Source organism: Miniopterus natalensis, chromosome 15 (assembly GCF_054644295.1).
Source record: "Miniopterus natalensis isolate mMinNat1 chromosome 15, mMinNat1.hap1, whole genome shotgun sequence".
Classification (NCBI taxonomy): domain Eukaryota; kingdom Metazoa; phylum Chordata; class Mammalia; order Chiroptera; family Miniopteridae; genus Miniopterus; species Miniopterus natalensis.
In genome coordinates, this window is record NC_142095.1 from 8,067,482 (window position 1) to 8,201,778 (window position 134,297).

The 134,297-nt window shown below is 48.8% G+C and overlaps 1 protein-coding gene across 1 annotated transcript; it reads left to right on the plus strand.

Moving 5' to 3' along the window:
- Positions 1 to 32,083: 32,083 nt before the first annotated feature.
- SCN10A (sodium voltage-gated channel alpha subunit 10) lies at positions 32,084 to 100,538 on the plus strand. The gene is made up of 27 exons (XM_087824599.1): positions 32,084 to 32,383; positions 33,773 to 33,900; positions 36,837 to 36,917; positions 47,004 to 47,132; positions 47,707 to 47,798; positions 49,321 to 49,542; positions 49,927 to 49,990; positions 52,327 to 52,468; positions 52,616 to 52,813; positions 53,516 to 53,686; positions 57,112 to 57,405; positions 59,080 to 59,191; positions 64,517 to 64,755; positions 65,804 to 65,977; positions 71,143 to 71,502; positions 73,267 to 73,710; positions 75,064 to 75,201; positions 76,723 to 76,846; positions 78,064 to 78,218; positions 81,058 to 81,231; positions 85,069 to 85,191; positions 86,438 to 86,722; positions 87,929 to 87,982; positions 88,790 to 88,927; positions 90,962 to 91,066; positions 96,110 to 96,380; positions 99,325 to 100,538. The coding sequence occupies exons 1-27, from the start codon at positions 32,084 to 32,086 to the stop codon at positions 100,536 to 100,538; spliced, it is 5,931 nt and encodes a 1,976-aa protein (XP_087680725.1).
- Positions 100,539 to 134,297: the final 33,759 nt, after the last annotated feature.

Genomic DNA, 134,297 nt, shown 5'->3' on the forward strand with positions numbered 1-134,297 from the left:
TGCACGCCCCCTACTGGGGACCGAGCCCGCAACTGGGGCATGTGCCCTGACCAGGTATTGAACCACGATCTATTGGATCATAGGTCGAAGCTCAACCGCTGAGCCAGGCCACCCTCATATTTTAAAAATTTATCTATATTGTTGAAAGTATTACAGATGTCCCTCTTTTCCCTCATTGACCCCTTTTGTATTCATTTATAGGTAGATACTTAGGTTGTTTCCATAGGGTGTCTACTGCGAATTCGCTGCAGGGAACACTGGAGTGCAGATATCTCTTCGAGACATTGATTCCACTTCCTTTGGGTATATACCCAGTAGTGGGTTTGCTGGATTGTATGGTTGTCCTATTTTAAATTTTTTTTCCATACTGTTTTCCACAATGGCTGCATCAATTTACATTCCCACTCAACAGTGTACAAGGGTTCCCTCTGCTTCCTCCTCAACACTTGGTATATCTTGTCTGTTTTATAATAGTCATTTTGTTGATATCTCGTTTAGTTAATATCTCATTGTGGTTTTTATTTGCATTTCCCTGGTGATTAGTGATGTTGAGCACCTTTCCATGTACCTGTTGACCATTCGGATGTCTTCTTTGGAAAACTATCTGCTCGGGTCCTTCGCCCATTTTTTTAATTGGGTTATTTGGATTTTTGCTGTTGAGTTGTATGAGTTCTTTATATATTTTGGGTATTAACCCCTTTCCTGATATATGGTTTGTAAATAGTTTCTCCCATTTCTTTTGCTGATTTTTTTTTTTTTTCCTGTGCAGAAGCTTTTGAGTTGGATGGAGTGCCATCTGTTTATTTTTACTGTTGTTATCTTTGCTTTTAGTGTCATTTCCAAAAAATTATTGCCAAGGTCAGTGTCAAAGAGCTTCCCCCCCATATGTATATTTTAAGAGTTTTATGGTTTCCAGTCATATGTTTAAGTCCTTAATCTATTTTGAGTTTTGGGTTTTGTGTGTGTGTGGTGTGAGATAAGTGTGTGTCATTCTTTTGCATGTGGATATTCAGTTTTCCCAAAACCATTCATTCACTCAAGTGACTACCCTTGTCAGATCAATTGACGGAACATGAGTGGGTTTATTTCTGGACTCTAGAGTCTCTTCCATTGGTCTATGTGACTGTTTTTAATTGCCATACTATTTTAAGTACCATACTGTTTTAATTACTATAACTTTGTAATATAGTTTAAAATTGGGACGTATTATGCCTCCAGCTTTGTTCTTCTTTCTCAAGATTGCTTTGGCTATTTGGAGCCTTTTGTTTTTCCATACAAATGTTAAGATTATTTTTTCTGTTTCTATGAAAACAATGTCATTGGAAATTTGATAGAAATTTCATTGAATCTGTAGCTTGCCTTGGCTAGTGTGACCATTTTCACAATATTCACTCTTTCAGTCTGAGAACACAGGATATTTTTTCATTTAATTGTGTTTTCTTCTATTTATTTCATCGATGTCTAATACTTTTCCGTGTACAGTTCTTTCACCTCCTTGGTTATATTTATTCCTAAGTATTTTGTTGTTTTTTATATTATAAATGGAATTTTCTTAATTTCTTTTTTGGGTGGTTTGCTGTTAGTGTACGGAAACATAACTGATTTTTCTATGTTAATTTCATATCCTGCAACTTTACTGAATTCATTTGCTAGTTCTAACAGTTTCTCAGTGAAGTCTTTTAGGATTTTCTCTATGTAAGATTATGTCATCTGCAAACAGAGACAATTTAGCTTCTTCCTTTCTGATGTGGATGGCTCTTATTTATTTTTCTTGCCTAACTGCTCTGGATAGAACTTCCAGTACTGTGCTGAATAGAAGCGACGAGCGTGGGAAACCTTGTCTTGTTTCTGATCTTAGAGAAAAAGCTTTCAGCTTTTTACCACCGAGTATGATGCTAACTGTAGGCTTGGCATGTATGGCCCTTATTCTCTTGAGGTACATGCCTTCCATACCTAATTTGCTGAGAGTTATTATCATGAAAGGAAGTTGAAATTTTCAAATGCTCCTTCTGCATCTATTGAGATGATTATATGATTTTTCTCCTTCATTTTGTTAATGTGCTGTATCAAGTTTATTGATTTGCATATGTTGAATCACCCTTGCACCCCACGGATAAATCCCGCTTCATCGTAGTGTATGATCCTTTCAATGTGCTATTGAATTTGGTTTGCTAGTACTTTGTTAAGGATATTTGCATCTATGTTCACCAGTGATATTTACCTATAATTTTATTTTCTTGAAGTGTTCTTGTCTGGGTTTGGTATCGGAATAATGCTGGCTTTGTAGAATGAGTTTAGACGTGTTCCCTCCTCTTCAAATTTTTGTAAGAGTTGGATTGGCATTAATTCTTTTTTTAAGTGTTTAGTAGAATTCAACAGATCCTGGAGTTTTCTTTATTGGAAAGTTTTTGATTACTGGTCCAATCTCCTTACTAATTTTTTGTCTGTTCAGATTTTCTGTTTCTTCATGATTCAGTCTTGGTGGGCTGCATGTTTCTGGGAATTTATCCATTTCTTCTAAGCCATCCAATTTGTTCACATATAATTGTTCACAGTAGTCTCTTAGGATGGTTTGCTTTCTGTGATATGACTTGTCGTGTTTCCTCTTTCGTTTATAATTTCATCTGAGTCCTCTCCATTTTTTCCTGGTTAATCCAGCTAACAGTTTATTCGTTTTATCTTTTCATAAAACCAACTCGTAGTTTTGTTGAGTTTTTTCTATTACCTTTTTAGCTTTATTTCATTCATTTCTGGCTAATCCTTATTTCCTTCCTTTTGCTAACTCCGGGTTATTTTTTTCTAGTTCTTTGAGGTGCAAAGTTAGGTTGTTTACTTGAGATCTTTCTTCTTTTTATTAATGTAGGCATTGATCACTCTAAACTTTTCTCTTAGAACTGCTTTTGCAGCATCTCATACATTTTGGCAGGCTGTGCCTCTGTTTTTGTTTGTCTCAAGTTAAATTTTTATTTCCACTTTGATTTCATATTTGACCCACTGGTTGTTGAGGAGTGTCCTGTTTAGTATCCACACATCTGTGAATTTTCTAATTTTCTTCCTGTTATGAACTCCCAGTTTCATGCCTTTATGGTTTGAAAGATACTTGATGTGATGATTTCAGCCTTCTTAAATTTGTTAAGACTTGCTTTATGCCCCAACATGTAACGATGGCATCCTGGAGAATGTTCTGTGTAGGCTCGAGATGAATGTGTACTCTGGGGTTATTGGATAGAATGTTCCCTATCTGTCTGTCAGGTCTATTTGCTCTACAGTGTTCGGCAAGTCCTCTGTTTCCTTATTGATTTTCTATCTAGAAGATCTATCCAGTGTTAAAAAGCGGAGCATGAAAACCCCCTGCTGTTATTGTACTGCTATTTATTTCTCCTTTCAGACTTAATATTTGCTTTAAATATTTAGGTACTCCAATGTTGGGTGCATATGCATTTATACTCCTTGTAGCCTCCTGATGAATTGACCACTTTATCACTAGACAGTGACCTTCTTTGTCTCTCGTGATCGATTTTGGTGAAAGTCTATTTTATTGATATAGGTACAACCACCCCTGCTCTATCTTGGTTACTATTTGCATAGACTTTCTCCTTCACTTTCAGCCCGTGTGTCCTTAAAGTGAGTCTCTTACAGGCAGCATGTTTTGGGATGTTTTCTTAATGCATTCAGCCACTCTGTGTCTTTTGATTAGAGAGTTTAATTGCACTAATTGAGAACTAATCCAATTGCACTTAAAGGTAAGGATTTACTGTTGCCATATTGTTGATTGTTTTTTGACTGCTGTGTAGTTCCTTTGTTCGTTTCTTTCTCTCTTGCTCTCTTCCTTTGTGGTTTATTTCTGGTTGTGATATGTTTTAATTCATTTTCTTATATATATTTTCTGTATCTACTAAGGTTTTTTTGTCTGGTTACTCTGAGGCTTACATAAGACCTCTTATACTTATAACAGCCCATTTTAAACTAATAACTTACCTTCAATCACATAAAAACTACACTTTCATTTTTCCTCCCTCTACACTTTACAATATTGATGTCACACTTTGTCTTTTTATATTGTGCATCTATTAACAAATTATGGTAGCTACACTTACTTTTAATGATATTGACTTTCAACGTTCACGCTAGAGATAAAGGCTTCCTTACACCGCCACTACGGCGTTGGAGCACCCCGAGGTTCACTGTGTATTTACCAGTAAGTTTTATACGCTCATCTGTTTTCATGTTGGGCTTAGCATCCTTCCATTTCAACCGTCGGCACTTCCAGTGAGGCAGTTCCAGTGGTGACAAACTCCTTTAGCTTTTGTCTATTTGGGAATGTCTTTATCTCTGTCACTTCCAAAGACCACTTTTGCTGGGTATAGTATTCTTGGGCTTCAAAATTAAAACATTTGCTCTTAAAAGACACTATTAAGAAAATGAACAGGAAGCCACCGACTGGGAGAAAATATTTTCAAAACATATATCAGGCAATGGACTATTATCTGGAATATACAAAGGGTGCTTCTAGCTCAATAACAAGAAGGAAGGCCGTTTAATAATAATTTTTAAAAATTGACATAGTAAAAGCTTTGACTAGGTGGCAGAAAATAAGTACATGACAAGACGCTCAGCATCACTAGTCATTAGGCGAATGCGAATTGAAGCCTCAGTGAGATACCACTACATGCCTATTAGCCTGGCTGAAAGGAAAGACAGGAGGGAAAAAAGAGAAAAGACTCACCACACCGAGTTATGGTGAGACCGTGGAGCAACTGGAACAGTCACACATAGCTGGTTGGAGCGTAAAATGCTGCAGGTATTTTGGAAAATAGTACTTTTGATGAAGTTAAATACAAATCTATATCCACTCTGGGTATTCACCCAATGGAAACGAAACCATAGGCCCAGGCGAAGGCTTGTCCACAAATATTAATAGCAGCTTTATCTTCAACAGCCCAAAGCGCCAACAACCCAAATGTCCATTAACAGGTGAATAATAAATTGTGGTAACCGTCTAATGCCATGGCACTCAGCACAGAGGCAGGAGCTGCTAACACGGGCAATGGTGTGACTGAGTCTCAGAAAATCATGCTGAACGAAAGAAAAGCACTAAATAAAAGCAAGCACGTACTGTGTGACTGCGTTTGCATAAAACTCCATAGAAGGCCCTGCGGTAGAGTGTGGGAAAGTAAGCCAGTGGTAACCCGGGCTGGGGAGGGTTAAAGAAGATAAAGGGGCGTGAGAAAGCCTTAGGGGGCCATGGGGACGGTCACCATCTTGATTGTGCTGATAGTTGTTGTTTTTACAAGTGAATAACAGATGCCAAAATTTATCAAATTGAGGACTTTAAACCCGTGCAGTTCATGGTATGTCAATTATCCTTCACTATACCTATTTTTTACAAAGCCCAGTTCTTGGGTCTTTTTAATGGGAGTCTCAAGCCTCTGGATCTCTTATTTGAGCACTAAAGTCTGAAGGGAGAGGCGGCGGCTATTGGGGGGCTGCAGCTAAGCCGAGGCACCCCACCGACCTGGGGAGACTCATCCAACGAAGGTGATGCCCAAACAAAGGTGTGGCTGCCGCAGTGTTTGGAAAGAGGCCTTGGGATGGGAATTGGGACACACAGCTCCCTTGTTAAAGAATGCCAAAGCTCAAACAACTTCAAGACATCATCTTGTCCAGCCCATCGTGGAAAAGAAAACTGATGCCCAGAGATTGGAGGTGATTGAAACTAGGTCCATGGCTGATGGTAGATAGATTTAGGGACAAAATGGTAAGTGAGCGTGGTCAGGGGAGGGGAGGGACCGTATGAGCACAGACGGACTTCTCTGTCTCCTCTCTCCTCCCCTGCAGGGGTCGCTCATTGCACAGACGTGACTGCTTGAGAGCTGTTGGGTGGGTGGTCTTGGCTCCTGTCCCCCAGCCCCCAGAATTAGTGAGAACCGGTGGCCACTGAACACTGTGTATCCTGCATTCTCTCCTGGGGCCTCACCCCTCTTCTCCCTCCCATGGGAGGGCCCCATCCTGCAGCTCGGAGGATGGGCTTTCTGCACCCCAGACGCTGCCCCAAGAGGCAGTAAATGCCAGGCACTTTCCTTCTCCCTACAGGCCTTGTGAGCTCATTCTGGTAAAAGTTTAATGCCTAAAAGTCAATTACATTTAAAATGCTCTGATGAGCCCCACAGCAGCCTTTCCTCAGGGCCATTCCGGCCTGGGCCTGCAGCTGCTTCCCGCTCCCTCCGCCCGATGCTGAGAAGACCTTCCTGCCCTTCCTCGGGACAGCAGGGGCCTGATCTCCGCATGGCCACCAGCTTGCTGCCGGTGCGCCTTTCTCCTCTTTGACTGGTCTCCAGAGAGACAGAGCCCTTCAGGCTGCATCAGTTGGACTCATTGCAGCCTGACTTCCAGTTGGGTGACCAATGGGAGGCGCCAGCAGGAGACTGGAGAGAAGGGAGAGGAAGAGTCAGGGTGTTACTCTGCCTCCTGCTTGCTCGGGGCTGTTTCAAGCAGTGGCTGTGCCTCAGATGCTACAGCTGCTGACGCACATGCCTTCCCGCAAGCAGGCCCAGATCTCCCTGGCTCCAGGAACACGAGCTCCCCTGGTGGGAATGCATCTGCTAGTGCTGGTCCCTGAGTGCCCCCAGGACAGCCCTCAGTCATCTTTGCCTCCTGGTGTTCAGTCCCTCGAGTGGTCCCCTCCTACACTGTGCCGGGTTTGTTTGGTATGACCGACAGCAAGCAGCAGACGTGATGGCAGGTCACTTTGGGGATTAGGTTACAAAAGTCCACAGCTTTTGTCTTGAGTTCCTTCTGTCTCTTTCTTTTGGGTCACTCATTCTGGGCAGTCAGGTGGCCAGGTCGTGAACAGCCCTATGGAGAGGCCCATGTGGCACAATAGCCAGCAAAGGTCATGGCCTGCTAACAGTCCCCTGAATGAGTCTGGAAGGAGATCCATAGCCCCAGGCAAGTCTTGAAATGACTGCAGCCCCTGGGACAGCTTGACTGCAGCCTTCTGAAAGACACCAAGTCCGAGCCTTCTGGCTAAGCCACGCCCAGATGCTCATCCCTCAGAAACCACGTGAGGTTGCAAATGTCTGTTGGTTTCAGCTGCAAAATGCTGGGGTAACTTGTTACACAGCAATAGATAACTAATACAGTTGCACCCACACCTCAGTAAACAGTCATGTCATTCATGTTTCCTGAACCATCTCAGGTGGAATCCACTATCTGACTAACAGGGGCTGAAGGTAGCAGCCACTTAACAACTGGCATAGAAAAAGTGTGACATCTTAATGATGCTGTGATTGTTCCGGGGTGTTCCATGTGAGTATTTCCTGACAATCCATCACCTGAAGATCCAGGGTCTGGGGTAGGTCTGCTGCCTTTAGTGGGGGTGGAGGGGCCTTGGACAGGATGGGATTAGGGATTGAGGAGGAAACAGAAAGGGAAAAGAGGGGGAAGGGGAGAAGGGAAGTGAGGGGGAGGCCGATAGGGAGCTGGATGGCAGAATAGAAGATTCAGGCCCAAGTTAGCGCAGAAGAAACCAGAGCAGGCATCTTCCCATCTCCACCCGCTCATCAAATGGGATCAAGGTGAGAGCCAGAGGAGCCCGGTACCAAATGCTGACCGTGCCGGGCGCCCAGGCTCAGTGTGCAGCTCTGCCTCTGTGAGCCAGTGTCAGCAGTGCCTGCACCCCACCGGGAGCCCCAGCCTGGGGAGGGCAGCCCCCTCCATGGGCGGGGCACTCTCCTCCCTGCAGTGGGCCAGCAGCCTCACATTACTGCTCAGGGGGCCCCTTTGTACAGCCCAGTGGCCTCGGGGTCCCCTCCGTGAGTCATTTCCTGTTATTCTGCTCAGAGAAATCCTGCCATTCTTCAAAGCAAGATTTGACATTTTTACAGGACGAACTTCTGGGGCCTTTTGGTCAAGAAAAAAAGCAGGGATCCTTTCTTTTATATTTACAAAGCCATTAATTGGACTTTTTATAAAATTAGACTCCATTATGAGCTCAGCTGGAGTGGGAGTGCAGCCCTATTTAATCCAAAACACCAGCCTTAAAGGATTCTTTTTAATAACCAAGTGCTCAGCAGCAAGAAGACTGGTAAGGTGGGCTCTGCCCCCTTCTGCTGCTGGAGCCAGAGGCGTTGGTTGGCTCCATGGTGCGCTCAGCGTTCCCATGCACCCCAGGTGCCCACCAGCACTGGAGGGGGGGGAGGGGAAGGCGTGGCCCAGGGCCTTCCCCGGAGCCCCCCTGCGACTCCTGCCTCTGACTCCAGGTTCCCATCCAGCTCCAGAGGCGAAGCGTCAGATGAGGGCTCCCCCAAGCCTGACGCTGCCACTCTTTAGTGAGCCTCTGTTTCAAGCCATTGCGGGGAAATTCCAGCTGATACAATGGTCCTGCCGTCAGGGGTGAAGGGTGATATGATGTGTTCCGTTGCCAGTGTCACCCAGAGTACTTGGGAAAATGCAGATTCTTGAATCTGCAAATCTAGACTTGCCAAAAGGAAAGAAAAGGGGTGGGGGTCTGGACTATGAATTTTAGGACCACCCCAGGCAACTCCTGAGGTTTCACGGGTGCAGCTGGGCAGGACAATCTTGCTGATGGCATTTGGCTGCCCTCCTGCCGGTCCATTGCTGGGTCTCCCCCATCCCACCTCTCCACCCTCCCTATCTGGAGGAGCCCAGGTACAGCTCCAGCCCACCCTGACCCCCCCTCCAGTGCAGTCCTGGGTGAATTTTCTGCTCTGAGCGCAGGCAACCCAGGAGATCTGAGATGGCGTGCCCTGAGCAGTGAGCAGGGAGCAGTGAGAGGGGTTGTGGGCCAGGGCGCACACTTCTCTTTGCACCAACAGCAGCTTCTCAGTAGACACAGTACCCACCCATCTGCCAGCTGTCCCTCAGCTCCACCCTGGCACTGCCATCTTTACTGGCCACAGGCACAGACAGGTTGTTCTAGGATTACCTGTGCCAAGCGCATGAGCCTTCACATCCCAAGCAGCGAGCTTGCGGAGGGAGAGGCGTCTGCGTGCCATCCCCTGGAACCCAGCTCTGCACAGCTCCTGATACAGAGACTCCGTCCAGCCTCGCAGGGCAGTGCCTGCCTTCACCTGTCACGGGTCAGGAGGGCACCATTTCTGGCCAGGGAGAGCCGGCATCTCACTGGCCCCCTCGGGAAGCTGTCCCTCAAGAGAACAGACTCCTAACCAGTCCCCCCACCTGGTTCTCATTTTATTCTAATTATCAAAATAATATCTTTTCACGGTAGAAAACCTGGGAAGCACAGGAAATGAACTGCATTATTTCAAGTATATTTTCAAAACACCACCTCTTCCAATTTCTACTTCATTCATTCATTCATTCATGCATTCATTCATTAATTCAGCAAATACTTGAGCGAACAGTTCTCTCCCAAAACAAGCATGAGAGAAAATAAAGGTCCCAGAGCAATTCTCACTCTGCATGGAACTACATGTTGGTTTCAATTAAATATATATTATATTGAAATGCTCCTTGGGCTCCTATTTCGTCTTGGATTGAGATGTCCATTACCAGCCATTCCATATTTCCTTTGTCCATTTAGATGAAACTGTATTCTGAGCTCCTGATTCTCCTGGGCACGGCTCAGCTCTCAGAGCACACCCCGCCTCTCTCAGCCATCTCGGAGATTTTCCTGCAGCCCAGGGCTAAGAGGTTTGAGATCCCAGATGCTTTCTCTTCTTATAAAAATTTCCTTGCCCAGCTTCCACCAAATCCACACCAGGCGATGCGTTTTCCTTTGCACAGCGCTCTGAAAAGTGAAAGGTACCGTCTAGTGTGGGGCCCTCAGATCTCACTGTGGATGCTGAATTAGGCGTCTTTTCTTCCACAGTACTTGTGGTTTTTTCTCTCTTGCTTTGAAATTATGGAAACGGGTATCAATTATGATTCTAAAACAATTGTCATTTAAAAGAATGGGAATCTATTTCAAAGGAAATGTGCGAGATAGTGCTGGTCTCCTGTCAGCACCGCCCCCTCCGATCCTATCATATAGAGGAGCTTGGGGTGTGGGAATAAATTCCCATCGCCTTTAATATTCAGGTTCCTGTAACTAACTCCAAGCTCTGTTCTACTCTCTGGGAAGATCTGTCTTTCCTAACCACCTGCTCATGCAAAGTTCAAGAATCCCAATGACATTCACTGCACTCAGTCCATCCATGGCCTGGTAAGTTGGAGCCCCAAGGGGAAAAGTGAAAAGTCGTGGTGTGAATCCGTTTCCTCCCAGGTGACTCTTTGTCCCCTCTGCAGCGTGCCCCTCTCATTCCAGTGACCTTCCTGTCTCAGGAGTTCAGGGTGGAAGGTGGTTCAGTGAACCTCATGCCTGCAGACCCCAGGCCTCCCAAACAAATATCCTGCTACACCTTCCCACCCAGCTGAGGGCATCCCAGGACCTGAGGGGTCTCAGAGGGGTCCCCTTAGCAGCTGGGTCTCATCCCCTGGGGTCTCAGCCAAGCTCCTGGATTTAGTCTTGGCTCCAGCACTTATTAGCTGTAACCTCTGGGATCAGCTCTCTGATCTCCAGGTTTATTATCTCTAATGTTGGCACAGAAAGCATGTTGAGGGTGGTAGCCATTCCCAGTCATGCCTCCTGGAGCAAGAGGAACCCCTTCTCCCCGCATGAATCAGCGGTGCCAGTCCCCAGGGAGAGGGGCTCGGCTGGGGAGGCAGTTTTCAAAGTCTCAGAAAGCTGGGATAGCCATGACCCATCGAGCCCACAACCTTTTGGTGTATGGAACAATGCTCCAGCCAACAGAACCACCCAACCAGGGCTGTAAGCCAGTTTGTTTTTTAAAAAATGTGTTATGTGTAAGGGTTACTTTCCAGCCTCTGTGCTTGTCAGGAATGGAGACCATCCCCCTCTCCCCCCATCTCTGGAGTCAGGGTCCCAGGGCAGGGCCCAGGGATCTGGGTTAACAAGCTTTCCAGGTGATTCTATTGCACACGAGGTTTGAGAACCATTGTTCCAAACCACTTTATCTCACCTTCCCCTTCACCCCCACCCCAGCCATTTTGCACCAAGGAACACTGAGACCCAAGCACCACAGATCAGGTCTCCTGGTCCCCGGGGGAGTGTCACTCAGCACTGCCCTTTAAACCCTCTCCAACACCCCCTCCAATGGCCACCAGGCCAGCTCGACTACCCTGCCCTTCTCCACAACTCCAGCTCCCTCTTGGGACTCGGCTTCAGGAGCTCCCCTTGCCATTGGCTCCCCTTGCCGTTGCCCTCTGGCTCTGCGCGACTCCCTCCTCCTTCCTGCTGGGCCCACAAGGCTGCGTCCTTCTGTCTCTCTGTAACCCTGGCCCCTTTCCCCAGACCCTCTCTTAATCCCCTAACTCCCCTAACATCATGACTATGCAGATAGACTAGTCTAATTCAAGCCCCCCCCCCCCCCCCCCGTGATCCAGGCAGGTGACTTCGTGCATTTGAGACTCGATCTACTCCTCTGTGAAATGGGGTGACAGCACCTGTCCCCCAGGGCTGCTGTGGGAGTGACGTGAGGTCCTGGCACATGCCTGGCATGTCCTGGCTGCTAAGGCATCAGCTGTCGGGAGGTGCAGAGGGAGAAACAGAGCCCACCTCCCGAGGGTGCTTACAAGGGAAGAGAAGGGGTGGTGGCCCTGGAGGGAGGTCAACCAAGTGAACTACGCTTCCTGTCCTAGAGCTCAGTTTCCCATCGCTCCCCCACTTTACGGAACGAATCTCTGCTTATAAACCAGACAAGTCCATTTCTCAAGGCTGAGGGCAGTGTCCTTCATGTGTCGCTGCTCCAGCCCTGAGCCCCAAGGATGGTCCCGGGCCCTGACCGGACGATCCAGTAGGAAGTGAGCGGGTGGGGCGGGGGTGCGGCCGCCTCGCCCCTGGTGCACGGGCTCTCGGCAGGTAGGGGCGCCTTGTTTGGAGATCCATGCTTCTGTGACAGCCACGGAGCCGTCCCCGGAGTCCTCCTGCAACTCGGGGGCCTCGGGCCAGCTGTGAAAAGCTGCGGTTAGAAGGAGCCACTTGCCCGCCCGGAGAAAACGTCCTGGGGTTTGTCAGCCTTCCTGTCTCGAGTTCCAAGTGCCATTGCTGCGGGGCACGCTGCGTTGTAATTACCCGCTCCGGGCCTGTCCCCCTCACCCTCCTTCAGGGTAGGGACTATGCCTCAGTCATCCTGGTGTCCCCAGGCCCTGGTGTCCTGGTGGCCCCAGAGGGCATGCCGCATACCTGGTACAGAAAGGCCCCTGGTCCCCAGTGCTTAAATCTTTCCTTGGTTGGGGTGGGCAGATGGGGGACTAGGACACCTGGGGCTCCATCCTCCTTCCTTCCAAGGGCTCTGCGCCCGGGAGGAGCTGCCTAAATTGCAGGGCGGGTGATGTGGGGACCTGACCACAGCAGCCCAGACCCGCCGTCCCCATGGGAACCGTGTCAGGCAGAGGCTCCAGCTCAGAGCGAGCAGCCCGCCTCTGGCCTGAACCCTGCGGGGACCGATGACATGGGCACAGGGCTGGCTCGGGCCACCTGCAGCCCCCGCTTCAGGGGCCCGGGAGGGGCTGCAGCTGCGGGGACCTCCGACTGGGGGGGCAGGTTGCCATGGGAACCGAGCTCCTCGCCTTGCCTGGCGCTCGGAGCTCTGACAGGGAGGCCAGGTTCCACCAGGACTCGGCCGAGCACCCTTGCCCCTGGGACCCTTCTCGCCCCCTCAGCCTGCACCCAGGGCTCATTCTGGGCACAGAGATGGATGACGGGCTCAGAGGCCAGGGAAAGCAGAGGGACCAAGGAACTGCCAACGACTCTGTCCCTCCCGCCTCAGCTGCCACGGTTCCTGGGGGCAGCTATTGCCTGGGAGGAGATGGCTTGCCCGAGGAGCAGTAACCAAAGGTGCCAAGAGTCACGTCTGGGACACTTGTGGTGTCAAGAGCCTTGGAGTGGGGGATCTTGAAATCTCATCCTGTCCTCATATGTCATAGCTGGGTGTCACTGGTGAAGCCACTCAACCTCACTAAGCCTTACCGTTTCCCCACATAGAAAATAAGAACCCCCCACCCACCAGACAGCCATCAAGAATCATGATGGAAGGTAAAGGGTAAGCTCTAAAGCCCTGCACTATAGGGGACCGTCACTCTAGCAAGCTAAGAACAGAATCTGTATTCACAAGAGTTAGAGGAAGCCACGTGTGACAAACCGCTGATGGATTACAAGGAACAATTGCATTATTTCTTCACTAAGTCTTAGCTCAGTGCCTTTCTATCTAGACAGGCGTGGTCCCAGGGCCTGGCGACCCAGGACTAAGTCACGGACCCTGCCCTGGAGGGACTCCAGCCTGGAAACAGGGTTCTCTGTTGGCCTACTGTGCTGTCTAGCACATCACACTTTTCTCAAGGAGCACGAATCCAGCTTCTTAGGGAGCTGCACACAACACACATCTGCAAAGCACAGAAGGAAGGCTGTAACTTATTGGGAAGATGACTTTAATGGGTGTTTTCACTCGTGACAGGAAGCTTCCCGGGGTGAAGTATGAAAAGCGGAGGTCGAGTCAAAGGGGGTGAAAATTGGTCTGTGTCATCAAATTCTCTGGTTGTCTGGGCAAAAGAAATCTTTGTGAAATATGTTGCTTTGTGGGAAATAATTCTTTCCATTTACCAAAAGTGTCCTTCCTGAGCACCCAATTCCAACATGTGTGTGGGTTGGGGGGAAGGTGTTCCCTCATGTCCAACAAGCAATTCTAGCCGAGGGTCCCTACAATTCAACTCAATTCCCACACTTTCTACCTGGAGACGACGTTAGACTCCACAAGCTAAGGGCTCAGACCCACAGGACTGGCCTCCGTTTCAGGTGCCCGTTGCAGGCCCTGGTTGTCACCCACGCTGCTGACCAACTGGCTATAAATTAGAGGTTTAATTCCCTCACAGAACTCAGGGAACCCATTTACTCTCTCGATCACTGGTTTATTAGAAAAGGGTGTAACTCAGGAACAGCCAGATGGAAGAGATGTGGAGGGCAGGGTATGGGGAAAGGGCACAGAGCTTCCATGCCCTCTCTGGTCACATCCATTCTCCCAAAATCTCCACATGTTCACGAAGCTGGAAGCTCCCAAGCCTGGCCCTTTGGGGGTTTTACGGAGGCTTAGTTACATAGGCAATGTGATTAAACCATTGGCTGTTGGAGACTGGATCAACCTCCAGCCCCCCACCTCCCCAGAGGGGTAACCGAAAGTTCCAACCCTCTAATCACGTGGTTGGATCTCCTGGCAACCAGCCCATCCTTAGGATGGTCCAAAAGTCACCTCATTAACAACAAGAGACACCTTAATTTCATTAATTGCAAGAGGGCTTTAGGAACTCTGTGCCCAGAACAAGAACAAGGGATAAATATATATTTTTTATTCTAAATCACATCACATATGCATTCATTCATTTTCTAACTGCTGATTTCCTGCCTCCCCTTCTAGAATGAGCTCCATGAGAACAGAAGTTCATCTTTTCTTTCTATAAACTCAGTGCTCAGCAGACACACCTAGTAGGTTCTTATTAAGCACTAGTTGAGTAAATAAATAGTATGTAAGATAGACATTAAACACGTGGCTCGGGGAGGTGCTTTAGACCCTCAGTGTTGCAAGCACTTGATTCCCTTTATTTTTTTCTCCTGCAATTGGCTGCACAGTAAAATCCTGCCAAGATGCCATGAGTGAGACCCAGAAAGTTCAGCCCTGTAGAAAGAGCTGCATTAGCACGAGGCTGCTGCCAAGGATGGGAGCCCACCCCTGATTGCTATCTGTCTGAATTTGCATTACCATGGGATCTGTCACCACAACACACGTGATCATGGCCATTCTATGGGTGATTTGTTCCGTGTCTGTCTCTCCGACCAGCCTGTGGGCTCCTGGCACGTAGTTGGTACTCAATACATACAGGATGGTGCAAAAGTAGGCTTACGGTTGCGAGTACATGAAATACAGTTTATTGTGTTATTATTTATTAATCATTATATCCTTTCCTGTATGAACAACCATAAACCTACCTCTGCCTCACCCTGTGTGTGTGTAATGAATGAAAAAATTAATTCATATGAGGGTCTAACATGAGTATCTACCATGGTTTGGAGGCCAGGGAATGTATTCTCAGGGGGTGATGTTTAGTCTGACAAATGAAGGATGACTAGAAATTAGTAAGTGAAGGGGAGGAGAGGAAATTAACTATAAGAAAACAAGAGAGAATACATCCTAGAGGTGTCCGAGCTGGAGGACAGCACAGTGTGTTCAAGCGTCTGAGAGGAGCCCAGTATCGCCGGCTCTTGGAAATGGGGGTGGGTAGGGGGTTGTCACCACCAAGCCGAGATGTTGTGGAGAGAGCTCACCAGCTACTCCCGGGATCTGCGCCTCCGTTGTAACAGCAGTGGCAGCTGGTTGGGGCCTTTCAGGAAACGGGTGTTCTGCTCAGACGTCTGCTATAAAGAACATTCTAGCTGTTGTGTGCAGAGTGGATTGGAAGAAGCACTGCCCTCCCACCCCACCCCACCCCACCCCACCCCACCCCACATGGAGCTTTCCTGATGCCCAACCCTTCCAGCCTCTGCCCTTTCCACTAAGCTATGCCTGGGAGCAGGGGTGCTGGCCCCCCTTGGCCCCTCTCTTTGGAAGTCGTGGTCTCTACAGGGAGAGGCCAACATCCTAAGAACTGAATTCTGATCTGAAGAAGCTGCTTTTTGTTTGACTTGGGAGGTTTTGAACAAGTGAGTCCTAATGCAATAAAGCACTCGTATCCTGCCAGTTTTCTGCACTTTAACTCCCCTGCCAGCCCGGAGTGAGCCAGGGGGCCACCAAGGTGTCGGGATGGGTGCAACCCCTCTGCCCCAAGTCCCCTCCTTCTCAGTCCCACGGCCATGAGGACAGGCTATTTTCTTCTGCTTATACTGAATCTGAGGTTTTAGAACTTCTTTGTAATTTCATTTCAAACTATCATTTCCTAAGGCCTGAGTATGCATAAAGAATATGAAAATCACTCCAATATGTTTTTCAATCACATTTATCCAAAAGGCAAAAAATGTTAAGTTTTAGTTGGGAAGGGGAGCAAAACCATTTTAATGGACGTGAGAGTTTGTTCTGGAACGAGGGCCTGGATACAAGGAGGGCACCCCGTGGATGGGCCAGCGGCAGGAGCCTGCGTGTCCCGCGGCCGAGCAGCCTTGCTCGGGGCCGGGAGGCGGGTGGATGCGGGAGGCGCTGTGTTCTAAGTGCAGCTTCTTTGCTTCCTCGGGTTTCAGCATTTCCCAAGAGGTCATTTAAAATCACATTTGTTACTTTACCATCTAATCACACATAAGCTTCTCCCCCCAGCCCCCGCCCTGCTTCCATCCAAGGAATGCACTTTCTGGAGCCAGGGCCAGGGTGGGACTCGTGACGGGAAGTGGGAATGGCACCCAGGAAGGCAGGGACCCTCGCAGCTCCCTGAGCAGCGGCGGGGCGCCCCTCACACAGGCCGCGGCGCCTCGCCGGGAGGACAGCGAGCCGGGTCTCCGCAGGGCCAGGGCCCCCACTGGCTCCCCTGAGCAGCCACCCGCTCGCTCTCGCAGACGGACGGCAGGCGGACGGCAGACGGACGGCAGACGGAGTGTCTCCCTCCTGCCCTGCTTGAGTGCTAAGCCGCCGTGTGTTCCAGGAGCCCGTGGCGTCGGTGGAGGCGAGCTGGGGTGGAGGCGGCCTCTCCCACCTGGAAGACGCGAGACTGAGCGGCAAAGGTTTGGCTGTGGGGCTTGGGGCCAGCCTCTGGCCAGCGGTGGGAAGGGCTATGCTCGGGGTCGTACGGGAAGAATTACTGGGTTTATCTATGAGCCAAAAAGGAAGCGCTTTTGTAGACGGTTTGAATACATGATCTTCCTCAAACACCCATAGTTCTTAGGAAAATAATTACCCCAATCTATCCAAGGAGAAGATTCCACTGCTTTCTTTCGCCTGAAGGATAGGGGGGGAAATTATAGCTAAATCCAAATACTATCAGTGTCTACATACCACATCAATGTCAAGTTTGCTCTCTTCAAAGAGTCTCGGTGAGATGAAGAGGTGTTTTATTAACAGGTGTGATTTCAGAAATTTGCCAAAGGTGTGGTACCAGAGGCCAGATCTCCCAGGAGTATTGATGAAAATGTTAAAACGAGACCAAAATGGACACAGAAAGCCAAGAATCCATGGTCTCTGGGTCGGAGCTCATATGCTCCTTCAGAGATAAGTTTTGCTTCCAACTCAAGGCAACAAGTATCTTGTTAGAAACACAGATTCCTGATCTCAGACCAGGCCTGCTGAACCTGAATGTGGGGTGGCAGCTGGGAATCTGTATGTTTTTTCAATGCCCCCCCCAGAAAATTCTGCTGGTCAACAAGGTGGAGGAACCCCTGTTTTAAGATTGTAGTGGAAAAAGACCCACCCAGGTGACCAGGGGAGTTTTCCAGGCTGTAGTGGGGCGTGAGAGACTCGGGAAGTCCTGTGGTTCTGGCTCTAAAGAGCAAAAAGCCTGTATAATTTTAAAATGTAGTTCGAGTCAGCTTGACTGGACGTGCAAAACGAAGCAGTAGAACCAACCACATGTATGTACTTTGAGCAGCAGAAGCCAGAAGGCTGGGCTTTGTACCACCTGGTGTGGGAGGCGGGTGGAGGTGACGCAGGAAAAGGGAACTGCTTTTAGTCTGATGGAGAAATTTGTTTTGCCACGGTGTGAAGCTGGCCTGAAAGGTTAGGAAGGTTGTGGAGTGGTCTCCAGAAGGCATTTACTGGCTCCGTCCATTCGCTTAGCAGTCGCGTAATGGTGGCAGTGATGACAATAATAATGATAGACATTTAAAGTCACCTCAGCATTCTTCACAGGCACATGAAAGAGCACGTCTGCTAGGGTGGTTTTGAGAAAAATCATCATCAGGAGGGGATGGAATAGGAAGCCGAGAATGGTCTGTAATGGTAAATGGTAGCTAAAGAGTCTTTCACAAATAAATATTGCCAAGGAGATGCTATTCGAGTTGGGTAAAAAGCAGCGATCAGTGAAGCTGGGCAGGTGCACAGTCACGCATCCCCTGGTGTCAGAGCCCAGTCAAGCCCAGAGGACTCCCGAGACCTCAGCCTCTCTCCTGAGCAGCAGCCCCATGCTTCTCATTAGCCCCCTCCCCCCGGCCTCAGAACACAGACGGGTCCGAGGGTCCTTCTGCACCCATGAGAGAGACACCATTCCATTCCCCTCGGGGGTCGCCGTGCCCTTTCTCTACATGCTTCTTCCATTGGGTCGCCCTTCCCGCAAACTCGCTTGCTGCGCAGAGCCTACCTTCCTCCAAGTCCTGGCCAGGCGGCTTCTCCCACAGGCCCCTGTCCCCCCCTCCCCTGCCTCTCCTCGCCTCTACATGCATGTTTATTTCTATGGCGCATGGCGCATGTCTCCTGGCAGAGTGGGCCTTTGATGTGTCTGTCTCCCCACCGAGTGTGAGCTGGTGCGTCTCCTCGATTTGTCTACTCCCATCAATAGTCCCTTAGGACTCTGTCCTCAGGGAGGCCGTCACTCCGTCCACCTCGCTCATCACATCCCACAGGCACTCTTCTTACCTCACTAGTCATGGTTTGCTTTCCCCTGGCTCTCCAAAGATCACTAGAGCCATGCTTCATGACCTTGCTCAGAAGGGCAGGAAGAGGTGACAGTGGCCACAGCCAGGTATGGAAGACAGAGCAAGGCCTGTGGGTTGGGCTGGATCTTGGGGAGCATCCAACTGTGCTGTTCATTAGCATGTGAAACAACTCTCCCCATCCTGTTATTTCCTCAACTGCCAAATGGCCATAATAATACCTATTTCCCAAGATGATTGTGAGGTTTAAAGAAGGGGACTAAAGGGCTTAGCCCAGCCTATTAGCTACTGTTCCTATTAGTACTGAGGCCAATGCCCTAGGTTTACAGATGAAGACACCGAGACCTGGAGTTTTAGTTTCAGCGAGTTATTCAAGGTCCCATAGGTGGTGACTGGAGCAAGGTCCCCTGCCCATAATTTGAAGCACCCCCCCAAGCACCACATGGCACTGACTGGCTCCAAGATGACAGGAGGGGTCCCTGTTGGAGGTGTTCTGTTTGCACTCTGTAGGGAGGGGCCAAAAGCAAATGCACCAGCACCTGTGAGCTTGACCTCGCATTAAACACAGTCCTAGGGCAAAGGGGTGGCATGAACAAGGGGGTGACGATGATGATGATGGTTTTGAGGTGCTCAAAGAGCTGACCAGCAGGACAATTCAGGGATGCTCTAGGGACAGGAGAGTGGAGGGAGGCCTTGAACAGTGGGTGGGTTACATAGACGGAGGAGAGAGGGGACAGTACCCCGAGCCAGGCACAGTGACACAGGTGAAGGATTAGAGACACTGAGAAGGTGCTCACTCTGATGACAGAAGTCAGGCTAGTGTTACCTCCGTGGAGGGGGCAGGGGGAACTAGCCACTGGGAAGGGACATGGGGGCGTCTTCTGAGGTGCAAGAAATGTTTACTATCTTGGTCTTGGTGATAGTTACACAGGTGTTTGCATCTGCTAAAAAAATCAAAGCATAAACTTAACGATTAGTGCACTCTTTACATTTTGTGTATATATATTATCCCTCTATTTTATTTATTTATTTTAGATTTTACAAAATATTTTATTTTATTGTTGACAGTATTACAGATGTCCCCTAATTTCTCTCCCCCTTTACCCCCCCCCCTTTCAGCACCAACTCCACCCCAGGCCTTCCCCACACTATTGCCTGTGTTCCTCTATTTTAAAGAAATCACGAATAGTACCACTTCCAAGAATAGCCAGTGCTAATATTTTTATTCCTCACCTTCTGGGCAAAAGAGGTGAGAATAATGACTCAGGTCCCCAGCAGACTCCGACCTGGGCTGAGCCAGCCTCAGGGTTCGTTCCTGGCGGAGAAATGGGTTCTTAATAGGTTCGGGTCAGAAGGTCCTGGTTAGCCCCTGGCTCAGTGCCCGTCCGCACTGCTCGGGCCGCCTGCCCTGGGCTATTCCAGCCTTAGCTTTGTGGGAAATCAGTGTGAGGACAGGAGAAAGGGGGTCCTGGGGAACAGATGGCACTGGCGCTGGGGTAGAGAGAGCACCGGAACACCTGGACGACTGTCCCAGCTCCCCGCCCCTTCTAGCTGGGGTCCTTGGGCGGGACCCATTACCCACCCAGGTCTCAGGTCCTTTACCTGCGGACTGGAGGTAGCTGTCCTCCAGGGAAGACCGTGTGGTTTGATGTGACATCAGTCAACTTAATCGTCATGTTCCCTTAGGGAATGATATTAACGACAAAGTTAATACCATGCTTCCTATTCTCTAAGCACTATACACAAGGATTATTCTAAGCACCCATTTCATTCTCAGGGCTGCCTCTTAGTGCTATTATTGTGCCTGTTTTATAGATGAGAAAACTGAGAACAGAGACGTTAAGGAAACTTTCCAGGGTCCCCAGCTAGTCATTTGTAGAATGGGGATTGAAACCCAGATGATCTGGCGCCAGAGTCCAAGGGCTTAACCATTGCACCAGGTTGTCTGTCTACACATTGGCTTTTTTAACCAGTGGGAACTCTTTCATTGAACTGGGGGAGAGATGTGATAAGTGTAAGAATGTGTAGAAAAGATTTACAGGACTCACATAAGAGATGCACTCCCCTAGTGCATTTTGAAAGATCTGGAATGCTAAGCATATGCTGCGTTGTTTTTAAAATGGGACAATTTTCCGAGACCCCATTTTGACCTAATGACTATTCCATGCTGTGTATGGTGCCAGGTACAGGGCAGGGGGCACAGACCTGTGGACAGAATAACTTTGTTTCTGCCCTCACAGGACTTATAGTCTAGGGAGGCAAACAGATATTATGCAAACAGACAAATAAATGTAATTATAAGCTGTGATACATGACAAGAGAGAACAGGACTCTCGGAGAGATCATCTTGAAGGTACCTAATTTACAAAGTCAAGGTCAGGAAAGGCCTCTCTGAGGAAGTGACATGTAAGCAGTGGCCTAAAAGGAGAAGCTATTTTTGTCAGAATTTGCCATTTGGAAGTAGAATTTGAGGACCAAATCTGAATGTGATTTGTGGACAAAAGACAGGTTCTTTCAACGTCAGGAGCACCCCGGCAGCCCCGGATTGTCAGAGTACCGGTTGCCTCCCTGGAGTAAACTGATGGGCGGCATTATGTGGCTTGGCACTGACATAATACTCACGGCGCTGCTGCCTCAGAACCTTGTCCGAAACTCCTTCCTGTCTGTCAGAATGTGCATATTTGTCTTTAGGGACTTAAAAAAGAAAAAGAGGGACTATTGTTCACAAGAAACGTATTTGGCTCTAAAATAATTAATGTTTAAGAAGAAGATGAACAACCATAGAATTGCCTCATGGAAAGGAGCCCCATAGAGGTGGCCCTGCTTTTAGGAGCTGTCCAGCCAAGGTCAGGCACAGAGAGAAAGTGCCCCCGTGGGAGCCCTCGGCCTGGGTGTGCGACTGCGCATCCTTTTAGGGGCCCAGAGGGAGCTGTGCCCCCCAAACCCAAGTATGTGAACACTCTACACATAGCTTCCTGCGGGGAGCCCCCACCAGCCTCTCTGTCTGTGTTGGCCCCACCTTCTTCAATGCCTTGAGGGATTTGTCTTTATTGCTGACACTCCATGATCAGAATCAGAATCATATCATCATTGTGCAGATGAGAAAACTAAAATCCAGAGAGAATATACGCAAGGACCGAACGTGATTTATCACAGACCTGTGGCTGGGACTTGTCTTCTGACGTCTAGGCCCCCACTCTGCCTTCGATGCCACACCATCTGCCACAATGCCTGGTAGTGTTCCATGCACAGTAGGCCTTCAGCAGTTACTGAGAATAAAAGCATTTTTGAGTATTTGATGGAAGAGGGAAGAGCTAAGTCTTCCTGGCCCACCCTGCAACCTCCAGCAGCTCCACTGGGCACCTCCAGGCTGTGGCAGTTTCAAGAGAGAAGCCTTTGAACCTTAAAGACTTGGGCCATGTTCACATTTGGCTGTAGTCAAGAGGACACAGGCCTGTTGCTTCTCATTTTCTAGGGAGTCAAGAACCAAAATAAATATGAAGGGCCATCCTCTTAGTCCCCAATCCTCTTACTGCATCCAGAAGGCAGCTGTCCAATCGTGTTAGAGAGACATCCTTCTGCCAGGCCCATGATCAAACCCAGGCCTGATGTCTGCTCTTGCAAAGTCAGCCTGCCTTCGGGAAACCTGCTTAGCTCTTAAGTAGACAAAACCTTCGTGGCCTCACAAGAGCAGACTCAGAAGGGAGTCAAAGTCATAGCATTATCTCCAGATTCACAAGGAACCAGAACTTACTCGGGGTCACCTCAGAGTACTTTCTCATCTCCCTGTGTGCTAACTGCTTCTCGGAGGAAAACACACACACGCACACACGTGCGCACAAAACAATACTCACCATCTGGAAACAAGCCAGCAGGAGGCCCGGGGCTGAACCAGGTCTCCTCACTCCCAAATCATAGTCTTTTCATTGCGTCTCAATGACTCTCTCTTAGTAAATGTTGCCAAATTCTCCTTCACTCATCTTCTCCCTCCTTTTAGTTGTCTCTCCTCCACAGCTTCGGGCTTCTCTTTCTACTCAAGGGAAACACAGTCATGATCAGCCTCTTTGGGAAGTAGGGACACATTTTTCCACTCTCAGGTCAAATTGGGCACACTGACAGCAGAAAGTCTGGACTGAATAATTACAGACCACACGATACTCCTCTAAAACAGCATGTCTCAGAGAGATTCAGCCATTCATTTGTCCCTCTTCTCAACAAATATTTGTCAAACACTTACACGTGTCACATTGTTCTCGTTGCTAAGGATACTACAGGGGAATGGATGAGGTCCTTGGCATCAGAGAACTTATTTCTAGTATAGGAGCATCCACTGGAGAGAGAATTGCCAAAATCAGTGGCCACCATGAAAGCACAGGTTGCTGTGCCAACGAGTTACAAAGAAAACTAGTCCAGCCCAGGAAACAATGCTCTGAAGAAGTGATATTTAAGCTAAACTGGAGGAAAAATAGAAGCCAGCAGGGGATCACGGTGGAAAAAGTATTAGCAAATGAAAAATGCATGTGTGAGTCTTCCAAAGCAGAAAAAACTTGGTGATTTCGAGTAACTGAAAGAAGATGAGAGAAACTACTGGGAGGGAACCAGGGAAACAGTGATGTAGGAGGAGGTGAAGGTGGGGGCCAGATCATACCAGGCCTCGCGTGGCATGTAAATGAACTTAGACATTGTCTGAAGAGCTTGGGAAGCCTTGGAAAGGTGTCATCAGAAAAGGGATATGATCAGATTTACAATTTTAAGAGATTACCTAGGTTGCTAACAGGACACAGAGAGACAAGTCAACAAGCAGGCCTAGAGGCCAGCCAGGTAAGAGATGGCTGCTGCTTGGTGGTTGGAGCACATGTAGAGAGTGAGGGAGACAGATGATGGGTTTATTATGTGAGCAGATAGGTGCTTGATGGTGCAATTTAACAAAATAGGGAACAGAGGGAAAGCTAATTTAGGTGGAGGGGATATCCAAAAAGAGCAGGGAGGTGGGCAGAAGAGAGGCTTGAGCAGAAGTTAAAACCATAAGAGAAGATTGGATTTCCATGAGGGGGGATGTGGAGTGGGGTTAGGACAGGACTCCAAGAAGCTCCAATCTTTAATGGCCAGACCAAAATATAAAGCCTTCAGTGGAGTTTCAGACGGAACAAAGAGAGAGGATTTCAATAAAATTGTAATGGCCAGTTGTGTCAAACCCTGCTGTTAAGTCAAGTAAGTCGAGATTTTAAAGTCTGTCTGTGTTTGGCACCCTGGAGGTCACTTACAACTTTATAAAATCTTTGGTGAAAGGGGTTGGGGGAGACATATTAGAGCGTGTTGAGGGGTAAGGACATGAATTAAAGGATGCATTTGTCATGTGTGATCTTTGTGATATCGTGTCATCTACTTAAATCTGATGCTAGGAGACCCCAGCATCCCTTAAAAAACACACAACCCTCAATCGATTATGAAATTACCTAACTCCCACTGTCCATCAGGAACTTTACAAATGGCACAGAACTGTCTAACTGGTCATCTCAATATTCTTATTGAATCAAGCATGCACTTTATCCTTACAAAATCTTTGGCTTACTTAAATATACCTGGGCACATTAAGTCGCAGTTTTAAAAACTAACTTACAGAGCTTGCCAGGCCCCTTCCCCAAGAATTCTGGAGGTCCGTTAGTGATATATTCTGAAAGGGTCCTGTTGGATAAGGTAGGAATTCTGTTGGGGGAGGGTATTAAGAATTGGAGAAAGGAGGTAGATTCTATATGTTTTAAATAACTCTTACCCACAGCACGGATTCTATTGGAATTCTTGAATCTATTATGATTTTTATTACCTCTTTAAATAAACACTTTTATTTTGAGCAGCTGAAACATATTCAAAAGTATTCACTCTAAACATGGGGGGTGGAGAGAGAAAGTGGAAACATTATGAGTTTCTTATATTGTGTTTAATTGTAAATGATCTCACACGTTTATTTAGTTTATATGCTGAGAGTTAGTGATGTGAAATTGAAATAGGCTAAGTGGCTATTGGCTATTAAATCGCATGCATAATGGGAGATATTAAAGTCTATATTGTGCATTTGTGCAGCACTTAGCTTACAAAATGCTTTCACGTACATTATTCGATTCTCCCAACAACAGTGTCAGATTAGCAGGGCTGACGTTGTCATCTTCACTTTACAGACCATAGAAGCGAGGGTCAGAGAATTGAATTCAAAAACCTAGTTAAAGTCAGAATTCAAGCTCCCTGTCACCAAGCCCAGTACTATTTTGATAAAACCACACTACCTCTCTGCTGTTTTCTTAAAAATAATTATAACTCAAAGTCTCTAGATCTGACTCAGTCAACCATGCTGAGTTTCTGGGTCCACAACATTCCCAGAACATGTGGTGAGAAACTTGCTTTCTTCCTTAGTGAAAAAAAAAAAAAAGATTTTCCTTCCTTATGATCTCATTTTCAGTGGGTTTGGAGAGAGGGCAGCGAGGCAGGGACCCTTGAGAAAGAAATGCCCTCTTTCTCTTCACCTTCATTTGGATCTCCATTCTCGTGGGCAGAGGTGTTTTGATTAAATGCCTTGTAGGCACTTTCCTTCCCAAACTCTCAGATCCCTTTCTTCCTTGAATTTCTTCTGTCTTCAACTTTAGCCCCTACAGGAACTCAGTTATCCTCAGCACTTCAGCCTGGCACACCCACTCAGCACCACAAACAGACCAGCTCTTCACCACGCCTCCCAGAAACCGGTTCCCGCTCAGCCCGCGCAGCTCTTGGTCAGGACCGCGGACAGCGCAGCCCCAGACAGCCTTGCTCTTTCAGGACCACGGACAGCGCGCACATCTTCCTCTGCACCCCAAATCCCTCGGTTGAACTCCATCCCTGGACAACAGACTAGCTAGCTATTATCTCTGCATCACTTGAAGGCAAATTGTGTTCGTCAAGGATTCCCCTAGTTTTCTTCTTTTAGCACCAGAGGCAAGTCAGGACTATTTATCTCCAAAGACAGCTCAGTGATATTTTCCTGGTGCTACAGAGAGCTAAGGCTCAATCTCTGATGCCTGGGCAGGATCATGGACAGTGTGGTCTCACTTTCATCACCACAAACAGCTCTTTGCATTTTCCCAGAGGCAAAGCTACTTCAAATCCTCCCTCATGTCCACTGCCCTGATGCTCCAATCAGAAGCCTAACAGTTAAAATTTCAGGACAATGGACAGCTCACCTAGACATAGGTTATCCCTGACTATCTAAAATGCTGACTGTCTCAGGGACTTTTCTAAGTCTTGGCTAGTCTGGTCACATCCTCCAAAACAGGGACAATTAATTCCATTAGCATGGAGAGCCCAGCAGTAACACCAGTGCTAAAGCTAGCTTGTTTGCTCATTCCATGAGCTAGAGAGCCTAACCATGCTTTCCTTTCATCTCCGAGAACATTTAGCCAAGTCGGGTGCTTTTACTGTCCTCTTTCCTCCAAACCCTATCCTAGTTGCAGATGAAAATATTTAGCAATGTTCCATAAGTGTCTGATACATACACTTTCAGGATCCCTTGAGTTTATTCCACAAATATTTATGGACCACCTAGTATGTGCCAAACACTGTTCTCATGTTAAGAGTTCAACAGTTAACCAAACAGAAAAAAAATTCATAATTTCAGGGAGCAAAAATTCTAGTTGAAGGAGACAGATAGTAAACAAATTTTTTAAAATGCTGATATTAGTTGGTTGAAAGAGTTGTGAGGAAAAATGAAGAAAGGTAAAGGGATAGAGAGTGGCCTAGGGATGTTGTTTGGGAAAGGATGGTCAGGGAAGGCGTCTCTAACAAGCTGATACTTGAATGAGCCATTCTGTTATAAGTGGGAAGAGAATACCAGCAGAGATAATAGCAAGTTCAAAAAGTTTGAGGCAAGAGTGTGCTTGGTGTGTCCAAGAAACAACAAGGTGGTCTCTATGGAACTGGGTTCCAGTGAGCAAGAGAGAGAATGATATGAGATGAGCTCAGAGATGAAGCTTATGGAGACATACTTCAAGGCATGTTTTAAAAACTGCTTTAAAAATATGTATAGACGGCAAGGATTTGAGAGAATGCTAGCTCTGAGACATGTTCGGAACCTATACTAATAACAGCCCAGGCAAGAGCTGATGGTGAATTGGACTATGGGGGCTGTGGTGAGCAGCAGACAGCTAGACTTCAGGAGCAGGGTCCTTAGAATTTTCTGAGGGACCCAATGTGAGATTTGAGAGAGAGACGTAACGGCTAATTCCAACATTTCAAGACCTGGGGCCCGAACAACTGGAAGGATGAAGTTTTGATTTATTGAAATGACAATGTCCAAAGGAAGAGCACATTGGGAATAAAGAAATTCATAGGCTTTATAGATCTAGCAGACATCCAGGTGAGAGACAATGAGTAAAGAGTCGACTATCAGAATTTAGGATGTAGTGGAAAGGCCTAGGCTGGAGATACAAATTTAAATTTGTGTTTCAAATGGGACTCTAGACTACTCACGCTGTCATTATAACTTCAATCCTTTCTTCCTCTGCAAAGTGTCTGCCTGGAAAGCTGGCCGGAAAATTTGGCTGAGACCCAGAGCTACATTTAAGCTCCCCAAAGGCTATGAGTCTATAGCCTATTTACTGCTGTATCCACAGAGCCTAAGATGATGGCTGGCATAAGGGAGGAAACTTGACATAGAAAGAGGCATAAAGGAGGACCCCCAAGTTTCCATCTTAGAAAAATGATTATTCAATTTATTGAAATAGGGAACATAGGGGGAGGAGAAGTTGGAGTGGGAGAAGATGGAGTGATCATGGCAGACAATGATTTTGAAGTGTCTGTGGAGCATTCAAGAGGACATGTACAAAGGCGTTGGATTAGTGGGCCTGGAGCTCAAAAGAAGCCTAGATTTAGGATCACCTGCATGAAAATGATAGTTTTGGTTGTGGGACTGAAAGTTTCAACCCTCTAATCACATGCTTAGCTCCACTAGCAACCAGCCCCCATTCCAGGTGAGTCCCAAAAGCCACGTTATAAATATAACAAAGGACACATTTATGGCTCTCATTACTTAGAAAATTCCAAGGGTTTTAGGAGCTCTGTGCCAGAAATAGGGGACTGAAGACCAAATATTTCTTACAAATTACAATATCACACCTGCCCTGCCCATTGTAATCTCAGGGAGACCCTCATTTCCACCCTTATTCACATTCACCTCCCCCCAGGGGCCCTAAGTCTGCTGGTCCTCCCGGACCATAGGTCATGACAAAAGACCAACCAAAACTATTTCCATCACCAGTGAAGTGACAAATGTGAAACACCTGTTATCTGTTCAATCACTTTAAGTTGATTTCATCTTCTCTTAGAAACTATTTACTCACTAGGGTTCAGAAATCCATGTTTAAGATGCCTGTATGGCCCATCAAGAGGAGACTCAGTGGGTCCACTTGTAGCCCAGAAACCCCCAGGCACAAGGTAAATACCTACAGAACCCTGATCCTCAGAAACAGCCAAATGCCACTCATTGTTCCCATCCCACCACTGTAGGGTCCCTGAAGTTGCTGACCAGCAGTTGCCCTAATTCTGACAACAGAAGGGAGGAGGTCCCAAGGACTGCCCAACCTGAACCTCTGAAGAGTCAGAGTTCCTTGGGATGATCACTGGACAAGAACAACCCACCACTTGGTGCTGGGTCCCCTCTTCCCTAATACACCCAACATTAACTTCTGACCTGTCTCCAGAATCCAGGAAGACTTTCGCCAAACTCCAGAGCTGTGGGAGTAGGTCATCAGGTCCTACCCTGATCCTATGACCCTGAGCTGTACTCTTTCTCACATCCCCAGTTACAGAGGCCTCCAGCGCCTCTCAAAGGTAGAACACCTCCAGCAGCTTTAGCGATGGGCCTGTAAAAAATGCAACCTCCTGGGCCTCCCCTCAGACGTAGTGAATGAGAATCTTTGCAAGGGGGGTCCAGGAATCTTGCTCCCTCTGTGACAGTGATTGGCGTTTGAAGACTGCGGTAGTGGGGGAGGTGGGAAAGCTACGTTTTCCTTGGAGCGAATGGTTACTGAAGAGAACTGAGAGAACAGGTGCTTGTTGTAAGAGCTTCAGATCTAACTTCTCTACAGCAAGTAGAGAAAATGCCCCATAGATGCCTCTCTACCCATCTGTGATGGCAAGCTATCCTGTTTTCTTCCAGACTAGTCCTAGGGGTGCTGGCCCCGAGAACACTGTAGTCCACAGAAAACCTGGAGAGTCATTGGAATGCCTTCCAGGCTTTGTGTGAGGACCATGGTCGGCCAGAGTCCCAGAGACCCTACCTGGCTGCATTGGAGACTATGTGTTAGTTCATGAGTTTGCAAACTTACAGGACCAGAGAAAAAAAAAATTTTTAATTCTTACCTGAAGATATGTTTCTTGCTTTTAGAGAGAGAAGAAGAGAGATAGAGAAAAAACATCAATGTGAGTGAGAAACATCGATCTATGTCCCAACCAGGGATCGAACCTGCAACCTAGGTATGTGCCCTGACCAGGAATCAAACCCGCAACCTTTTTGCTGCACAGGATGAACTTAGCCACCTGGCTGGGGCCCAGAGAACAATTTTAAAATCATCACGACCTGTTAAGTCATCAGTAGGTTCTCAGGAGATGTTAGTGCATTTAGATTAAAATAAACAGCAAAAATGGGCTCAGGAATCAATCACCTGAAGAAATAATGAAAATGTTACTCATATGAATTTTTAAAGAAAATTGTTACATTAGAAGAAAAAGCAACCAATTAGAAAAATGAAAGACTTTATTTTATTTAGAACAAAAATTTACAAACATGCTGCCAGCCAGAGCACATCAAGCAGCGGGCACACTCGTGCGCCATGTATGCAGTGAGCTGGGCCTTCTCCTTAGCTGCCTGCCACGTCCAGAAATAACTGTCACTCCTTAAAAGCACTCCATTACAGAATAAAAGGAACAGTGAAACGTGTTAGGGTCTTCCATACTTCCTGACAAATGCATTTCAAGGGGGAAATTTGGCCGGCGCTGCTTATCCCACAGACCACCTACTTGCAGTGCACTGAAATTCTGCAGAAGGCGTTGGGGGAAAGGCAGGATTAGATAAATCCTCTCTGAAGACTCTGAGCTGAAACCCCTGTGACTGATCATGCCATGTGAGGGATGGGAGCTGCTGTGAGAGGAATATCTGCAGGCCTGGTCTGGCTCCTGGAGCTGGAACCAGAGAGGGGCCCCACTGCAGAGAAGAAGGCTCTGGCCCTGTAGCTAATCTTCTCCGCCCATCACTGAGTTCAGGATTAAGTCTGCATAATCTTCCTCCAGGGAGTCCTGCAGGCTCTGGGTGATACAGGCTCTTCAGAGGAATAACAGAGAAAGGCCCTCTCTTGCCTGACAGTAGGAGGGCAAAGGGAAGCAAAGAGCCCCGTTGGCTCATCTTGAGAGGGCTGAATGCCCACTGAGTAGGGAGGCTGGCTTGTCAGAAAGAGCTCCTGGGCTGGAGGGAACACACCCGCAAGTACTCAGGTGGCTATTTCGAAGCTGAGGCTGAGCTTGGGAATGGAGCTTGATTGGCTTCTCCCCAGCCAGCAATCCATGAGGTGAACCCCAAGCCCAGGCTAATTCTACGATATCTAGGCCCAGCGCGGCTGCTTCACGGCAGCCTGCCTCCCCACTGCACTGAAACGGGCTGAGAAATAAGGATTCCCAACAGCACACGGCCCAGGGCTGCAGCAGGCACTAGCCGCACCTTGCCCACACCACGGGGGCCCAGAGGTCACCTGCAGACACTTTGCCTGGGGCTTTCTCTGGCTGCTGCTGTAAACTTCTCTAGAGTTAGCATCTCTGGAATGATCCTCAGCCAGTGAGAGTGGGGCTGGTGGATTAAACCTCCGTGTCCCATCCTTCAGCGAAACCATCCTGAGCCCTGGTTGCCCACAGGGGGAATCTGATCGTAAAAATAGTATCGGCTTTCTTCTTTCTATCTTACGTTTCATTCTTCTCTGAGTTACTTGGAATTAGCTCTCAAATAGACTACTTGCACTCAAATGTTTGTCTCGGGGAAGGGCATGGAAAATCACTGGGTAATGGAGAAAGAGAGGCCACTTTGATCAAGGGACCCCAAGTCCAGAGCTCTCTCCTGATTGGAAAGTCTTAGAAGAAAGTCTAGGCCCTTGTACCTACATCACATCGTTATAAATTTCCACCTGGGAGCATAATCTCACTCCTCAGCCCTGTCAACAACCATGTCCTTGCCCCGGCAGAATTATTATGGACACGTGACATCAAGTGAGCCTTAGACAGAATGAGGGGCGATACCCTCCTGGTTGTGATAGGAGGGTAGGAGGGTGTGGATACAGACAAGTGGGAGGTTTCGGGGCATAAAGTTGAGGGGATTCTGCTTTCTTTATGGAGTAGGTAATATGGTCATGGTCTTACTACAAGGAGAAATAGGGGATAGCAGAAAAAACGAACAGTATTTGAAATATCAGACCAGCTGCCCAGGGAAATCACATGATTCCCAAGTAGCATGATGTTCTCCCGCACCCCCCAGCAGGCCAGATTCAGATAAACCTGAGGTAGCCTCAGGTAGATCAGCCAGGCGTGGCATTTAGGATAGGGCCAGGGCGTGGTCCAGATGGTGGGCCGTAAGATCTGATCCGGACAGGGAGAGAAGCCTTGGGCCATGGACAAAGGAAAAGTAGCGAGCGTAGAGCTCCAAATGGAGCTCCTGGAGGGGGAGAAACGTGGAAAATGTCAATAAATAGAAGGTTGCGGTCAGAACGTAGGGTGAGTGTGGGGGAGTCTTTGATGAATGTGGGAGAGTGCCCATTGCTCAGTGCTCACAGCAACGAGGGGAGGGCGGTATGGCAAAGCTGGTGGTGGTGCTGGGGCGGGGCTGGTGGTTGTTGGTGGTGGTGGTGCTGGTGGTGCTAGTGGTTGGTGGTGGTGGTGCTGGGGCTGGTGGTTGTTGGTGGTGCTAGTGGTTGGTGGTGGTGGTGCTGGGGCTGGTGCTGGTGGTTGTTGGTGGTGGTGGTGCTGGTGGTTGGTGGTGGTGGTGCTGGGGCTGGTGCTAGTGGTTGGTGGTGGTGGTGCTGGGGCTGGTGGTTGTTGGTGGTGCTAGTGGTTGGTGGTGGTGGTGCTGGGGCTGGTGCTGGTGGTTGTTGTTGGTGGTGGTGGTGCTGCTGGTGGTGCTAGTGGTTGGTGGTGATGGTGCTGGGGCTGGTGCTGGTGGTTGGTGGTAGTGGTGCTGGTGGTGCTGGTGGTTGTTGTTGTTGGGGGTGGTGGTGCTGGTGGTGCTAGTGGTTGGTGGTGATGGTGCTGGGGCTGGTGCTGGTGGTTGGTGGTAGTGGTGGTGGTGGTGCTGGTGGTGCTGGTGGTTGTTGTTGTTGGTGGTGGTGGTGCTGGTGGTTGGTGGGGTGGGAGGAAGGCGGCAGTGGGCAGGCTGCCCCGCGGTTATTCCCACCCTCATAAGCGTATAAATTCTCCCTGAAGAATGAGAAGATGGACTTCCCCTTTGGGTCCCCGGAAACTACCAACTTCCGTCGATTCACCCCAGAGTCCCTGGTGGAGATTGAAAAGAGGATCGAAACCAAGCGGGCAGCAAAGAAAGCCGAAGGTAAGCAGAGTGAGCAGAAGCAGAAGCAGAAGCAGAAGCAGGAGCAGAAGGACCAAGAGGAGAAGCCTCGGCCCCAGCTAGACCTGAAAGCCTGCAACCAGCTGCCCAAGTTCTATGGCGAGCTCCCGGCAGAGCTGGTCGGGGAGCCCCTGGAGGACCTGGACCCCTTCTACAGCACACACCGGGTAAGGGCTACGGGCTGGGACAGCCATTCTCAGCTGTGGGAGAGGAAGCCTCTGTCCCCACCCAGCCCAGAGTCCTCCTGCATCTTGGGTGACTTTGTCAGCTAGGCTCAGCCACTGAAAAAGATATCTAACTCACGTCTTCGATGTCCTCTTTGAATCTTTGTGGTATTTATGGTAGAGGCTGATTAAACCCCAGTCCCCCAAAGCAGTGAGAACTATTGTGGAGTTTTCAGAGGAAGTTGGAGGTTCTCTTGGATGAGTCCTGGCCTAGGATCTCCAGAGGTGCTGGCTTTGTTTGCAAGCGGGGAGCAGAGATCTTGGGGGGAGTGTAGAGAGGTAAGGGGAACAGAAATGAGGCCGATTTAAACCAGTGGTCCCCAAAGTATGACCTCGGAACCCTGGGGTTCTCAGAACCCTTTTAATGGGCTCAGCGGGTCAAAACTATTACATAATAATACTTAGATGTCACTTATCTTATTCACTCGCACTCTTGTGAACGTACAATAGTAAACATAGAGGTATTGATGGGAGATGACATCACTAGTCTAACAGCTACTGGAATGTATGCTTGCATGTTCCTGTGTTTTAAAATTTCCTACATTTAAAAAGTTTAATATATATACACACAAACGTGTACACATATATAAATACACATACACACATGGTATAAGCAAAAAGATATAAGCATTATCAAAAGCTCTTTGGGGTCCTAAATAATTTTTGATAGTATAAAAGTACCTTGAAATAAAAAAGTTTAAGAACCACTCATTTGAACAAGAGCTGTTCCACAGCAGCTACCCTGTTTGTATTGTATCTTAGTTGCTCTCTACAGCCCAAAAGATGGCAGGTGCATGTTTGGGAGTTGGGGCGGGGGGCAGGAATCGGCCATCTCCAATAAGGTTTTAGAGAAAATAAAGGTACTGGAAGGTTCTTCTTCCTCTGATCTGCCAAGAGCCCTCACCCTCCTAGATGCTCAGGGGAGGGTTTCAAAGGGAAGACCTACGAGGTGGAAAACAGACAAAACATCACAGGATCAGGATGGCCCACTAATTAGAAGAGAGATTAAATGCCACCAGAACTCCATCCCCCAGCCCCGGGCATGATGAGCCTCAGCTGCCCCATGGCCGGCTGCCAGTCCACTGGGCACCTGCGGCGGGCTCGCCGTGATGCGCAGTCAGGCATGGGGCCTGGGGTCTTGCTGGGAGGTCGGGGATATGGCTATTAGTCCCTGACCCTTCCTAACTCTCTGCTTTTCCATTTGGCTCTCATTGACCCATGGTTCCCAGACCCTCTTGCTCATGAGCCTGAGATGATGCCACTCATGCTCAAAACATGGTTGTGTGAGGATGCGTGTTTCTCACTGGATGTCCCCCTTCTGTTTCGTTTTAGACATTTATGGTGTTGAACAAAGGGAGGACCATTTCCCGGTTCAGTGCCACGCGGGCCTTGTGGTTATTCAGTCCTTTCAACCCCGTCAGGAGGATGGCCATCAAGGTGTCCGTGCACTCATATCCTTTGCACGGCTCATTCTTCGCATGCTAGCATCGCGCCTTGCCCCCTCTGTCCAGCGCCTTCTTCAGGCCTTAGCAATAGAGCCCTCCTCCAATGGAATCCTTTTTTCAATCATTAAATTGAAAAAGGTGTTTGTGGCTTTAATGTCTCAAACACCTGAAAACAGTCCCAAGGCAGCGGAGATCTTCATGCAACCGAGATGGGATTGGGTTCACCTAGACCAGTACGGACACACCTCTGGATGCACATCTTTATGAGGGGAGCTGTGCTCATATACCAGGCACGTTCCCACCATGTGCGGTCTGCTCGCCCCACAACACAGAGACCAGTAAAGGGGACTCAAGCCTCCTTTGGTCTAATGGAATAGACACGTACAATTGTGTGCCTTGGCCATGCTGGGGAGGGGCTGCTTATTGGGGGCAAAAGAGCAGCACCTCCCAGAGGTGCTGACCACAATGGGCAGAGGGTAGATTGTCTCAGTGGGACCCCATCGGTCATGGGGCACTGCCAGCATCATAAGTTATCCCCAAACTACCAGCAGGTTAAAAACGTCAATAGCCCGAGGTTCATGCCATTGGAGAATGTAATGATTAGAGATACAATGGTCAAATGTCTGTATTATATTAATTGCTTAATTGCTTTAGGTAGCTTCAGAAGCTGGCTTCAGTTTTTGTTTTGGGGCTGCTTGGGGGATTTTGTTTGTTTGTTTGTTTGTTTGTTTGTTTTTTCCAAGACCAGCCAAACTAGCACAAAAAAGAGACTTTGGCTTGGTTTCCAAGGATCTTCCCTGATGATTGTCCAAGTTGGAAGGTCCTAAAGACAGTTCAGCTCTGGCTTCCAGAAGGTTGATCTGCAAGCACAGCCTTGCTTTAGCTGCCTGGTAGATGGCGGCCAGCCCCTCCTTAGGAGGCTCCAGGGAAAGGAGCTCTCTCCCCACACCCTGGGCAGCTTGCTGGGTTGCTGGACAGCTCCCACTGAGCTGGTAGCCCTGGCAGTCATCTCAACTGAAACTGCCTCAGGAAGTTGTGTCACAATTTCCCTTCCCATGCTTTATGATTAACCAGTGGGAAGTATATTTTCTTAATTGAATCTTGGATTTCTTGATTCTACAGAAGATTTTCATGATAATAGTAGGCTCTCATTTGCTAAATGCCCACTAAGGGTCAACACTCTCATAGGTACAGAAACCTTGAAGAAGGGATTAACATCCCCATTTTTCAGATAATAAAACTGACACCAGAGGCATTAAGTAAATTGTCCAAGGTCACCCTGCTAGTTAAAATGTCCAACCTGCAACCTGCTTGGCACAGTATCAGCAACAGGGAAGCAAGCAGTTAATGAAAATTAATTGGGGTAATTTGTTTTCTCAGTATGCCATCTCTACTTGGGTTTTTTAATATATGTACGATTACATAAAGTTACAAATAAAAACAGCAAATACACAAAATCCTCTCCATGCATCCTGGCTGAATTACATTAAGTAAGAAACCACTAATTAGAAATAAAGTCCCTTTAAAGAACCAAGTGACCCATGAATAGTCTTTTTATCTTGAGATTTTATGAGTAAATAATCACGTAGAGCATCTCTTTATCAAAATCTGCATTTATGTATTTAAATCTCATGAACTTGGTAGCTCTAGCCGCAAAAGATACTCTTCAGGGTATGGGATTTTCAGTGTCCTATTATTACTAGTTCATCAAAATTATAATTCTAATCAAATTTACTATGTTTTTACAAGTAATATTATACATAATATATCATATTAGTTTTAAAAGTTTGTGGAATTGAAGATATAATTTTAAGTTAATCCTTGGGTTAACATCCCCTCACCCCCATCTGAATACATTTCTTACTTTAATTGCAAGTCAACAGGAAAATGTGGTTTTATTAGTAGAATTTCCCTTTTTAAAATAGATATGTTCCTAAGTAACTATAAAACAGGGCACATTAAAGACATTTACAAAAAAAAACCCCAAAACTAAAATGAATTTAAATACTTCTGCTCAAGTTGAAATGATGCAGGAGGAGCGGTTCCCTCTCTCTGTAGGCCGACTTCATCTTCAGGCTTGACTTTCCTTCAGGAGGGAATTGTGAAGAACTCAGCTAGTTCTGAGCAAAATGCCCAACGGGAGACACCGATTGCAGGATTCTCCCCACCAACATTTTCCCCATCTATTCCCCCCTCCCTTGCCTCCCAGCTCAGCGTCCCCTTCCACTTCTGAGAGCCCCCTTGCCCAGTGGCTCCTCATGGACCCTCCTCTCTGGCTCTCAGGGCTCTCAGCACAGCCTAATCCTACTTGGCATTTTCACGCCCAGCCAGCTCTTCAGCCCCTGTGCCTGCCTCCGCCGTTCCCGGCCGGGGTCCACTCCCCAGAGTGACTGACCTCAGCTAAGTTAGGAAACCCATCGCACTAAACAAATTCCCGTGGAAGCTTGTAGCCCCCCCCCCCCCTTCTTTCTAACTCTCTAGGAGCATTCTGTTTCTCTTTTAGGAAGGAGGAGACACGGATGGATAAAATTTCGGGCCATCTTGTAGAGTGAAATGAGGTCTGCAGGGCAGAGGGGCATTCTGGAAGGGGGATTCTGTTTCCTTTCGTCTTGCCCAGGGTCCTGTTATCAAAGGATCTGAGCCCACATCTCAGCATCACAGCTGACTAGCTGTGTGACCAGGGAAAAAATGCTTAAGCTTTGTCAGCCTGTCTTCTTAGCTCCAAAATGTAGAGAATAATATCCGCCTGTAGGGCAACTGTGTTAGAAATAACGTGGACCAGGTCCCCAGCCCGCAGTAGGCACTCGGGAAATGTCCCCTGGGTCTTAAGTGACAAGACCGTAGGCCGATCCCGGTTAAGGGTTAGGGATTTCATCATTCAGCGTCCAAGGCGATCGCAGGTGCCATCGGGGGGCACGGTGACCCTCGGCGTCTCCTTAACGCGCGCTCAGGTGGTTCAGCACCTTCATCACGCTCACGATCGTGGCCAACTGCGCCTGCATGACCCGCACCGACCTCCCGGAGAAGATCGAGTGAGTGGATTTGCTGCCACCCTGAGCCTTCCCTTTTTGTTCTCTCTCCCTCTACTTGGCAGCATGTTCTTGCGGGGCTTTTTCTTTTACTTATTCTGCGGGGTCTCATTTGGGTGATGCGGAGGCCTGTCGTTTACCTGCCTCTGTAATGGTCACACATCTCTGTAGATCTGGTTTCACAAGCACACATGATTTTCGGCTTTAAAGCGCTAGGGAGTAGTGGTTCTCAACCTCGGCTGTCCCTGGAATCCCCTGGGGGACCGATGCCAGGGTCTCAGTCCCAGGGGGTCCATTTTCCGTGGTCTGGGCAGATGTGTTGGCCGCCACGTAGACACACCACCCCCGGGCCAGGGGCACACACAAATGCACTTTAGGGAAGGCCTACTCTCGGAATAAGGTGCTCAAAGTATGAGTCAGATCTCTATAAAGAAAATTATTAAAAATATTGAGTAATTTTATAGAAAATCCATAAATAGAGAAGGATATTCCTGGATTCAAAGTCACAATATCGTTAAGACTCCCCAAAATGTCCAATAAATTTAATGTGATCCCAATCAGAATTCCGACTGGCTTTTTTTGGTATTACTTGACAAATTGATTCTAAAATTGATATGAAAATGAAAGAGATTATAGTCAAGACACTGTTGAGGAAGAAAAACAAGGTGGGAGAAGAGAACTTGCTCTCCGGGATATCAAGATTTGCTACAAAGCTCTACTAATTGATGCAACGTGTCACGGTGTAGGGTCAGACCAGTGGGACCGAAAAGTTGGCCCGAGAACAGACCCTATCAGTAAAAGAAATGAAAATAATTATTTAAATACCTAGCATAAAGCTAGAAAAAGAACGCGTCACTAAATAAGAGGAAAACAGAAAGAAGAAATTAATAATTTAAAATAAAAATGAATTAATTAGAAAATAGACAAACAGTAGAACTACTAAATCCAAAAGCTACTATAAAAAATATGCCCAAACCTTTATACTGAAAAATGACAAAACATTATTGAGAGAAAATTTAAAGTAAGTTTAAGGATATCTCATGTTAGTGCTGCCCAAATGAATTTACAGATTCCATGAAATCCCAATAAAAATCCTAACAGCAGATATTTTGTAGATATTGACCAAATAAATTTTACTTGCACGGATGAACCAAAATTTATTTACCTGTTATCCTATTGATCGGCATTTATGTTGATTCTAGTCAGCATAATCTTCACATTCTGCCATCACAATCCTTCGGGGAATATCCCAACACACATATCTTTGTACACATAATGTGAGTAACTGTGAGGGATGAATTCCTAGAGGTGGAAATGCTGGGTAAAAGGGACACACAATTTTAATTTTTGAAACGTTGCCAAATTGTTTTCCAAAGCTGCACCTCTTTCCATTCACACTAATTATTAAATCCATTCTTTGTCAGATTTTTGCATTAACTAAATTATTGACATAGTTTCCTTTATAAACACACTCCGAAAAAATGTAAAAGATAAAAATCTGCCTCTCTGGTCCTAGTTCTAGAAACTGATGTGATGGCTAATGAATGATGTTCAGCATCCTCAGCCTCACGAAAATGATCAGACTCCAGATTTTTTTTTTAAATGCCAACTGATAACAGCCCTTGGTGGTTCACTGTGTTGCTGGGAGCCCAAGATCATGCTGTGTATTTTTTAGTAGAAATTAAATCGTAGCCAGTGAGGAATCAGAAGCCGATCCTGTCCCCATGATTTGATACAGTGTTTTGGACACGAGTGGTTCCCATCCCTTCTCTCTCTCCCCTGACATTATACCTCCCCGAAATGTTAGCTCTGCACTGTTGCTTGCTGATAAGGGCCGCTCCTTGCCCCCGCCTGCCTGCCTATCTGTCTGCTTGTGGGAAGATTTTATATATTTATACTATATAATAAATGCATATATATTCTTTTTTTAAAAAATATGTTTTTTTTATTTCAGAAAGATGAAGGCAGAGAGAGAAACATCAGTGATGAGAGAGAGTCATTGATCGGCTGCCTCCTACACGCCCCCTAATGGGGATCGAGCCCGCAACCCGGGCATGTGCCCTGACCGGGAATCGAACACCACCTCCTGGTTCATAGGTGGACGCTCAACCACTGAGCCACACCAGCCAGGCTATATATTCTATTTTTTAATCCCTGATGCTCAGAAAGGAACTAGAGATTTACTGGGGCTAAAGTGGGGAAGAATATATCATATTGGGCCCTATGAGGAAATGAAAAGTACAGGGGGGTGCAGAAAGTATTAATAGTGACTGGAACAGAACTTTCCAGCCATGCCCACCCCTGAGCTCACAGAGAGTCACTGAAGGGGCCCTAGGACACTCATCACTAACCATACTGAGAATCTGGAGGAACTTCTCACAAAATACAGCAATCCGGTTGCAGGGAAAAGCACACTGGAAGGAAGGTTTTCTCACCTGGAAAAGGGCAGAGGAAATGAAGCTGAAGCTATAGCAAGTGGGAATGGGTGCCAGGCACTGCATGCATAAAGTAGGGTTTTGTGTCTTTACAAATTTATATGAGTGAGGCTATATTGTATGCATGCTTTAGCGGATGCTTCTTAAAAATCAATATGGTGTTTTTCTAAATGGCTACCTGTAGACTTATTTCATTCGTTTTTTACTGCTGTGTAATATTCTGTAAAGATCTTCTCCTGTATTTTCTTCTAAAATCATAATACAGGGTGTGGCAAAAGTAGGTTTACAGTTATTCTTATAGAAAACAATGCAATAATTAATAATACAAGAATAAGCCCTGTGTTTCGAGTACTCACCAGTGAAAATCTACTTTTGCCCCACCCTGTATTTCTTTCTCTATTTAGATAGTTCATTCTCTTAGACTTGTGTGTGTGTGTACGTACGTGCATGAAATAGGCTCTATATTTTTCCATATGGATTACCCCAAAACCACTCTTAATAGGTCCTCATTTCCCAAGTGATTCCTTCCAGCACCTCAGTCATGCGCCAGATTCCCAGGCATACTCAAGCCTGTTGCTCCCCATAATTCATTTGTCACTCCCCACGTCAACACCCATCTGAATGCTTCAGGATCTGATCTGACCGGGTTGACAATGGTCCTGCTTCCTGTTGTCTCTTGAAAATTATCTTGGTTCTTCATGTTTCTTTACTATCAATTTAAGGGTCATATTTTCAAGCTCTTTTCTTACAACTTCACTGAAACTTTGTAAATGCATTGAATTTATTTATTTCCACAGGAAAATGACCACATTTATAATATCAAGCCTTCCCACACATCAGCATGGTGTATATGCCAATTCTTTTATATTCTTCCATAGCACTTTATAATGATTTATATGAAGTTCTTACATATCTTATCTTACATGATCATTTTGGTTGTCCTTTTGAATATTTGTTTTTATTGCTAAAAATATATTCGTGTTTTTAACTTCTATATCTTGGTTTTGCATCCAGCAACCTCTCTGAACTCTTTAACAAGTTGCAACAGTTCTCTGTAGATGCTCTTGGGTTTTCTGTTTAAAAGAGTTAAATCATCTGTAAATGATGATAAACGTGTTTCTTCCTTTACGGCTCTTGTGCTACTTATTCACTTTCCCTGTCTTGTTGAACTGGCCAGGACCTTCGACACAGTACTGAGGCTCTCACAGTGAGTTTTATCTTTCTCTTATTTTAATAGAGTATACTTCTAATATTTTACTATTATCATAATGACTATGGGATTCTCATGATTACCCTTTATCAAGTTATGAAAATTTTTTTCTACTTCTGGTGGTGTTTAGAGTTTCATAATGAATGAGTGTTGTTTTTTTAATCAACATTTCTGTATTTATTAAGATTACCACATAGCCTTTCATCTGTTAATAAAGTAGTTTACATTAATAAATTTGCTAATCTTTTTTTTTTTCATGATTCTAACTTGATCATTGCTGGATTCAGTTTGCCAATATTTCAACCGATCCATCTGGGTAAACGAGGCTGACATACTGTTCTGTCATAAACTGTCCCTTTGGGTTGCTTTTCCATCTCGCTGCCTCACTGTCTTCCTTCTGTATCCGTCCTGGGAACTCAAATTCTTCTCATTCCGCTTCGCAGAGCAGCTCGGCTCTCTCCACCCCCTCTGGGTTTCTCAGTGAGTGACCTAAGGATCTCTCTTGGCTGCAAGAAGTCCCTCAGTACCTTCTAAATCATTTTGCAGATTGGGAAGAAAAAGCTATGGCATCATTTATACATAGATAACTTTAAAAATCTGAAATGTAAGATTAATCATAATTTTTATAGAATTTCTCACTTTTTGTGTTCTTAAAAACAGTGTATTCAAGGACTGACTTAGTTCATACTGGTTAACGTGGTGCAGTTTATCTTAAATGATGTATTTTATTGTCATCTGACAGTTATGGTTTACGTTTGTTGAACTGCATTTGTCACTGTTGCTGTTACATTACATAATATCACAATTTAAAACATGAGTCAGCATTTTAGAAGTGGTTTGCAGAGATATGACAATAGCGATGGAAGTAGAAAAATAAATCCTATAATATGAAATAAGGTCACAAATTAAGTAATAAATGGGCTCTGTCATAAATATAAAGCTTGAACCTGTATGTCTTGTGAACAAGTGGACAATGGATGTGGATAATCTCACAGAGGCAGATAAAAAATAAATAAGAAAACAGAAAGCATGACAATGAAAAATGAGAATCCAACTGTATTGAATTAATGACCCTTTTGTCCTAGCACTCAGTTTCTTAGCCCTTAACCCTTTTATCAAATAATAATATGAAGCTACCAAAACTTCTACATTATTTTCCAATAAAGCTTATCAACCTCACTTTAAAACCAATCGACTTTCTTTAGCACAAACAAAAACTAAGGCTTTCCTGCATGAAATTGCCAAACTTTAATGTTAACGTTTGAAAAGACATGAAAACTATAGTCATCATTCACCCTTATAGCAAATACAAGTGCAATTATATTCTTGCTGGTGAAATATGAACCCAGCTTCAACATCAATAGCAAATACTGTAGTTGGAAAGAAAGCAGGAAATGACTGGTAGAATTCCTTCACCATAACTATTGGATTTCTTCTAATGTGATTGGCATTTAAAATGAATGATTACTGTGTATGTCAACAACCAGACATTTCACTTTATAGTTTAATAAAACTATGAGTAAATCAAATGTCAGTAGATATTCACCATATATACAAGAAAGTGGTGCTTGATGACATTTTTCCTATTTATCACAAGGGGAATTTCAAAAGAGATTTCGGGTTTAATTAATGATTAGCTTGAAAACTATGAAATAGAGTTGAAAAGGTATGTTGCACGTGAGTGTTCATAGCAGCATTATTTTCAGTAGCCAAAGGTGGAAACAAGGCAAATGTCCATCAACAGATGAATGAATAAACAGAGTGTGGTATGTCCATACACAGTGGACTATTACTCAGCCTTGAAAATGAATGAGATTCTGGTACATGCTAAAGTATGGATGAACCTTTAAAAAATACTGAGTAGCCCTGGCTGGTGTGGCTCAGTTGGTTGAGTGTTGTCCCATGCACCAAAAGGTCGCTGGTTCAATTCCAGGTCAGGGCACATGCATGGGCTGTGGGCTCGATCCCCAGGAGAGAGCTTGCAGGAGGCAGCCAATGTTTCTCACATTGATGTTTCTCTCCCTCTCTCTCTCTCTCCATCCCATTCTCTCTCTCAAATCAATATAAACATATTTTTTAAAAATACTAAGTAAAATAAGCCAGACGCCCCCCCCCCCAAAAAAAATTGTATGATTTCACTTATATGAGGTCCCTAGAATAGACAAATTTATGGAGAGAGAAATTAGAACACAGGTTGCCAGGGAGTAGGGGAGGGAGGAATGGGGAGTTGTTGTTTCGTGAGTAGAGAGTTTCCGTTTAGGAGAGGTGAAAAAGCTCTAGAGATGAATAGTGGTGATGGTTGCACCATATCGTGGATGGACTTAATGTCACTGAATTGTATACTTTAAAATGGTCAAAGTAGTCAATTTTATGTTATGTATATTTTACCACAGTTGGAAAAAAAAGGGTGCATGAATTGGTATTGCAGAATCTCCAGCCACAATGGCAGCAAGGAAAGACATCGCTATACCAATGAAAGGTGCTGCTTCCAAATCAGCCCATGCCTTGTTCACGGAAAGCAGCGGGGGGTCCATAGCATGCCTCTGGAAAAGAAAGGGTTTGCAGTGCTTTAAAATAAGGAATGAAATCCTTTAAAATTACCATTTCTGTGAATAAGCGTGCTGTGTCTCAGGAATACATTTAGGATTTTGAATAGTATGGATCTTTGACTTCAGGGCCAAAATATCAGGATTTCTAAATGATTCGACATCAGAATTTCTTAAAACTGAACAGTGGTTGAGAGTCAGCAAATGGCTCCATGGCTGAGAGTTTGACCTTTTCCCAATACCCGATGATTTTCTTCATTCATCAGAAAACAAACACACACTCAGGCTATGTCTTTTGCATATTACAAATCACATCCAAATGCTGCAACTGAACATGGAGAAATATCTTAGGAGCCGAATGTCAGCAGAGAGAGAGGATGTGAGACTCTGTCCGCCGCTGTCTTCCAAGTTCAGACCCCTAACCCTGCAGCTCTCAGGGGTGCTGAGCTGGGGCATGTGTCCACTGATGAAACCCTGAGAGTTTCTTTAGAGGAAACTCTCTCCATAATTTCTGGGTTTGCATTTGATCTGAAAAGCCAGAACAATCCGTCAAAGCTTCCCAACAACCTATAATTGTGAGTTAAGATTTTTCTAATTTAGAAAACACAAAGTGGGGGGCGGGGGGACCAACAAGATACAGAAGCTGACAGCTCATGCAGCCGTCCAGCCAGAGATTTCTGCATGAACGGTTTCAAACACTATTTCTCCTCTCACAGATAGGAAGCATCATTACTGCTATTCATGTTTTAATTTGATTTTTACTTTTATTTAAGATCTACAAGTCTGTGGTTTAAAAGTCACAGTTCTTTAAAGACTAACAAAAACAGCAATTTCTTTTTTCTCAGCTTCTCACTTCTAATTCCATATTTCCAAAGGCAAATAATCTCAGCTTTTTTACCTTTTTCTTCTTTTACCCCCCTGTCTCTAATAATCCACTCATACTACTTTTTTTTTTTTTTTTCCATTTAAAATATTATCTATTGGCTTTCTGTTATGGGAAAGAAATAATTGGGTCCACATACACAGACTCATTTCCTCTCCCACTCATCTTCCCATTAGTTACATCATAAATTTTAGTGAGATAATCAGACAATATGTACATTGTCTGACTGCACATATGATTCTATGTTGCTAAGCAAACTCTGTTCACAGCTGAGTCATGGAGTGTATTTTGATTACATTTTCTTTTTGCTTTCTCTGGAGTTAATAAGGATTGTATGTCTTCATTTGTTTACCAATTTGTCAGTAATTTGTTCCCAAACTCTTCTTCAGAGGTTTAATTATTGCTTCAATTTATTCAAATGCATTAGGTTATCCACCAGTTTCACATTTGCTTGGGGAAATCACTCTTGGAGTCCTCCATCTCCTGCCTCAATCTGGCCTAGATGTTCTCTAGGCCTGATGCACACCTCTTTTCCAGAGATTTATTTTCCCTTCATCTTCTTTTGGATACCATTTGTCCCTCCCTTACATCCCTTATCTTCCTCTTCTTTGGTTACTTCCTTGTTTTGGTGGAGCACATCCTCTAGTAACCTTCTTAGAAGGATTGACAGGAAGTAAATTTTCTGAGACTTTGCATATCTGTAATTGTCTTAACAGTTTAGGTGGAGAAGAAATCCTAGGTTAGAAATTCTCAAAAATTTGAAGGCATTGTTCCATTGTCTTATAACCCTCACAGCTGCTTTTGAGAAATCTGGTGATATTTTGATTCTCAGTCCTTTGTATGTGACCTGTGATTATCACTCCTTCAAAAAGAGTTAAGCTCTTCTCTTGTGCACAATGCTATGAAATCTTGTGATGTTATGCCTTGATATGAGCCTTTTCATTCATTTTCTTCAATACTTATGAGTGTTTATAACTGAATAATTAGATCCTTTTGTTTGGGGAAATTTTCTTGAATTATTTATTTGGTAATATTTCCTGTCTCTTTCTAGATCTCCTATTACTCAGACATTGTAACTCTTGGGCTGACTCTCTAATTTTTATACTTTTTATCACCTCTTACCCATTTCTTTTTGTTCTACTTCCTGTGAGATTTCCTCAATTTTATCTCTAGCACCCTATTAATATTTTACTTTTCCTGTTGTATTTTATTTTTATTTTCAAAAGTTCTATTTCTTCTTTGAATATTCCTGTTTATTTATAGTTTTCTGTTCTTTTTTTTATGTACCCAGTTTCTTCTCATCTCTTAACTCTCTAAAAATATTAACGACAGGGTTGGTTTTTTCCTAAATTTTTTCCTGCTCCCTGCATTGTCTCTTTTGCTTTTCTCTTTTTTCTCCTGTTTGGTTTCTTTAGTCTTCGGTGTTAGAAGCATCTTTAAAATCCCTGATGCTTGTTGGCTGGCTGTCCATATTAGAAGTGCAGTATCTTGGGCTATTAACCTTACGGAGGCTCCTAGGGACTTACTGAGGGGAAGAAGCAGGTGGGTGGGAGGGTTGTCTGCCTATTAGCGTGTAAGCTTTTCCTGTCTCCTGTTTCAGTGTGCAGCTCTCTCCCTCGGGTTCACCTCTTGAGAGGTTGAACATCCAATCCATTTCCAGAGCAGAGGAGGCAGCTCCTCACTGAACGAGTGGTGTGGAGTGGGATCTCAAAAGCCCAGCTGCTTCTCGTCAAGACTTTCAAACTGTTTCGACCCCACTTGCCACCCTCACCCCAGCCCCACTGTCAGAGGCATTTAGCATCTCTACATCCTAGGTGGTTCTGCAGTGTGGGTTGGCTCGCTTCTGGGAGCTCCACGCTCCTAGCTAAGGTTTCGGCTTTCTTGGGTCTGCTCTGTCAGTTACCTGCATCCATCTTCACTCTCCTCTCCAAAATGATGTTGTTTTTTCTACTATCTTTGTCCTAGTGGGTTTATGCTTTTAAAAAATCCTTTTACTGTCATTTAAGATGAAGTTCAGAAAAGATAGAGGTAAATACATAAGTTCAAACTGCCATATTTAACCAACAGTCTTCCCATTTTTAATACCAGTGTTTACATTTGTAATTTTATAACTTAAAAATTTAATGTATCCAAAATTGTGTGATTTATGTGTGCATCTGGACCCCCTTGGCCAGTGGCTCTAAAAGGGTGGTTCCCCAGGCTCGCAGCATTAGCATCAGCTTGGAACTTGTTAAAAAGACAAATTCTTGGGCCCTACCCCAGACTTACTGAGTTAGAAATGCTGGGGGGTGGGGACGAGCCCAGAAATCCACATTTGAACAAGCCCTCCGGGTGCTTGCTAGAGTTTGAGAACCACTACTGTAGGTGATGGAGGGGTTCTGAACATTTGAGAAACGCTCCCCTCCTCTCAGCCTCAGCTCCACATCCATCCCTTCAAGTCCAGCCCAGCAGAATAAAAGAGCAGGTTTGAGATGACATCTTCTAACAGGATCCTTCCTCCCGAGATAAGGTTTGTGGACTTAGGTGATTTCCCTCCAAGACACCTAGCTGTTTCCTGCCTTAAACGGCTCAGACTGGGATCCCTGAGACCGTGCAAGATATGAGAAGAAAAGACAGTCAGGGTAGGGAAGTTTTGGGAGGAGAAATGTCACAGGGCCTCGTCCGATTCCACATCTACGGCCGTGAACAGGTTGGAAGAGGAGCCTCTAGCTTCCCTCAGGGTCGGGAGCCTCTGGGAACCTCCTGGAACAGGGGGATCCTTGTTCTGAACTTTGGGGTGGTCCTTCACCGGCCGTTGCCATCCGCCCACCATCAGCAGCAAGTGCTGCCCCTAGTGTCAACCACGCACGTCCCTCCCGCCCCCACTCCTGAGTTGCTCCGTCTGCGTCTTGTCTTCCTCCTGTCCCACCTTGGGGATGACGCTCTTTGCAAGGTTCCTTTGGAAGGGTTCCCGCAGCTCTCCCTCTGAGCTCTCCCCAGGCGCCATTAAGGCTCCTTTCCCGCCCTCCCTCCCAGGCACATCTTCACCGGCATTTACACCTTCGAAGCCTTGATAAAGATACTGGCAAGAGGATTTTGCCTAAATGAGTTCACTTACCTGCGAGACCCTTGGAACTGGCTGGATTTTAGCGTCATCACCCTGGCGTGAGTATTTCTCCATGCAGATTGGTTTGGGTTTGGGTCGGGGGGGGGGCTGTGGGGGTGCCCAGGCTCACACTCTGGGGCGTTTCCTTATCTCCATCCGGCTTCCTCGTTTGAAGCTGCATGGTCTGGGGTTTTGCTGCTACAGATTGTGACCTTCCGAGTCACTTTCCAGGGTTAGTCCCACATCCTCAGGGGGAAGTCAGAGACCTCGAATCTGAGCCGGTAACTGGCCTGACGAGGTAGATCCGACAGGGCTCAGCCTTGCACCTGCCTGACATGAAGCCCTTTCCCTGAGCAACCAGCGTCTGCAGAGAATGGCTGGCCAAGCCCACATGCTCGATTCCCCATCCATACATGCAGCACAAGGGACCCCAGCCCCTGTGCGTCTTCTCAAAGGTATTGTGACCATTCGATCAGTGCTAGTGTCAGTCTAGAGGTGGCAGTGCTGTTAGATCCTCTGTCTATTCTGGGTCCTTCCTAGGCTCACGTCACCCCCCAGTCCTCCTTATCTATGCTGCATGCGTTCCCCTGGCCCTCTCCTGGCAGGGACGCTGACTGACTTCTGGTCCTACAGGTACGTCAGCATAATGACAGATCTCCGGGGGATCTCAGGCCTGCGCACATTCAGAGTTCTCAGAGCTTTGAAAACAGTCTCTGTGATCCCAGGTGAGCTGCTCTAACCAGCACATTTACTCCTAGAGCATGTGCCGGTGCCCGCAGCCTAGTGTCCTCCTTTGAGTTTCACAAGAACCTTATAAAGTTCCAGGGCATGGACTCTTTTCCCCACTTACGAGAAAAAGAAACTGAGACTCAGAGAGCAGAAGGCACAATCGCAAGTCCTCATCACTAGGAAGAGGCCAGGTGTGAACTGGAAACCTAGTATCTCGATTCCTCGTGCAGTGCTCTGTCCACCGCACCTCGTGGTCTCACCATCGATACATGACAAGAAGGTCAAGTCCCCGTTTTACGTTCTTGTGGAGGTCAGGCAAATCTCCACCTAGTCAGGTTCTCATTTATCCCTTCAACCAAAGTTGTAAACTGGGAAATAGGAAGGAAGAGAGAAGGCAGCCCAGGGCTCCGGTGAGTGTCTTCGCCATTCCCATGGATCTGAAAGCTGGAGCCTCAGCCCCATCCTTAGACACACATAGAAAAGAATTAGGTAACCCTCGATTATAGAGAATTTGGAAATGCAAGTAGTTCACCAGAGCTCACCTCATTGGGCCTCCAAGATCTCTGTTGTCAGCTGTGGCCCAGAAGGGTCTTCCTGGTCTTTCCCATGTCCCCACACTCCACCCCACTCCATTCCCACCCCCAGGCTCTGGTTAGGGCTGCTCCTCTGTGTGCCCACCTGTCGATAATGCTGTGGAGTTCCCGGACCTCAATTGTCACACAACTCCACCACACGCCAGCTCCCAGCCCAGGGACAGACGCAGGTAGTGTGGAGCTCAATGGGTTATTCGTTGACCAAAATGACAAGGCAAGGATCGATCCCAGACTGCTTCCCTGCTCAGAGACCTTTCTGCTACCCTTGAAGCTGCTCTCCCAAAGAAGGTGATTTTGTTTGCAGAGCAGCAAATCATCCTTCCTTAAATGAGCAGGGGCCTCACCATGGCTGCCAGCTGTGCTTGGCTCTGACATAGCCCCTCTCAGGTTCTCTGTTCCCAGTATCTCTCATGGTCTTACTCCATTGCTATGCTCATGTTTCTGTGTTTTTGTGTTTATGTCTCTCTTTCTGTCTCATCCTATCTCCCTTACATCTCTCTCTCTCTCTCTCACACACACACACACACACACACACACACACACACACTGAGGTTCATGTGTCCCCAACCTCAAGCTTCTCCCAGGACTGAGGTGAGTGCAGAAAGACAGATGCCAAATGACTGGAATGAAGTTAGTAACCACATGATTATCACAATGCCTGGAACATAGCAGGCACTTCACAGTTCTTTTTAAAGTCGAATTGCTATAATCAGGAATATATTAGCCTTAAGATGACAAGAAATGCACTGCCTGGGTCTCAGCTGCCTCATCTTTACAATGGGGCAATAATCTTTACTAGGTTCGTATGAGGAACTAGGCTTACAATTGCCCTGGAGCGTGTCAAATGCCTCACTCCCTTACGTACGCATGTGTGCTGTGCGTGGTACCTTATCCATGTAGGAGTATTACTGTCATCTTCCCACAGGGCTGAAGGTCATCGTGGGTGCCCTGATCCACTCAGTGAAGAAGCTGGCTGATGTGACCATCCTCACCGTCTTCTGTCTGAGTGTCTTTGCCCTGGTGGGCCTGCAGCTTTTCAAGGGCAACCTCAAGAACAAATGTGTCAAGAATTGCACAGCTCTCAACGAGACAGCCAATTACTCCTCTTATGAAAGACGCGAGTGGAATTTCTGCCGTAGGGACGAAGGTCTGGTTGGCAAGGGGCGGGAAGCCCCTGCATACCTATATAGACGTATATTTTGATTTCTCTTTCCTTCTCAAATGCTTTTTCTGAATTGCATTTTACTTTTGGATTTCCCATTTCTGTTACCAAATGTCCCTTTCACAAAGAAATGAGCTATAAACCCAGGGGCGATTCATTCTGCCTCTGCTGTGAGAGACTTGGAGCTAAAGTCACTGCTCAACTTTTTCTTTTCCCAGTGTCCCGCATGTCCTCTGAGTGCACATAGCCGAGGAAACTCACCTCACTGGGGCAGAACACTTACAAGGTGCTGCCCTCACCACCCAAGGCTTGAGTCATAGGGTTCAGGACCATATGTGCAAAGCTTCCATTTCTTCCTTTCTTTTGCAGACTTCTATGTCGATAAGCCAGGCACTTCTGATCGCTTATTGTGTGGCAATGGATCTGATTCAGGGTGAGTGTCCAACCCATGATATAGCTCCAATGCCTAGCAGTCCTTTTTTCCTTCTTATCTTCAGCATTTTCTGGGAAGAGACTGGGTTGCAGGTTCTGAAGAAAATGTAGAAATGAATAATAAGTCCTGGCTTCTGTCACCCCAGGCCTATGGGGGGAGGGTATATGGGTTAGCTTCTGCTGTGTAACAAACAACCCCAAGATTTGTGGCTTAAAACACCAGCCATTTATTTAGCTCATGATTCTACACATCAGCATGTTGGGCTGAGATCAGTGTGGTGTTCTTCCAGCACCGACTGGCTTCATTCATGCATCTTCAGAGGCAGATTAGCCGGAGGCTGGTTGATCTAGGATGGCCTCCTGGGGTGGTTGGTCTGTGCTCCATGTGGTCTCTCATCCTCCAGCAGGCTAGCCTGAGCTTGTTCTCATGGCAGAGTCAGGGTTCCAAGACAAAGTGTAAATAGTTTCTTGAGGCTTAGAACTGACACAATGTAATTCTCCTGCATTCTATTGCCTAAACCAAGTCACAGGTCAGTCTAGATCCAAGGGAAGACAGGTCTCCTCCTGGGGAGGTTCTGGACAGGTAGTGAAGGAGGGGACAGGGCTGGGATGGTGAGCTGGCTGATGGCCAGCTCAGGACAATGGGCATGTCATGAATACCAAACCTGGGTCCTATGCTAGGCTTCAGAGAAGCAGAACCCTGAGCAAAGGCCCACACTGACCAGTGGCCCTGCAGCAGGAAAGCCTGGGGTGCAAGGTGGAAAACACATGCTAAGAAATGCTTGATTATTTCCAGCATCTTTCTCATACATTATTCTGGTCTATTCTTCTGGTAGCTTCAAGTTAAAAGCAGCAGGAATTTTAATTTGCATTTTATATATCACAGTTACTATGCGGAAGGTACCATGCAAGAGGCTTCATATTGTGCTGTGATATAATTCTCAGAGCAGTTAGCTGTTGATGTGTAGCAGCTACGGTGGGGTGCTATGAAAGGCATAGAAATGAGGCTGCCCTCGGAGGTCACTAGCAAACCCTACAGGTGATGGGTTGACTAGCTCCTTGGGAGAACAAACTAAGAGGCTATCTATAAATGTGGATCGACAGTGTTTGGGAACCAAGATTGGAGATAGAATTGGGATTGATTATAATTGAGTTGCCAGGACTCTAATCAATTGTATGGATCCCAGGGTTGAGTGTTCACATGGATGTCTGAAATAAGGGGAGCCCCAGAGGCTGGTGCTGGTGGGGGAATCCTAGAGTAGTAGAATCCAGAATACAAGAGCGGCATTACCATTTCCTTGACCAGGCCTTCCCACGAGGGTGGATGACAGAACCTCACATGCCCTGAGCTGAGAGATATTTCTCAACATCAACTTACCCCCTTATTAAGAGATAGGACTCCAGCACTCCCACTCCAATGCTCTCCAAGCAATCATCTTTAATTCGACTTTTCTTCATAGGTCAATCTTCATAGACTACTTGACAGTTATATTTCTCCATTTAAATACATTGGCATCAGTGTGGTTTTAGGAGCTGACCTCCCTGAACCTCAGCTTCCACATCGGTAAAAAGAATATGGAGCCCTGGCTGGTTTTGCTCAGTAATTAGAGTATTGGCCAAGGCACCAAAGGGTCATGGGTTTGATTCCCAGTCAAGGGCATGTACCTGGGTTGCAGGGTCAATCCTGGGCCCCAGTTGGGGTGTGTGCAGGAGCAGCCAATCGATGTGTCTCTTTCACATTGATGTTTCTCTCCTCCCCCACCCCCCCGCTCCTTCCACCCTCTCTAAAAATCAATGGAAAAAATATCCTTGGGTGAGAATTAACAATAACAAAAAATCATATGGAGATGATTAAATTATAGCATTTGTAAAGCATGTAGAAGAGAGAGGCACACAGTAAGTGCTCAATAAGTGGAAATGTCGTCTTCCTTGTAATATATAATTGGTCTGTGAGCTTGGCTAATGTGAGTCCCCCTTTAATAGACAATTCTGCAGTGATGCCAACAGACTCAGGTTTTATGTCTGCGTTATTGGCACTGGCTCTCCCTCCCCTGGTGTGAACTTGCAAAGAGCTCGTCACCCTATGTGGTCATGTCTGAGCGGTCCACTGACCTTCCCCAGGCCACTCCCTTCTGCGCGAAACTCTGAAGTGACAATATGATCATCCCCATTTAATGGGCAAGAGAAACTGAGACCTAAAAGAGACTAAGTGTCCAAGGTCACCCAGCTCATAAGAGGAGGTTCAGGTCCTGAACTTCTATCTTTCAACAGCCCCGGGCTGCCTTGGCCCCAAGCAGGGTGCCGTGTGATTAATCACCTTTTCTGTTCTTGCTGCAGCCACTGCCCTGAAGGTTATTTCTGCCTGAAAACATCTGACAACCCAGATTTTAACTACACCAGCTTTGACTCCTTTGCTTGGGCTTTCCTCTCACTGTTCCGCCTCATGACACAGGATTCCTGGGAACGGCTCTACCAGCAGGTATTGATCTGCATGTCCCCTTACAGACTTGGTTGATGACTAAGGGATTGGCTTCAACGTGGCTACATTTTTCCTGGAGGAGCCTGACAATGCCAGGTGCCCATCTACTCTGGGCACATCTCTCTCTTCTTTCTCTTGAATCTGCAGACCCTGAGGGCGTCTGGGAAAATCTATATGCTCTTTTTTGTGCTTGTCATCTTCCTGGGATCTTTCTACCTGGTCAACTTGATTTTGGCTGTGGTCACCATGGCATACGAGGAGCAGAATCAGGCAACCATTGATGAAATTGAAGCCAAGGAGAAGAAGTTCCAGGAGGCCCTCGAGTTGCTGCGGAAGGAGCAGGAGGTATGAGGGGGGGGCAGCCTTGTGAAGCCTGTTACAGGCGGTACATTGCTGGGCAGAGGCCTGGACCAGTGACTTAGACTAAGGCTGTCATTCCCGAGAACTTTAGGAAGATTCATCTTACCTCAGGGACTATCTTAGATCAGATTTTCTGGGGGTGGGGCGGGGAGAACCTGAGTGAAGATGTTAGGCAAGTGATTTATTGAAGGTTGTTCTTAGAAGGAGAGTGGAAGAGACAGGATGGCATAGGGGAAGAATTAAATGAGAAAGTATCCTCAGCTAGAGACTACCTTCAGCCTGATCCCATGGGAGCTCTGGGGCATGCGTGTACCACAGAGTTAGCCCTACTAACTTGAAGCAGGAGGGCTGGCCTTTTGTACGCCCGTACCTGCCCCAGCCAAACGTAGAGTTAAAGGAAACTGCAGGACGCTGCCGCTCTGTGCCATCGGCAGCTAACACTCCAGAAGCTGGAGACGAGTGTACTGACCGGATAAAAAGGATCTGGGCAGGTGATCAACAGCGTCTCCTCCGCGGTGTGAATGAGGGAGGTGACCCAGAGGTAGCTCTTCCCACCACCACCCAGGTCCTCATCCTGACAGCCTCTGTTTCAGGTGCCCTCACTTCTGTGACACCTCATGTCTGTGGGACACGTATGCTGAGCTCAACCAGATGCTGTTGGCTGCAGCTGCCGTTCTCTCTCCCCAGGTGCTGGCAGCAATGGGGATTGACACCGCCTCTCTCCATTCCCACAGTGGATCACCTTTAGCCTCCAGAAGTGCCAGTGATAAAAGGCACAGAATGAAGCCCAAGGTGTCAGATGGCTCCGCAGACGACAGCAAATCACCGCAATCTGAGCCTTACAACCAACGCAGGATGGTAAGGGGCTCAGGTTTGTGCCGTAAAGATTACCCACCTTTGCAGCTGTGGTGGGCAGTAGGTTGACGTGGGAAGAGGTTTGTAACAGGGAGACAGCTGAAGGCACAGTCACTAGGTGGCTGTTTTAGTAATCCAGGCTCCCCTCCAAAGAAAAATTATGACCTGTACTAGAACAAGGTCATTATGGATGGGAAAAGGAGATGGGTTATAAAGACTTTGATGGGTAGGGGTAGATCAACAAGACTGGGACTGTGGCATGTGGAAAAAGGAGAGGAGTTCCGAATGACTCCCAGGTTTCTGAATGGCTCCAGGGCAATTCGATGGGTGGTACTTCTAAGACTGGAGCACTGGAGGAAGAAGCCAGGTGTGTAGGAAAAGTGGTGAACCCATGTTGGGCATGAAAGCTTTGAGGTATCTGTGGACCTGGGGACACCAAGGGCCAGCTTCCTTGTGACACACTGATCTGCAGTTCTGGAACGGGGAGGGGGGTTCTAGTCCATGGTGCTGAAGCCATTTGCCAGCTTCTTTCTGACCTCATGCCCCACTCCTGCAGCTCAAATTCCCACCTATTGTTGGCACAGAAGATCCCAGCACCCACCTCTGTAATAGTGTCCAGTGTGGGAATAACATTAGTACCGCACTTCAGATCTTATAGCAATTTTTCCCCTCACTACAACCTCTACCTCCCACTCTGAGGTTCACTGCACTCACCAAGCTTCCTCCCACCACCTCCCTCTCCCCGCGGAGTCCTGTGGGCCCCACATATGCCCTTTCCACAGGCCTGAGAGATAATAACCCTTTTGTGGGACAGTAGTTTCCACTCTAGTAGTATGGGGAAAGGGGTAAAAAAGGCTATTTTCAGGCCTCTGACTCTCACTTTCTCCTCAATCTCTTTTCCTGTGCTCATCTGAAGGACACCCTACTTTTTGGAATACCATACATACAACCCTCAAACTTATGTGTGCATGTAGCACACAGACACACTCACCTGCACACTGGCCTTGGAGACACCCCCACTTCAGCATTTATCAATTGTGTCCTTCCCTTCTTTGCTCTGCCTCTTGAGCAACACCTGGCATGCACAGGGCACAGTTCAGAAGATGTTTCAAAGGGGATTTGACTAGGGATCTGACAATCATAGAACAGAATGACTCACAGCTTCTATGGAAATGTCAATGATACTGTGAATTGGGCTTTAATTTCCCCCATCCAGTCATCCCCTCCTAAATCAGCACCTGGATTCCCAATAATTGTTTGGTGTATGTGGTTGTCTTTCCAGCAAGGTTCACCTTCAAAGGGAAAGAAGGGGAACTGTCTTGTTCATTCAACAATACTAGATGCTTAGTATAAAGAGATGACTAAAACATGGCCCCTTTCCCAAGGACTTGCAATTGGATGGTGGAGGCAGATATAAAAACAGCTATGCATTAAATGCTGTATCAGGGGCAAGTGCATGGTGTTTGGGAAACAAGAGGAAACACAACTTTTACAGAGGTGGGGGTGTATCAGGAAAGGCTTCACTGGAGGAGGGAATAATTGAAATGCATAGTAAATAGTGAGTAGGGGGTCCCCCAGTAGCTGAGGACTGGGAGGGTCTGGGAAGGCTAATTTTCTAGGCACAGAGAAGAACATATACAAGCAAAGACAGGAGGATGCCACTTGGGTAATTTTTCATGCTTATTGATTAATTGGAGTCCATTCAAGAAGGTATCCCCTTCCTCTTTTCCCAGACATATTCATGTGGTAAATAGACCATAGGCAGTTTTTATATCGAGCCATTTTCTTACCATCAGAAATGAGAGATTGGTTGGGGGTAGCTAGGAGAGACACAGCCAGCGTTTCCGGAAACCAGTTGGCCTGCTCGGGTGATGCATTTTAAGGCAAATTTAATACTTAAATTCAGAAGTCATTGCCCACAATAGGTTAATTCTGAAATATTAATTGGTGACTAAGGAGGCACTGCCTGTCAAATATGGGACCGGAATTTTCTTCCTGATTTCTTCGTTGGTTTGCTTAGTGCCCACATGCAAGTCGCTCAGCTGTCCAGTGGGAAGGATCTGTGGATTTTAATGAGTCCCATAGCCCTTGGAAATCTCTGAGATTGGATACAAAGTAAAATGAAGAGACACACACTTCTTTTACATTGGTGGGTACAGGATAGTCAACATAGAGATGGTATGTGGGAAAGCAAGATATTAATGAGGGGTCCTGTGGTCTCATGTTCTGCTGAGAGAGTATGTCCTGGGGGGTCTGGAAAAAGGGAATTACTCTCTGACATTCCAAAGGTATGTTATCATAGATGCAAAAAGACAATAGTCAGGCTCAGTTAAGGTAAAGATTGACCTTTGTCAAGAAAGATACCGGCCTAGGACGTGACTACTTGCCATGACTCCCCTTTTGTTAGGAAGTTTTCATTTCCAGCCATCCTATGTGGTTACTTCAGGTCTCTGAGCTTGTGAAACCTGGCATGCAGACCTCCCCTGAGCCTGTCAGATTTAGTATGTGGGCCCTTTTTCATCCACAGAATTAAGGAAGGGGGCCTTTTTCAGCAGTATGATCAGAGTCTGGAAGGAAGTCAATGTTTAGATTTTGGAAATACTTTATATGATCTATGGAAGTAACTGATAACTTGTTATGGTCAGGTTTCCACAGTGGTCCTGGGAACTAGCCCGCCGGGCATCCTGACTATCCTGGGGCTCTGGGCCTATGAATTAGCTCCTATTCTCTGGCAACTGTAGGCCACATAGTTCCCTCAGAGGCAGATTTTGATGGGAAATGTTTATTGATTTGGAGGAATGTCACTATTCTTCCAGGAAATTAGGCTGTAACTCTCCCTTCAATCTCTCCATTGTCAACTGCAAAGTTTGCCTCATGGGATCCTGGAAGCTCATTACATTACAAAGCTCTTGTCTCCTCCTTTGCAGCACACATAGGCTGAATCTAATGAATTGTAGAAGCTAATTTTCAGGCAATAAAGTACACTCAGTCATTCAACAACCATTTACCAAGCATGTTTCTGAACTGGTGCACATAATCGAGTCTCCTCAGGTCATAGTTTCGCGTGTAGAGTGAGTGTGGAACAGCCCAATGGCCAAAGGCCGGCAAACAGCTGACACATCCGATTGAATCATGAGGTTGTCCTCTAACATGCCTTTGGCCATGAGGACCTATTTGCTGATCTTAAGCACCCTGTAATCTCTCATCTCTCTTGGCTTTTTCTCAGGTTGTGTCAAGAACACTTTTCCCTATTCTCTCCCCATGTTCACCTAGAACACCCCTTAGATCTGTGTCCTTCATTGGCTGCTAGAGGGTCATGAAAATAGGGGCAGGGAAATGGGAGTGAGCAGAGGGAAGTGCCAGGCTCCAGATTTTCCTGCAGGACGAGCTCCCAGCCTCCCTTCCTGCTCCTCGGGGGCAATGCCCAGTCTTTCCTAGGCCTCGCCTCTGGGAGACGCCGGGCCAGCCACGGCAGCGTGTTCCATTTCCGGGCCCCTGTCCGAGACGGCTCATTCCCTGACGGGGTCGCAGATGACGGAGTCTTTCTTGGGGACAGAGACAGCCATCGGGGCTCCCTGCTGCTGGGCGGGAGTACTGGCCAGCCAGGCCCTCTCCCTAGGAGCCCGCTGCCTCAACCTACCAACCCCGCATCAGGGCAAGAAGAAGATGGGCAGCCCACACTGCCCCCCGGTGAGCTTGGACCTGGACTCACGGAAGGCTCGGTGAGTTTGTGAATGTTCTGGACTCTGGGGCTGCTCTCCAGCTAGAGGCCTTGGCTCAGGAAGCCCTGAGTGTCACCCATGGAAGGGTCCTTTAGATACCATTCTGCCCAACACCTCCCCTCCACTCCCATTTTACTGACAGGGCAAGTGAGACCCAGAGAGAGAGACTGGAGTTACCTGAGGTCACACAGCTTTTCTGGTTTCCTCTGTCCAGTGGCCCAGATGATTTTCCAGCTGATCCCATATTTTCGTTAGTGTCTCTCTGTCCCCACGTACTAACACTGCTTTAGAGGTAGGTAGGTCGGCTTGCTCTCCGGACAAGGGGAAGGAAAACGAAGGCTCTCTTCCCTCCTGTGGCTCTGTGCAAAACACTCTGGGCTCTGCAAACGGGCCCCAGAGAGTGCTGGGAGGTGCCTGGACTGATCTGAGCAGAAGTAAAGCATCCTTTGCTTTCCTCAGAGAAGTGATAACTTGCCAAAATGCACAATGTAGGCAGCAATGACTGAATGGCCAGCACTCTCAATGGGATAATCAGAGTGCAAGGCCAAGCCAGGGACTCCTCAATGGCTTGGGAGCTGTGACATAATGTGAGCTCTCCATCCAGTTGCAGTAACGATGCTGCTAGTGCTTTTCAGTTGCCCTCACTGGCCAGCCCTGGACCCAGAGCAGTTTGCAAACTGAGTCACCTTTAGCAAGTCCCTTAAATTCTTCAAGCCTCTGTGCGTCCCCTTGTAAAAAGGCTTCTAAGTAGCTAAAGGGTTCAATGGAATAATAAAGTGCCTGCATTTACAGACATGTGTCTGACAAAAACAACAGTATCTTTGGTTGAGTCCTCATGCTTGGAAACTTACTAAACTTTGTTTTTATTAAGCACTTACTGTATACCTATGGGCTTCACCTAGGGTAGGTGCTCAATAAATCCTTGTTGAATTTAGATTCTGAATGGTTTGTGTGGTGCTCAGTCAGCTGCTGTGGGCCTCGGACTCCCCACATCCAGGGTATGTGTGTGTCTAGAGTTCGGGGCCTGGCACAGAAACCGGACAGAACTTCTGACTAAAGGTCCAAAGATTGTGTCAGACAACTAAAAACGGGGCAGTCAGCACACACAAATGTTCCCTCAAAAAGAAATTCTGTGGAATTAGAACCTGGGTTATATGTGGGGAGGAAAATGGGCCTATGAGAAGGGAAATCCAGAAAGTCTATCGTGGAGTAGTATATGTGTGTGTGTGTGTGTGTGTGTGTGTGTGTGTGTGTGTGTGTGTGTGTATGGTGCATATTCTGTGTAAATACCAAATACACAGCTCAGGAGACGTCTCCTAATGACTGCCTGGCCTGCTGCTCCTCTCCCTTTGGTAGAAACCTGTCCCCACCCTGGTGCCCAGGTCCCTGTCCTAGGGCAGGAGTTTGCAGAGCCTCCGGTGAGCCCAGGCCACTCTCTTAGCTGCAGACCTGGGCTCTGGTTGCAGTCCAGCTATGTGTCCTGGTCGCCACGCTTGAGCGCTTACCCCAAGTTCAAGCAGCAGCCCAGTTTCCCCAAGTGTGGCCACTGAGGATCGAAGCTTCCCTGGGCAGCTACAACTACGGGAGGCGGGCCAGTAAGAGGCCGAGTGACCTCAACTTGCCATGGAAAACTTCAGGTTGGGGAGCGTCCTGACTCTTTTTGTGTCCCAGCAGGTGCCCGAAGCAGGACAGAAGAAGACTTTCCTATCAGCCGAGTACTGGAATGAACCCTTCCGAGCCCAAAGGGCAATGAGTGTGGTCAGTATCATGACCTCTGTCCTCGAGGGTAAGTACTGCTCATTGGAAGGATGCTGTCATGAGTCCCCACGTGAGCAGCAGGGGGATACCAACTGTGTCAAAGGGCACCCATCTCTGCGTCCTGGGATCCGAAACACTCCTCTTTTTTGTGCCTTTGGCCCATCACCCTTAATCAATGTGGGTTGTTTTTTTTAATGTGGTGATTTTTCAAAAACAATAGAAGCCAATGGTTGAAATGCTTGAGTCCAGCTGTTGTTCACATTAACATCTGCTTCACGCATATCCACAAAACTAGGTGTTAAAAGGTGATATGGCAGGCACTGGAGGTCGGGCCACCACTCAGGAACGCAAGAAATTTAACAGTGTTTCATTTTCAAACATGGCAAAGTTATCTCAGTGTTTTCCTGGCTTGTAACTTTTATGGTTATAGCTTAATTTCTGTCTCAAGCTCCCCCATTATGCTGATCTTTGGAAAATAATTTAAATAAATAAGTCAATTTTACTAAATTCTTGTTTAATTCAGGGTTTCATCAGTGGAGTGGGAATCCACTTGGTCTCCCCAGGGATGCATCAAAGTTCCAGGTGCTTACAGCCAACCAAGGGAATGGCCCGGGGTCAGGGCCACCTGACACTCAGGTTCCCAAAGAGCATGGCTGCATCCCCCCCCCCCCCCCCCGCCCCACTCCCCCAGTAGGAGGCCTGCCTTCTTATCCAGCCTCTATTTTGCCTCAGGGTATGGAAAATATGGCCTTAGTCATAACCATTTATTTACCTCCACCAGACAAATTTAAAACGCCCTAAGCTGGAGAAGGGAGCTTGGATGTGGGTGTGTTCCCCAGGAGAGGCCCTGCATGCTCTCCTCCCAGCCCTGAGCTGAATCCTAACCATAAGGAGAGCACAGTAGACAATATAAACAAACCCAAAAAAATGTTTGAGGGATTTGAAAACAGAGCCAATCTGTGCCTTACTTTCTAGGTGAAGCCAGAGGTGTCAGGCGTTAGAGAGAGACCCACATGCTCAGCATGGAACAGAAACTGTAGAGTAGAATGGGCCGGTAAGGTACCTGGGGAGAGAAGCCCTGAGTCAGCCTCTGAGAGTGCCCTGTGGCCCCAGAATGACAGTAGCTAGATGGTGACCTCGCCCTGATTGGAAATGAGTGAGACAAATAGGGAACCTGGAGATGCAAAGAGGGAGCAGCCGTCTATCTCCAGGGCTCTCCCACCAGAAACCAGATTGGGAACCATGATGACTTAAGTAAAATGCACTTGGCATTGACTAAGGACCCGCTCAGCCTTCACCTTGAGCCCCCTAGAACTCCGACTCTCTCAGATCATGAAGTGGTAGCAGACATTCAACTGACCAAACCAAACTCCCCAGGTTGGCTCCTTGAGGTGTAAACTTAGTGCAGTTATGGGGGGAAAACCCCTTAAGTTATATTTCTTGCACACCTGAGTTTGTCTTTCAAGAAATACATACATATTCCAGTAACAACAGTGTGTGCAGACTCTTACATTATTTTTCCTCATTGATAATTACTTAATAATTACTTTTCATTGTAATAGTGTCTGTACACCTAACATTTTTCGTGACTGCATAGAATTTCACCATGCTGCTATGCCCATGACTTTTTGTTGACCAGGTGGGTTGTTGGGAATTTTTTATCTTATTTCTGTTAGTCATCAAACAGCAGATGTTAAATACAAACAACTTGCTTTTTTATTTATTTATTCCCCAGACCTATCAAGCTTCCTCCTTCCCTGTTTTTTAATGGACTCACTCATCAATGAAAATTTGTTGAGCAACTGCTATGTGGCTAGCATTGTTCCAGGTGCTGAGGGTTCAGTGGTCAACAAGCTAGAAGTCAGCCCTCATGGAATCTACACCTGGGGGTGGGGAGCACAGATGATAAGCACAAATAGATGTTCAGGTAGTAATAAGAGGTAAAAGGAAAATGTAAGGGAGGAAGGAAATGGAAAGCAAGGAGTTACAGAAGGGACTACCTTAGACGGGGTGGTTATGGAAGGCTGTCTCCCTCTGGAGACCCGCAATCAGAATGAAGTAAGGGATTCAGCCCTGTGAGGACCTGGGGGAGAGAGTTCCAGACAGATGAACAGCAAATGCAAAGCATTTTGCAGGAATGAGACAGGTAAGAGCAAAATGTGCGTCCTAAGCACATCCCAATTTGGGTAAGAACAGAGGCAGTCTCAGTTGGATGAGAGGCCACAGAGGGTAGTGAAGAACACAGGCCCTAGAGCCCGACTGTCTGGGTTTTCATCCTGGCTCTGCCGCTTATGGTAAGCTGTGCAACTTGGGGCTCCTTTAACTGCTCTGTGCCTCAGTTTTCTCATCTGCAAAATAGTGAAACTATTCAGTAGGTTATAAATTCTACAAGGGCAGAGATGTGTCTGTTTGGCTCACAGCTGGATCTCTAGAACTTAGAAGAGAAGTGCATGGCACATAGTAGGTGCTCAACAAATAGTTGTTGAATGAATGGTAAATGAGTGTGACGCACAAAGGTGACATGGGTGGGAGGGTGGTACTAATTTATAATAACCTGAACTGATGAGTAGGAAGAGAATTTATCATTTATAATGGACTGAACTGATGAACAGGAATTGTCATATATCCTGAGGTAGGACAGACTTCCCCTCAAGGAAGATTCTGTGAGTAGACTGGGAAAGGCAGGAGAAACAATGACATTTTTAAGAGAATCTGGGTAAAGGTGACCTCAGGTTAGGTCAAAGAGTTCAAAGGTTTTTGAGCACAGGACAGATGAGCTGTGATCTTTTCTGGTTGAACATAATATCCTTTACTCCCATGGAGTCCATGAAGGATGCTTGATGCTGTCAGAACTGTGATAGCACTTACAAAGGCCATCACTTTGGGGATGATTGTGCCCAAGAAAGTTTGGCCCAAGCCAATAAGAACTTGGCAGTTCCCTGAAGTTGGGCAGGTGAACCATCTATGTTTGGGGCACAAGCTAAGACTTGACAGTTGTCCAAACCAGAAGACCAGAAGCAGGAGCACAGCAGTGAGCACAACCCAGTCTCTGCCCTCATGCTGAGTAGGGGACAGGACACGGAACAAGTTGCTGCTGGGGTGCTGAGTGTCTATAGGAGAAGGGCAGGGTGCTAAGCGAGACGTGGTAAGTTTAGCCAGGGGTTAGGGGTGTATTCCAGGTAGAAACAATAGCAAAATCCCTGAAGCAGGGGAGAGCCTAATACTTAAAGAAATGAAAAAGCCTGCTGGAGCTGGAGCACAGAGAGCTGGGAGGAGAAGGGCTTAAAATAAGGCTAGAGAGATGGCCTGGGGCCAGACCCACAGGCCTCCTTAGACCATATTAAGGATTTTGAATTTCATCCTAAGAGCAGTGAGGTGCCACTAAAGGATTGGAGGCAGAGGAACTACATTTGCATTCTATAAAAGTTACTCTGGATACATGTAGAGAATAGAATTAAGAGGGGAATGGTGTTGGCAGGGGAGCCAAGTAGATAGAAACCATGGGAAAGATGGCAGAGCCTGGACTCTGGGGTGGTGGCAGTGGGGACGACAGGAAATGGAAGGATCTGAGAGCTAGCTGAGGGGCATAAGATTTAAGACTTGGTGGTTCACATGGTTCTGGCAGAAGCAGCTGAAGGGATACTGGTGCAATGACATAAAAGGGACACTTTAGGGGGTCCAGGGAGGTTCACTGAGGAAAGATGAGTGCGGAAGATCATGAGTTGAGTCTGGGACATACTGGGTTTTATGAGCCCCTGAGACATCCACATAGGGATGCCCAATAGGACGTCGGTTGTATGAAAAGTAGGTCTAGAGCTTAGAGGTTGAGAGTGACCTAGAGATACATAATTGAAAGCAGTTTGAATATAGACTGTAAATCTGCAGTGGTGCAAGTGGATGGATGATGTTGAGGGAATTAAGTAAGACGAGAAGAAGGCCTGGGACCAAGTCCTAAGAAACAACCTTTAATGCTTGAACAGAAGAAACACAGCCCACAGAGGAGGCTAAGAAGGAATGCCTAGAAATAGAAGAGCCAGCAGAATACAGCGCAGAGCCAAGGGTCTAAATTCCTTCAGGAAGAGCAGAGAGGTCAAAAGAAGCAATGCTATGGAAACATCAAGGTCAAGATAAAAAAAAGTCCAGGGCTTTAGTCACACAGTTGTCTTTGGTGGTTGAGCAAGAGAGAACTGGAGGAGTAGGGGGGTAGGCAGAGGCCACATTGGGGGTGTGTGAAGGAAAAATGAGAGGGAAGGAAGTGGAGATATTATATATAGACAACTTTTTCAAGGAGTTTTTCTGTGAAGCTTTTAAAAAAAAAATTTACATGCTAACAGGGAGGGTCTGTGAGACTGGGAGAGACTGAACATAAAGTAAAGAGAGGACTGTTCCATGGATTCTTGAAGTGGTTAGCAGGAGAGATTGCATAAGTGGAGACACTGGTTGTTAATAGGAGGGGAGAACAGCTCTTTAACAGTAACAGAAGGAAAGGAGGAAAGTTCGTCCTGGAATAGTTTTCTGCAGAAGACTCTTTTGGGGAAGAACCATGATCATGTTGCAAGCTAGCAAGTGCACGATTCTTTTAGCCGCTCTATCTCCCCCAGACAGTCATGATCAACAAAGTTGAGGCTATTTATAAGCCTGAGTCTCTTCCTGTCCTGCCTCGCAGACAGGCTGCTTCCTGCCACAATGGCGTCTCTGCAAGATTCCTTACTCAGCACTACTTTCTGTGCTTCTTTTTGGTGCCAGAGAGAGGAGTGGAAAAGGGGAGATGGAGGCTGGAGGAAAGAGGAGAAGGTGAGATATAGTAGTCTGGAAGGCTGAAGGAGTGACTGAAATAGAGAAATGTGGCAGAATTTCTGGGCCATGACTAGCTGGGACTCATGAATCCCTAGCAGGACCCGTCAGCATAGTTGTGTACTTTTTCCCACCAGGTTCGGCTGGTTGGGTACAGGTGCAGAATAGCCTGTGCTTCGGGTTTATTCAGAGTTAGGGTTCTATCAGACAAGTACAATGAAGGGGGAGAGGGATGAGGGAATCCAGGGTGTCTGCAAAAGAATAAATAGAGTGATGGACATGAACTCTAACTTAGGTAAGTTGAGAAGTAAAGACATGACATAGGTGATGAAAAGTTAAAAAGTGTAGGGTCCGTGGTTTGGAGGCCTGGATGGGGACAGGGTCTGGACTGAGGTTGCTGAACTGAAGGAACTTCAAAAAGTAGGAAATAGTCATCAGAGAAAGGGAGGGCTGAAGTGGAGATTGGAGGCCGTGGTTATTAGCAATGACAAGGTCTAGGGGATGGGGGTCCAAGGTGACGTGTTGCTGACAGCTGTCATTGACTACACTTGTGATGCAGAACTTGAGGAATCCCAACAGAGGTGCCCACCCTGCTTGATCAGCTTGGCTCAGAAGTATCTGATCTGGGAGTGCTGCCCCACGTGGGTGAAGCTCAAGAAACTTCTGTTTAGGATTGTGACGGACCCATTTGCGGAGCTCACCATCACCTTGTGCATCGTGGTGAACACAGTCTTCATGGCCATGGAGCACCACGGGATGAGCCCCACCTTCGAAACCATGTTCCAGATAGGCAACATTGTGAGTGCCTGGCAGCCGCTGCCCATGGCACCGTGGCTGGGGAGCTCTGGGTGGGGTGGCAGCATGCCCTCATTGGTTGGAGCATTAGTCTAGCTGGCTGAGAGCAGATGAGCAGTGCGAAAGATGTGTGGATGCTGAGTTCAAGGCTTCAAGTCCAAAGGACCAGGCTGAGCTGGTGGCATTTGCTTTTGGATGAATGAGCACAGGGAAGCGGACCAAGAAAGCCCTGACCTGGGGGCAGCTAGCTCCAGCCCGTTCCTTCCCTGTAAAGGGGATGCGATCCTCTGTTGCTCAGGCTGGCGACAGGCTTTGATGAGATCAAATGACAGAAAAGTCCCTGACCCTGGTCTGCTTTCTTCTTACCTGTCTCCCTTCCCTGCTGATTGTTGTGTGGCCTGAGCCTGGTCCTGACCTCTGTCAATGTCAGAATTCTGCCCTAAGACACTTAAAGACACCCAAGCGAAAAAGAATCTTAGAGACAATGTATTATTTTTGTTTTGCCAATAGCTGTTATTTATTAGTGAATTACTACCTGCCAGGACCTTTGCTGAGACCTGCACTTGCATCATCTCATTTTTATGTTCATTATACAGATGAGAAAATTGGGGTACAGAGAGGATGCATGACTTGTCCCCATTTACACAAGCTAGGAAATGGCCGAGCTGGGATTTGTATCTGGGTCTGTGTTGTCCCATCCTCCATGCTTTAAACTCCTGAACCAGATTGACTGCTCGTTTACATAATTATGTAATAATTATTATCCTCATGATGATCCACTTGCTCCCCTCCGTCACCATCCATATGGAAACACTGAAGCATGGGTTCTGATGCGTACGCCCTGAGCGCTGGCCCAGGCATTTCTCTGCTGCCGCATTGAGTGTTCCCATCCCCAACCCTTCAGGAGCCGGCAGGTAATATAGCAGCTGAATTGGAGCGAGGTACAGGGATTTGCTAGTGTACAGAAAAAGGCATTTCTCTGCTGGCCTGTTCGTCACTGCCCCTGACCCCAGGGACCCTTGCTGAGACGGATCCTTGTTTCCATCCGCAGGTCTTCACCGTGTTCTTTACTGCTGAAGTGCTCTTCAAGATCATTGCCTTTGACCCCTACTACTACTTCCAGAAGAGGTGGAATATTTTCGACTGCATCATCGTCACCATGAGCCTGATGGAGCTGGGCATGGCCAAGAAGGGCAGCATGGCAGTGCTGCGCTCCTTCCGCCTGGTAATGCCCTCTCTTGGTGACTCGGGGACAGCTGCCCCCACACCCGGGGAGGCTCACCCCCGGGAACGGGCGCTGTCCTTCGGGGACCCCACCAGTGAGCTCCCTCTTCCTTTCCTGTCCCTCGGTGCTTTTCACTTACTCAAAGTGGGGGGGGCATCCTTTCCCCTCGCAGGCCTGCGTCCCCTCATCTGTGCCAAGTGGGGACTTCCCAGCAGCCTCCTGTTCTCTTGTCAAATAACAGTCACAAGGGAAATCATAGCAGCTACTGTGTCTTGAGCGCTGACAATGTGTTAGGCACAGCGCTACCGTAACACAGCTCATTTCAGACTTACAATAACCCTCAGAGAGGGAGAGTTGCGTTTAAGATCCTCACGGTAGATGCGGGGAACTGAGACGCAGAGCGGTTAAACCACCGCCCGGTCTCCCAGCCGGGAGCGAGCAGCAGGCCTGCGTTTCAAAGCCAGGTTGCTTGGCCCCAGAGCGCTGGCTTCTCCCGCCCCACGGAGGTCATCCTCCGATTCCCTAGTGCCCCAAACCACAGCCCCCATGCCTCACACCCAAAGACGGCCACCTATTTGCCCCAGGGCCTGACACTTCTCCAAACTCAGCTCCAGGTCACCCTCTACAGGGTGAGTTCTGTTCCAGTGGCTGGGGCCCCGCTGCCCACAGGCCGCCCGTGGGCAGGCGGACCTGTTCTGTACTAATCCCTTCACCTCTTTATCCAGCCACCCCACCCTCCCCGCAGCCTCCCGCCAGAACGCCCCACGTATCTGAGCTTCTGGTTCCACTTTGTTCGTTGGTTTATTTTGTCCATTAGGGTCCACATGACCGTGCTGGGACCGAGTGTTCACAGCAGAAATCCTTGCCGCTTTCCTGCTCCCAGAGAGCATGCTTTCAATATTTCAGCAAGTCTGATATTCGTGACAGGTTTTCTTAAAGATTAAATTTTTTTAACAGTTTAGAAAGGTTGTTGTTTTTTTTTTTTTTGTTAGAAATATTTATCCTGGCCCAGGCTGGGTGGCTCAGTTGGTTGGAGTGTGATCCTGTACATCAAAAGGTTGTGGGTTCAATTCCCAGTCAGGGCACACACCTAGGTTGCAGATTGGATCCCCAGTCGGGGTGTGTGCGGGAGGCCACCGATCGATCTCTCTCTCTCTTTCTCCCCCCTTTTCTCTCTCTCTAAAATAAATTAAAACATATCATCAGGTGAGGATTAATATATATATATATTTATCATGAATGTATGTTTAATTTTATCAGATGATTGTTCTGTGTGCATTAAGAGAATCACACAATTTCCTCCTTTACTCTGTTAGAGTAGTAAGTTACATTCACTGATTTTCTAATGTGAAATCAACTTTGCATTCCTGGGATAAACCAACCTGATCATATACAATTTTTATACATTGGAAAATTCAGCCTTCTAAGAGTTTGTTTAAAATGTTTGCATCCACGTTGATGAGTAATAGTTGGCCTATAATTTCCTTTGCTTGCATTGTCCTGTGCCAGATTTTAGTATGCTGGTTGCCAGGTCATTCTAATCTTCATAAAAAAGGTGAAAATTATTCCTCCTCTTATACACCCAGACTCTGGGTAAATTGGAATTATTTGCTCCTTATAGGTTTGGTAAAATTCACTAATGAAGCCATCTGGAGGTCAAGAATTTTTACTACTAATTTAATTTTTCTTTTTTTTAAGATTTTTTATTAAATATATCTTTATTGATTTCAGAGAGAGGAAGGGAGAGGGAGAGAGAGAGATAGAAACATCAGTGATGAGAGAGTCATTGATCGACCGCCTCCTGCATGCCCCTGACTGGGGATCGAGCCCCCAACCCGGGCATGTGCCCTGACGGGAATCGAACCGAGATCTCCCAGATCCTAGGTCAACGCTCAACTGCTGAGCCACGCTGGCCGGGCTGATTTACTTTTCTTAATGGCTGTGGAACTAGTCAGGCTTTCTATTTCTCTAACTGATTTTAGTAAGTTATGTTTTTCTAAAATTTTCCTTCTTTTTTTCAACTGTATTGGCATAAAGTTTCATATGCTGTTATCTTTTTTGTTTGTTTGTTTATCCTCACTTGAGAATGTCTTTATTGACTTGAGAGAGAGAAGAGAAACATTGTCCCATATGTGCCTCAAGCAGGGATCGAACCCACAACTTAGGTATGTGCCCTGACTGGGAATCGAACCCACAACCTTTTCAGTGTACGGGGCAATGCTCCAACCAACTGAGCCACCTGGCCAGGGATGCTATGCTGTTATCTTGTAAGAGTCTATATCACCTGTACTTTGTGTTACTTTTTCCTTTCTTTTAAAAATAGTGATTTGTGCTTTATCTCATCTCTTTTTTTATTAGTCTTGCAAAAAATCATTCATTTAGTCAGTCTTTTCAAAGAACCCACTTTTAGCTCGTTGAGCCTCTGTACTTCATTGATGTTTTCTGTTTCAATTAACCCTGCATCTCATCTTAATTGCACTCGGTTCCACATATTTTATTGTTTTCTAACTTCTTAAGGTGGGATTGTCAACCTATTTTTTCCCAGTATATTCATTTAAGTCTTCAGTTTCCTTCTAAGAACCACTTTGATGTGTAGAGTTTTCCTTATTGTCTGGTTCTGAATATTTTCTCATTTTAAATTTGGTTTCTTCTTTGACTCACAGGTTAATTAGAAGCGCGGTTCTCAATTTCAAAACGCATGTGGTATTTCTAGTTATCTTTACGCCATTGAGTTTTGGCTTCATTGTCTTGTGGTCCAAGAACATATACTGTTATGACTTTAGTGCTTCGAAATTTATTGATAATTTCCTTTTGGCTCAATATATTGAAAATGTAGGGTTTCCCCCAAAAAATGTATATACACACTTTGAATAATTATAGAGGCAGTGTTTATTAAAGTACATTTCATTTCAAAATTGAGCTATCAGCTGTTAAAGTGTGTATACATTTTTGGGGGGACACACTGTATATTCCTTATGCACTTGAAAAGAATGTACCTTCGGCAGCTGTGGGGGGCAACACAGCATAATCCACTGAGTAAGAAAGCTCATTGTGTGGTCCAAATATTCTATACCCCTGCTTGTTTTTGTCTGCCTGTTCTAGTAATCACTGAGAGAGCCGTGTATAAAAATATCTCCCACTATGATTATGGCGAGGGCTGTTTCTCCTTACAGGGCTGTCTCGAGGCTGTGTTATTAAATGCATACATATTTTAAGCTGTTATATCTTCCCAGAGAAGTGAAACTTATCATTAAGGGTTGACCTTCTTTATCCCTAAGATGCTTTTTGTCTTAAAAAAAATCTCCTTGCCTGCTGTTAATTCAATAATGCTTTCTTTGGGTTTAGAATTTGCCTCATACATATATCCCTTCTTTTTCTTCTAGGCTTTGTGTGTCTTTAAGGTTTTTATATGTCTCCTGTAAAGAGCATAGTCAGATTTTAGATTCTTATTGAGTTCTGACAATCCAGTCTTTGTCTTCTAACCAAAGCATGTAGTCCACTTATCCCATGAATCCTGATAGATCTGGCTATGTGTCTATCATCATATTTTTATATTTTGGGTTTTCTGTTGCTTCACTGCTCAAGTACGCCTGTGTTCTCTCTCCCATTGCCACCCTTCTTGATTTATTTTGGGTTGTTTTTTCCCTTGTTCCATTTTCCTTTTATTGGTTTGGAAACCAAATACTCTGTTTTTATTCTTCAAGTGGTGACCTTAGTAATTTCAGCACAAGCAGTTAACTCAACCCAAGTAAAAGTTAGCTAAAACTTTACCTTCCTCCAAGACAAATTTTCATTGGCTACCCCTTCCCTACTTACAATTCTGTTAAGTAGTTTAATTTTATTTTGTTCTTAGAAATCTGCAACAAACTTAATAACAGTAAATAATTATAGCTGTTGTACAAACAGTCCCCGAACTCAGCAGCTCCACCCAATGAAGTTTATTTCTCACTCATGTCATAGTGTGATACAAGCCAGGCCTGCACAACCTTCAGAGCTTGCCTCCAGCTTGTGGGAAATGGGAGGCCAAGGCTCATTTTAAGTTTTAAACAGTCGAAGGCTTTTCAGTCAGGGCTCATGGTTTCCTTCGCAATACGCCTCCTTCAGGCCCCTATGGGTGCTACATGCCCGCAGTGTTTTCTCTGACAGAGTCCTCAGATCTACATTTTATTTTATTTTATTTTATTTTATTTTATTTTATTTTATTTTATTTTATTTTATTTTATTTTATTTTATTATTTATTTTTTTTATTTTGCTTTCTGCTCCCCATGCCTTTCTTTCTCAACTCAGTGGTAGCCTGGCTCTTGGTAGATGCTCCATAAATACCCCATGACAGCTGAGCCCAGCTATTTCTCTCTAACAAATTAGAGCGCCACGCAAATGTGGTTTTAAGTGTTTATACATCTTTATGCATGGTGCTTTTGCTCTTGTGTGGGATTTAGCACATCTGGGTGTACACTGAAGACTTTTGGGGTCTTTGCCTTGTTTTTGTTAACTAAACCATTCATTCCATGAGGGCAGGAGTCTCTCTCTCCACACAACTCGCAGGCTGGCACAGTGCCACGCACACACATGGTTGGCATTCAATAAGGTGGGCAGTTTGGTTGGTCTATTAAATGAACACATGGGTCACTTAATGCTGGGTCCATGATATCATAGATACTTGCTATTGCAGAGCTAATGGGGGCAACAGACATGCAGGGCCTCAAGATGAGCAATGCCCTAAGAGATAGTTAGCCAACACCTCTCAAATGCATTGGGTCATGCCCTACCTGCAGGAGGCTAGCCTCTCAATAGTGAGCTGTTCTCACTTATTGGTGACCTCCATCAGGCCCTACTTCACCCCCACAGAACAAGCCCACATCAGAAGGCCGGTGGCTACAGAACAGAGTACCTATGGCAAGACCACCCCCCAGTACAAGACCCCTGACTTTGCCACAGTCAGTGAAACACACCGAGTGTAGGGACCATAGAGGACTGATCGTATGGCTGAGTAACTGATGACATAGGAAGCAAGGTCTCTGAGAGCACCCTCTTGGGAGGACCCCATCTTAATGGAATGAGCCCCCTTGTGCTTTTCCCAAGCCTTTCGTTTCTGGCCAAGACTTGAGACAAAAGGCGATGAGAAGAGCCTCCAGGACCTGACACAGTCGCTGTCTCTCCGCAGCTGCGGGTCCTCAAGCTGGCCAAGTCCTGGCCCACCCTCAACACGCTCATCAAGATCATCGGGAACTCAGTGGGCGCGCTGGGCAACCTCACCATCATCCTCGCGATCATCGTCTTCATCTTCGCGCTGGTGGGCAAGCAGCTCCTCGGGGACAGCTACTGGGAAAACCGGCGCGTTCTCTCCGCGCCCGGCGAGGGGCTGCCGCGCTGGCACATGCACGACTTCTTCCACTCCTTCCTCATCATTTTCCGCATCCTCTGCGGGGAGTGGATCGAGAACATGTGGGCCTGCATGGAGGTCGGCCAGAAGTCCGTCTGCCTGGTCCTTTTCCTGACGGTGATGGTGCTGGGGAACCTGGTGGTAAGTGCGGGGCGCGCTGGGGCACTGTCTGGGCAATGGAGGAAACTTCCAGGCTATCCAAAAAGTGAAGATATTTTTTCCATTGATTTTTAGACAGTGGAAGGAAGGGGGAGGGGAAGAGAGAGAGAGAGAGAAACATCGATGTGAGAGAGACACATCGATTGGTTGCCTCCCACACGTGCCCTGACAGGGGTGGGGATCAAACCTGCAACCCAGGTACATGCCCTTGACCAGGAATCGAACCCGTGACCCTCTGGTGCACAGGTCGATGCTCTAACTCCTGAGCCACGCAGGCCAAGGCTATCCTGAAAAGCTTTGACCTTGTGCATTTTTATGTCCACATTGGACCTCCCAGTTGGAAGGCCTTCAAACTTCTCAAAGTCATTTATAAGTCACATTAGAAGAACTGAATTGTGGGAATGAGCACATGGGGTAGAAAAGGAAAGACCTGGCCTAGAAATCTCAGCTCCACTGCTAGTAGGGATGGCTGGCCCAGCGCAAGAGACAATCTCCCCCAGCTCTAATTTCCTTGTAATCAAGAAAATAGTGCTTGCTCATGGGCTTACTGGGAGAACTAAATTACAGGAGATGACATATGCAAATTGCCCACTGCAGTGTCTGGGCTATGGCAGGAACTCAATAAATGATAGCTGTTAGTTGTTAAAGAAAAAATTTCCTTCCATGCTCGAGGGAGTTTCATAGAGTATTTTTCTCTGGGGGAGTCAAAGCTGGCAGATTTCACCAAGTGACACAGGTCCTAGCTAGGAGCAGAGAGCAGGCACGATGGGACAAGGTGATAAGGGAAGCTGGGTCATGGGCAGCATCCAGCGCCACAGTGGCAATGGCACAGTCCACTCCCAGGTTTCGGGGGAGCCTCTCTGGAGACTTCCCTGCCAATCAGCCCCAGCATCTCTTCTCTGCCCCAGCCTGGCTCCCCGCCCTCAGCTTGTCCCCACAAGTAGTTCTGGGCACCCTCGGTCTCCCAGCACCTGCTGGCTGGAGGGGGAAGGTGGACTTCCAGGAGCCCCTTTCTTATTGCCCTGGATGTCAACCAACTTAGATTCTTTCCTGTACAAGTTTTACAGACAAGAGAAAGCTAAACCAAGAAAAGAGATGAAACAACAAATCCAGACTCTTCAAAGTCTTTCCCACCCAGGTTCCTGAGTCACAGATGCCTCCTGCCCACATTCCTGAGTGGGGGGCTGACTGAAACCCCTTTATTCCAGGCTGAGCTCACCATCCCCCAGAGCCACAGGCTTCTAACCCTCAAGCAGGAGGTTGGCCTCTCTGAGCTCTTTTACATCCCTCGTGTCACCTCCTCTTCACGGCCACTCAGAGGTAGAGAGTCCCCACTCCCTGCTCCAGGTCAAGAGTGTGAAGCTGGAAGCAGTGAGAAGATGTGCCCAGGATTCCAGAGTGAGGGCTAGAACCCAGGGTTTGGGCAGATGAAGGTGGGCCCAGGGCAGGCCCACGTCTCCTCCTCTCTCTTGTCCCTGGACATCCCTTTGTTCAGCAGGGACAATCCTCCTCTGTGGTGGAGGACATGCTTCCAAGCCTTATCCACATGAGGCAGGTCACTTATGACATCCCCAAGGCTCCCCTCAGTTGCTCTCAGAAGCTCTATTCCCCCGAGAGGGAACGCATCCCGGGAACGCAAGGAGAGGCCAGGTGTGGCCGTCCCGCCACATGGCTGCCACCTGGCAGGCTGTGGGGGGCCCAGCTCCTTGGCTGAGCAGTCTTCCCTCCCCCCCCACTCCCCCCCAGGTGCTCAACCTGTTTATCGCCCTGCTGCTGAACTCCTTCAGCGCCGACAACCTCACAGCCCCAGAGGAAGACGGGGAGATGAACAATCTGCAGGTGGCCCTGGCCCGGGTCCAGGCGTTTGGCCACCGCACCATGAAGGCCCTTCGCAGCTTCTTCCGCGGCCTCTGCCTGCTCCCCCGGCCCAAGGCAGAGCCCCAGCTGGTGGTGAAGATCCCGCTGTCCAGCGCCAAAGGCGAGAACCACATCGCTCCCGATGCGGCCCAGGGGACCCCCGGAGGGCTCTCGGCGCCCAGAGACCCTGGGGACGGCCACAGTGACTTTGTCACCAGCCCTAACGTATGGGTCTCCGTGCCTATTGCCGAGGGAGAATCTGACCTCGATGACCTGGAGGAGGAAGCGGAGGATGCTCAGAGCTGCCGGCAGGAGGTGATCCCACACCAGCAGGTGAGAGTCCTCCCATTGGGTGGCCCCCAGGAGCAGGAAGGGGCCTGGGGGGGAGCAATAGGGGCAGAAGGGAAATGATGATGCAGAGATTTTCCAACATCAGGGCTGGCACAGTCTTGAAGAGCCCCAGGCGAGCCGGGCAGAGGGGCCCTTGACATAAGGAAGCACAAGCCATGCCATGCTCTCTGGAGGAGATGGCCTTGGATCACCTGGACGAAAGGGTCAGGATCCCCCAGGCAAGCAGGGAGCGGGGGCGGCCCTGAGCCCCAGGCCACTTTGAGGTGCTCGGGAGGGTCTTTCATACAGCCACCCTATTTGCCGGGCCAAACCCAGGCTCCCTGTGTGAGATGCTAATGAGATTCCTCTAAGAACAGGCTGCTGTCCAAGAGCAAGGCTCCTGTAACCTTCACCAGAAGCCTACGGGGTCCTGGTCATCGTGTGACTCATGTATCCAGCTTTTCCCAACAAGGGATGTTATTTGTTCCCTTTGGCACCAAAGGATTTCAGCCTTTGGTGATATATCCCTTAAGTGCTTTGCACAGCTCCCTACTACTTTAAGCTGATGCGTCAACAACCCTCATTAACCTCTTCTCAATGACCGGGGGCACGCGTTTCTGCACAATATGGGAAGGCAGGGATCCCAGTGGGGCCCAGGGACATGCAGGGCTGCTGGTCGTCCCACTGAGTGGCCTTAGACAGCGGTGCTTCGAGTGTGTAGCTCTTCCACAGCCTTCTTCCCCTGCGGCTGTCACTTCTCTTGCATTCCAGCAGCTGCTATCAGTTGCCATATTTTACATGCCTTTGTCTGGGTAACAGCCAAGGGCAGGGCATCACCACCCCCAGAGTAAAGGACGTGAACTCTGTGACGGCTGTCTCCACTCAGAGGCATTTTTAATTACTTTGGGGTCCTTGGGGGACTCCCGATGGCCAAGTTCACTACCACTCTGACCTTTGGACAATTCATAATGATCATGGTTAATATCTGTTGAGCCAAACACTTTCTTCAAAGTGTTTTATAAGCATGAACATATGTAGTCAACAAAATAACTGACTGAAGTAGAACATGCCATTTCAACTTTGCGGATGGGAAAAAATGAAGATCAGAGAGGTTAAATAACTTGCCTAACGTCACACAGCTGGTAAGTAATGAAGCCAAGAGTTAAACAGGATCTATCAGGCTATCGAGTCTCCATGCTCACTCTGCACAAGTGGGTGAATGGATAGATTTTAGGTACATGTATTAGGTCCTTAGCCCTGGCGGACTAGGAGGTAGATGCAAAGTTTCGTCAGATTTAGAAGTGGTCGGCTGAGGGTAGGCACAGGTACCTAGCTGGGATCTTCTCTCACTAGCAGGAGCAGCTGCAGCAAGTCGGGAGGTATGAGGACCCCCTGACACCCAGGAGCCCAGGCTCTGGAACGTCCTCTGAGGACTTGGCTCCATACCTGGGGGAGAAGTGGAAAGACGGGGCGGCCGCTCAGGCCCCTGCAGAGGTAGGTATGTGAGCTTCCTGGAGAGGGGGGTGTTATTCCAGGCTGCACTTGACCTCCTAACCTCACATCACATCCGGAGAATTTTTTAGAGTCCCTCCCAGCCCCAGGGACTTCAGCGGGAAGAGAGAGGCTCCAGAAGCTGGGGGCGGGGGACCACTTCCTCAACCTCTCTGAGCCTCCATGTCTTCATCTGTGAAACTGAACGGTAATCTTGGTAGGATTCTTTAGAAGCTTAAATGAGAGGCTGCTTGTCAAATGTTTAGCTCTTCCCTGAAATGGAATAAGTGCCCAGAAAATGACAGCCAAGAAAAAAGAAACCAAAGACAATGCACAGAGAAAGCTGGGTGAAGCCAGCAGATGACAGTCAGAGTGGCTCGTGGGTGAAAGTCTCCCCTGGGGCTCCCCACCCCCGCTTTCTTTTGTCCAGGCCTTTTCTCTAGCCAAAAACATTCTGGTGCTGGCGAGGTTGTCTGTGCTGAGCAGTCTACTGACAGCCTTACGCAGACTGAGCAGGAAAAAGGGGCTCAGGGGTTAGGAATGTATTATAAGAGGTAAAAATAAACTTTCATTACAAATCTTTGAAGAAAACGAGCTACGGGGAAACAGGTGTATGTAAAGATGTAGCATCTTTAATACACTGTATTAAAAATCAGGAATTTAACTTGACCCCTAGCTGCTGAGTGTGGACCCTGTGACAGGCACTGGGCTAGGCAAAGATAAGGAAACATCATTCACCCCCAAAGTTATCAAGCCCTTCAGCTTGAGGAATGCCAGCGACTGGCTGCATGCCCCTGGGCAAGGCTGACCACAGCAGGGGGAGATAAGCGGTGGGCTGACAAGGGATCTGGGGGCCCAGGGTGAGCACAGCCACTCGGTTCCAGCTGGGTGAGGGTTGCCGCCTCCTACACGTGGACATCACATTTCCTCCGGAGCCTTCCAAGGACTCCCCTGGCAGGTTTTTCTCTACTCGATGTTTTCAGTCCACAGTTGCTGGGCGTTGGTTTTGTTTTGTTTGTGTTTGTGTTTTGTCCGTGACCCTGGCCAGGAGGGGAGGGGCCTGACAGTGACAGATGGGATGCACCCCACCATTTAGGTCCATTAGCCAAGCTATCAGGTTTACTAATAGGAGAGAGATGTCAGCTCCTAATTGAATTCATCTAGAGACATTACGGGGCTGGAGCTGCCGGGAGGGCTGCAGGCCCCCGTGGCATTGTTCCATGGTTAAATATTCAAGCCAAGCGAATGCACAGAGTCGTTATGGGCGTAATTACGGTGTCTCGGGCCATCACCAGCCCTCCATCAGGGCAGGGGGTTTGAAAGCCTCGTGTAGCTCACAGAGCATCACTGTTCTGGGCCTCAGCTGGCAAGGCTGCAAACACATGAGGGAGGGAAGCCACCATGGGTCCAGCCCCGAGGGGCTTTCCCTGCATCTCCGAGCTCTTGGACGGTCCGACCTGTGGTGCAGCTTCCCCCGGGCCCCTCAGAGAGCTGAGCTCACTGCCCTGGGCCTGCGCCCTGCAGGGAGCGAGCGACGGGAGCTCCTCCGAAGGCAGCACAGTGGATGGCCTGGACCCTGAGGAGATCCTGAAGAAGATCCCTGAGCTGGCGGAGGACCTTGAAGAACCGGATGACTGCTTCACAGAAGGTAAAGGGGCGGCCACAGGCCTCCTCACACTGACATTAATTAGGACCAGGATCCAGTTCAACACTCGTCCGGGCTCCTGTGTATATAGGCCTGGGGTCCACAGGAAACAGGGGCTCCTGCTGCCTCTCTCCCGGGCTCAAGGGACCAGCCTCGGACACAAATGCCACAAATCGTGGCAGCCTAGGGGCGGGATCTGCATCTCACGCCACATCGGGCAGGGCCCAGGGGTGCTGTGCCCTCCCTGTCCCCCTTGAAAGCCCTTCACTCAGTTGTAAGTTAGGCCTCCTGAGGCTGAAAGGAAAAGAGGGGTCACTACCATAACCACCCTTGATTTAGGACACAGAGAGCCAGAGGAGGGCAGGGACTCCGGGGCCTTCAATTTTCTGTGTCAAGTCTGAAGGCAGAGACTGCATCTTCCTTTTCTTTTCCTCAGTGTCTACAACAATGAGGCGTATGATGTTCTCAGTAGACATTTGTGCAATAAATAAATAAACGCATCATGAAATTGTGGCCTCAATAATAACATTAAAATGTTTAATTGTTTTTTACAGAGAGAGGAAGGGAGAGGGAGAGAGAGAAACATCGATGTGAGAGAGAAACATCAATTGGCTGCCTCTCGTATGCACCCTGACCAGGGATTGAACCCGCAACCTGGGCATGTGCCCTGACTGGGAATCGAACCGGCGACCTTTTGGTGCATGGGAAGATGCTCCAACAACTGAGCCACACCAGCCAGGACAAAAATATTAAATTTGTTTAAAAAAGAAAACACTTCCCGTTTCCAGTTCCATGACCCTGGGCTGGGCTGGACCCAAGCCCCATCCCAGCCATGTGGTGGCCCCTCAGTTCAGCAGAGGCTCAGGGCACAGCTCCTCAGACACCACCAGGTCCAGGCCGCAAGGCTTGCAGGCTTCCAGAGATAGGCGGGCATGAGCACAGGGACCACAGAGATCATCTGTGGGAAGGAAGGAGTGGGGAGGAGATGAGAGTGGGCAAGACCAATGGTGGAGAGGAACACCTGAGGGCAGGATTGAGAGGCTCCTTGTGAGGGACCCCACTTCTCTCATATCTCAGGAAAGAAATATTTTCCAAAGGGGTGGCAGGTGGGTTTCGCCGCAGAGTGGTCTCCCTGCGGGGCTGGAGCAAAAATGCTCCTCCTTTCGCAGCGAGACATCACTCACCATCCATGACCTACCATCCGTCACCTGTCCCCACAGGCTGCATGCGTCGTTGTCCCTGCTGCAAAGTGGATACCGCCAAGTTCCCATGGACCGTGGGCTGGCAACTGCGCAAGACCTGCTATCGCATCGTGGAGCACAGCTGGTTTGAGAGCTTCATCATCTTCATGATCCTGCTCAGCAGCGGGGCTCTGGTAAGGGAAGGCGGCACCCCTGTCCCGGTGCCTCCACATGGGGTCTCCATGACCCCAAAGCCCTGGAGCTGCATCAGCGGGTTCCCTTGACCCCTGGGATGCAGGTCCCCAACGTGTGGCTGGAAGGAGAGCTGCAGCCGAGCAGGGGGGCTCCTCTGGGCAGCAGGGCATTGTGGGTGCTGGAGGTGCCCATGCCCTGGCCTGCTAAACCTGGCTGCAGGTATTTCAAGCAGTGAGTGTGTGCATCCCACTTTATAGATGGGGAAACTGACACTCAAAGGGCTTAAGGGACCTGTCCAAGGTTACCCAGCTTGTCAGTAGCAAAACCTAACTTTGCCCCCATTTAATCCCAAAGCCCCTGGCAGGCACTTTCTGGCCCCCAAGCACACTGGCCCTCTCTGAAGGCCCACTACAAACAGGATCACCCTTCCTGGTCTTATCAAGCCACTTGTGAATACAGCTCACAGCAACTCATGACAACAGCACTTCTCAAACTCTGATCACCTGGGGAGCTTGTCCAAGTGCAGTTGCTGGTTCTATAGATATGGGCTGGGGCCTGAGAATCTGCATTTCCAGAAAGTTCCTGCCTGAGGCAGAGGCTGCTGGTCCACACTTTGAATAACAAAGCCTTGCAGGAAAAGAAATTCTGAGTTAGGGGACACTTCCTAAGCCCCTTGCTGAGTCCCCGGCTTTATGGGACAGGGAAGGATGCTTCTTTCGGTGCAGTGGCTTAGTGTCACTACACAGTCTCCACTCATCTTCCCAATGGACCAAGGTAGATGTCAACACAGCCCAACTGTCTGAATTTCATGGATGAGGCGGTCACAGCCCAAAGGCATGAAGGGACCCGTCTGGGCTCCCAACTAGTCAGTGAAACGGAGGATGGAACCCCTCTCTCCTGGCTCCCAGCTCCAAGTGTCTGATACGCCTCGAAAACAATCTCCTGGCCGTCTGGGCGCGCACTTCAATGGCAGGTTTCCCAGGAGGGGTCCCCAAACTGCTCCGGGGGTGGCCTGAGCCTCTGGAGGAGCAAAGGCTGCGGGGAAGGCCTGATCGGAGGGTGAGAGGCCAGTGAGGCTGGGATGGCGCTGAGCAGGGGAGCAGAGGGAGCAGAGGGCTTCCCGGAGCAGGGCTGGTCTGAGAGGGCGCCGCAGTGCCTGCAGGTGCCCACTGTCCCTGCGCAGGGCGCTGATTGTCCACCTGGAATTGCAGTCTCAGCCCAGGGCTGGGTACCGAGGCCCCATCTCAGGGTAAAAGGAGGCTGGGCGGTGCCACCTACCTGACCCTTCCCTCGGTCCTGCCCTCCCTGAGGGGAGTAATCACCACATTTGCTGTTGACTGGGTGCTGCCCTCATTCCCTCGCTGGCTCTCAAGTCTTCGCCATGGGCCTTCTCTCCAGCTTTCTCTGCTTCACTCTCCCTCCCTCCCTCCCTCTCTCTACCCCGCTTCTCCACAAGTTCCCCATCCCCAGCAGGGAGCTCAGATCCTGCCTCACAGCAATCCACTCACCTCCCGTCTCCTTCCCCAAGGGACTGAACAGGCTGGCACCAAATTTAGTCTTCCTTATGCTTTTACTTTGAGTACTTTGGAAAAAATAACAAGAGTTTTCATCTGACAAAGTAAAGTGCAAAAAAAAAAAACCCAAAAAACCCCACTTGGAAATTATGGGGAAAACGCAAAGAAAAAATATCACCCATTTTCCTATCACTCAAAGAGAATCTCACTTCAAAAACATTCGGTGCACTTCCTTCCCATCTGCCCTATGCATGTAACACACACATTACAAAACTGAAACCACGACCAGGCATTGTGATTTCTTCACTCAGTCTTCTCAGTAAGTAGCTCCTCCTGTCTCTTGTAGTGGTGACCATGTAGACCATTCCAGTCTAAGGGGGAGCCTGGGAGAGAAGCAAGAGAGAACAGGGAAAGGAGCCAGGAAAAGACACGGGTTTTGATATGGTCCATCCTCAGGCCGATCCCACTGGCGCCCTAAAGCTTAAAGGGAGCCACAGAGCTATCCCGCCTTGAGGCCTTTTTAAACCTCGTAAGGTGGAGGCAGTTTCCTTCAGCCCAGGGACATCCAGGAAAGGGGGACCTTAGGAGCTCTGAGCAGCCAAGGGTCACAGCAGGCGGGGGATGGGCGCACTGGCCCCTCTAACAGGATCTGGGTGGGGCACCAGGTGGGGCACCAGGACGTATAGTGTCCTCAGGATAAGTGTTTGAAGGCAGAGTTGCTAAGTTTCTATAGCCTTTGAGACATGTTACCAAATCGGCCTTCTGAAAGACTACTGGCTTTCGCTCCCCAGGGGCCATGGAGCAGAGGAGCTGGCCCCTTCCCCATGGCCACACCAGCCCTGGGGCCCCCTGCGCCTTTTTACCTTCACAAATCTGATCAAAGAAAAATGGCATCTTCTCTTCATGTCCATTTCCTTGATCGTCAGTGAGCTCCAACATTCTCTTTCACGGGTTTGTTTGGCGATTCTTACCTTCCTTTCTGTGAACTGCCAGGAACATCCTTTTGATGCTTTTATTTTTAAACCAAGTCCCAGTAAGCATCCCTTTGCTTCACTTTCAAAACCCAGTTGGAGAAGGTTTCCTTTCTCACTTGCATTCAGCTCCCCTGCAAAGTACGAGCAGGACCACACGTACTGTTTGCTCAGAAAGGCTGGTTTGTATCTCTCAGCATCTCCTCCACTACCCCACCTCCCCAGAGCAGAGAAAACAAGCTGGTTACCAGAACCCTCCCAGGGGCTGAGGGCAGGCCTGGCAGGTCCCTCCCCTCACTGGGCCCCAGCACTATGAGTCCAGGCAGCCTGCCATTCTGTTCCCTTCCTCCCAGGCCTTTGAAGACTATTACCTGGACCAGAAGCCCACGGTGAAGGCCTTGCTGGAATACACCGACAGAGTGTTCACATTTATCTTTGTGTTCGAGATGCTGCTCAAGTGGGTGGCCTATGGCTTCAAAAACTACTTCACCAACGCCTGGTGCTGCCTGGACTTCCTCATTGTGAACGTGAGTAGCTCAGCGGGTGAACGTGTGGTGTGGGGGCCTCACCTCTGACTGGTGGCTGCTGTTGCCCAAGAAAATCCGGAGGCCTGGCCCTCAAGGGCCACGCCAAAGAAAAGTCTTGAGCACGTAGCAAGGGGTCTGAGAATGGCCCTGCACACCTGTGAATGGTAAGATCCAGGCAGGACAGGATTTTGCCACAACAGTGACCCTCAGGTGAGTCCTCAGTTCCTAGGCCTCCATCCAGAATGGCCACTTACTGTCCTCGGCAGTTTACATCTAAAACAAGGTGGCACATGAGGCTCTCAAAGGTCTTATGACCCTGCATCCATTGACAGGGCTTCTGGATTCAGGGAGCTGAGGAATGCGCAGCCCAGAGAACCGGCCCACCTGCCAGCTCGGTCCTCAGCCCTGGCTGCGCTCTAGAATCACCTGGGCAGCTCTTAAAAATACAATGAACAAGCACTGCTATTCCCAAAGATTCAGATATCTCAGATCCTGGGGTACAGGGTTGGGGGATGGGGGGTTCAGGCATCCGTATTCTATAAAACTTCTGGATATGTCCAATGTGTAACCAGGATTGAGAACCGCTGAGCTAACACCATTAACTTCTCCCCAGGGGCACTAAAAAAAAGAGAGGGTCCCTTTGGAGACGTGGTGAGCTGATGCTCATATGTCAGACTCACAGTTACCTGTGGCCACTAACCCCAAGAGCTAGACGTGATCTCTCTCTTGTCTTAACCACTACAGTCTTCCATCTCTGGCCAGGCCTTTGCCCTCTTGGCCTTGCAAGATGGCTTCTTGTGTTATTTGTTCACTGGTGCACAGCTGAGGGTCCTTGTGGGCAGGGGAGACACGTGTTGTGTTCGTCTCTGCCTCCCCCACTTCAACAGCCACCAGCACCAAGGTCTGCACATCAGAGGTGTCAGGAAATGTGTCTGTATTTGGTGCTTGCCTCCTGAAGCTGGATGGGCTCCAGTACAGAACGTTCTGTCCACCCCCTCTGTTGACAGGTCCTCCCCAGCAGCTCTGAGCACTCAAGTCTCTTCTTTCCTGATACCAATGTGCTAGCAGCATCAGGCCACTGTACCGCAGCGATTAGCTGTAAGGCCTGAAATCTGAGTCACAGGTGATAATTCTGGGCATAAAATAAGTACTCATAGAAGAATGTAAAATGTTTTATTCTGGCTACCCACCCTGTTAGGGGCAGTCATCCCAACCTATGTAGGTCTCACTAGCTTCAGTCTTGATAGCTTTAAATGTGATCATCTGGCCATCCGTCTTTCTTTCCACCCTTCCTTCCATCTATCCAACCATTCACCCTCCCTTTCCCTTCCTTCCAAACATCCATTCACCTTAACTCTTCCATTTATCTTCTCTGTCAGCTCCCTCCTTCCAACCTTCCATCCATCCATTCTCAAAATCCCTTTCTTCTTCCCTTTTGCCCTCCATCCATCCTGACCTTCCGTTCATCCATCTCACCACTGGTCCTTAGGCCTTCTGTCTTCCTATATTTTAATTCATTATTCTATCCAACTATTCAATCATCTACCCTTCCTTTTACTCATTCAAGCACATCTCATCCCATCACCCTTCTTTCCATCCAGTCTTCTATCTTTCTATCCTTTCTTCCACGCACCTGTCCATTTCCTCCCATCCATCCATCCATCCATTCATCCATCCATCCAGTCAACCTTCCATCTGTTCCTAATCTCTTTATGCATCTATTCTATCTACCTTTTCATCCATCCATCATTCATTTACCCAGGCCTCATCCTTCTTCCCTCCATCCATCCCGTCCATCTACTACTCCATATTTTTTTCTTGCCTTTTTTGCTTGCTTTCTTCCCTCCTTCCCTTCGACCATCTATACCATTCATCTTTGTACCCTTTAGCCCATTTTTTATACACCCGTCCTCAACTTTCCATCCAGCTATTCTTCTTTCTTTCCTTCTTCCATCCATCCCAACATGCTTCTATCTTTTCTTCAATTCATCAAATGTTTATTTATAACTACTGAATTTAGGATTGACTCATGAAGTGCTCTGGGATATATAGAAGCCAATAAATTAAAACTGTATCTCCAGGAGTTTATGCTTCAATATTCCAGCAGATAAGACACACAGGGAGAGATAAACATATTAAAGGGAGTATGTGGTGAGCACTGCTGGAAATAATTAGCATTTAGAGACACAGAGACATGAACCTGCTTGCACTGGAAGGGGGGGGGGTGTTAGGCAGGCTTCATATAAGAAGGGGCATTAGGTATAGGGCTTAAAATGAGCAGGAGCACTGAGGTGCAAAGATAACTGGGGGGGGGGGTGCAATCTTAGTTAAAAGGTGACCCTGAGCAAAGGCACAGGCACAGGTGCATTTAGGGACCAATTTGATTTGGGTAGAATATATGGGTGAAATATGACTGGAAAACTAGGCTTAGGCTGTGTCATACAAGCTAAGGAGTATGGAGCTTATGCTAAGGGTGCTTATCTTAAGCACCAGTGAAGGATGGGAATAAGAGATATATGATCATAACCGGATTTGCAGTGGAGAAAGGGTGGGATGGATGCAGTACTGGAGCCTGGAGACCAGTTGGGAGGCTAAGTAGCCTGAGCGGTGGGAATGGAGCTGGGCTTGGGTAGAAGGGCTTTGACGGAGAGGCCCCAGCCCCTGGTTGCCCCAGCTGCAGATCTGCACATGAGCCGACCTTCCTCGGGTGCTGAGCAAAAGACTAAACAGGGTCCGGCATGGAGCTGGCCTCAGACCTCCCTGTTCTGTCACCATGCAATTGGGTGCCACCTGCTGGTGTATGGAGCCTTGCACAGGTGAAGGAAGGGGGTCCTTTCCATTCCAGTTCTTTACCCTGGTGGAATATGCCACCCATTCCGAGAATAAGCATCTTTGGAAGCTCTAGCAGCCACATATAGATCCCTCCCCTTCTGAAGTCCCGGTGTCCGTCCCCACCTAGCTGCCAGGGTAAGCTAAGCCTGAATTCGGCCCACCAGTCGTGCTACAGTGGGGTCTCCTAGGACTGATGCACAGACTCCAGCAAGCTCAATCCTATGCGTATGGTATCTCCCCGGCACCTTCAGAGTTCCTGAATGGTGTGGCCTTTTTTCCATGTCAGTTTCTGTCCTGTGCAACCTTTTGAGAAACTAACAGACCAACAGGGACTCTGAACTCGGCCGTTATGTCTCAGCTGTCTATCAAAGCTGGATTTCGTGGACCTATGCCAGTCACTCTGACTGAAGAACAGGCCTGTGGGGCCTTGGAATCCTCTTAGTCTGGCTCTCTCATCTTACAAAGGGTGAAAGAACAACCTGGACTAGCAAAGCACTGACCCAAGGTCAAAAAGAAATCAGGGGTCGAGAGGAAACTAGACCTTACCCAGACAGGACACTGTGCGCCTTGTTTTTCTGAGCAAGTACAATTGAGACTAACTTTGTATTCCTCAAAGTAAACTTTCGCATAACCCTCATGAAGGGATATCATCTCTCCAAATCTCTGAAAGTCAATCAAAGTTTCAAGGATGTTGGGGCCCGAGTGGTGCCCCAGAAGGGAATGGAGACATGGGTTTAATACACTGAGAGCTTGGCCACCTATTTACCAGGAGCTGGCAATGTGGGAGGCTGGGTTTTTCTTTCTCAGGGCTTGAGATAAGTGATGAATGAAGACTTTAATAAAAGGAAAGGGACTGGACTCTCTAGAATTCTCATCGGAATCCAGAATAAGGCTGCAGCCAGGGCGATGGCTTAGAGTAGGGCGGGAGGGATTTCCTGTCTCCTTCCACCAGGAGCGCCCCTCTGGAATCCTAGAGTGATGCTTCTGCTCTCTGCCTGCACTCAGATCTCACTGACGACCCTCATAGCGAAGATCCTGCAGTACTCTGACATGTCATCCATCAAAGCCCTGCGGACCCTCCGCGCCCTGCGGCCACTACGGGCTCTGTCTCGATTTGAAGGCATGCGGGTAAGGCCTTTCTCCACAGCGCTTTGGTCTGCAACACTCAGTATTGCTTCCCCCTTTACACCCTCCACACCACTCACCCTGAGCTCCAGGCCCCAACCCCACAGGTCAGCTCAGGGTCCTCGCTTCTGCTTGGACACTGGCGGTGCTGGGGAGTCCTGACTCTCCCAGTTCCCCTTCAGGTCCCTCTGTGAGCCCCTCTTCCCTTCTCACGTCAAACATCACATCTGCCAGGACTCAGACCTCACTTCTACCCTTAGTGATCCTCCTTAATGGCTCCATAAGCATCCCTTACCTCAACCTCCCCACTCTGCCAAGATGTCCTCATTGCCCAGACTTAGGAGCATCCCAAGTTCTTCATCTTTCCATGACAACTGAGCCTTTCCCCTGATACTCCGTTCAAAAGTAGTGGCATCATCAGCTCAGCTTCTCAGCCACCACCCACTAGAATACATCTTCTCTCCAACCTACGGCAGTCATAAGGGTCGAATGGATTTTTCCTTTCATCCATGCCTTTCCTCACGTCTCTATCAGCACCCACCTTGCCCTCACTGCCTTCCTCAGGGTGGAATGCTCACAAGCCTGGCCCTTGCTTTATGGGGGGACGAGGGGCTGCGAATTTCCCCCTCCCCTTCCTCATAATTACAATAGTCTCCTGGTACAGATGTGAGGTTTTGCTTTCTTCCTCCATCATCAACTCAAGGAAGACATCAGATCTTCAAATACAAAAGTGGATTTTTAAAATTAACTTGTACCTTTACAAACACTAGGAACTTATGACTGAAGTAGCTTGATATTTGTTTTATTTTATCTCCAGGTTGCTAATTTACAAATAAGCAAATTTGTGAATATGTAATTAGGTTGCCATTGATTCTTAACCAAGGCATACTATACACCATTGTCATGTGTTGTAAGTGTGTTTCTAGAAATCTGTAGATGCTAGCACAACACATACCCTCACATCCCTAAATGAGCATGTGTGTACTTGTACATTCACCCACCTCCTCAGTCTTGAGCAAAGACCCTGAAAGCTGCCCTGGATGAAGTTTAGAGAAGGTCAAACCCACCTTCAGCCTCCCAGTGTCCCTCAGTCTTCTGAGTCTGAATCATTGCACTAATTCACCCACTTTTCTTGCTTCCAAAGGCCACTGGCTCGTGAAGCAGCCTGAGTGAGTATAGAAAGAAGTTGGATCCAACAGAGAGGGTGGGGCATTGGCAGGGTTCCAGGTCCTTTTGCATTTCCCCCCAGGTGGTGGTAGACGCCCTGTTGGGCGCCATCCCGTCCATCATGAACGTCCTCTTCGTCTGCCTCATCTTCTGGCTCATCTTCAGCATCATGGGCATGAACTTCTTTTCAGGGACATTTGGGCGGTGCATCAACACCACCAACAAAGACTTTTCTCTTGTGCCTTTGACTATCGTGAATAACAACTCTGAATGTAGACTTCAAAACTACACCGGCAACTTCTTTTGGGTCAACATGAAGGTCAACTTTGATAATGTTGCCATGGGTTACCTCGCACTTCTGCAGGTGGTGAGTCCTGACATCAACCATGACTCTTCCTTGGGCTGCTCTTTTACATGGAGGGACTGGGATCTTTCAGAAGATGCTATGGAGGGGCTAGCACTCAGTTTACACTGAGGTCATTCCCTGTTCCTACAGGCTACACCGTAAGGCTAGAGGAGAGGGCCTTACCAGTGAGTGTGATCTCCCAGTGGTACAATTAGACCAATGTGAGCTAATAGGCTAGAATAAAGGGATGAGCCTGCCATGGAACTGTATCAGGTAATGAGTTAGAATTCACTACTTGTACAAAATAGACATAGTATAGCCACATGTTCAATCTCCTGCAAATTATCCCCTAGAGGGTAATAAATTATGTTCCAGGTCTCTTGTAGTGATAGATAATGCTGGTGATGATGACACTCAACCACATTCATACTTCCACCCATCCATCCATTCATCCATCCATCCATCCATCCATCCATCCATCCATCCACCCACCCATCCATCCATCCATCCATCCATCCATCCATCCATCCATCCACCCACCCATCCATCCATTCACCCACCCATCCACCCATCCATCCATCCATCCATCCATCCATCCATCCATCCATCCACCCATCCATCCATCCATCCATCCATCCATCCATCCATCCATCCATCCATCCACCCATCCACCCATCCATCCATCCATCCATCCATCCACCCACCCACCCACCCACCCACCCATCCATCCATCCATCCATCCACCCATCCATCCACCCACCCACCCATCCATCCACCCATCCATCCATCCATCCATCCATCCATCCATCCATCCATCCATCCATCCATCCACCCATCCATCCATCCACCCATCCATCCATCCATCCATCCATCCATCCATCCATCCATCCATCCATCCATCCATCCATTCTTAATACCTTACCTTCAGCCACTTGTGCATTCAGTACGCTACCCATTCAAGTGTCAATGGAATTGCTTACACATTTGTCATGCAGTTACCCACGAGTTCCTGCATTCCACCATTTGTTCATGTATGCATCTGACAAACAACCCCTGAGTAGCTAGGGTGTGCCAGGCACTGTGCTCTGCCCTGGGAGATACAGAGACATATCAGAACTGGCTCCAGGGGGACCAGTGCTCACTGAGAAAAACAAAGAAATGAATCAAAACAGAGCCCAGTGTAGATGCATGGGCAGGGACCGATGCGCCTCTGCTCCCTGTTCCCAGGCAACCTTTAAAGGCTGGATGGACATCATGTACGCGGCTGTCGATGCTCGAGGGGTGAGTCTCAGCCCACTGCCTTCCCCCCCACGTGCTCTCTCACATCAGTCTGTTTGAACTGGAGTGAGGAAGGTGGCCTTGGTACCAGAAGAGGCAACCACCCCACAGCCTGGCCCCGGCCCTCTCCCTGTCGGGAGAAGTGTCCAGCTGGCTCCCTGTTGGCTGTCTAGGCCGACCCAGCCTGCTCCCCTTCGGTGCACAGTCCTCGGGCTTCCGGCGCTCTTCCTTTGCCCGAGGAAAGTGCTAGTTAAAGAACCGTGTGTGAGGGCGCTCCCTGGCAGCGGTGGGAGCAGGGGGGGAGAAAGATGCTGTTGAGGAAAGGCCCGTCCCCACTGTGCCAGACACCCCGGTGCCCTGCCCCATCCCCTCAACCCACCTCTGAGTTCCCTCGCCTCCTGTGCTTCTGATTCTCAGGCCTGACTTCTTCAGGGCTCAGGGCTTGCTCAGCAGCGCCTCCCCCAAGGGTGAGGGATTTAATGTCCCCAGGGGGAACCCTCACAGATAAGTTGTGGCCCTCTGTAGATAAACGCTCCAGCTTCCCCTTCCCTTGGAGGTCAAGTCCTGAGGTGTGTTCTACACGGTTCCTTAGGGGACCCCACAGGCTGGAGCGCCGGTCGCCCACAGCGATGGCCTTCTTCCCCATGCCCCCTTCTTTGCTGCCCCCCATTCCTGCTTCCCCTCCCTCCCTCCTGCCTCCTGGATCGCCTCCCAGATGACCCCTGCGCCCAGGCCCTTGTCTCAGGGCTGGCTTTGGGGTGGGCACGAGCTCAGGCACCGCCTCTCCCCGCGCCCCCCCGCCTGTCACAGGTGGGAGAGCAACCCAAGTGGGAGAGCAACGTGTACATGTACTTGTACTTCGTGGTCTTCATCATCTTCGGCGGCTTCTTCACGCTCAACCTCTTCGTTGGGGTCATCATTGACAACTTCAATCAACAGAAAAAAAAGATAAGTGGGGCTCGGGTGCTTATATTCCTGTGGCCTGGCCTCGTGACTAAAGCCAGCCCTCCCCACAGCCCTTCGCCCCTGCCCGGGAACCCAGTTTTGACCCTTAACACCAGCCCCGGCCTTTGCCCCCGGGCTGCGGCCCTCACCTCTGTTTGCTGCTCAAGGAGCAGCATTTCTCTGCATCAGCATTGCCCCCCAACCTCGCCTGGGGTCCCCATCTTCTCTCCCAGGGTGCTGTGGCCCTCCTAGCTGGGACCAGGTGTGTTGGGTGTGTCCCAGGTGGCCCCTTGGGGATCAAGAGGGAAAGAAAGGGTTCCAGCACTCGCCGCCTCTGTCTGGAGCCTGGCATCCAGGGCTCTGAGTCTGGGTGCCTCGGGAAGGCCGGAGCCCAGCGTTGGCGGAATCCCGACCTTCCTCAGGATGGGGAGGAAGATCCTCACCTCCATGGGTGCTGACGCCAGTGAACAGGAGCCCAATCCCAGACAACCTCTCTTACTTTTATCAAATGTATAAAAGTTATTCATGCTATTCTTTCACCTAAGACCCTCCATGCCCCTGAGGTAGAGAGAGCACCACTTTAGATTTGTGCAAACCTAGATCCAGGGCAAAGAGGGGTCCCACGGAGAAATCATAGCACAGCTCTGAGAGCTCAGCATTGCTCTGGGCATCTCACAAACCTGGGTTTACATTCCCAGCTCAACCACCTGCCGGGTGGTTGACCCTGGCAATTTTTTAAACTTCTCCGAGCCTCCGTGTTCTCATCTTTTCAATGAGGTTAATGATACCTACTTGCATGATTTGAGTGAGAGGTAAATACAATTCTGTACAAAATGCACCTTTCTCAGGGCTGAGCACACAGTGGCCACTAGAGGGAAAGTGTTACTGTTATAAATTAGAATATCTATTTAGTGGGGCAGGCATCCTACCTGTAGGAAGTCCTTGGCCAGGGTTCTGGAGATGAGAAAGGGCAAGACAGGTCTGTGGGAGTCCTAGAGGGACTCAGCGAGGCAGCTGTGAAGCACTAACCAATGTCATCAGTGCCCTGAGGACGTGGCAATCATCCACGCAATGCTGTCCTTACAGCTGAGAAACCCTAGGGCCTGACATGGAGATGCCATGTTAGGGAATAGAGTGAGATAAGCCAGTGATCAAGCTGGGGCAAGAAACTATATTTGCTGACTCCTTGCCCAGACTTCTCAGTGTAGCCAACCCTCTGTCCCTGTCCCCACAGATATGTTCCTCCTAGAAAGTCCTCTCTGTCCACAAATTTTCTGAAATCTCCTCTCAAATCCCACAGATCTCAGCCCCTTTCCCCAGCATTTGCGGTGACTAATTTATACAAGCATGCTATTGAAATGGAGGGCTATAAATTACGTCAGGAAGTGAGAGGTGAGGGACTGGATGAAGGAGAGCCAAAGGGTCCCTAAAGAAGACCAGCATCCAACCGTAAGGAAGGAAGGCGTCTTCGGGGCTGGAGTTTTCAGCACTGTAACAGCAGAGGGCAGCGCAACTGGCAGGGCCTTCAGAGAGCCCATCAAGGGTTCTCCAAGGACCTTTGGATAAAGCGACAACTCTTCAGAAAGGGGTTGAGGAGCTGGGTCGCAGGGTCTTTGTTCCAGAAGGCCTTGAGGGAAGCTCTTGCCCCTGGCTAGGAGTATGGTTCTAAAAACCAATGGATTTGACTAGAACGAGCAGGCTAGATTCAAGGCTCAGATTTGAACCAACTCATACCTTCTCCTTCGGTCCTATTCCCAAGCCCTCCCCACCCTCATCCATGCAGCATCTCTGGGTTCCTGGAGGTGAGAAACAGGCTCTGCTCCAGAGACCCAGGCAGTGAGTGAGGCTGGGGCTCAGTCCCATTAGCTCTGTCACTGATTGTGGCATGTGGGCAGGACACCTCTTGACCTTGGCCTTGGCATGTCCTTCTGTGGAAAGGGAGAGAGTTGAGATCTCTTTCCTCTCCAGCATGGCTTTGGCATCCCTGGGAGCTCCTGTTGCTTTAATAACAGTGATGTGTGTTATCTTCTCCTGCACTTAGGGGGCCAGGACATCTTCATGACAGAGGAGCAGAAGAAATACTACAATGCCATGAAGAAGCTGGGCTCCAAGAAGCCCCAGAAGCCCATCCCCCGGCCCCTGGTGAGCCCCCAAGCTTCCCTCTAGCAGAGCGTGAATCCAACCTGAGAGCCTATGCCTGTGCTGGGTAGGGGCTTGGGCAGTGCCCTCTGTGGAGGAGGAGATTTGGGTTGAGTTTAGGGGTGTGGGTAATGAGCATCCTCTGTCCAAGGAATGAGAAGTCTTAAAAGAAGCAACTCTGGTCTTACGGAGTGAACGTAATCTCTACAGTTACTCCAGATAGAACTGTTTATGGAAGTACTGAGCTCCCCAACAGGTTTAGGGTTCAAGTACAGGATTGAGAGCAGATTAGGCTAAGTGATAGTAGAGCTGGTTAGAGCCCTGAGATGAAACACTGTGTGATTATGCATTATGATCTAGGTTGCAACGAGTCTCTAGCCTTACCCTACATTTCACCCCATGCCTACAGCTAGACAGAGAGGAAGTGGCCAACCTCTTACCCCAGATCCTGAGTTGGTGAAGATCATGGTCAGATGGCACAATAGGAACCCCAAATTATCCCATTCTAGTGTTTAAACATTGACCAAAACTTAGGGCCATCCTCCACTTTCATTCCTTTACTCGCAAAGGCTCTAAGAGACCTGCCCTTTTATGCTCCTGTTAAATGCAGCACCCAAACCACACACGGTTTCTATCATCTAAGTTCTTCTCAGGCCTCTGTCAGAAGATGGAAGGCATCAGCCTTCTGGCTGGCCCCTGATGGAAGTGGAGGAACAGGTTTGGGAGTGGGGATGTCACCATGTTGGAAACACGGCTGAATCTCTTCAAAGAGTTTCTGAGCCATCTACTCCAGTGAACAGAATTGGCATCTTGTCCCTTTATATAGCCTTCCTGTGGTTAAGATCTTTCTGTGGTTAAGATGCAACATTTATGAAGAAAACTACAGGCACTGCCCATAGCAAAATCCCATTAGCTTTCCCCACACAAAGGCAGAGCTCCTGGGCCTTCAACAAAGAGACAGGCCTTTCCCTGAATGAATTAGAAAGATATACATTAGAATTTCTAAATCAAGACAATGGGATTTGCATAAATTACTAAAATATTCATGAGCACAGAGTCTTAAAAACATTTATAGAAGGGAGAAAGTGTTAGGAGCTTTGACAGACTTTACTTGGAAGCAGTGGTCATAAATTTCTACTATTCTCAGTTCTGATAAGTGTTACAATGGGAGGTGATAGGATGTCAGACCTCTGTAGAGGAAGAAGTTTCCTCCCAAATCCCCATACAATCAAGATAACTGGGCTTGGGTGAGCCTGAGGGTAAGTCCTTAAAGTTCATTGACTATCCCTCTGTCAACCAGTCCAATGGGCAGGAACAGGCTCAAAATTAAAATGTATAGGTGAAAGGCCAAGCCCAGGCAATCAGAGTGAAGTCAGGGGCTACAGGAGGAGGGTTCTCAGACTTGCTGAGAAAGAAGCAGTTGAGTCCATGCTGGCCTTTACTGATGGCTGGACTGATATTGACTCCACATTTGAACCAGGCACTAAGGAGTTCTATGCTAGGGACAACCCTTGGCAAAATCGTGATAGTTTCTGGAACTTTCCTCTACAAACTACTCAATTTATCTATAACATCTCAGCTTCTCCCCTCTCATCAGCCAATCTCAGGGGCCACCATAGCTTCCTCCTCTGAAGTAGGACAATTTCCCTGGGACTGGGTGGGCTGAATTTCAAAAAGGAACCATGGAGAGAACACTATCTTAATACAAAGGAAGGAACCTAATGTTGGAATTCCAGGCGCTACAATAGGAGTGCAACTTGATGGTTGGGCAGGAAGACCTGCAATGAAATCATCGTGTTTCCTAATTAAGCCACAGCCAAGATCCTCCAAAGTTGGCACTGGAAGGAGGTTCTTCACATGGATAAAGGAAGCCAGACCATAGCCAACTGTGTTCCTGAGATTCACCGTCCCTTAGGATGGGGTAGGGTATCACTAAACTATAAATACTATACTAGCTTTAGTGGAGGAGCATGGCTCTCTCTTTATTATTCTGGTCCAAGAATGGCAAACACTCTTCCCTTCATTCCCCTCAGCATAACTGAGGCAAGGCTAGAACATTCAAGCAAGATTTTGAAGTCTTAGGGATGCTGCAGGGCCCAAGCAGAGCCTGCATATCGCTACCCTCCAGGGCCCACAGGCCTTGGCCCATCCCAGCTCCTGGCTGACATCCATATGGCAGGCAACTTCTTGGCATCCATCACCCAGTGGCACAAGCCTGATCACCTGTCCTCCTTAAAGTCCAAAGAAAAAGAGAAATTCCCTCTGCTATATATGACCCACCTTCCCAGGTCCAGCTTCCTTTTCACCAGTTTATTGGCACTAGAATGCTCACCTTCTTCTTTTAGGAGTCCCAGCAGGTCAAGCTGGTCAGATAAGCAGAGCATTGGCACAGAAGTTCTGCCCCACAGTTGCATGGCCAACCTGGATGACATGGGCACCTCCAACACATACACATACATACCATGTATCTCCTCTTGTGAAGCCTGGGTTCTAAACCTTATGCTTCATCCATAACAAAGACTAAGACTTCCACAAGACTGAGAAATTGTATTCTATAACATTCTTTACTATAGAAATCACTAAAAGCAGGTTTCACATACTCCACTTTATAGGAAAATAATAGGCTCTATAATGTCACATCATCAGTCACCCACTTCATCTCTGACAGCACTGAGGATTGCACAGGTGTGATCACTGCCCACAGGCTAAGCCAAGAGCAGCCAGCAAGCTGCTGCATTCCCCAGCCTCTGCATATAAAGGGCAAACTCAATACCTGGAACTTAGCAATGTTGCCTGTTCTGTTAATTCGGAGTCATGTGGCCATGCATTGGCTCTGTTTTTTTCACCATTTTCAGTGACGAAATGGAAGCTATTATTGACTCAGCAATACCCTTCCCACTCCAGAAAAGACGTGAGCCAGCCGTTATGCCAGGACCAGGCCCACTTGGGTCAGATTCTTTGCTCTAACCCCATAGGGTAGCAATTCATCCCCACCACAAAGCAGAAAGTAGGAACCAGCCTCTGTCACAACCGTTCTCCCTTCGGCTTACTTTGCAGCTCCTGGGAGCATCCTAGTGAGACTCCTAACCACTTTCTCTCTTCTTCCCTCACAGCTATTCTTGAAGAGCCTTGAACATAGTACACATTTATTAAGTGTCTGTTGTAAAGAATTAAATTGAATCAGACCCTAGTGGGATGGCTTTATAGTTTTATTCAAGGTGTGGGTAACAGCTGTCTTTTCTGTCATTCATTCATTCATTCATTCATTCATCTATTTATTGAGGATCTATTGTGTTTCAAGTATTATGCAGATACTGGGGAGAGAGCAGTAAGCAAGATAGACAAAGTTCCTGCCCTCAAGATTATAGTCCAGTGACTCAGAAAAATAATTAGCAAAAGCCACACACATATTGATTCACAAGCTTGAGAGACTGCCAAGGGAGAAATGATGGGGTGAAAAGCAAAGGGCATCTAGGACTGAGCCTTTAGGAACTCTCACATCTAAAGGTTGGGTAAAGAAGACTCAAAAAAAGAATAGCCGGGTAGTGAAGACAAGAACCCGGAGAATAAGGCATGATGAGAGCCACAAGAGGAGAGTTTCAAGGTGGAGGGGTTGGTAAGCAATGCCAACAAGTGTCCACGGAGTTAGTGTCATGGAGGTCATTGGTGATCCTAGCATAACCGTTTCAGTGGCAGGATGCAGACAAAAGCTATGTTGGAGTGGACTGAGGAGTGAATGGGAAACAGTGGTTGCACCCAACTCTTTCAAGAAAGTTTCCTGTGAACATAGAGAGAGAGTAGGGTGGTAGCTGGGGAAGATGTGAGTTTCAGGAAGATTTTTCTCTAAATTAGGAAAAACTGGGTCATTAGATAGGTAAGGAACCAAGACATAATAGCGAAAAGTGGCCAAGTGTAGCCAAGAGCCTCACTCATCAGTAATGAAGCAGAGGGACCAAGAGGTTGGTAAATGGCAGCAGTGAGGAGGAGGTGAAGGTGGGCTAGCTAGATGACACAAGCTTCAAGGTGGAAGGACTTTACAAGACACGGGAGGAGCAAAGGTCTGGATGAGCGTGGAGAACAAGAAGGATCTCAGGCCTGCCTCCTAGCCCTGGAGTTCATGGGGTGGGGGAAAATAAGCAGCCACTAAGTAAGAGGAGATGTTTGAAGGTCAAGACAGGTGAGCTTCACGGAGCTCAGGAGAAGGTCAGGAGTGGAAAATGGAGTTCAGATCAAGGAGTCCCAGAACTGTATGACGTTAACAGCATAGGAAAGACTACAGTGCCATACTAGGAGCTTTCTTAAAACACCATAAAAACAGCCAAATATAGGTGATCTCTTTGTTATCTAGGACATTCTGCCTCTTTCCAAGAACAACCAACCAAGACCTGACCGCATGCTTTATACCTGCATTTGCTTAGACAGCTGCACAGCCCCCGGGGTAAAGAGAACATTTGCAGGAAGAAGTTGCACCATCACAGTAACTTTACCTTGAATCAAGTTCTTGAACTCTTGCTATATGCAAGGTACTACAGGAGCACAAAGTTAACTAAGACAGGGCCCCTATATTTAAAAGCTCATTGTCTAGTAGAGCAGATGAGAAGCATACATAAAATGCTACAACTCAAGACTGACCATAAAGGATGTAGGAACCCAAAGAAGGGGGGGGAGCAATGTGGTGTTATATGATTAAGGAAAACTCCCAGGAGGAAGTGGGGCTTAAGAGAGATGGATCACTCAACACTGTTGGGATTTAGGTGGCCAAGAGACAGGGTGGAAGGGCATTGTAAATGGAGGGAGAAGCATGGCCAAGAGCAAAGCCCTAGTGACGTCATGGGACCAAAAGAGGCGATGAGGACTTGAATTGAGGCAATAAGGTAAAATCAACTAAGAGTGATATTTTGGACAGGGCTTGGCTTCTGTTTGGACATGGAGTGTGAGGGAGACAAAGAGACAGACTAAAAATCCACCTATGGAGAACACTGACTCTCCAGATGCCTGGTTTATGTTGGCCAAAAGGCCCTGATGTACCATCTCTTGTTTTCTCAGAACAAGTACCAGGGCTTTGTCTTTGACATCGTGACCAGACAGACTTTCGACATCACCATCATGGTCCTCATCTGCCTCAACATGATCACCATGATGGTGGAGACGGATGATCAGAGTGAGGAAAAGACAAAAATCCTTAACAAAATCAACCAGTTCTTTGTGGTCGTCTTCACGGGCGAGTGTGTCATGAAGATGTTCGCCTTGAGGCAATACTTTTTCACCAATGGCTGGAATGTGTTTGACTTCATCGTCGTGGTCCTCTCCATTGGGAGTAAGTGGGCATCAAATGTGGTGGGGAAGCCCAGCCTCTGCTTGGGGTTGTTTTGGCTGTTCTTTCAAAACCAAGGGGACAACTAACAAACTTTTCAAACATATTATACATTAGAGGAGCCCAGTGTGTGCTGCCTTCCAAGCGCACCAGATTTAAAATGCCCCTGGGCCTCTCAGTCAAATGGAGAGGTTCCATTGGCCTTCTCCATGCTGTCATGAAGTGTCTTCAGGCACCTGCACAGCCACTGCCAGAACTTTGGGGGCTTATAGGAACAATTGCTCCTCCAGAGAACCTAAGATGATGGAGTTTCCAGTTGGCCTTATTTTTATGATCTTCAAATCAGAGAGTGGGTGGTGTGATGTGAAGTGAGTCATAAAATACTCTTTGGAAAAGGAGGTGGGTTGCCAACTGAGTGAGGGAAGTCTGAGAGGAGATTGTTCAAAGGAGATTCTTAAGTGAAGACTCTGGAATTAAATCTCTATATAACTCTCCACTTTAGGAATATGAGTGATAGAAAAGTCAAGGGATCAATGCCAAGAGATCAATGCTATTATGGTCTAGTCTGGGTGTTGTTGAATGACAGGCCCAGTATTTTTGGGCCAAAATTGTTCAGAGAAAATGAGCAGAGTCAGAGGCTAAAGTGGAGAATGGAGCCACCATAATTGAGTGCTTGCTGAGTTCTGAGCATTGGGCTAGGCTCTGTGAATCTTCACAGTAGCCCTGTGAAAGGGGTGTTATAATTCTTTTTTTTTTGATCCTCAGCTGAGGATATTTTTTCCATTGCTTTTAGAGAGAGTGGAAGGGAAAGAGAGAGAGAGAGAGAAAGAAAGAGAGAGAGATAAATGTGAGAAAGACACGTTGATTGGTTGCCTCCCACATGGTCCCCAGACCAGGGATCGAACCTGCAACTGTGGTATGTGTCCTAGGCTGGAACTGAACCCAAGACCCTTCTGTCTGCAGGCCAACACTCTAACCACTTAGACACACCATCCAGGGCTTCTTCTTATTTTATACATTTAAATTTGAGCCTCAGAGATTCAGAAAGTTATGCAAAACTATAGTTTGTAAAGGGTAGAGCTGAATTTAGACCAGGCTAATGTTCTAATGAACTAGCAGTCTCCCACCAACAACCAAGAGACTGTCCCTGGCCTTCATGGGATTTAGCCGAAGTTTGGCCCTATAAAAGCCAAATCTCAGCACACCAGCTCTACTTTGCATTATAAATACATCCTGACCGGCTATAGCATGACCTGCTTACTTTTCATACCAGGGCATAACTGTAGATTTAATTTCCCATTGATTTCCATCAAAAGCTAATGGCATCTGAATACAACTTGGCAGCACTTAATCAATCTCCCTACTCTGGTGCTGAAATACACCCTTGGGTTGTGTTTAGTTGTTTGGTGGGAAGGGGAGGGTAATGTACTTTTGTTTTTAGTTTTGTTTCATTTTCTTGTTCTGCTGGGTTTTGTGGGAGGTTTGGTTTGCTAGTTTGTCTTCCAAAGTGACAGACTCTAAAGCCCATTTTGATTTTATATTAGAGAAGGGAGCTTATTTGTAGAAATAAAATATACTTAAAGTACTCAATCCTACAATGTGGAAACCTTAATTACCAGTTCCTATGACCTACACAGCAACATGTCACTGGGAAGAAATCACTGAGAGAGACAGCTAGAAACAAATGAAAGTTTCCACCTGCCCATCCCTCTGTTCCCCTCCTTTTTTCTCTTGTATTGAGAATCTAAATGTTGCAAGTATGAACACTTGCAATAGATGTAGACCAGTTGGGTGGCAGAATCTAAGGAGATTACATAGACACATCATGTACCCCCACACTATGGAAAAATGTCCCAGTTAAAGTGGACTTTAGGAAGGGGGTTTTCATTAAGACTTTATAATCCAAAATTATAATTATTTTCCAAGTCTTCTCCCATCTCCTTCCTCCTTCCAACACAATACTGTGACTACCCGTGTTCCTGTGATAAAAGGCAACTAGGGAAAGAGGTCAAGGGAACCCTGGCAAGGAGAGAGAGCTACCACACTCCTCACCATTTGGCCTAAGAGGTTTTGCATCATGTCTTACCTAAAGGCCTTGCTTAATCTCTGGTAGTCCCAATAGGTCCCACAGTTCCCCAAAACCAAGCTTTACAAATCTTCACGTTAGATACCAGATGGAGAGACACGTGCATTCTTCATCTTTCCAACCTTGTTCATAGTTGGGGTGGGGGGCTATAACTGACCTTAAACATGCCCATCTCCTGACCCTGCCAGAGAGTTTAAACAGCTGGAAATGAAAGAAACAAATAAAAGCCATTATGCAGACAGCTGGTCATTCAAAGCCATTCTGCTTTAGCTGTCAGCAAGTTGCCAAATTCCTCAGGCCCCCTTATAATTAATACCAGGCTCTGTACAATTATCCACAGGACCGTGTGCCAGGGACTTAGTCAATTTTCACAGTAGGAGATAGGGAGATGAATCACAGGGGGTCGTGGACTTCACAGAGCACAGGACCAGGATGGAGGACAAGGCATGACCCAAAGGCTGAATTCTCCTGAAAGAGCAGGGTCTGTGTCGTAGACAGGAGCAGACCAAGGACTGTATGCATGTGGAGTATGGTGCAATCACTCCCAGCCAACTACGCTGCAGAAGACAGGGTTTTGACCATGGAGGTTGACTAAGAAGATACTCTGGATGGAAGGAAAGAGAAGAACATGGTAGGAAGGGTGAGACTTACTTGAAAGAGAGAGGATGCATGCAGTTAACACTTACTGAGCCCCTACTGCATGCCAACCACTGTGCCAGGCTCAGAGGGCCCACAGTCTTTGAATATAGATGCTCACGTGGAGGTTCATCTGGAGCCGAGATGAGGGAGTGTGATCACAGCCAACCGTCTCAGGCTCATGGTTGGGAGTATTAATCAGACAATTTCCTCTCTCTTTTTAAGGTCTTGTGTTTTCTGCAATTCTTTCATCACTTGGGAATTACTTCTCCCCAACGCTCCTCCGAGTCATCCGCCTGGCCCGCATCGGCCGCATCCTCAGGCTGATCCGAGCAGCCAAGGGGATCCGCACGCTGCTCTTCGCCCTCATGATGTCCCTGCCTGCCCTCTTCAACATCGGGCTGCTGCTCTTCCTTGTCATGTTCATCTACTCCATCTTTGGCATGGCCAGCTTCCCCCATGTCAAGTGGGAGGCTGGCATCGACGACATGTTCAACTTCCAGACCTTCGCCAACAGCATGCTGTGCCTCTTCCAGATCACCACGTCGGCTGGCTGGGATGGTCTCCTCAGCCCCATCCTCAACACGGGGCCCCCCTACTGCGACCCCAACCTGCCCAACAGCAATGGCTCCCGGGGGAACTGCGGGAGCCCAGCCGTGGGCATCGTCTTCTTCACCACCTACATCATCATCTCCTTCCTCATCGTGGTCAACATGTACATCGCAGTGATCCTGGAGAACTTCAATGTGGCCACGGAGGAAAGCACCGAGCCCCTGAGCGAGGACGACTTTGACATGTTCTATGAGACCTGGGAGAAGTTCGACCCGGAGGCCACCCAGTTTATAACCTTTTCTGCCCTCTCAGACTTTGCAGACACCCTCTCTGGCCCCTTGCGAATCCCAAAACCCAATCGCAATATATTAATCCGGATGGACCTTCCCTTGGTCCCTGGAGATAAAATCCACTGTTTGGACATCCTTTTTGCCTTCACCAAGAATGTTCTGGGAGAATCTGGGGAGTTGGATTCTCTGAAGGCAAATATGGAGGAGAAATTTATGGCAACTAATCTTTCAAAATCATCTTATGAACCAATAGCTACCACCCTCCGGTGGAAGCAAGAAGACATTTCAGCCACTATCATTCAAAAGGCCTATCGGAGCTATGTGTTCCACCGCTCCAAGACTATCTTCAGTCCCCCAGTTGTGCCCAGGGCTGAGGAGGAGGCTGTGTCACTCCCAGATGAAGGCTTTGTTGCATTCATGAAAAATGAGAATTGTGTGCTCCCAGACAAATCTGAAACAGCATCTGCCATATCTTTCCCACCATCCTATGACAGTGTCACTAGAGGTCTTAGTGATCAAATCAACATGAGCACATCTAGCTCAGTACAAAATGTAGATGAAACTACCAGTAAGGAAGCCACTACCCCTGTACCCTAGTAAGGACACTCCACCATGGACATGTCCAGTTCTGATATGTCCTTCTACTCTGTGATAACTCTTTCCCACTAGAGGTGGCGCCCAGCTACCACCTCACCATGCATGCCACTGGTCACAATGTCAGAACTGGGCAAGGAATGCAGTTGGTACCCACCTTTGGAGAAGCCTCTGTTCACCAACAAAAGTCAGAAGCCAGGAGCATCTCCACTGGGACTTCCCTTTTGAATTTCAAAATCAGATTATGGGTTCTTTTACTTTCCAGAAACTGTCCCTGGACAGTTTTGATTGCCACCAGAGCTTCCACTTATTGAGACAAACTTCTCAGGACCAGAACTTCCAAAGATCTATGGCAAGGATGTTGCTGGAGGTCCAAGGTAGTCCTCTGTGAAACACCATGTAGAGATTGCCAATGCTATTTAGGATTTTGCATGACTGCATGTTGAGAGCTGCAGACATCTGTTCCAGCCCAAGGTAACACCTGTGGTCTATGTCATGAAAGGCCTTTGAGATAGCCATTAAAATTAATATTTTTAAAGGTATGTCAAGATCGATGTTATATCTTAAAGCATCATTTTTTAAAAGTATGTGATATTGATGTGTCATAAATCACTTCTTCACTTCCAGGGTTTCTGATATTCTACAATTTGAGTTTGAGGCTCAGGTGGGAGGAGGGGAGTAGGAGCACTGTCCTGGGAGCTTGTCCTAATTCTGACTCCTCCGTTGATGATTGCCTGGCTGACCTGGGCCAACCTCTTTCACCTCTGAACTTCATTTTCTCCACTTGTAAAATTGGTGGGAAGGGGGACAGCATGGATACTCTCTACAGCCCTTGCATTTCATGTAAATGCAGTGGTGCCCTGTTGATTTAGGTAAGGAGGACACTCCCTCTTCTGGAGCTGCCATGGCCAGACCTCTCTGCTGTAGAGCTAAAGAGGCAGCTTTTGGATATATTCCAGAGCCTGTTCCAGTTCTCAGTCAGACTTTAAGGAGGAAGGTTTTCACATTCCCCTTGGGCCAGGATTTTATAATTAGTGTAATAAAAAGAAAAGAGATATTTTGAGAAAGATGATCCGGGAGACAAAAGGTACCACCAATAATTTCTTTAACGCATCCTACAAATGTTATTAAGTATCTGTTCTATGACAGGCACTGCTCTAAGCACAAGAGATAATGAGAGTTCAGCCCCAAAAGATTAATTGGATTTATGCAGTGAATGGAGTAAGGGTTATCAGAGAGAATATTCAGACCACAGGCATGTGGCAGGTCTTAAGATGAAGGGCAGTAAGGAGTTTGCATGACAACATAGAACATAAAGGGTCTTAATGACAGCCATGATCTTCTGTTAATCTTGGGGACATTCCCTGCTACAATCACAAGGATTAAATCAGTTTGTTGATATATATTTGATCGCTTCCTAAGATTTTCCATTTATACAATTACAGAACTAGAGGCTGGCCCACCTTACATGGTCCACCTTACATCTGCTGGTCATCGTGTATGGCCCACCTTACGTCTGCCAAACTTTTAGGGTCCATCAATTATCAAGTGTTGGCAAAGATGTAGAGCAACAGGAACTCTGATACACTGCTGGATTGTGTAAATTGGCACAACCATTTTGGAAAACAGTTTAACTTTCCTAGAACTGTTGAAGACATAGACCCTTGACTCAGGTTTTCCACTCTTAGGTATGAAACCTAGAGAAATCCACGCACACATGCTCTAGGAGACATGCACAAGATTTCTCCTCAACATCGTTCATAACAAACCCAAATTAGAAACAACCTAATATGCATCAGCGGTGGATAAATTAAATTGTGGTACATTTTTTAATGTAATTTGATGCGGTAATGAGAATGAATAGTATAGCCTTATAGAAGTCTATAGATGAATCTTAGAAACATAACATTGAGTGAAAGAATCCAGAGACGAGACTACACATACTATATGATTTTATGAAGTTCAAAGACAGACAAAATTAAACATATTGTTTAGGGAGGCATAAAGAAAAGTAAGGACTGGTTACCGTAACAGTCAGGGTAGAGGTTACTGCCAGAGGGAAGGAGGCATGTTTGACTGGGTCTCTGGCAATGTTCTAACGCCTCACCTCGGTCTTTCTCTTTATGAGTGTTGCCTTTACAACTATGTGTTAAACTACACATCCAATGTGCTTTTCTGTAGGTATATCTCACAGCTTAAAAAAAAAAAAATTAATGGCTTAGCTTAGATTCTCCTCTCTCTTCACTGAAGTACTTACTATCTGCTACTCTGAATTGTGGCATCTCTGTCTTAGACCCGGTCCTCTGAACTGAGTTGTAAAAGGGGGTGTAGGACTTTAACAGAGGCTCACAGGAAAGGAAATTCTAGAGGAAGGAATAGCAACTGCAAAAGACTCAGGAGATGTGCAAGAGGGTGAAGAGCTTGAGGAAATTTAACCAAATTATCGTGAAGCGAGCATGGGCCGGGATTGGGGAGGGAGTAGAATATAATCACAGTGGGGATGAAGGTTTGTATCCCCCTGCATTTTTTTTATGGTAGCAGAGGTGATATGGTGATATTAAAACACTTAACAACCTGCCTGGAATGGGCAGCAATCAGGACTGACCATATTGCTCAAGCAGGCTTCTGGAGGCCCCCTGCTGTGCCAGTACTAGCGCTTCCATTGCTGATCTTGGGGAGACCTAGAGGGAAGTCCCAAAGGAGGGGCCAGGGCAGCTGGGCCAGGGGTGGATGGGAGCACGAGGCAGCAGCTACCTACCAATCAGCACAGAAATAGTTCATAACACCGGATATTAGCTCTGGTTGCAAGTGATAGAAATCCAACTCAAATTAGTTTATGGGAAAAAGAAAGGAAAATATTTTCATCTACTAAACAAGAAGCCCAGAGATGCAGTTGGATTCAGGCTGAGCTGGATCCAGGAGCTCAAATGATGCCATAGGGATACCATCTCCCCACCTGTTGGCTCTGCTTTCTTCTGTAAGTTCTCGGGCAGGCTCTCTCCATGAGGAGGCAAGATTTCTCTAGAAGTCCTTTACACCTGTGACCTCAGAAGAAAAACTTGACTCTTTCCCAATGATTCCAGCAAGACTTCCCAATGAGGCACGTCACTGGCCCAGATCACATCACATCGCTTTCCCTAAGCAAACGTTGTAACCAGAACATGCAGCACAGTGGCCATTTCTGGATCAACAGCTCAACCTGGGAGTCAGGAGCTGAGAGCAGTTTCCAAATAAAAAAAGTTATGTATCATAAGAAGAAAGAATGGCTGATGACTAGGCTAAACCAAGAGCTGCCCACTCCGCCCCTCCCCTTAGCTGCCCCATATCAACACACATTCTATTTTCTAGACGTGCAATATCGAAGCACCTTCCTAACATGATGTTGCATCCCACATAAAACTGCACTCCCCCTTTTCCCAAAGGAGGCAACCCAGAGCCTTGTCCAACTATTACATCCAGTCTGGGTAGGTCTATGGGCAGTGGGCACCAATAGAAAATCTCTTCGTGGGGCCAGAACCAATCAGTTCCAGCTTTTTTCCCTTCCAGTGGCCAAGATTCAAAGAGAAGGCATCTGGCTGGCCCAGGTCCGGAAGGAGGGGCATATTGATTGATAGCTCCAACAAGACTGCAGTCAATTACCTCCTCGCACCACTCACAGTACCCCCCCCCCCCCAAAGTTAAGGCATCGTTACTAAAAGGAAGAAGTAGTGTGGGCAGGCAAAATGCCCGATGAGTATTACAAGTTAGGAGTTGGGTTTGTGCTTTGTAAAGCTTCCTCTGGCTTAACAAGAGGCTAACGCTGAGGCAGAGAGATTAGGGAGGCGGTTGTGCCAAATGGGGACCTGAACTATGTATTTTTAAGTCTCTCAAGCACATTGGCTAAAAGTCACTCACTAGGTCTGCTCAGATCGAACCCCCACAACATGGACTTAGGGTCCCAGCTTCCATCATTGTCTCTGGTGATAGGTGCATATTCTTTTCCTCCAGATAAAATGCTCCCTAGGGCCTGGCCAGGCAGCTCAGTTGGTTGGAGCGTTCTCGAGGTATGTCAAGGTTGCGTCTGGGATCTCCAGTCAGGACACATACAAGAATCAACCAATGAATGCATGGGTAGGTGAAACAACAGATAAAGCCCCCCCTCAACATACTCTCTCTCTCAAAATCAATCAAATTTTTCTTTTTTAATTTTTTTAAAAGACAAAACAAAAATGGCCCCTAGGACCCAAGCATCTGCAATGCACTCTGTCTCTGGAAAATTACTCCTAGTTCCCTGAAGTGGAAATCCGTTTGAAGTGTGGTCTCCTGAGAAGCCCCAGATGAATCATCAGCCAAGTGAGTTCAGGAGGAGAAAAGCAGGATTTGCCTGTGGGCATCCAATCTGTAGCAAGAAAGTTTATGTCACCTGCTGACCCTTTAAAACACCGGTTCTAACAATCAAACCAACAACAACAAAACTTGGTGGATGCGATTCGTTGCACAAAGATAACAAATTCTAAAGGGGCATGCGTGAAGAGGGCTCCTTGTTGGTTTTTTCCTGACCAGAACGGAGTTAATTGATTATTAAAAATGTGGCTGCTCCTGCTTCCAGATTTAATTGTGTTATAAAGCAATATAAAGGCACATGTGTGCGTGCCTGCTGAATAATGATGCTTCTTGTAGTTCGAACAGTGAGCCTCAGGACCACTTGGAAGCTGAAAATGTCTGCAAATGATCCACGCAAAAACACTCAACTCATAGCCTAAGCAAGACACTGCTACGGACTGGGCTCGGGATGAGAGAGTGTGAGGTTCCAGCGTGATTCCAGGGCCTCTGCCCCTCACCTGTCACAACTTCTCTGAACAGCTTTCTTTGTCTATACAGTGAGAATAAAGATTCCAGCCCTGCTGAACCCATCAGGAGGTTTGATGGAGCTAAAAATGCTCTCTCTGCCCACTTACAGAAGGAGAAAGATAAAAGGGGAGACGCCTCAACACCGTGCCCCAGGGTGGTCTTCACAAAGGGCGATGCTGCTGCTCCTCCCCGGTGAGCATGGAGGTGCCCGGTGGTTAACTCTGTGCTTCACATGCAGAGGAGCATCTAGCCCCATGCAGGGTCCTCCCTGGACACGGCCAGCACTTTGGTGGTCAGGACAGGGGGCCGCTCCTCCAAAACCCACTAAGTGAGGCCGTGCTTCGATCCTACTGCCGGTGCCCCACGCCACATCCCCTGCCGCATCTGACTTGGAATACGGCTACGCAGCTTTTCCGTCTTAAGGTTTTCCCCAAAGCTTCTGGGTTTTTCTCCACACAGGCACAGCAGCCCAGAAGTGCAGGGGGAAGGGGAGACGTTGACACCCCTGATGACAACCCTCAACCAATGGGGGACAAGAGTTAGAAGGTAAAAGAATAGCCCAGCCTCCCATGCCTCGGAGGAGCAATTCTGAGTCACGTGTCTCAGAGCACCCCTCCAAAGCCTGAGCCTTCGCTGTTTCACAAACCTGAGAGTAAGCGCCCCTTACTTTTTGTGCCCTAGATGGCTCTCTGGGCTCACCCTGGGCTCTGGATGAGAGAGCCCAGCTGCCCACAGTACTCGCCAGTTTGGGGGTTTTTTTTGGAGCTTCTTCCTTCTTTAGCTAACTCTCCCTGCTTCGTCACTTTTGCCTCCTGGAATCATCTTCCAAATAAACTGCCTGCCCCCAAAGCCTTATCTCAGCTCCTGATTTGGGGGAACACGTAAGACACACTTCCAGATATTCTTCTGCTCAGAATGAGGAATCTGTTTTCTTACCCTGCCTACGTGCCCGTCATCTCGGTTGGAGGCTTGCTATTTACGGCTCCTGGATAAAGGTCTTCAGGAAGGGAATCTCTGCCCCTGGTGTGAGGTGTTCCAAGGGTCCCACCCAGGAGTGCTATTGTCATCTCCCTCTCCTAGCTCCCTACCCATCGCCCACCTGCTTCCGATTGATGAGGCAGGTGAGGCTCCTCTCCTCACCCGTTCAAAGTACCATCGAAGATTTAATTTCGTTGGCAACTGCCTTGGGACCAAGGGGATCTTTGCCTCCCCTTCAGAACTCTTCTGTGATGAGTGAAAGGTTAATTGCAGGCTTCTCACTGCATCTTGTAAACTGACAAGATTCCTGACAAGTCCACAACCACCTATGGCCCCCTTTTCATCCGCGTATCATATTGGGCTACTTTGGAATTTCACAGTTTGGCAACAAGATGCTCCAAATTGGGACTTTACCCAGAAGTTGTCATGGTGCCTTTTTCTGGCACACAGGATTATGCTAAGTGGCCACCAGCTAACAAGCAGCTTGGCTTGTGCCACTCTGAGCCTCCGAAGACCGTGGGAGAAACCCCTGGCCTCCCCCTTGTTGTCCGTCCCACAAAAGAAGTCAATGAGCATCCAAGGCTCTCTCCTGAACACCAATAAATAAGGGGTCAAACCACTGGTTTCACTCCAGTGGCATCATATGTGTGGACCATGACATCCACCTGACCCTCCCACTATCCATTCTTTGGACAGAGCCTGCACCGTATTTCACAAAGTTCTAGATCTCTCCGGATAGGGATCTCCTTCAGGATAACCGCCCTTCCAGATGTCTTTATCCTGCCAACTGAGACACTTCCTATGGCATCGGGTTCTCCGTCTCCCTCCCTAGATCTTTCCCATAGAGAACCCACAGCCAACACAGACTTCTCCCGCGACACCCTGCCGTGGCAGAAGAGGACCACGGTGTCCATCCTGGACTTCCAAGAGCCAGTGTCAGGTCAGAGCTAGACATGCAAGAAATTTACCGGTGGAAACATTTATGAGGAATAAGAGGGAAGGAGCAGGAGCTGGCAGGAAGAGCCTCAGGCAAAAGACTGCCCAGTAGAGGACTCTTTGTTGGGCAAGAATGGCTCAGTGCCAGTCCCCCCCCCCCCCCCCCCCCGCATCCTTAGTCGCTGGTGGGAGCAGCGCAGGGAGAGCACAGCTTCTGCATGAACGTTGCCGTGGCTCCTCAAGGCCCACCGCTGGAGCTCCCGGGGGCAGAGGCTCGGCAATGCGTTGTCTGAGACTCCTGAGCCATCTCCACCATGGAAGCTGTTTTCTAGTTGATTCTGGCAACACCTCCCCGCCAAGTGCCCGCGGCCCTCGGGGACTGCCCTCAGCGCCGGGGCTCCCCATTCAAGAAGCCCTCACACAGTAACTTAGAGCTTTTCCGAATCAGAACGTAAGGAGAAGGCCTACCTCCTCCCCCCTAACAGCAACTGTGCTTTCCCCTCCGGCACCGTCCTCCAGGGCACAGATGAGGCAAGTGAGCTAGGCACAAAATTGAGGGACTAACCCATTCTCAGCTGCCAATCTTACACTTGCCTGAACCTTGAGAGGGGGGGCCTCCGCATCCTGGCATATTTCTTGACACATCTTAGTTCTGGCCTCGAGGACTCCTGCTCTTAATCCACCCACTGAACTCGGGTACCAACAGTAAGAGTATGAGGTTCTTTTCCAGCGTTCATTAATGCCATGGCCTCTGGCTCACTGTGCCCAGCCCTGCTCCTGTCCTCAGCCACAGACGGATTCATCCAGGACACAGGTTTCTCCTGCCCAATGATCATAACCTCTACCTACATTCACTACCCACCCAGGTGGCCACATCCTGAACCTTCTCATCACTACTAACAACACCAATCTCATAATTTTATGACCTCCACCTAAATAATTCTCCAGATACTGTAGCTCCTCCATCCTTTGACTGCCTGTCACTCTCATTCTCCCCTTACCCACTTTGACGCTACGGTCTATATTTATAATCACTTGCTTGAAAAAACTTTGGACTCTTTTGCCACCTGCTCCCTGCACCCCACATGTCTGGTAAAACCTTGAATTACTCCAGTTAAACCCAAATTTTTACTCTCTTTGCTCCTGCTCCTGCTCCGGACAGTCACTGGTCTCGTTCCAATTTCATGACCACAAACTTTATTTCTTTGTTATTAAATTTATTGGGGTGACATTGGTTAATAATCATGACCACAAACCTTAGATGGGCTATAAATACAGTCCAATGGCCCCATTGCATTTGTCTAGAAAGTTCATTTTCCTACCCACCAAAATGATATTTTCGTGCCTCTTTCTCTCTTCTCACATCTCCAAGCCTCCCGCTCCTGCCTTCTTCCCCTCCTTCACTCTCAGCCTATGCTCCCAACTCTCACTCTCTTCTCTAATCAATGAGGCAACCTCACTTTTGTCATTCACCATCCCTCCAATTTTATTCAGGACAGAAGTCGTAACATTTCTGAGTGAAATCTTGGACTGTCCAATAACTTTTTTGATTACTTTTCTGTAGTAAGAAGTCCATTGGTCACTTTAAGTCTCAAAACACAGTTGACCTGAACATTAGAATTTCAGTCCTATGTAGTAGCAGCCAAAGTTTCCAGCTCCATTCAGAGGTCTGAGTACTCCCCTCCCCCAAGCTGAGGTCCGCCGCAGGGGGCTGCCAGCTCCTGGGAAGGGGGCATTGACCGCTTTCTCACTCACCTACCTTCTCCCTCTCTCCTGGATGCCAGCTCTTACTCATACAGGGTCTGGGGGTTAAAGAGCAAAGGAACTGGAAAATTCTCCTGCTCTCTGAGCCTGGCCAGCACTTAAAGACAATTTGCTGGGAGCTTTTATGAGTTCATCTAAAAGCTCTCATTCCTGGAGATCTCTCGCCACAGTTCCTTTATTTGGACTAATATGCTCTCCTCCAGCTCATCTGCCCACTCACTTCCTTCCACGGCCCTGAGAACCCCTGAGGTGGCCCACCTCCAGGTTCTGTCTGCTGAGGGGCCCTGGTTGATGTGTGTGTGTGCGTCTCTCTCTCTCTCTCCCCCTCTGAACCCACATTGGATGCATTTTTTACCTTGACAAAATCTGGGAGACCATGTCCACCAGTTCTCTGCCAGCAGCCAGGCAGCCCATCTTTAGCTGCTGAATGTCCCAGGCAGGATCAAACGCCACTACATCTCATCCATCCACCGGGGTCCTGAACTTGGCCTCAAGTCCTCCTCACAGGTTCAGATCAAAGACAGGCACCCACCCCCGCACTTCCCCAGTGGCGGTGGGGACAGGTTTCTCTACTCTAGCACCTACCATCAAAGAATCCTTCTCAAAGACCCTCCCGCCCTCATTCTCACAGCCTTCCTCCCCCCTCCCTCAGGGAGGCTGGGGTTTAAGTCACAGAACTATTTCTCCAAAAATGTGCGTCTTGGTCTGGCCCCTCACTGTGGCATGTCGGATCTATTATATTTCAGGGTCTCAATCAGCACTCACTGCTTACCATCCTGTTACCCCTCGCTGAAAGAACAGAGTTACCAGTCTCCCACCAGCCAACAGATGGATCTGTTTGCCTCTTTGCACGTATTCTCTGCATTTCCTCCTCTTAATGGAAACAGAGCTTCTGCTCCCAACAAAAGTCAGCCTACTCTCCCGATCACATGCACCCTCACCCGCCCTGCAGCAATCCCGTCTCCTTCATCATCAATGTCACCATCCCCATCAGCTTTCACAGAGGCTCTATATCCCCCCCTAAAGCACACACCCCTGCTCCCCACCCCTCCCGCCCTCTCCCTGCAAAACCTGCCTCAAGACCTGTCTAGACTCACTCTTTCCATTCACGAAACTCTTCTTTGGTTGGTTGGTTGGTTGGTTGGTTGGTTGGTTGGTTGGTTAATTTGGATGGAATTTCTTTCTTTTTTAAAAATATGTTTTTATTGATTTCAGAGAGAGGAAGGGAGAGGGAGAGAGAAACTTCAATGATGAGAGAGTCGTTGATCGGCTGCCTCTTGCACGCCCACTACTAGGGATGGAGCCTGCAACCCGGGCATGTGCCCTGACCAGGAATTGAACTGTGACCACCCGGTTCATGGATCAATGCTCAACCGCTGAGCCAGCTGGGCAATTTTGATTCTAACTTTAAAATATATCAGCAATGATAAGGCTGCCTTGGTTCAACAGAGGAGTCCAGAGAAGCTCTGCTCTCCCACAGTGCACATTTGGGGCACCTGGTCCCTAGACCCTCGCCCAGGGACCCCAGCAATAGCCACTACCACTTACAGGCCCTGGGCAGCTCAGTCCTTGTCCAGGGCCTGCCCCCCACCGTGGGAGCCGTGAGGGGCTGGAGTCCCCGTAGAGTCCCTGCCGGGCAGCCGGGTGGCTCTGAGCGGTGCGGGTGGGAGGCAGCTCTCCTGTTCCCCTGTCACAGTTCACTTGCGAAGCTCGCTCCAGCCCTGCCTCTTATCTCTTCAGAAGCTGATACACTTGCAGACAAGAGGCAGCTTTTGTCAGTCGCTGCCAGTTCTGAGTATTTTCTGGCTCGAAGCATTGACTCCCAGCAAAGAAACCAATTTCCCTACAAAGTCTCCTAAATGCTCCTGTCAGGCTCCTCCGCTCCTCTCGGGAGTGCGCAGGTGGCGTGGGCAGGCGGGTGCCAGCCAGGGCCACTGGGGACCGTGTCAGTGTTTGGACGCAGAGGCGAGGGAGGCGGCCCTGGGCACAGACGCACCTCAGGTGCCTGCAGGGCTGTGGGCTTCCTTCCCTCATTACTGCACGTTCTTGCAGAATGTTAGGGGAGGATTTTGCAACCCCAAGGCTTTTCTCTTACAGATGGGGAAACTGAGGCCCGGAGGAGTCTGGCCATTAGTCTGCTCAGCACTGGGGTTTGGGTCTATTGGAGCTGCTGACCCCATTCCAGTCCCCTTTCTGTACCCGTGAGGCTTTCACGTTTAGGAAGCTGTGTGTGCCAGGGAGGGGCAGGAGCTGGGGACGCTCTGAGGTTTCCTAAGCGTGACACTCAGTCCCTGGCTCGCTCCCCTTTTCTCTACCACGGCAGCTTAGGGAAGGAAATGCCTGACAAGAAAAATAAAACAGAATAGAACCAAAAAATAAAGAGTCTTTCATCTGAAAGCCCACAACCGCTGTTTCTGGGCAACCGGAGCCTCTGGTTCAGGCTCCCGCGCGGAGCAGTGGAGACGGACCACCTGGCGTCCGGGGACCGGCCCAGCTCTCGGGGCTGGAGACAGCGGCTCTGACAGAACCGCACCCCCTCCTGTTTCTCTCCCACTCGCACCCCCGCACACCCACACATCCCTGAAGGAAGTACCACTTCAGCTCAAAAAGGTAAACATGCCTTCCTTTTTGTTTTTAAATTTTTTTATTTATTTGCATTTTAATTTATAGGCAGGAAAGGGCATTCCTTTTGTTGTACATCTGTAGGACTTTTGACAAGTGCAGAGCCATGGAACCACTACCACGGTCCAGATGAGACCAGTTCCGCTCCCCAAAAAGGTCCCCTCCCTCACGCTGCCCCTTCATAGTCAACCCCACACTTCCCTCCATGCCCAGCCCCTGATCTCTTTCTTGGTCCTTTCATTTCACCTTCTCCAGAATGTCACATAAATGGAATCGTATAGTATATGTAACCTTTGAGGTTGGCTTCTTTCACCTAATATAACACATTTGACTCTCACCCATGTCTTGTGTATCTATAAAAATGCTTCTTAAAAGTATAACAATAACAATGTAGTGGGGACTCAGTGCCCAAGCACAGTGCCCATCTGGTGGAGTCTCCAGCTTTGAGCACAGCTCCGCAGCTCCCCTAGAACCAGCTTCAGTCCCACTCCTGCCCCTGACATGTTTGCTCAACACAACCCACAACCTGCCCAGAGCCCAGCATTCCCAGCCCTCCCACCGCAACTGTCCACCTCTGATCCTGGCTCACATGACCACATTGGGTGCTCCGGAGTCCTTATGGTGCTGCTTGGCCCTAATCCAGGAGAGAAAAACTAAGATGCCTGCGAGGCCATGCAGGTAATGTCCCTACTCATGAGACGACAAGGGGCGGTGGGAACCAAAGAGAACTGGGGAATGCATGGCCCAGCTGAAGACATTCGAAGTATTATAAACTATTACGTACACTGTACCTGTTCCCTCCCCCACCCCAATAAAAAAAAAAAAATCTTTGGGCTGCATTCAGGTGCCGGGACTCCAGTTGACAGCCTCTGAACCTCTTCCACTAAACCTCTTCCTCAGCTCCACCACTGCATTCATATAAAATACGACAGGACACAGGGCAACCATGTCACTATTATCAAGGTGGCAGAACTCAGGGGACCACGTGTCCTCTGTGGAATGCACTGGAATGTGGGAAAGCAGGTTGCCCTATGTTGAGCTGGGAGACTGCTATGGGATGTGCTGCATGCAGGTGACATATCTCTCCATAAGGGAGAGATAATGCCTGGGAGACCCTACCCCAGGCCGCAGCAGTCCGCTGCTTCTTACTCTGCAAAACCCAAACCCAGGATGCCCCTGAGTGTGCAGAATCCACCATTATACATGCCGTAGTGGAACCAACAAGAACGCACCCTCCCCACATCCACAACCAAGAGTACAGGGTAGACTGCGGTGAGCTGCCCAGAGCCCCTCTTAGCATCGACACACTGTTGTTCCTCCAGCTGACAGGTGTGCTCCTGTCTGGGCATTGCCCTAGCCTCAAGGGAGCCACCTCACCCAAGGTTATGCCCACCCCGCAGGAGCAGTCCACTGCCAAACACTGGTTGAAGTGGAGGCAGAAAAGCTAGTTCATTCCCCTCGGGCCTCAATTTGACACAAACTCCAAGGGGCCACCCAGCTCCAGAGCTTCCTGTGGGCCTGGCTGAGACCTTTGTTACAAATGCATCGAAGGTCACCTTCTCCCTCAGCCCAACTCTGCTTCCCCCCCATCCTTAGGGATGCTGTTCCCTGCATGCACTCCCTAGAAACCTGCTGCATGCAAATCTCTATCTCAGAGCCTGTTTCCAGGGAACCCAACTGAGGTAAAGCGTGGATAGGCTTCAGTTAGCATACTGTCGGGTTCTGTAACATATTTATTCCATTTTAAACACTTTCCCAGGTGTTTTCATTTGATCTTCTCAACAACTCAATGAGGTGAATATGTAGCTATTCCACTTTATATGTGGGTTATGTACGGTCCAGAAAGGTTATGTGTCTAATCCAAGGTCACGTGAACAGTAGTGGTAAATCTGATCTAGCTTCCCAGTGCTCCAAGCCCTAGGCCACTGCAACAGCCAGTGCTGATGGTGAGGAGATGGGACGGGTGGAGGCAGGCCGCCCCGTACAGTTCTGCTGCACAGGATCTTGGAGCACGATGCACATGCCTGGTCATCAGAATTATGTCTATTTTCTCTCGACGCTCCAGCAGATGGCAGTCAAGTGTCTTGAGGACCAGCTGGCTCTTCCTCATTTTCAGACCAGCATCATTCAGGCTCCTGGGCAGAGGCAAGGGGGGTGTGCGTTTGGGACTAAGGCTGAGGGCACACGTAGGAGATAGCAGAGCCCACCTGGCATGGTCCCTCAGGTCAGAGCATTAGCCTGACCATTATGTAGGTATAAAGGGGGAGTCACCCCCCTTTGGAAGCAGGTCATGTCCCTGCCCTTGACCATGAATACATTTCTCTTTTTCTCTGCCCCTCATAAGACAGAGGATCTCGGCTGCTCTGCCTTCAAAGTAAAACCAAGCCTTCTCTTGGGAGAGCCCTGACCACCCATGAGGGTAACATCTGATTGCCTCTTAAAATTATCTGGGGTAGGATCTGAAATGGGGACTTTATTCAAAATATAATGAATCTGAAGGCATCTCTTGAAATCTCACCCAATGACAGTGAAATAATTTTGGAAGGCATAAACCCTACAAGGACAGAAAAGTATAGAAGTGAAAGCAACAACAGAGCTTTCTGGAAGTTTGGGCAGTAACTGCCTTAGCAGAGCAGGGAAGGCTGAATTCACAGTGCCCTCAGAGGCTGCAAAAGAAAGCAAAGGACGCCCTCCTCCAAACCCCAGGAAGCCTCTGGGGCTCTGGCACCAGGTTGCAGTGAAAGAGGGGAGGAGGGTGTGGCTGAAAACAGAAGGGCTGGTCCACAGTTTGTCCTAAGGGCGCCTGGGCTTCCAGATCCCTCCCTGCCCAACACAATCTGCCTGCGATTACGGAGAATCCCGGCTCACTTGTTGACACAGGAGCGGAAGGTAAGGAGGAAAGCGTGCGCTCCGCGGGTCCCTGTCACAGGGCCAACACCTGCAGAGCGCCTGGCCGCACCCTCACGGCTGTGCCAGCTCCTCAGCTCCGAGCCTCATCGCCCTCTCACAGCAGGAAGGAGAGGGCAGAGAGCCCAGAGGCCGCCCTTCCCCAGAAAGCTCTGCTTGTGACCCCGGCCATCATCGAATCACCGGCCAGCACTGAGCACAGGGAAAACTCAGAGGCAAACACTTAGCTTGTAGAGCCGTCTAGGAGGGACAGGCAAGGAGCGAGAGGGTGGGAATGAATGTAGAGCGGGCAGAGCTCCTTGACAATGGGCTTCACAGGGGGGGTGGTTGGAGGAGCACCCAGGATCTGAGGGCTGGTCATCTTCTCAGTGTGGACTTCCCCAATCCTTTGCCCGAGTCCTGGCACCTAGCAGAGGTAGGAAACCAGGGGTCTTCTAGATCCCCTTACTCTCTGTAAGGCTCCTCACTCCAGCCAGTTGCTTCCTCCCTGAGCCCCGGGGGGAGCGGGGAGCATCTCCGGTCTACAGGCCTTTGTGTGACTTTCCACCAGCCCTCCTGTCTTCAGCCCCAACCTGCACCGCTGCCTTCTAAGATGCCTAGTCCCGAGTGTTCGTGGGTCCTGAACCCCGAATCAGCTTGCTCTTCACCTGCCCCCGCCTCGGCCATTAGCAGAGTGAAAAAAAACAGAAACACATGCCAGTTATGACTGTTCCACCTAGTTGCCGTCTTCAGGCCTCCCTAGGGCAGGGGTGGGGAATGCCCTGGCCCTGCGAAGGCCTCACCAAAGAGAAGCAGTTCCAGCCATCCCATTAGGGGTGAGTTAATTAAATGTCTGACCAAATATAGCAGGCCAATTTTTAAGTTGGTGATTCTGTATGGCCCTCCAGTGATGTTATAAATATCCAAATGGCCCTTGGCAGAAAAAAAGGTTCCCCACCCCTGCTAGGAGAATGGACACATTAATTTTGGTGGGCCCATACACAGAACACTCTGCAGCTGCCAGAAGCAAATAAATAGCTGCCCACGTGACTATATGGGCAGGGCTCTAAAGCAGAGTGTTGAGGGAGAAAGATGAGAAAAGAGAATGAAAGTTAGAACAATTCCCATTTCCATCAATGGAAAGTACATACACACAAAAGGCCAATAATCCATGACAGTGTGCTCAGTTTCATTAGTCATTAGGGAAATGCCAATTAAAGCCACAGTGTGAAACCTGCACGCCTACTCAAGTGGCTAAAATGAACAGGATAAAAATACCAAGTTCTGCATGACACAGATGAACCAGAATTCTCATACGGTCACTGCTGGCGGAGTATGTGTTGGTAAAACCATTTGGGAAAACTGCTAGGCAGCGTCTACTGAAAGCAAACACACTCTCTCCCAGGACCCAGCAATTCCGCTCCCAGGTTAGTACCTGGCAGAAATGCATACATACGCTCACCAAAAATCCTGTAGTAGGATGTTCATAGCGGTGCTAGTCATAGTAACCCCAAACTAGAAACTACCGACCACCCATCAGCAGTAGAATGGATGGGTAAAGCACAGTATATTCACCCAGCAGAATTCTCTACAGCAACAAGAACAAAAGAATTAAAACTACAAGCAATATGGATGCATCTCATGAACATAACGCTGATCAAAAGAAGCCAAGTGCAAGAGTTCATACTAAATGATTCCATTTAAATAAATAGCAAAACTAGGCAAAGCTAACGTGGGGAGTTCTATGCGAGTATAGTAGTTAACTTTTGGAGAAGTGGAAGAGGGAGTGAAGTGGGTGCTGGTGAAGTTTGGTTTCTTGGTCAGCGTGCTGATTATTGGGACATGTTCAACTAGTGACAACCCTTGAGCCGGAGACTGAGGGTCTGTGTGCTTTTCCATATGCAGGTTATAGTGCAATAGAAGTAAAACAAATAGAAAATCCTGGGGCTGTAAAAACAAACCACATAGGCACAAACAACAATAGTACGTACTTTATAAAAATGCATACATAGTCAAATAACTACTTTACCTCTTAGAGAGGGAGCCTGTGTTGGGAGGGACACGGCAGGGGAAGAAATAAAATTAATAGCAGAGAGGAGCCTTGTACGGGTGCAAAGCGACACTGTGTTTAACCCCACTTTGCACCGGAGGTAGGGATGGGTGGACTAAAGGAAGCAATAGTTTGAAGAACCTTTGATTGCTCTCCGACTGCTTTAATTAAATGGGGCCTGGTGAAGAGAAGGGAGTCGCCCAGATCTCGGCAAAGGCTGGTTGTCGGAGGTGCCCCCTCTCAGGCCCACTGCCCTTTCCTGCCTCTCTGAGGCCTCTCTCAGATCACCAAATACGTCGGCTGACTCTCCAGGGTGTCAGAACTCTGGTTCCTCCTTCTTGTGGGTTTTGCATCTAACTCTGGGGGATGGGTAGATTCACAAGGCTTAGCCGGCCCCTCCTGCTGGCAACGTCCCAATGCTCAGCACTAACGGGTGTGAAAAGCCCACCTCTGCTGGCTGTAGATGAAGCCAGGGCTGTCTAACGCCCACCCCCAGCTGATTCCATCCTAGCTCAGTCTCCTGCTTGGCCCAGTGTCCGTTTGCAAGTTTGAATCTTCATCCTGGGGCCCAGAAGCCAGTGGTGGAAGACCTCAGGGAGGACCCCAGTTCTAAGCCCCCCTCCTCCCACCGGGGGGTGCGAGCTCAGGGAAGGCAGGCAGCGCTCCGGGCGAAGCGCTTGACATTGCCTGCACTTCCCGCTTTGGCCGCTAGTGGGAGATGCTGGCCAGCCTGAGGCCCGTCAGGGGCTAGAGCCCGCGGCTGGCCCGCGTTCACCTGCCCCGCCTCCAGCTGCCCAACCAGACGTCGGGCCAGAAAGGGTCCTGCGTCCTCACCTTCCCTGTAGGCTGGTTTTCTTCCTGATCCAGGCCCCTCCCGCCAGCACAGATAGCTCCTCAGTGTATGTGTAAGGCACCCAGGGACCCCTGGAGCCCCACCCATCCATCGAGGTCCCAAAGGGAGGATGGTCCCCTGGTGACCTCTCCAAGACGCCAACAAGGGAGGGCAGGTCACAGCCTCTGAGCTCCCCCACACAGCACCTCGTGCCCTCTGAGACCTCCATGCCCTGTTGCCCTCCAAGAACAATTTATACTTCCAGGGGCCTTGAAGATGTATCAGGAGAGAGCAAAATGCTGCTGGGAAAGAAAGACTGGTGTGTGCATGTGTGTGTGTGTGTGTGTGTGCGCGCGTGTGCATGTGTGTGCATGTGTGTGTGTGTGTACACGTGCTTGTGGCCACAGTGCAGGGTAAGGAATGCCCCCTCTGCCAATGACGTTACTGATCTGTGGGCAAAAGATGGTGGTGGCCTGTTTTGTTTACACAAGGGCTTGTGTTCCTGGGTATGCTTCCCTGCGGGTCAGCCTGGGTGTGTGAGCGAGTGTCCGATCGCCGAGTCCCTGTGTGAGACACGCTGCACGTCTAACTCGGTGTCAGCTTGTGAGTGTCCCCATGTGTCAAGGTGTGGCTGGTACGCGGTTCAACAGGGTGAGTGCGAGTGTGTGTTCAGCGTGGGTGTGTGTTCATCGGTTGTGTCCCTTCGGGCCAGGGTGTGTTTCCATCGGCATGTGTGTGTCCGTGGATGTGTCAGGAGGTGTCTACCGTGGTGCAGACTTGTGTCCTGTCTGTGCGGGTGTCTCCAGGAGAACGTGGTTCTCTGTGAGTGTCTGTCTGTGTCAGTGTGTCAGTGGACGTGTGTCTCTGAGTCGTGTGGGTGCCACGGAGTTTGTCAGAGCGTCTGCCTCAGTGACAGTGCGCGTCAATGATGTGTCTGCCTGTGTCCCCGTGGGCGTCTGTGTCGGTGTGCAGGTGCGCAGGTGTGGGGTGTGTTTTCTCAGCAGGGCTGTCTGTGTGTCAGTGTATGTGCGTGTCCGCGCGGCAGGGTGTCTGGTGGAGGGTCCCCAAGTCAGTGAGGACGTGCGCTTGTCCTCTGGCCAGCGTTTGTTGGTGTCCGCGTGGGTGGCTCTCTGTGGCAAAGCGCCTCCTGGTCGGCGTGGCCGTGCCCCACCGCGGGCCGGTGTCCGCTGGGTCTGTCCGTGCCCGCGTGGGCGGCTGTCTGTGGCAGGGCGCCCCGGGCCGGCGAGGGGTGCGCGCCCTGGCGGGAGCCGAGGTGCTCGCCCTCCGAGCGGGCGGAGCGCCACGTGCCGAGCCCCGGGCGCGTCGCTCTAGGGCGGAGCCAGCCCGGGGCCCCGAGCCCCAGGCCGAGCCCAGGCGGGGCCCGCCCCCGACCCCGCCCCCAGCCCGAGCCCGAGCCCGCGCCGCCCGCGGAGTCCCGGAGCCCGAGCCCGGCGGCGGAGCCGAGACGGCGGCGGCGCCCGCGGGATGCGGGGAGCGCGACCCCGGGGCCGCTGAGCCTGCGCCCGGTGCCCCGAGCCCCGCGCCGAGCCGAGTCCGCGCCGAGCAGCAGCCACCCATCCCGGGGCCCGCCGGGGGGCCAGCAGGTGAGCGAGCGCCCCGCGCCCGGCAGCGCCGGCCCGGCCCCGGCGCCCTTCGCCCGCCGCCGCCCAACTTTCCTCCCCGAGGGTCGGAGCCTCCGGCCCCCGCGCGCTCCCTGCCCGGCCCGGGGCCGCCCGCCCGGCAGCTCCCTCCGCCGTCACAGCCCCTCGGGGAGGGAAGCGGCGAAGAGGGGGCGCCGACCAGCCTGGCCGGAGGGGACCCCCGGGGGGAGGGCGCCGCGGAGCGCCGCGCGCCCCCTCCCCTCCCCTCCGCTCCCCTCCCCTCGCCTTCCGGGTTTCCCGGCGCGCTGTCGAGGGCCCGGGAGGAGGAGCCGCGGCCCCGGCTTCCCCGCGGACCCAGGCGCAGGCTCCGGGAAGGCACGAGATTGGCACCCGGATTCCCGAGGCCGGAGACCCCAAGGTCAGAGCGGCGACTTGACGCGCAATGAGTGTGGTTCCCGAAAGCCGGGGAGCCGACCGAGCAGGGCTGGAAATGGGGGAGGGGACCAAGCGCCCCCTTTCTCTGGGCCGCGCGGAGCCGTCCCCCCCGGGGAGTCCTCTCTGGGGTGAGGTCCCTGCCCGTCCTGACCAGGGACAGATCTCCGTGCGTCCTGAGGGGGGAGAGATATCTATGTGTGTGTCCTGTCTCTGCATGCGCCGGCCAGGGAGAGATCTCTGTGCGCTCTGACGCCCTAACGGGGAGGCATCTGGTCTCTGTGCGCCCTGGAGGCGGAGAGATGTGCGTGCGCTCTCACCGGGGGAGATCTCTGTGCGCTGGGACTAGGCGCGTTCCCTGCCCTCCCGGCTCTGGCCCGGGCAGGTCCACGTGCCCTGACGGGACGGGGCTCTTGTCCTCTGCGTTATTTGACAGTCTTGGGTGGCGCCTTGGGAGGAAGCGGAGGTGCCTTGCCTTGTGGGGGCTGGAGGTATGGAGAGTAGTGGGGGGGGGGGTGCTGGGGACAAGGCCCTGGCCCAAGGCCCTGGCGCTAGGCCCATCTGCGTTGAAACACCTGTTGGAGGACAGCGCAGAGCCCAATCGGGAAGCCAAGGCTGAGGTTGTGGCAGGAGTCCATCTTCTCTCCTTCATGCCTTGAGACCAGCTCTGAGTGGCGGGATCAGTCATCTCCTGTTGGGGTCCTGGGATAGCACCCCCTTCCCCCAGCTGTCTCCTCACCTCCTGCTGAGAGCCCCCAAGCCTCAGTGAGCCTAGCCAGCACCGTGCAGACAGGCACATCATATGACCCCACCATGCCACAGCACCTCAGCTCTTTCCTCCATTCTCACCATCCAGAGGGACCTTGCGCGTCAGGGAAGGGCCACCATGGCCCAAGCCCTTGCTGCTACCCTCAATTCTATCTCCTTGCCCTCAATTCCTCCCAGTTAGAATTAGGCAAGTGCACATGAGTGGGGGGTAATGGAACTGGACGGTGGAATGACGGTGGCACAGGCCAGCAGCTCAAGCCAAGCTGCAATTACAGGAGTGTGGGGAAGGGAGGGTCAGGGGACAGCCAGAGTGCGGAACACAGATCTTATGCTAGAATTTCCAGCCCCGCACTGAAATGAGCTTTATAGAACTTTTAATCTAACTTTATCACCACTGCATTGTACAGGGGGAAATTGAGGCTGAGAGTGGGTCAAGGACTTACACAAGGTCACCTGGAGAATCAGTGGATTTGGGGCACCACTCAGGGTGAAGATTCCTTGAGATCAACTTCCTGGGGCCAGATTGACCTAGGACTGACCAAGGAGGATCTGAACCAAAGGGGAACTGGCCCTAGGATGCCAAGAACCAGCGTTCAGCCCAGCTGTGGCATGGGCAGCCGCCATGCCTCTGGGGTGCTTAGCCCAGTATCTGTGTGGTGATCGAAGGTCCTCTGGAAAAATTCCAGGATTGACTCACTCAGCATGAAGACTGACCTCAGAGGAGTGGTAGGAAGCACCGAAGACAGCTGCGAGTCAGGGAGCAGGGGAGACTGGTATCCAGGCAGTCCAAGAAGGGAGTCCTGGGGGCAGCCTGGGACAGTGGTCAATGGCTTTCTCTATTCTGTTCATAGGAGGCTAATTCCTGCTGACCCTTGGGAAGGTTACTGGAAAGGTGTGCAGTGATAGAAGTCTGTCCCCGTGGCCCATTCAAAAGAGGAGTGATTATCTTTGGCCAAGAGAGTCAAGGGTATCTATCTAACAAATATAACCTTTCACTGGGTTTTGAGGGATGAATAGGAGTTTTCCTGGTGGCAAAGGTACAGTACAGCCATCGAGACTAGCATGTGCCAGCAGTACACAGAGATGTGCAGCAGCACAGTCGTTAGGTCCCGTGGTTTGAGGGAGAGAAGAACAGAAGCTTTAAAGCCAAGGTCACAATCCCAGGGGCCTTTGTGAGCTCTGCTCAGGAATTGGGAATTTATCCTCAGTAATGGTACTAAAAATAGCTAACATTCACTGAGTGCTGCTTGCCGGCCAGGCGGAACAATAAGCACTTTATATGGCTCATCTCAGTAAATCTTTGCGTCAACCCTGGAGGTAGGGACCATAATAATGACCATTTTGCAGGTGATAAAACTGAAGGCCCAGAAAGCTTAAGTAACTTGTTCACTGTCACAGATCTCTAAGTAGCAGGAGTTTGAGCCCAGGTGTCAATATATCTGCTCTGCACTATCCTATCTCTCCAGTGCAGACCAGAGGTGCCACCAAAAGTCTTACAATTGAAGCAGAGGGACAGGCAGGTTACCACAGGTGATAGAACCTGTGGTGTTCCAACTGCCTTCTCTGTTAAGGGATATGCCACTCTCTCATCCCTTAGATTGCTCCTTAAGTGAGGTTCGCCACCGCCGTATCACACTGTGATAGGGGGCATGGGCAAGTGAGGTCGGGGTTGACAAGCTTGATGACAAACAAAGGGAAGTGATGGATGCTTCCAGGGAGGGATGCCGACATCCAGTGTCAGTCGGAGGGAAGGGTCCTGTGTTCAGGAAGGAGACCTGGGCAGGAGGTGGAAACTTGGAATCATTCACAGAGGCTGGTCTTTGGAGCCATGGCAATGAATGAGATTGTCCAGCAAGAGTGCTGGTCAGTGGTTCTCAACCCTGGTGACATTAGCATCACTTGGAAAGCTTAAACAAACCAACCAACAAACAAACCCATGCCTAGGCTCCACCCCAGAGATCCTAATTAATCTGACCCAGGTGAAGCTTGGGCATCAGCAGTTTTGAAAGCACCCAGGTGGCCCAGCCAGTGTGGCTCATGGAACTAGGATCCAGGAGATCACAATTCAATTCCTGGTCAGGGCACATGCCCGGGTTGCATGCTAGATCCCCAGTAGGGGCCATGCAGGAGGCAGCCGATCAATGGCTCTCTCATCATTGATGTCTCTCCCTCTCCCTTCCTCTCTCTGAAATCAATAAAGACATATTTTGAAAGAAAGAAAGAAAGAGAGACAGAGAGAGAGAGAGAAAGCAGGCCCTCAGGCGATCCTAATGTAGTGAAAAGGGTGAGAGAGAAGAGGATGAGGCCCAGAGCCCTCGGGCACTCTAACCGTTGGGCCAGAAGTCGGCCAGGAGGCTGGGCAGGAGCAGTCAGCAAGGTGGGCAGAGAGCCAGGAGTGGAGGTGTCACAGAAAGCAAGGAGGGGAGGGTACACGTCCAAGAGGAAGGGAGTCTCCTGTCTCTTTCTGCTGAGAGAGTTCAGAAGGTGCGTTACGTGAAGTCCATGGATAGATTAAGAGAGAGAAAAAAAGGAATGCATAATTTAAAAAAGAATGTCCATTAGATTGAGCAACAGTGAGGGTACTGGTGACTTTGACAACAGAAATTTTCCTCTTAACACCCACAGAATGTAGTGCCAGGCACAAACAGGTTGTTGAATGAATGAATGAATGAATGAATGAATGGGTGAGAATGGAAGTCAGGTTTGGAGAGGGTTGAGGAGTGAGCGGGAGGTGAGGACGTGGAGACAGCATGTGCAGACAGCTCTTTCAAGGAGTTTGATGGTTTAAGAGGGAGGAGAGATATAGAGGGGAGCTGGCAGGGGGTGGGGTCAAGGGAGGTTGTAGGGAGAGTCTGGAGTGGACACAGAGGACGTGGGTGTCCATGCAGTGCATCCATGTGCGGGCGCTTACAGGGAAAATGCCTTTTCCGCACAGCGAGGGATTGGAGGTCTGTGGGTTAAAATTGTGCCCATGGGCTCTCGGTGCTCTGGTTTGTCCGGTGGGTCAGCCAGGAAGGCCCGGGTGAAATGACCCTTGCCATGAATCTCTGAGAGGGAGGTTCTGATGGCAGGAGCTGTGATTCCTGCTGGAGGTGGGGCAGCAGGAGGAAGGAGATCTTGCTCTGAGGAGAGGAAAGAGTTCCAGAAAGCAATGCTGGGGGACAAGATGAGGTCATCTAGAGCAGGTATCCAGGAGGAGAGGGGCTGGGGTCAAAGTCCTGTGGCTAAATCCACAGAGGCAGAGAGAGGAAAAGGTGAAGCCAGAGGGCAGCCTGTGGACAGAGGCTGGCACTGCAGGGACCCGAGCAGTCACAGAGGTGGCTGGGCTGCAGGGTGAGCCTGGGGCTGCATGCCCACTGCCTTCTGCCAGCCCAGACTGGCCTGAGGCGGAGATCTGAGGCAGAGTTCAGCCTGGGAAGGTGGGGAGAGCCTGGATAGGACATTCAGCACCTACTCTGTGCCATGGGAGATTCTAGAAGGTTTACAGTTCAGCTACAATAACTGTTATCGTGACTTCTGTATACTATTGGGAAAAGACAGACTGGATACTACTAAACAAATAGATAGAACATAATTTTAGATAGTGGCCAGTGTGACAAAGGAAATAGAACGGGAGGACGTGCTGGAGAGATGAGAGTCGCTCTAGACTGGCTGGCCGGAGGAGACCGAACTGAGACCCAGATAACAAAAAAGAGCCCATCCTGAAGGGGCCCAGGAAAGAATATCTTGTAAAGAGAGAACTGTAAGTGCAAAGGCCCTGGGGCAGGGACAAGTTTCTGAGGCAGGGTTGGCTGCTGTAGCTGGAGCAGAGGAAATGGTGTATGAATGGAGAGGTTCCTTGCGTTTGTTTCCACCCCCACCCTCTTGGTCATCTGCCCCTTCAGACTGCCCCTCTGGTTATGCACACCACTCGACTCAGGCTGGCAGCGATTCCTGGGGATGAGACTATATTTAGATACAACTCTCCTCTCTGTGGGCCTAGAACATACCGTGTCTTTCTAAGATGATCAATATGGAATGGGTGCTATTTATAGAGACCCTATGTCAATTTCTGGGACCTGAGACCCTCAGATGGGGGAGGGACCCTGCTTTGCAGGGGGCAGGCACGAAGGCTGGCACAACGCTGGCACAACATTGGAGCCATCTGACTCATGGATTCTTTGAAACTTGTGTCACCTCCCCTGCCTGCTGGACCACCCTCACCCCATCCCTGCAGAGGCACAGCCCTGGCCTGGGGAGGTGGATGCCCATAGCCTCCCCACCTCCAACTTCATTTCCTGGAGGGGTATACAGTGTGCCCCAAGCCCAGCATTAAAATTTAGTTGTGAATGTTGAAGCCAGAGTCCAATGGGACACTTTATCAATCTCTCTTGTTCATTCTTCCCTCTGTTTACTACTCTGGGTAGGCAGAAAAAGATACAGAGGACCCTCAGGGCCTCTCAGATTCTCCCCATGGGCCAGAGAGATATCTGCCCAGAACAGAGAAAATGCAAGATTGGAGCCAAGAGCTCAGCTCTTTGCTGGGAGGTTAGTGTGGCCCAGAGCAGCCAGGGGAGGCTGCCTGGAGGAGGTGGGATTGGAGCCCAGCCATGGAAGATGCACATAATTTGGAAAGGTGAAAGGGATCAGATCGTGTTTGCCATCCTGTCGTGGGAAGTGAATGTTTCTGCTTTGAGGCTAGACTTCTCTCTCTCTCTCTCTCTCTCCTCTTCAGTTTCTTCTCCTGATTAAATCCCTCAGGGAGGCAGTGGAAAGTTGAGTCCCCACAGGAGTAATAACCCAGTGGAAGGACGGAGCTACTCTCATGGTATTCGTGTGGACCCAGGGAAGGTCTCTCACCCACTTGGAGATCCCACTAGTGTCCTCTCCAAGGGCTTTCGATCCCCTCTTACAACCCTGGGAAGCCGAGGACCAGTGCTGGCCACCCCACAGGCTCAAGGTCACACAGGGATGCAGGCGGCCCTAAGCCCAGGGCCATGCTGCCTGGCCCCGCCCAGGTCTTGCCCAGGCAGTCCTCATGCTTTCTGGGAATGGATTTTGAACAGTAGAAAGGCTCTTCCTGGCATTGGGAGGGTAGTAAATGCCTTTCTGGCGGGTATCGATTCCTCGAAGGCCTATTTGAAGGAAGGACCTGGCTCAAGAGGCAGTTTTCAGAGGGACAGCAGGTCAGGGAGGAATAATGTGGCTGCAGGCACCAAACCAGTTCTCAGGCTACATCCGGGCCAGGCTGGGAGGTGCCCTAAACCATCTAAGATGGGAGGGGGAAAATCAGACAGTGGGAGGGACCAGCCCAGCTCAATCAATACCTCCTGCATGGCCATCAAAGCCCCAGCCTCATTGCCCTGGGCCAATAGCTGGAAGTTGGTCCAAACAAGCCCCTCAGAGCCCAGGTACCCACCCTCTGCTCTGCCCAGCACTGTTGCCTGCCTCTGGGCCCATTCCTGGGAAGATCCCAGTCCTGAGTCCATTCCCTGCTGGGCCCAGGCCCACCCAAGGGACACCTAGCTGGTGTGGTGGTGCAGAGAGGCCGAGGGACAGTGGCCTGTGCCACACACAGAATTGAGTGGAAGGCGGCACAGGACCCACTGATGTCGGGTCAGACACAGCACAGACTGTCAGTGAAATAAAGCAGCAGCTAGTTGCTAGCAAAATTGGAAACCCAGGGAAAGCCTTCACTCGCTTGCTGGGACTGCGTGCCTATTAGATGTATAATTGCTGAGCTTCTGTTTCAGGAAATGTCTGAGGGAAGGAGAGAAAAAACTCCCGGAGAATCCCCTGGGGCTGATCATGCTGAGAGATAGCTGGACTCTGGGTCCCTTCCAGCCCTCAGCTCTATGATTGAATTAAGGACTTGGCCCCAGATGGGTCACTTGTGTTCACACAGTGAACTTAGATGGCACTCTCTAACAAACACAAAGCAAAATTTTCAAAGGCATTACATTGAACAAGAATAGTTGGCACACATGAACCCATACACATGATCCCATGTATGAGAAGTTCTAGAACGGGCAAAACTAGCCTATGGTGATAGAAGCCAGAAGAGTTGATTGGAAAGGGACAGCAGGGAACTTTCTGGGATGATGGAAATGTTTACTATCTTAATGGGGCAGTAGTTACATAGATATACACGTTTGTTAAAACTCACCCAACTATGCCCTGGCCAGTGTGGCTTGGTTGGTTGGGTGTCACCCTGTGCACCAAAAGGTAGCTGGTTTGATTCCTGGTCAGGACACACGCCTGGGTTGCAGGCTCAATCCCGGGTAGGGGGAGTGCAGTAGGCAGCCCATCAATGTTTTTGCTTTCGTGTCAGTGTTTCTCTTTTTCTCTCCCTCTCCATTCCTCTCTAAAAATCAATAAAAATATATGTTTTAAAAACTCACCCAACTGTACACCTAAAATCTATGCATTTTCTAGTGTATATGTTATACCCCAATTTTAAAAAGTATTAAGGAAAAGGGGTGCATATTTGGTTGTCCTGTGTCATGAACACTTGTGGCATAGATTTTGTGTATTGGTGGATTGGCTTCTCTCCCTCTGGGGGCAAAGAAGTGTAGGCCTGTCAGGTTTCTCTGGGAATATTTCTCCCTCTCTTGGTGCACACAGTAGGTGCCCCATAAACACCTCGGTTGCCATGGCATCAGCGCATAGTTCCCCTGTGAAGTCTTTTTTCAGCCCAGCTATTGAAAAAGTGAGTTGGAAGAAACTGGGCTAGAAAGAGACTTAGGATGCTGATTGCTGTCCCTTGGGCACCCGTGTGCCAGGAAGGGCATTTCCTGGGCCGTAGGTGGGCACCTTTCTGGCCCCATTGTGTGTACCGTATGGGTTTAGATGGCCCACGGTCTGGAGTAGAAGTGCCCCTGGGTGACTGGGCCAGCTCTGTAACTTTTGGGAGTAGTACAGTGGTCCCTCTTATCCATGGTTGCACTTTCTACGGTTTCAGTTACCTGTGGTCAAACACAGTCTGAAAATATTAAATGGAAAGTTCCAGAAATAAACAATCTGTAAGTTTTAACTTGTGCACCAAAATGCTTAGTGTGATGAAATCTCAAGCCTTCCCGCTCTGTCCTACCAGGAACGTGAGTCAGCCCATGTTCTGTGTCAGCATCTCCTACCCACCCCTTAGTCCCTTAGCAGCCGTCACCGCTATCAGATCGGTTATCAGAGCAAGATAGACCACATTCACATAACTTTTATTACAGTATATTGTTGTAATTGTTCTAGTTTGTTATTAGTTATTGTTGTTAAGCTGTTACTGTGACTAATTTATAAATTAAACTTTATCATAGGTGTATATGTATAGGAATAAACACAGTATATACAGGGTCAGGTACTATCTGAGGTTTCAGGCACTCACTGAGGGTCTTGGAATGTATCTCCCTCCAATAAGGGAAGGTCATCCGGGTCCACACCCTGGAGACCCAGCGCCCACGGGCAGTGTTGGGTCTTCACCGACAGCTTGACAGCTTGGTGCCACTCAGCATAACATTCGACATCCCCTGTGCATGAAGCAGGAAAGGGGGTGACAGGAAGACTTGAGCTTGGGGAGGAGGGGTGCCGTATGCCCTCTGGAGGCCTGGCACCAAAACAGGGGTGAACACTTGGTGAGATGAATGAGCTGCTTCCAAGCCCCCACCCCTGTCCTTACTGTGGAAAGGGGGGGGGGCGTGGAAAAGCAGGAGTCTTGGGCTGAATCCAGGGCTCAGGCCAAAGGTGCCCACCCCTCAATTTCCATTCTGGGGTGGGGGGCTTGGTTTCAGGGACCCCGGTTCATCCCTGCCTGGGAATCGCTTGGGCAGAGCAAGCAGGTGGAGCTTTCTGTCAGCTGCATCTCCCTGGGCTTGAGCCTGAGTGTTGGAATACATGAGATGCAAATGTATGCAAATGAGGGCATCCCCGGCTTTGTGGGGTGGGCGTGAACCTCCGGCAGGGATGGGGGTGATTCTGCAGGACTTCTCCAGTTGTTGGGGGTGGGGGTGGGGGTGGGGACGAGGGGAGGAAAGCCTCCTCAGGATCTCCCACTTCACAAGGACCTGGCAACGGACTGCACAGGGTTAACGCCTGTGCCGCCTCAAAGGAGGGGAGCTGCGGGGAGCTGGTTAGCCGAGGCCCCGCACAAGGACGTGCCTTTGATCTGGGAGCAAGGACCTGAATGCACAGGCCACGAGCACCAGCTGGCACCCCCGCCGAGCCTTTGTCCAAGCTGTTACCCCGAGAGAGCCTGGACTGTGCAGATAATTGCCGGGGCAGGAGGGATGATCTGAAACTTGCAGTCAACCTCGACCCCTTCCCCCACCCCGGCCATCCCAACCTGTGCCATGAGCCTGCACAGCCACCCACAGCGACTGCAAAAAACCGGGGTGGCCACTTTCTAGTCTGCTGAGGACAAGTCTCCTTCGGCCCATCCCCCGCCCCTCCTCCCCCTGCATTTCCCTGTTCCTCCCCTCCCCCTCCAGCAGGCTAGCCGGCCACCCAGCCCCAAAGCAGGGGGAGTTCTGTAAGGGTTTAGGAAGAGCCTGGTGGCTGGAACTCGATGGCAGCGCCATCCAGTAGAGATTATAACTCCAGCTACCGATGCAAGTTGCACATGCAATTTTTAATTTTCGGTAGCCATATTTTACCAAGTAAAAAGATCCAGATGAAATTAATTTTAACATCTTTTCTTTAATCCAGGATATCCAAAATATTACCAATTTAAGTTGTAGTCAATATTTAAAAATTATTAAGGAAATAGTTGACATCCTTTATCATACTAAGCCTTCAAAGTCCCTGTGGATTTCCAGCCACACATCTGGGTTGTCTCTAGCCACATTCCAAGTGCTCACAGCTACACATAGACAGGGCAGCTCTACGGTGCCTGAGCTGGAGAGAAAACCTGCTGGGGAATCAGTTTTTCCAGGGAAATTGCTGACTGGATGCGGGCAGAAATCAGCCACGTCTCCCTAGGAGCATCTACCCACCCGTGGGTATGGCCAGGATGCATAGAGGGAGTACCAGCCTTAGAGGAGGTCCACAGGGCTGCCCTGTAGCTTTGAGCAGGGATCTCAGGTACACTTTGTCCGGGTGGGCAGGCCACAGGTAAGCTGTGACCCTTCTCCCCACTCTGTGTGCCCTCCAAGGCAGGAGGCAGCGTAGTGAGTGGTTAATCTCTCAGGCCTTGCTTACCGAACCCTTAAGCATCAAATCTGTAAAACAGGGATAGTAGCACCCCTCCTTCATAGGATTGTTGCAGGGGTAAACTAAGCTGATCCACACTTAGTGCAGTCCCTGCTGGAATGACCCACCCCCCTGCTCATGGTTGAGAAAACTGAGGTGCAGAAAGGAGGGCAAGGAGGCCATGACATAATCCAAGGTCACGGTGTGGGTTAGTAGCTGGGCAACAGGAAGGTTAATCTGGCATTCATTCATTCATTCATTCATTCATTCATTCATTCACCAGACACCTCTCTGGGCTAGACCATGCTTGAGGAGCTCAAGGCACAGCCAAGGGGAGAGGCAGGTGTGGAAGTAAATCACTGTCCCCTGTGATGAAGCTTGTATGTATGGGAATGCAGGTGTGCCAGGGACACAGAGAAGGGAGGAGCCAGCCAGGCAGAGAGGGCAGCAAGGAACGCTTTTCAAAGAAGGGTTCTCTGAGCTGGTTCTCTTAGGAGAAAAATGACAATAACTACAATAATGATAGCAAGTGACATTCATTGAGCACTTCCCATGTGCCCAGCATGTGCAAGTACTAATACGCGTATGCCTCAAAACAACCCTGAGAAATAAGGTCTGTTACTAATCCCATTTACAGATGAGAAAGCTGAGGTAGAGAAACATCAATTAACTTGCCCAAGAACACATAGCAAGTAAGTGGCCAGGAACCAGATACGCAGGCCATCTTGCTTCCAAACCACAGATCTAACCGTTTCCCTAATCCCACATAGGAACAGGAATCTTCCAAACCAGGGAGCTGTGTGGAGGGGGGCTAAGAGGGGAGCAGAGATGGACACAGGCTGGGTTCTGTGGCCCAGGGTATTTCCTCATTGTGAGTCTCAGCAAGACTGAGTGGAAATTTCCTTATAAGCTATTGCGGAGTCTCTTGGCTGATGACTTGGGATCCATCACCTTGGGAAGAAAAGTAGTCTATGATGTCATTTGCAGTACCCTCTACACAGTGGGGGCTGATTAAATGTTTAATGAATCATTCAATTAATAAGATGAATCCACAAGTTGAGATGTTAATTGGTTTTAACGAGTTCTCGAGGAAGACATGAAGTCGCTCCTGGTGCCCTCACAGTCACCTGTGGGGGGTGAGCCCTGCCTTGAGGGCACCCACACCCTCTCCCTGAAGGTGAAGTGGAAGGCAGTGCCACAGGGCCAGGCGCGGGTGGAATGCATGCCCAGCGTGGTGGGTGCTCCAGCCAGAGGTCACCCCGGACTTCAGGGCAGGAGAAGGGCATGCCACAGAGGAAGCCAGCTGAGATTTTCTAGGAAGCCTGCCGAGATTTTCTAGGAAGCCTGGGAACCACTTCCACAGGGCGCTTTGCATAAATTTACATGGCAGAGAATATTCTTTGCATGTTGTGTTCCCAAGGCTGACTCCAAGCGACCAAAATGACGGACCTGACTCAGGACACAGGCCTGTACCTGCTTTGGGGATGGGCAGGGGAGTGGGCAGGAAGGGGCTGCAGGGAGGGGTTAGGCTGGAGTCAGGTTCCTCCTCACGCCTAGGATGGCCCGGTATCCTGGTGTGTCCAAGACTGAAGAGTGTCTCGGGAGGCAGGAATTTTAGTGCTAAAACCAGGGAAGTCCTGAGCGTCACTTCACCTGGACAGTGCCCACCGCTGTACAGGCTCCCGTGTTGCCTGTCAGGGCATTGGAACCACCATTGATTGAGCACCAGCTGTGTGCCCTGTGTGTTCAGGAAGAGACAGAAAGAGGAGACAGCACAGGGGGTCCATTTTCAGATGTGAACAGTCAATATTCAACCCCCATAGCATCTCTGCCCGGATGTGAATACCTATACATTCAGGCCAGTGACTCAGAGGAGGGGTGGGGAGGGGTGGGGCAGCCCTGTCCTAAGAAGAGTCTTCCAGGCGATTTGGGGGGGCCAGGCTTGGACTGTCAGAGAGCAGCAGAGGCCAGGAAGGGGTCGAGGGCTGCAGGCGGGATCTGCATGGTCCCAGATGGGACAGGGAGGTCTGTCCCCAGGCAATGGCACTGGGGATGGAGGCCATGATGTTTGTGAGGGTGGGAGTTGTAGCCCAGGTCAGAGGGAAGGATGTTAGGAGGAACCAGTTAGAAGAGGAGAGTTCACAGTTTGCTTCTGTTAATTCTTGGGAGCCAGCAGAACTTGGGGAGAGATGTACCCGCCAACCAGAAGCTGATGAACTTGGGACAGGATGGAGTAGGGGGTCCCCAGAGCTTGAGTGAAGCTGATAGGACAGGGACGACTGGCCCAGGAAGACTTCCAGGTCAGCTGGAAGAAGCTGTCTGAGCCTGGGGAGGAGCTGCAGGGTCATTGCTGATGGAGAAGCTGTCCTAGGCTGGGGAAGAGTGTCACGGAGTGCTGGCATCTGGAAGAGTAGCTGTAGTCTTTGGATCAAATCAGGTCCACGCTCCCCTGCGTGTTGGAGCAAGAGAGGCCCCCCCTGGTCTTCCCTAACTGGGGGTTGGTCCTCCCTGGAAAGCTGGGGATGTGACCTCTTAGACCTAAGAGGTATGGCTGCACCTGAGCCTAGAGCATCCTTAGACCACCCCCGACCCCTTGTTACTGTGGCATCACCTGAAACCTGGCAGCCAGGGCTCAGCCAGTCTCAGCCACAGCAGGGCGTGGGCCCTGAGCTGCTGAAGGAAGGGCAGGGCCTGAGCCAGGTGCAGGAACAAGGGAGATAATGGATCCTGCCCGCCCACCCTGAGCCGCCTGCGGGGCCCAGAGACAAAGGACACCCTGGGCTGGTTTACTTTGGAACCCAAGGCTGCCTGGCTGCTGGGGAGCAGGGAACTTCATCTGGAATCTGGTTTCAGAAACCACTCAACCCCAAGGGTGCTCTGCTGCGGCCAGCTGGGACAAGACCCTTCTGAAGACACAATGCCCCATCCTCAGGGCCTCTTTATTAATATATCAAATAATAAGATCAGGGGGCAGGCCTGATGAGTACTGTAATTTTGAAGTATCGATGAGCATTAGTGATATTCCAGATGCCTGCAGTACCTGTAATGGAACAGGGACATAGCCACAGTCCTATTGGCCACGGGGACGGCTAAACACCTCCATTTTGCTGCATACATTCATAGTGGGAGGAAATGCAAAATTTCAGGGAGAGGTTAATGAGAACAAGATGCAATTTCCCCCTGAATTCTTTCCCCATCCCTCCGAGAGGTCCGTTAGGAGCCCCTGAACTACGTAGATAAGCTAATCTGTGCTGTTAGCAGTCAGGAGAGTATCGCCCTTGGTGAAGGAGGCTAGTGATTGGAGGGCACCCCAGTCTGAGGGGCTGGGAGCAATTTGTTTCTTGGCCTGATGCTAGTTACCAGACGTGTTCAGTTTGTGGAAGTTCATCCACCTGTACACTTAGGATCCGTGGACAAATCTGTGTGAATAGTTTATTTGGATACAGATTTAAGAACACCTTTTACTGCCCTGGCCGGGTGGCTCAGTTGGTTGGAGCATCGCCCCAGACACCAGAAAGGTTGTGGGTTTGATCGCCGGCCGGGGTATATACAGGAGGCAACCCAACACTGTTTCTCTCTAACATTGATGTGTGTGTGTCTCTTTCTCCCTTCCTCTCTCTCTAACAAAATAGAAACTAAAAAAGCAGATATCCTCCAGTGAGGCTTAAAAACAAAACAAAACACCTTTACTAGAACAGATGTATATGCAGGTGTGAGTTTGCACACACACACACACACACACACACGTGTGTACTGGTGAGCATCTGCAGGTCCATGGCACACGTGCCTCTCCAGAACGGTGGCGGGCGTGTGGACACAGATGGATACAGTGAGACAGAGGCAGAGGCACTATTTTTAGGAAATAATTTCAAGCAAAGAGGAGCTTCCTGATTTCCAGACCTAGTGATCGCTCACGATGGAGAGGACTGCCCCGCATCCAGGCCGGCATGGTTTTAAAATCAAAAGGATAATGACTTCATAGTTTTCGTAAAAATAATACACAATCATCATAAATAATTCAAGCGCTGGAGAAAAGTGCAAAGAAGAAAGTTTAAAATCACCCAGATTCCCACACGCAAAGAAACAAAATCACCATTCCCGTTTGGTGATGGGCATTACACGTGCCTCTCCTCGTTCAAAGGGGGAAGGTAGACAGAGACGTGCTTTCATCAAAGGGAAACCTACTCCCTCTCCTGCTATTTTTAACGAAGATGTTTATTTAATTTGACTTGAGTGAACCGGGAGAACATGAGACTGAGGATAGACTGGTTCTTAACACGGAGGTTCTGGGACCTCAAGGTCCTCCTTGACCTGCCCTCACGTATTCCGGGCCGCGCGGCCCAGGGACAGGCGCCCTGTGCGGCCTGCCTGTGTTGTGTTTGCTCGCTGCTTACCGGCCACCTGGCCAGGTGCCTACTTTACAGCCATCCATCGTGCTTGGGCGAGGCTCCTTCGAGGGCTGCACGCAGGGCCGAGCTCGTTGGGGTTGTTGGGGACATGTTTCGCAGGAGTAGGATCAAGGCAGAGTCGGCCCTTGGCTGACAGAAAGGATTCTGTCCTGGCAGAGATCTCCAACAGGTGTCCACGCTGCCCCCTCGAGCTGGTGCCTGGCCATTCCCGGGTTTGATGTAATTAGCGACATGGCTTCCCGGTGGTGTCCTAGTCAGGAGCCGTGCCGGCCACATCCTGTTTTGGTGGGACAGTCAGGAGTACATTCCTCGGTCGCTGTGTCATGGGCAGAGCATGTTCACACCAGGTCCTGGATCATTTGAGGCCACCAGGGGCCACATTCTCCCGGTTTGGCATCACACGCTGGGCGACCTGGTGGATGAGTGGTCACTGTTTTCTAGTTCTTCTGTCCCTTGGGATCAGTCCTTTGTTAAGACTGGGGAGGAGGGGTGCCAGTGGAG

Coding starts and splice junctions, on each gene's coding strand:
- SCN10A (XM_087824599.1), top strand. CDS start 32,084: ATGGACTTCCCCTTTGGGTCCCCGGAAACTACCAACTTCCGTCGATTC. Junction 49,543..49,926: donor TTTCTGCCGTAGGGACGAAG/GTCTGGTTGGCA, acceptor TTTCTTTTGCAG/ACTTCTATGTCGATAAGCCA. Junction 57,406..59,079: donor CTGGACTCACGGAAGGCTCG/GTGAGTTTGTGA, acceptor GTGTCCCAGCAG/GTGCCCGAAGCAGGACAGAA.